This window comes from Varroa destructor, unplaced genomic scaffold (genome assembly GCF_002443255.2).
Source record: "Varroa destructor unplaced genomic scaffold, Vdes_3.0 BEIS01000003.1, whole genome shotgun sequence".
In the NCBI taxonomy this organism is placed as follows: domain Eukaryota; kingdom Metazoa; phylum Arthropoda; class Arachnida; order Mesostigmata; family Varroidae; genus Varroa; species Varroa destructor.
The window spans coordinates 5,546,826-5,667,099 of NW_019211456.1; the positions used below are offsets into that span (position 1 = coordinate 5,546,826).

Here is a 120,274-nt window from a genome sequence, read left to right on the forward strand (position 1 = left end):
CAAAGAAGAAGCTGAAACCGTGGGCTGTTAAACCTAGCTCTCTCTTTTTTTTTCGTTGTTGACCTGCTTCGCCACATCGCTCTGTTTCGTGCGAGGCTTGACTCTGTATTCCTGCAACCAATGTCTCGTCGTGGCGTTTCACCAGCACCTAGTCCAGCAGTCTAGCAACCACCCCCACAGATCAGCCGTTCTCCTGTGTATTCGAAATCATAGTTTGAAGTTGCCCGGTGGCCAGACAAGGTCTGTGCTTATGCAGTGCGGATACACATATACTTTCTCTCTCTCTCCCCCCCTCTCTCTCTCTCTCTCTCTGTTTCACACGCGCACACATACATACTTCCTTACCGAGCCCCCGCTTTCCCGCACGATTATGCTTGTCTCGAACTCCTGTTTCGATACTCTATCGAAGTTTCGAACTATCGAATTATCGAGGCACCCTGGACACTTCGTTAGCTCAGCAGAGAAGCCAGTAACGGACTGGATCTATACTATCGACCGGTGGACGCCAACTGTAGGTCAACCTATCAAAACTGAACCAAACTGACGGGAGTTAACCGGCCGTTCGAGACAACCGGTCGGGACCTTCAAGTTGCCGACGCTGCCTATCAGAACGAGCTCGAACGAGCCAAGAAAAAGAAGGACATAAAAGCCACTAATACAACCCAAGTGGCAGATCCACCCCCACTGTCAGCCTTATCGGCACTCTAATAGAGAATGGACACATAGTATATTCTCGTTCCCCTCCGCGAGTTGTAAGCTCATGGTGAGCTGATGACCAGCCTCGCCGATGATTTTTATGAAAGTGACCATGAAATCTTTACTGGAACGCACACCGTACCGTTGCTCTCTACTCGCTCGCTGGCTCACTATGAATCGGTTCAGCTGAGCCGGCGATTTCTCTGTTGAAGGGGGACAATGGAGGCTAGCTTCGAACTTCGAACTTTACCAAAGAATCGGCTACCGCCGATTTTGAGCCGTTCCAATCCAGCAGCTATGTATGCTAGTACGAACAGAGAGGCACGAAAATTACGACAATGGTCTCCGAAGCCTTCAAAGTCGCTATTTTAGGTCGGCTTTTTGTGGGTGTGTGTAGGTGGATGGGGGAGGACTACAGTGAAGAAACACTGCAGAAAGTAGTCTAACTAACTTTCCGCTAGTTAAGGGCACGCGCCTGCCTGAGTTCAAACCAAAAAGAAAAAAGACGGCTAGGCAATGAAGTTAATCGACCTTGCCTCTAGAGAAAGTCTAGCCGCAGCTGAAATTTCATCGCCGGTGCGAGGTCAAGTCAAACAGTTACAGACGTGCCACTCTTGCTTTGCTTGACCTTTTCCCAGGCTAGCTGAACGTACACAGAAAGTAACTAAAAAAGCCAATTTTACCTTCACAATTTAACTAATACCTTTATCTTAGCGAGTAAGTACTGGGATCACTAATGAATACCTAATATAGGTTAAAACCCTTGTCGATAGTGAACGCTTCAAGCATAATCAGATCTTTACATTATCGAAAGATAAGGTCTATAGAATAATGCAATAGGAAGTTTTTCTCATATTTCTCTCGTCGGCGTTCGTTGTCCAGCTTCCATTCCACTCTGCACAGTTTTTTTTTTGGTTTTTTACAATTTGCTTTATATCCAATGGATTGAGGGGGCAGCATTTTTCCCTTGTCTTCGCTCCGCATGCCTAGCCCCCACTGCGTTCCTAGCAGTTGCAGTTCCCCTCCCCTCTAGCTTTCCGTAAGGTTCTGCCAGTCGTCGTGTTCATCGTTTGCCAAGAAGTCTCCCGGCTGTAAGCCCGAGGGCAAATAACAGGAAACAAGGAGACTAGAGCCGTTGTCTAAATCCTCAAAGAAGAACGAAATAAACGAAACAACCCCACTGGCCGCTAGCTGGCAGTTTGCCGCGCAGGAGTTGGCAGTGGGGGCGGTGGAAATTGGGGTTCCCTTTGCTGCGGGTCTGGGGTGGGGTGGGGTGGGGGGCAGTGAAGTAGAACAAGCGTTTAGGACTGCAGCCTGTCCCCATCCCGAACCAGTCGCAACGCTGCTGATGCGTGGTGTCTGGCGCTTTACGCTCCAAGCAGTAGCTAGAACAGAAGATGTTACTGATGCTGGAGGCTTCACGCATTTTAGGCTGAAGCCCCATTGCGGTGCTGATGGCCGTTCAATGTCGGTGTAAGTGTTCAGGAATCCGGTAGCAAGACGAACCAAGGAAAACGAACTACGGCGAGAGACAAAGATGAGCAGCGGTTTCAGGCAGAGAAAGAAAAAAGAGACAAAAAGACAGGAAAACAGCGAACGGGAGAATTTCCTTGTTACTTTGATGCTGCTACCGGCAGCTGCAGGCGGCGGCGCTGTATCGTTAGGATCTATTTTGTCGACGAACCTCTAAGCACTCGTTGCCTTTGTTGTCCTAGCAAAACGGGCAAAAAGACTGAAACCATACAGACTTTTCTATAACAGTAATAAACATATAAAAAATAATAAACAGACCGTTTCTGTCCTGTTTATTATATTATAGTAAAAGGCCAAAGACCGTGTGATTATATGAATGTGCAATAATAATTTAGTCTCGGTCACAAATAGGCTATTTTTATCTATCAAAATGGTTGAAAAGGATTACATGGATCCTTTGGAAAACTTAAGAAACATATATAAACATTCCCATTAATTTGCAATATATAAAGTACAGCAAGCCATGTACCTTGTCAAAAGGGCGAATTTATCTTGGCAAATTTTAACATAACCAAGTACTCTGTATCTCTTCAGTTATTTTTCTGTTTTACGATAGAACGCTGCTATTACCGGGCTTCGACAATCATCGAACGAACAACTCTTAGCACAGTACACTCTAATCAGATAGAGGCTCCATGCTCCGAATTTTGTCTATGGTCCTTCTTGTTTTAGCGATCCATAGAGGCTTGATTAAAACTTTTGTTTATTTTGTGTAGCTACCCTCTGCAGCATTGCGTAGAATAGCCGAAACCAAGTGAAACCAAAAGGAAAATCACTAGAGTTGAAATGTCTTAAAAAGCTTAAATAATAGCGAACATAAAACTTTAAAAAGTAGACATCATTAATCTACAATGCGGATTATAATTAAAATAAGTCTAAGGGCTAACCAATAAATACAGTATAGCTGTAAGATAAGCTGTAAAAATAAGCACATATATAATCGTAAAATCGTATATAGATCGTATAATCGTTTAATCACATGTAGTATAAAAAAGAAAAAAACATGCTCGTATAGCTTATTGTCCACTTCTGCATATAGGGTACGCAAGTGATATGGTTATCGGTGCGAAGCAGGAAGGATTTAATTTCACTTGATAGGCGGATTGTGTTAGATAAGAATCGCATATGTATACAAAAACATACGCGTAAAGTTTATAGGAGTGTTGTCATAAAGGTAATTACTCACATCAAATCGCTCTACAAACGGTATACATAAATTATTAATTTTATTTTTACTGTGGTTTGTCCAGTGGCAGTCTACAGATCGCATAATGTTCTCCTAGGAACGCGGCGCTAACTCGAAATCAAAATTTTAGAGAAGAATCGCTCCCGCCCGTACGATTTAAAATTTCAAAAAGGAGCGCGAGTCCGGAGACCATGGACCAATGAGAGTGAGTTATTTTTCCGCTGTTTAGGAGGTTGAAGGCGACGCGTGGCGGGCGCTCAAGAGGGGGCCGGCGAAAGAGAGGAAGCAGGAGGAGCCTTTGCTTTAAAGTTCCGCCAGACAGGCTCATATATTCATATTAATTTGTACTAATTCGCCTTAACGGTCTTTTTTACACGTGAATAACAGAAAAATTCTAGGCCTATATAACTATATTTATATATGCCTTGTAATAGCTTGATGAGTAACATGTTTGTGTGCTAACCTTAGGGACAGGTTGTCGTCTAGGTTATAATTCTGGGACAGACACACTTCGGTTTGTGCTAAGGACCATCTGATGAGATGCCTAACAGCGATACCGGGCGTAAAACTCGAAACATAGAGACCTACATAACTAGATAACAAACGCTGTCTGCTCAAGAATCAATGAAGCACACATATATTAATTAGCTGCAGACCTTCATAGATTCGCAGACCTTGACTGAATTTTCAAGTTTTTCAGGATGCTTCCGATCCCGTCGGTAAACTAAGACCCGTTAAAAATTCTCCAGCGAATATACACATTGTGGGTATTTTTGCGTAATTTCTGTTTTTGTTGTCGGAATGAGGGAAACAAGGGTGAGTGCAACTGATTGGCAGTAAAGTACCAATACATATTATGCTCAAGTCCGTGTATCGACGGTAGGCGGAGATTTTTGGATAAATTACATGAACTGTTATATCTCGCGCACAGAAGACCTGTAGCAAATCGAAAAAAAAAAAAAAATTATAGGCAATTGGATGATGATGTTGAAACTGCGTTACAGCAAATAAAAGTAGATAATGACGTTGTTGATACTCAACTTCTACAGCAAAGTACAAAGATTAATACTTCTATCAAATAGCACCTGTTGTACAATAATTGATACCTATTTTTAATAATTTCTTTGTTGAGGATGAGCTTCTTTTTGCAGAGGAAATTTGTTCGGTAACATTGTACATTCGCTTCAGTAGTTCGAGCATCTTGGCTACTTCTTTGTTGCCGCAGGACCCTTGGAAAGCTTCTCATCTCCGCCATGTTCGTCGACGTTGAACGCAATTGCCGTCTGAGATGCCTTTTGCTTTTTCTTCTTTCCGTCCCCTTTTCTCACGGACTATCGCTGGCGCAATGGCACCGCCTCTCGACCGCTACCAACACTTGGCTCGGGCATCGTAAAGAAAAGCGACGGAGGGCAATTTGCTTCATTTTCGGGCCAAATCGACCGTTCCAAAGCCCTCATTTCCCAGGATACAAACCCTGTCCGACCGCCTGCTCTATCCCTATGTCGTCAGAATACGACAAGACCGAAAACGGAGCGCCAACTAACCTTACCGTGTTAGTTTCCTAACAACGTCAAATTGGGCACGTTGAAAACTATCCGTCCTAAATATCCCGTTTTGTCCTTCGTGGACATCGTGCAAGAAAATTAATTGTGGCTCTGCAGGCGTACATCGTAAGGGAGCAAGCGCAGAATTTCTTTATTCAGGGTTTGCAGAAGGCCCCTTGCAATAATTAGCATTGACCCAACCACTTTGAACAAGACAGGAGGGAAAGTTTACTAGAGCTGATGACATCTTTCTAACAGTCGCTTCTCTTAAGAGTGGAAAACTAAAATACTTCCGAACTGCTATTTAAGAAAAACTTATCAAATAAGTTTGTATAAAAAATAAGCTGACATTTCACATTTCAGGAGTAGCAGATAGCTAAAAGTGGTGATTCAATAAGGCTGTTTCCTGCTCAGCGCTTAGTCATTTATAGAAACATCATGCATTCAGTACTATATATGACATACGATTAACAAATCAAAATAAGACCGGAAAAACCTCTAGGTTTGCAAGGGCGTTACGAAAGCCCGATTTGTCAATATAATCAATTTGTCAAAGACCAAATCAGTGTTGTTAACGGTAACGTCATTTCTATTTAAAATAAAGTTTACAGCTGTTGAAACGACCTGATTGTTCATACCTCTGCATTTGGGCGAGTAGCGACATTCAGCCGTACTGAAGATCTCTTGCATCATTCGGATATTGAGACTTTACGGATACGACAATTAGAACTTTGATATAAGGATTAAATCTTGGCTGAAACTATATTGGACTTTACGTGAGCAGTAATCGTGATAAGATCGAAAAACTTATGTTTCAGTGATATATTTCAGTTAAAGATCTCGTCTGTCATCATAAAACGTAGCTACGATCACTTACTAAGTAAACACTAGACTAAATAAATTTATTCTTTGATCTGCATACGTAAGTGAAACTACCACGGGTAACTATCTATTTTTATCTAAAAATATATCGAGTACGCTCTTTTTCTGTATTCCATTACATTGTTTCCAAACTGTGGATTGCAACAGAAATGTTTATATTTGTGGTTAAGAAGCTTTATGTCTTGCAATATGTCGAAGAGCTGAAACTCTTCAGGTAGATAACTAAACTATCTTCATACGATATCAAAGTGGGATTGAAAAGTCATTGTCGCTATGTCGAAATATGTATCGTTTAATCGAAAATATGCTACATTTTCGATTTTCAGAGCTATAACAAAGCTCCTTCACTATGGCCACGTGTCTGCAAGTTTTTGAATATGATTTCAAGTAGCTAAAATGAATCAGAAAAACTTATTATATATTTTTTTTCTCTAGAGATAGTTGTGGCACAAACAGTAAGTGAGCTAGGTATGTTAGCAGCTTAGTGATTTAAACTTCTTCTGATGGCTAATAGCAGCGATAGACTAGCTAAACATGACTATAACTATAGGTACCGTGGGTAAGCAGATGAAGAAAACGTTTAAGAATAAACACAGATTATCTTTGTACGGATAAGAACAGTTTTAAATGAGACACAAAAAGTTACTAAAAAAGCGACTTACGAAAGAGAGATGTTGGTTGAGGGCCCTCAAGTGCGAAAGGCGATCCCGGCGGAGTTGGAGGCAAAGGGAAAAGTTCGATTAAAACCACAGTCTCTGACGTACTTGTGCTATCAGCAACAGACGTGCCCATCAAAGCTCTTCCATGAGTAGCACCTTCATCTTTGATCGAAGCGCCATCGGAATGAATAGAGCTAGCAGAACTGCAGGGAACAGTAACACGATGTTCGACCGACAACATCACTTCCTGATTGCCTTTGTCGACGTCGTCGTCGCCGTCCAATGTTATGCGCGAAAGTCACCGTTCGCCGTCCGCGGACATTCACCACACTCACCACGACCAAACGGTGTAACAAGAAATCAGACTGTCTACAACGACGACAAAAACGGTTTTTTGAGTGCCTGCAGGATGGTACTTAATTAGTTGATTACTTTTCCTTCTGATCGACGCTAACAAACTTGTTCAGAATTATCGCAAACAAGCTATTTTCTTCTTACCCCCCCCCCCCTAAATCAATCAGTAGGCCATGAAAGGCGGCCGATATGAAGAACGGACGCAGCTGGACACGATCACACTGAAACTTCTTTCGTCAAAGGAATCAGAAGTTGCAGGAGAAGAAGCAGGAGCGGCCGCGATTCGCGCGGCCCCTTCCGTTCGGTCGTTGCTTACTCACCCGCGTGTCAGAAGGTGTCTTCTATATTCAGCTAAGTTAGCTAAGAGTCATCATGAGATTCTGCACACGCTAATCAACTGCTGTTAAACATCATTGACAATAGTATCTTTTTCTTTTTAGCCTCACTGCTCCTCTATCGGCACTGGATGTGCTTTTCGGCCGCGCTCCGAACTTCAAATGACAACATAACAACAACAAGGGATAGAAAAGTGAACATGTACCGGCGATAGTGTATCGGAGTCCGCCTGGTCGCTGGCGGAGCTGCCCGAGTCAGCTGGTAGAGGGCGCTGCTGCTGCTTAAGTGGAAGGAAGCAGACACGCGACCCACCTTGAGAAAGAGAGAATAGTGGGGTATTGGCTGGTGGTAGGATGAACACAGTTGAACAGAGAGGCACATCGATAGGACAAGGGGGTCAAGGGGTTTGAAACAGTTTTCAACTCTCTTCCTTTCGCTTTCGTTTTGAAGCGCTTGTTGGGCGGGCGTTCGTTAAGAATTTCATAAGTGTGACAATGAACCGTATACACTAGAAAAATGGCTGTTCCGTAGCACTATGCTACACGAAACATTTGGCATAAAAATTAAGTATCAACTTTTACTTTTCCTTGAGTGTCGCTAGATTTCCTGTTTCGGCTTTAGGATGTACATCGGTGGACATAAAAGATTTCTGTGATAATTATCCAGTGATGTTTCGTCGCTTCAGAGGTCTTGAACCAAACAAACGCTTTATATTTATTCTATAATTACAATTGCTTTATGTACACCTCGTTCCTTCTTGTTCAGACCCTAATAGCAGTAGTAATGCCTAAAGCAAAGGTAGGCCATTAATAAAGACTCAGAACGGATTGTTGATTACATCTAAACATTATGTTAATGAAATTAAGGGAGCTTGTAGAAGGTATGATTAACCAATGGTGTACTGAAGTAACGTAGGTGCGAGACTGTTCAGGATAATGATTCACTCAACCTTTTTGCCATTTATCGCGAACTGTGAATTCGACTGAAAACGATGTGAGAGCACATATTGCCAGACGTTACTACTCTTGATGCGTCTGTCAGTGTCCTGTTAGGTTTGTTCTAGCTGTTACGGTATCTCAACACCGGCTCTGATTTGCTCTAAAGAAAGTCGATTAAAAATAAATCTTATTATAAAAGGGCTCGGCAGGTGTCAGTAGTATTTAGTCCCATGCTTAACGTGAATGAAGTTTTTTGGTATTTATAGCCAATGTTTAACTATTATCTCAAAGTGTGTTTGTCGTAGCTTGCACTTCAACGGCATTCAATGATCCTTGCTGTGCCTATTCAAAAGGCAGTAACAATACAAATAAAAATATTTACTTGCTAGATTAATTCTAAAGTATGAGCAGAGAAAGTTATTTTTATGTTACTTCTTTATTTTTAATTAATTTAAATTTAATTACATCAGATTTACCATAGATACCCGAAAATTATATTTGTAGCTATTTTTGGAAGAATCGAACATTTTAACATATTTGTGATTTTTTAAGGCTTTTGGTTTGATCCGAAGTTCTACTCACACATAATCTACAGAACTAGCGACACATCATGAGGTCTGTTTGTGTATGCCATCGGCAACCAGGCTTAAGGGATATACAATCGTGGAAAATAGTGCATCCTTGTAATACGCCGTTTATTAATTTAAATTATATTTTTTCAGATCTTTTAATGTTTCCTACCAAACAACGCTTTGACATGGTTTGACAAGGCTTTCAGACATCTGAGCCCAGAAAATCGTTTTTTTGCAATGGAAAACCCCAAAATATGAAGCGATAGAACTGCTACTGCGACCAGCATGCTATTCTGTCAGGACAATTCTAAAATCCTATCAATGGCTATTGGTAGTTTGTTTACATCATTTCTGTTTTCTATGGTTGTATAAAAATTGACATCACCGGTTCCCAATTGGTACATGACGCTGTTAGGCTAACATCGTTGGTCCAAAACGAGTATTTTGAGAAGCGCGGGGTCAAAGCGTGATTTCTCCAAAAGCGAAGAGTTGCTTAGCGCTAAGCATGGTTTGATGCAGGATATCTCTCTTATAAGATGGATTTTGGCATAACCAATATTCAATAATCCTAGCTTCTGTAATACTTGCAACTGCTCATGATGTATCCCGCAGAATGCACGTGAAAAGTTAGGATACACACAGTGAAACCCTTCTTTATTAATTTACCGTAAGCCCCTGATATAAATTAAGGTCACAGTCTGGGCAGCAGTAAAACGTTTTTTTTGATGAAACGTACTGTTTGCCACCCTCCAGCCGACGTGTTACTAGATGATCCTCAAAGTAATCGATAACAGTTTTTCCAAATAGCAGGCATGTCACATTTCTCGGAGCTACGGGCGGTTCTGATCGATCTCCTTCGTTGTATTTGAAAATGCAACTACTATAATTGACTTGTCAGACGCGGCCTGGATCCTATCACCCTGCCAGGACCACTTGAAAATAAACCGCAGCCGATCACCTGAGAATTTCGACGTTTCGTTGGAGAAGTCGCGCAATATACTAATGGAAGAAATTTTGACTTGGTCGGTACCTCTTCTGCAAATTTCTAAAATGAAGGAGGAGTCTGTGGGCCTGTTTTGCTGATTGACAACAAGCTAGAAAATTTGAACGCCTTCTTTACATCTTCTTGAACTACAGGAGAGGAAGTGACCCTTTTTCTTCGAACTCCCTGTCGGCGTTCCTAAAGAAATGATTGATTATCCTCGAAGGAGAAATTGAATTGGCTCAGAATGAAGAGCTTCACGGAGACCCGAAGAAAACTTTCATTTGGACATTTTCTGTATTTCTTGTTAAGGAAAGGGCACTCAAGCTTTATGCTATCGAGTTACCGTTCTCAAGACAAGGTACACCACTAAAGGTATAAGGTGCTAAAAAAGGATTCGCTGTTGGTCAAAATCGAAATCCCCTTTTTCAATAGGGATTCGTTTAATGTGGAACGGAACAACAGAAATAAGTACACTGCGATCACAATTCTACATGATGAATATAAACAACTTTTAGATGCCGTATGAACTGTAGATCAGGCTTAGAGTTTAGCTTACACAGTATATCCTTAATGGCCTGGTAAATTTCGTATCGTCCTCAGAAAACCAATTTTCAATTTATATATGAAAGCCTGTGAAAACAATGACGAAAAGAAAATTAGCTATTATACAGTAGATTTGCGCTGGAAGAACGCCTAACAGCTCAAGAACTTCATTTTTTGCTCGAAATTGACGGTTTACGTTATTATCGGTTTTCATTGCAGCTTTCCAATAAGATTACCATAAGATAAAACGAAAGAAAATAAATAGGTTGTAAATTTAAAAGGTTCAAAGGTTCACTAAAATGACACACAAGGTAATTTTTAATGCAAAAATCAAGGGGTGCTTAGGAAAGGAAAGTATCGATTGTCAATTTGTTTATAACAGTTTCATCCGTTAGTCTTTTTTAAAAATTTTGTTCACCTTATAGGCTTTTTATCCTTTTAAAACTCTGCATTTTTAAAAATTTCGATCTGCTATGAGAGAACGATTCAATCCCGCTGCAATTTTTTCTAAATAAGTGATTTGAATGAGTTTATACCTACCTATCGCTTAGCGAACGATTACTAGTGCAACTAATTCGCGGGTCAAGGAAGAAATAGTGTATAATTGATGAGTAATTTTGGGTCCCGAATCGAAGCTATAATAGCGGTAAATGGCGGGTTTATTGAATAAGTACCATGCTATTAGGAATGACACTTTTAGCACATCTAGAAAAACGTTGGTCAAATATTTGTTTTGTATAGATGTACTGCTAGGAATAAAGGGAAAAGTCCCAACTATTCAGGTGCTATACTCTCTCTCTCTCTCTCTCCCTCTAAACGAATTTGGAGGCCTTTGAAAGTGAAGAATTTTTTGAATCAAAGATTTTTGAGTATGTGTTAAAAGTACTATCCTTTACTTTCTGCACACTTATCCCAGAACTTTACCACCTTTGGAAAACCATATAGCTAATGTTAACGTTCCCATATGTAAAATCCGTATTTATGGCTTTTCGAGGCAACTCAATGGTGGGATATGATTACCCACTGAATGCTCTTTTTAAGGCTCGTCAGTCGCACGAACTTAGGTCGGGAGAGTAAGCGGATTACAGCTAACGCTGGATATTCTGTTGCTCAGTCTAGTAAGTAATTAAAGCATGGCAATGTCATAAAGTAACCAGATTATGTGGTTGGAGTTAAACTTGGAGTTTACTTCAAAGGAACTCCATTTACTCAGTTTCCGCATTTTCAGTACTTGGGTTGTAGTTTTGCAATGATAGTCATAATTGTCAAATATAAGTTTTGTCCCCGTTTAGAACTCTTAGGCTCTAAAGCCTGTTTTCAGGAAAAGCCTTTCGAAAGGATGATCAGAGGTCCAGACCTCTGATCATCCTTTCGTTAGCCCAGAGCACCGCTATTTACGTTCGTGAAAAATCTGCACCATTCACGTAGTGCGCTTTCACTAAAGATTTGTTTGTCTAACGTCTTCACCGATCCATGAAGTATTTTCGCCGCATTGTAGTTCTCGAAGGCGAAACTGAACGTTAATAGGTGAGACTAAAAGGACTTCACTCTTTTCGAGTAAACATAGCCGATTTTTATTCACAAGCTTCTAGAAAACAAGTATCCGCCAATTGCTAGCGGTGCGTAGTTAGTCAATTGTAAAGTCTGCCAGATTCGCTTATATATATTTAAATGGGCCGTTAGAATTTCCCGCAGGAGAGGTCTGTATCGTGCACGGCAAATAGTTCTGCGCTTAAATGATAAAATTTATTTTCTTCTATAGATCGTAATATCAATTTGGTAAGTCCAAATTGGACTAAGGGGATCTTTTCTGTACCAGGAAAAGAGCTGAACTGCAATGCAACACATGCTTTTATACCTAACGTTCAATTTTCGAGTCGAAAAGTGAAAATTTAACATGGCGTTTTATGTATGTAGGGTTTCTGGGTCCCAGCCCAGAATTGCGCACAGCCTATTGGTCGTGTCAGTTTACTTTTATAACAATTAGGGGTGAATGCCTTTGTGAGTGAACTTCTAAAGAGTATATCTCGAAACGCTGAAGGCAAATGTCGAGTTGATTTTCGTAAAAAAGAATCAATTTTTCATAGTAGTTTTCTAAGAGAAAAACAAAGCGTCAGGAAAATATAGATGAATATTTATTATGAAGAAAAATCAGCAATAAATTAAAGGATTGTCGTGTTTCAGGAACAGAATCAATATGCTGACACAAAACATATCAAATATTTATGTTATCGTTCACGATTATATATGTACCTATTTATTAATAGAAAATAGAAATCCTTAAATTGTGGTTCCACGCAAGGAGCAGAGCTAATTCATACACGAAAACCTATGAAGTCATTACGAAATATTCATTATATTTTGACTTAGCTTATTATATGCAATTAGTTATTAGAAAAATAAAGAAGATTCTGAACCTGGCTGAAACACGCAAAGCAGAATAAAAAATTTAACTGACTCTATCTATCGCAACGCCTTTTAAAATTGGTTGAAAAAACACTTGGTTCGCATCCATTTCTTAAAATCGCCTTCGTTAGCCAATCCACTGATCGATATACGTCTTGAAAACAACGTCAATTAGGCAGCACGGAAGAAAACCGTAATTACGTTGCGAAGATAGATCAACATCGCATGAACGAAACAAATGTTGAGTTAGCTAAGCTCCTTGGCCAATGTATCAGGATAGCAGAAGGGTTAAATGAAGCTAAGTAAGTGCGACTGTATAAATCATAATAGGTACTTGACCTATTATTTCTGTTGGCCTAGGCAAACGAATTGCACTAGTTACATTCATCAAGGACAAAAGAGATGTAAGGCGGAATAAGCGCGTCCGTCTAGCGCACTACTGAAACTTTGTGTCTGTTTATCCGACGCAAAACGTGTTGGGATTTTGCATGCTAACACATTTTTTCGACAGGTCACAATTCGCAAGATAAATCGGCTCTTTCTTATTTAGTGGGTATCCAGAGTGTACCACTTTACGCATTTCGCAGCTAAATGATATCAAAAAAACGACGAAATTCTTCGTAACACAATTTACCCCAAGGTTCCGAAGCCACTTTATTTAATACCTGCACAATTTTTTTTAGTTTGACCTGTCTACTGAAAAATACATTAGTCTAGGCATTAACGCTGGAATATGCTTCGAAATACTGCTGCAGAGATCGATGTTTAGTTCCAGAAGGCGCTATCATAAGTTTTACAAATATTTTTGAAGTCAATATAAACTGAACATAACTTTCGGGCCTAAGAACATAAAATAACACCTCCAGAAAAACAAAAGTTCGAATAACTACAGCATGTGAATCATACCATATGAGAAAGAAATTTGGTTTTTATTATATCGATGACTGCAAAACAATCGGTGTTATGCCCTATCTGCTGAGAAATAAAGAAATGGTAAGTACAGGTTATGATGGTAGCCCTTGACCAGAGTGTTTCCACGTTCAATGGAGTTTTCGTCCATCCGTGCTTCAATCAACGGTTACAGTATTCGACTTCATACAGTCAGGTCTAGTGGCTCCCTCTGGCGAGCAAGCTGAACATTGCTCAGCGGTCACTTGCGGTCGTTTGTTGGGGTTCTGCTAGGGGTCAGCACTGTATTTATCTGTCGACTATGCTTAGCCAAACTCAACAACAAAAATCGTTGCAGATGCGACGGGAGACCGCTGTTTGAAGTCGGGCGTAATAAGCAAGTTAACAGAAATATCATATTTCCAGAACAACAACTTTGGGAGGTTTTGTGAAGTCGGTTGCTTGGCGTGACAAAGCGGTCACGCATAACGAGGTGCAGTCTCCGACATGTATACGCTACTCCAGATTTTAAATAGAAATTTGCATTAACCAGCCATTAGGACGTCTTACCATAGCCACACGTATGGACTCTCTGAAGAGCTTTTTGATACGAAGACGTAAATACCTATCATCGTTAATGTTAATCTTATTTGTAATAAGCCAAAAATCTAATAAGCTTCATCATAGGGGTTATGTTTTTTCGACAGGTTCCGATCGCCAACTTTAGTTGCTCAAGTTTTACTGTTCAGAGGCTACCGGAAGCGTGTTGTTTTTTTGCCATTTCGTTGCGTCTTTAATAACCATACCTAGATTTTACCGTTTGACGTACCGTAGACGGAACGAATTTCTAGACTCCTGAGGCTGTATGCAGAAATATTCGTGTGAAATTGCCGGCAGAATACTCACTATAGTACCAGGACTTTGAGCATATTTGTACTGCGATATGTACAATTTGGAAATAGAGGTGCTCCACCTTTCCCAGTTAATACATTACAAAGGATATCAAATAATAAAACACGGGTATTTGTAAACTCACAAGTAAGGCTATTGTAACAACCGAACACCTTTACGCATGTGCTTCCGGTTTAGAGCGACAATTCGAAACTACATAGCTAGCTTTTCTATATTGCAGTAAGGAGGTTTCTATCGTTTGTTTTTTCAGAATGTTAGAATGTTAGACTAGGCAACAAATGGTGGACTTCGAAATGAAGTACTCTATAACTAGCCGGGCTATAATGATGATTTTTAATATGCCCTAAAAGGATATTCTTTTTTTTTTGTACGCACTTATTCCGTTCTAATAGTTTGTGGACAGGTACCTATCTTGACAATGTGTTCTTGTCCTTTGGGGTTCGAATACCTAATCACTTTTTCCTTGGCCTTCAACACCTCCATTCATTTTGTTGGAACAATCGACCCATTCACCATTGTGCTTTTCCATAAGGCCTTTTTGCCTAATGTCTTACTCAATCTTCGATGAATCTCCACAATGTTCTGGTCGCCAAGGGATAAAAAGCTTGACTATAAAGCGTTGACCTTCGAGAGTGGAAAATCTTTTTTTTAAACTTGGTTCTCTTGGGATAAACCCAAACTGTTTTTACTCATCAAATTTTGTCTACCAGTACGTAATTGAATAGTCATTAAATTTCAAAGTCCACCAGATTCATTTGCGATAGCCTAATACGCACACAGATTGATTTATCCTCTAAGGTCTTAATTTTTACGACTTTGGACATAATACCGGCAATTGCTTGTTACTACGTTGCTTAATATATTTTGTCTATCTGCATTTAATCTACTGTGATTTTCAATATCTTGAATATGTATAGAACAAAAAACACGATCGTTGTAGAATAATCTGCATGAAATGTAGATTATAACAGCTGCCAGATGGTAGCCATGCTTCTTTTGAACTTATCTTGGCCAAGTACAAATGACCAACGGCGTATTAGTGAATAAAGCAACAAAGCGACTTCTAGTTCAACTTCCGATCCTGAACGCACGAGGTTGTCCAAATCAACATGCTTGAACTGGCCCACTTTTTAAGCCCAGTAACGGACGCTTTGCTTTGTGCAAGATATTTTGATAGAGACAGAGGGAAATGTTTTGTGAAGATATTATATGAAGACTGGAATAAAATTACATGCAATACTTCAATAATTTTGAATAAATTCAGCAAATAGTTCCATGTTTGAATTGTGCGCAGCACTCAAAAAAATTGATTGTCTTGTTAGTTTTATGACAAACTCTGTAAAATTTAAGTCACCCGCGGCCAATTTCAAGTCGCTATCGGCCACTCAAATATAGCAAAAAATAACTATGGGGTATTTTCATAAAAGCAAGGCACCCCCAGTCCTTCATACATTTTCTGTCTGTGACAAGAAGTTCGGCTCTATCTACGACCATACAGATGGTCAGGTCTCAAAGTGGAAACTACTTATTACTAGTAGACCTTATCTTCGGCCAAAGTAAAGAAGCCTAATGTGACCCTTCAGTATCCCTATCGATATAGAGATATTTTCATGGAAATCAAAGCATAAGAGTCAAGGTATAGCTACATGAAGCCTAATCTTATAAAGATTACTGTTTAGATATTACATCTACTAAAAAAAAATTGTAAAATTAAAGCATAATCGGTATCCAGTCCTGTAATCTAAAAAGGCCAACCCGTGACGAAGAGCGCGTCGAGAATGACGCGTTCGCTTGCAATACTTTGTATTGACCGAATCGAAGAGACTAAAGGACAAGCCACCTACCGAGAATAGGCCCTTCATTTCCTTCGAAATTAAATGTGATTTAATCAACATTTTTAGTGATGAGTCGCACACCCTTGGGATAAATAGAAACATTTGTGCTGCCATAGAAATGGCATCAATAGGCTCATCAGTACTGAATAGTGTGTGTGTCGCCTTTCAATTAAAATAGGGATGCATGATTTCACAAAGCAGTTGAAAGCCAAAGAAGTCGAATGTAACAAATGCAAGGTGAAATTAAGGCCCTTTATGTTCGAGAAGAAGTGGCTAGTCTACCGACAAAACCAGTTCAAGTGGCTTATGAGTGAGACCGCGGAAGGTATTCAGGTACATGTCGTCTGCATTTCAAATCTGACAGCTTTGAAATACATATAATAAAACACTTGTCTTTATTATCCTTAATAAAACTAGGTATGGTTTAAAAGGCCTTCACCGTCGGTTCGTACCTGCATGCTTCATGGAGTGATGCGGCCTTTCTATGCAATTTACGTTCGTCCTCCAACAGAAAAAAGCGTAGCAAGCCGAAATTACTGTTAATAACGGTCGCCAATATTTTCACTGGCAAAGTAAACTGATTTAGCATATAGTGGCCTCCGTATCTCCTCTGAATCATAGAGCATAGCAGATCCAACGACTCAGACGTAGCGGCAGCAGTAGCAGCGGTTCGTTGACGATGGGGGGTAGCGAAGTCCCCTTTGGAGGACTCTAGCGGGTTCCTCCCTTTCGTTCCAGCCGAACGCTATACTCCCTGCTCTTCTCGGATGCTGCAAACTAAAGCCCACCGACATATCATTTTCATAAACAGCGCACCCAGCTTGCCACGGGGGGCAGTTGGCTGTAGCCAGCCAACAGTAGCTATAATGTTTGCATCAGCCAGACCCAACGCGGTTGACATCTTTAAACAGCAACTTTTACACAGTTAAATTGTGATTGTGTGCATTATGTTAATTAATTAACACGTTGGATAGCTTGTCTTATGCAGCGTGTCTAGCCGTATCGTCCTGGAATATTCCAGTTTAGGGGCTAAATTTTTCTGCACGAAAAATAAATCAAACTAAATATAATTATCCTGTCTGCCGACTATGTCTTAGAAGTTAATTATTCTATCTGCTTCTGTCAGTTCTTCCACTGCCTTTTTTTTTGAGAATGTTTTTATTTAGTATCAACAAAACTCGAGAGAATACTTGTCGATAGTTGACAGCTGCGTGTACATACGATCTACTAGAATGGTACGTTTTTGCTGTGGGATTTGTAAAAAAAAAGTCGTGCTTGATGTTGACTCAATCAAAGGAATACGTGTGCTCGCGGATTTGAATGTAACTCTGTTATGCTGTATAGTGCTGATTACGGCCTGTTTAAGCCTGGAGCCTATAGGATGAGTCGTTCGGGCCATAATATCCGCTAACTATTAAGGACATTTTTTCAGCATATAAAGGCGACAGTCGGTATTAAATTATTTGCAGCACATAAATCTACAATATCTACATGATGTTGTCACCCAATAACCACTGTATCAAAATTAAGTATGGCATTTCGTTCAAGTTTATATTTACACCAAAATTCTAATTTGCTATATATTATGTATGTAAAGTTCTACATATACAGCTGTAAATATATTCGACTGCCGACCAAATGAACCAAAGTATATGCCTATTTAAGGATTTACCCATCTATCTATTGCAAGTTAACTTGCTATTTATATGCTGTATATATGAGCTGCGGAAGATTCACTTGCTATTCAGTCGGTGTTAGTAGATCTACCCTATAGGAGCCCCTGGCCAAGGTTTATGGTAAACATGTCAGCGAAATAGATGAAAATATTTACATTTTGTTTTATGTATTACTTTATATGTACCGCTAACAGGCAGTACGATAATCTGAGAAGATATACTCTTATGCGCATTATCAGAGACTAAACGTGTCCCTGGCATACTATCATTTCAATTAAAATACGTAGTAGATGCAAATAACTCACTTTATATATCGCATGGGCTGTCCTAAGATCGTGTTTTGTGTCAAGACGCACTTAGCCATTGTAGCCAGCGCGAAAATGTATTGTTTTGTATTAGGTGCGTATTCGCAGATCCAGCTGAATGGACGAACGCAATCAAAAGTGACCTCGGAGAAACTGTGAAGTAGCACTTCACTATATGTCTCCAGCCTTTCCAACATACGAACCTAACCCTTCTCCTCTCCAGTCTGTCTGTTTGCCTGACTGATGCTATCTCATACATGGCCATTTCCTCAGCCAGGGAGGCTACTTCACCAGGCAGCTTCAGCGTCATCGATGTCCTCAGAACGACCAACTGGGCCTCCTGTTAGATTGATCATGGGTCGCGTGGTCCCTCGCAATTCCGTTAACCTAACCTAACTTAACCAACCCTTCAGGATGCAGGTCAGACTAGACTACACGGCGGGTAGAACTATGCGTCATTCTCCTACTAACGGGGTAGTTCACGCTTGTACCTGAAGCAAGGCTCTGTACTTCACAGACATATGCAGATGATACTGGTAGGCTCTATGATGTGGGACTAAACCAATTTATAGTAACCATGGAGCCAGACAGTGCCCTCAAATATCTTCCTTTGAATTTTACTATATATATAATTCCTCTGCACAGGGAAAAACATAGGCAAAATGACTCCCAGCTTTTCCAAACTGGAATTGTTATGTAATTTCCCATTTCAAATAACGTATGAATACTTTAGAGTGTATGCATTAGGAATAGGTAAAGTAATTAAGGTTAAGGTCTATCAATCGCAATTGTCGGAAGAATAAGGCTTTGTTTGTGATCGTTCATAGTAAAATAACTCTCTTAGTTGAAACTATATTTTTTAACTGGAATCTGCATTTTGAGCACATGTTTAATCATACTGAAGCATAGAATGCTCCTATATATATATATATATGTATATATATATACATATATATGTATATATATATACATATATATGTATATATATGAAGAATTTGTCTCCACGAACTAATATAAATCAACGATTGCGTTTGTATACAAAGGACGCCGCGTGCCAAAGCAACATACGAAAACTTAGGTAAACTTGTTCACAAATTATCTGGATCTAAAGGTGTGAGGAACTGGTCTGTAAAGGTGACTCTCTTCATAGACAGTCGTCGTGTAAGAAACAGTACTTGAAGCAGTACTGAATGTGCCAGAACCTTATATTGCCTTTATAGATGTACACTATAAACCACTGTGATTGCTACGTTTTCATTTGGAAATAAATACAAAAAGACTAGACTCAGCGTCTGGTATTAGCGACACGAAATTTCCATTAAAGCACGTTGGCGGCGAAGCCTTGTTTTAGCATACGAACATGACTTTCCTAGTTTTCGGTAAGATAATAGGTAAAGATATAAGGTAATTTTCAACATTTTAATACCTTTAATAGCTTTTATTTGTTATTGCCGAACGATCTCTCGCTCACGAGATGAATGTAGGACAGATGAGTCCTGGACTACTATAAACAAGTGACTGGATACGTTGATTACTATACTTGCAAATATATTAGACCTTAAACTAACAAACGTTCGCGGTGTTAGTGGTTCCTTGTTAACTGAGCAACGGCCATAATAGCGATGTATAAGAAAGGTACTGCCTGTCAGCTATTTTCAGACTTTTCTAATATGTTTGGGTCGTTTCATGGTCACCTAGGACATCATGAAGTACAGGATTGTCAAATAAAAAAAAAAAGCCTTTCGAGTGTGTTTTCTGTAGGAAACCTTTAATATTGCCGCCAATATAGCTCAGCTACTAATATTGCGGTTAACAGTTTTTGTTTCAATTAGGACTCTCATTACCTCTAACTTGTCGGAAGTATATCAAGTTTAGATCACCCATGTGAGTAGTCTGTCTGCGTGTCACTTAATTTTAGAGGCGAAAAGTTGAGACCCGTTGTTACGCGTTTTGTTTTGCAAATTTACCCTAGTATGTCGCAATCGCCGATGTCTTACCTGCTTTTGAAATTTGTCGTTTATCATGCTGACAATACAATCGAAACATGAATACGGCAAAACTATGGACGACTGATTTGGTTGGAAATTTCTTTTATGTAAACCTGTCGATCGCTTCCGAACTACAAAGTTTATCCTCGTTACGTTTAGTCTTCACAAAATTGAGATTGGTAAGTTTGTCCTGTTCTGAGACCCAATTCCTTTTGAGAACTGAAATCTGCTATTATAGTACGTACGTAGTATATTCATAATGGATTTTGCCTTTTTATAAAGCATTAATTTTCACTCTGTTATACAAACTATTTACTCTGTGTCCAGCTGGACAGTTTGTTCAACTTCTTAATATTTGTAGAAAGACCCCCTCTGAATCAAGGCACGAGTCTACGTGTGGACCTAGCCGAAGACCGATTGGCCTGCACATACATCAATCTACAACCAACATATAGCAAAAAAGGCATATATAAAAAAGACAAGCTTGAGCATTGATGCTACATGTTCAAAGAGATTACAAAAATATTAGTTTTCACCATTACAAATTTGCAATGAAATTGGATAACCTAAATATTAAATGGTGAATTCCTAATATAGGTACTTACCTATTTTTTTTGCTGAGGTAACCGTCATGTTTACGTTCGATTTTTCGATAAATCTGTTCGTGCTCCCCCAGTGCTCTAGGTCCTTTTCTGTACCTTAAAGGAAAAGCACTTGACAGATATGCACCCTGACTAAAACGTATTGCGCTTAGGTAACGAGGTACTTTTTGTACTCTATTCAGTTTGTACTGTTCGTATGTAAACCTCACTGGAAAACACCCACACCAAGGCCAATGCGACACGTATCTTGCTTGGGGCAGTATTTCACACACGTATTCACAGTAGCTTGAGATACTACTACGGATACTTTCCTTCGAATCAAACGTTTACATTGTCCACGTTCGTTTCCAATTCCTGCGGCAATCGTCAGTCGACAATCATCAGTCCACTACTTCACTCAGTGCCTTGACGAAGTCCGTCTATCGAGCGAACTTTTGATGACTGCTAATCAGCTGTGGGTACTTCACCTAATAATGGATTATCTTCCGACTTGCTGTAGAAGTACTTTGTCTGCTTTAATGGCGGACTTTTCCGTGCAAGAGAATTATTACAATGCTCCTGTAATGTAGCGTCTCCGATGTAGTACAGCTAAGATGCAGTTGTCTAACACAAACCCAAACGATCAGACGTAGGTGATGTGTGAACTGCTTCAGAGCAAATCAAACACTATAGGAAAAAAGTGCCCAATTTTTTTGCGCCCGGTACTGCCCCCGGCTGCTGCTGCTGCTGCTGCTCGTTGTTGTGTCCCGTCAGGGTGGCGGGGATAGAGCGGTGCGGGAAGACAGCGTTTTCTTCTCTCCTCTTCCTCGTCGACCTCCTCCGCCTCTTATGGGTTTTCTTTGCTTTGTTTTTCATTGCTTGTGCGCTCACTCTTCCCGTCTTTCCTCGTCCGATCGTCTGCTGGGCGAACTGGGTAGCGGCGAAAGGTGGAGATTGTGGCCAGCGGGAGGGAGGGACCAGACCAATCTAGAGCCCGCCCCTGAAGCGAGAGGGCACTTCTGTTTGAGCTTCCCTCAAAATCGCTATCCTGCTATGGGGACAACCATCTAGTCTTGGTGGTCCCCTCATCTTGACATTGAGCAGTAGCAGCAACAACAACAGTAACTCCGACAGTAACAGTAGGTTCTCCAACAGTAGGCTAGGGATTTTGTCCAACGCTGCAGGCCCAAACTTAGCCATATTTCGGTGTTTTATGTGCTATAATAGTTATTGGTCGAACTTTAGCAGTGACGTTTTTCCGTGTGTTATGATTTTTTAAGCTTTGAACTGCTCTATAAACTGTGTGGCTATGTGCTAATAATCTATGAAATAGTGAAAAATTTGTAATAGAAATGTGCGTACGGTGCAGAGAGAGAACGAGGATTTCTGCATTTGTTCGTGCTGCAGTTGAAAGATATTGCAGTGGATTTAATCCACTGTGCACGTTTAAGATGTAAATAAACGAGTGGTAACGTACGCAAAGACGACGTACGTTACACATTTCGCATTTGAGAGAAAAAGTTTCTGGAAGGACGCTCCATTGGAAACTGTCGGTGCCGCTGAACGAACGTCTGCCTTAATGACGCAATTCAAGCCGAGCAGATACCATGTTTCCGAGGAGATCTATTGTTCACTATTAGAGTTAAGCATCTCCTTTCGCTCCCTTCCCATAGGGCGCTCTTACGGCTCGCTAAGTCAGAAGCCACAAGGCCTCGCAGCCGCGCAGTTCTTGAGTGGAGTGAGCGACGCTGGATTTTTACGAGTCCACCCCTCGAATATTTGAGATGGGTGGGCTGGGAGTGGCTGCCGGCGTGTCTCGCCTTGTCGTACTTTTTTTTTGAGACTATTATGCAACTTACAGAGAGCAAGAGAGAGAAATGAATGCAACAGGTGGCAGCACAATCTAACGCGCTAGTACAAATTTCGTTGACTTTCGAACCCAATCTGGGTGGGCTCGAAATGGGAGGGACGCATATTTTTTGGGATTTTATTCATAATAAGCCATTTCGAATGAATGTAAAACGTTATTGTTTTCTGGTATTTGAAACAAAGCTAATTATATTGCAAAACGTTTCTCCGTCCATATTGTTTTTGTAAAGCCCATTATTATTTCAGTTGTGAATCTGGCCTCGGTTCTAAACGGCAGAACCTAGCAGGCAGGCCAAAAATCACTGGTTTTATGTGCTCACCAGATCACGACGGGGATCCCCGTAGACGTTTTCTATACGCCACAGTGTCAGGCTCACCAGTAGGCACATTAGTCGCGGCACGTTAGAGCCCTTACAACTTTGGATATACAACTTTCCGCCATTATCGTTAAAATTTCAGACAGCTGTAGCGTTGAAGCGCCGTACTTGTTACAAACCTTCATTTGTATCCACAATTGATACAGTATAATCAGTAGGCAGTAAATACAATATGAGAAAGTGTTTTTATGAGTCGCAGAAATTTATTAAAACTTATAAGAACATAATCTTATGAAAGATATTTTTTAAGCACAACTGTGTGCTATAGGTATCACAGCCATCTATGTAACTATTTCATTGACAATACTACAGCTATAGTCATATAACTGTTTTTTGTGTACCTAATGTCTAGATTTAAAAAAAAGGTCGAATTGTTGAGGCTCGCAGCTAGTCCTCGTTCTACCTTGTTACGAAGCGTACGAACGTGTATATACCACTTTAGGATTTACTATTCCAATATTCGGATACAGTGAAGTAAGCGTTCTGTAATCCGAAGATGAATGGAGTGCTATGGGGCTAACCAGACAGAAATTGTAATCGCAATATTCGATACGTTCCTGATGTATAAACGCTCTCTCCACTCTGATTTCTATTCCGAAAATTTCTTGACAAGGTTATTTTCTTACCTCAAGTATTAATTACAGGTACTGGCCTGAGGTACGGGATACGGCCCATTTTTTCGATCATAGCTGTTTGAAAAGAGGCTCAGCAGATTAATAGCTGTACACTTTTAAGGGGAACAAGATCCGTCGTTGGCCTGACAGACACCTGGATATTTCGACCCCTATAATAGTACGAATAGGCTTCCGATTTACTACTTGCTTAAGCGTATCTTTAAGTAACGACAATGTTTATTACAGGTTTTTTTACTAGCATATGTTTTTAAACATTAAGTTGAACTTTCATAACTAGTCTATGAGATAACCTAAGGCTATCGCAACTTCGTCTCTGATGATCGTGTCGTCGAAGGTGCAATGCAGAGTATGTGCATACTCGTTTATAATATCGAGGTGAATCGACGGCTAGGCTATTGTTAATTTTGGTCAGATTACTAGCAACGAAGACCTCGATCCATATCACCCGGAAGCTCTAACCTACCCCTCTCCTATTGAGGTCTTGTACATCCATTGTTTCCGAATGTCATGGATTTCTGCCTGCCTGTTGCTACACTATCACAACACAAAGGAGTAAAAACAAGGCTAAAAATGAAACTATCGTCTGCCGTAAGTACCCCTTATGCTAGGCCATGATGCAGTCTACGCAATGGTCACAACTGATCTCGTAACAGTTGCGGCACAGGCTTACAGATCATCTGTGCATAAGCGTCTAGGCATGTACATGGTCTACGAACATATATATATATATATACGAATATGTATATGTAGATCGGCAATGGATTAAGAACGAACCAAGGATAGACATCAATGAAAGGCAGAAATTCATCGCTAGGGTATATTACACGCGACATCCAATATAGCGTTCACGAGGCAGGGGTTGACCGGATACTGGCCGACCTGTTTTTAGGCAATCGCGTGCTGTTGTTGCCTATTCGATCTGCGGCCGCTGCTTTTTATACCGCTAGCGAGTATTGATAAACTATTGGACTACAGACTAGGCGAACTATTAACTAGAGAAGCAATACGAAGCTGCTGAACAGGGACAGTGTGACTGACGCTAGTTCTGATGTGACGATACCGATCGAGTTGTTGATTGGAGCGTACTGACGATCTGAAAAGGGTGCGACTGCTTCCAAAGAGACAACGCTATTACGCACACACATCGATATCTCAATAGATTAGGACATCAAAAACGCGTGCTTCTAATAGATGAACGCGGTGACAACGACGATCATTAACGCTCTATAGATAGACTGTGTGCGTCAGCGGATGAACTGCGCAAGGACAGACCTTACTGGAAGTATGTGCCTAGCAGGACTTGATATAGCAAAAAATCTTGTATCATAGGCCACACAGGTACGGGTGCCACATTATCGATAATTTCAATATTCTAGCATGAATGCCCGCTTGAAGAGGTTCAAGGGCTACGTGGGTGGAAAGAGTAATCACATACATAAGTTTAAGGACAACTCCGGTAGAAAATTTATCATAGCAGCAATTCACAAACGGTCCGACATGTAGCAAAACAGAGAAGAGCGTGTTGAAATACACTATAGAACATTTTAATAAAATCTGTAGCTATTTGCCTATAGCCACTCTATGATTAGATAACAATGCATTCGATTAATATCGACGGTGCTCATATGAAGAAATTTTAGCTAGAAATACGCAAACCGTTCGTGAGATTCGTTGCTTTTCTGCAACGCGGACTTTATTAGAGACCGATGTTGATTTAACTTGAAAGGTGCTAACAGGACTTTTTTCATTTCATATTTCTATACGATACTTCGCAATTGCCGAAAACGATGGCCTAAAAACGACATCAGCAGCCAGATCGTGTACGACAGGACTAGCAGGACCGTGTGTGAAATCGACATCAATCACTACTTGACATTGTAGGGCAAGAGGGATGCAGCCTCATCGACAGCAGGACTCCGCTAACACACCATGGAAGGATAGCTAAGGCAATCGCACATAGATTTAATGTCAGCGATTAAATTTTTCAATCAATCCTATCTATATAGAGCACAGTTACCTATTATTATATACTAACTAGTTGTACACAATGCTAGATATAACCTATTTCGCTTCTCTCCATGAGACTCAAGATCTTGCAGGAGCTTGCTTAGCCTGTGTTTGTGTTTGCTATACGTGAGAAGTGAATTTCCCCCGTCCCTGCCAGTTGTGCACTTTTCCCAAATGACATGGTATACAACTAGCAAGCTAGATCTACACGGTACCCGTCGGTACAAACTAGTATTTAGAATGTAGCTAAAACAGCATTGAGTACGAAACAGAGAAGCGCCTAGATGAATCGCTAGGTCCCCTTCAGGCCGGTGTTCGTAGCACGAGAGCCGACACTCATTTGTTAACAACACCCCCTCCGCCGTCTCTACTCGTCCGATCATTGCTACAGCGTTATTTATGGTCATCCGCAACAAATCTACCGCAACGTTTCCTCAGCACTTGAACTGCTTCAAGAGGGAACGACGAATATCACAGGAAGAAATACCCATAGTCGCAGAGAACTATAATAGAACGGATAACCGAGACGGTCTATCCAGGTGTAAAGGCCCACTGCATAGGGCTCCAATGCTATTATTACGTGATGGGGTCAGCCTAAATTACCGTGACCACATTTGTTGTTGAGTTGAGAGTTCAGCCTAACTCGAGCGTACTGAAAGTACACGTCACCTACATCCGGAGTGAACATTTTGCACAGCAGCACTGCTCAGTCTGTCGCTCTACGCCACATATGAGTATCATAAATGTAAAAGCGTTTGTTTATTTTCACACAAGATAGCTAGCCTCTCAAGCATATTCTGTTTGTCGCGGAATTTACATGCTAACTGAAGTCCTAGCGTATAACGTGGGCTAGATTCGAATCCGGGCATAGATATACTTCGTCTTGTGGTGGGAGTTAGCCGTCTGACGAAATGTCACCCGGTGGTCGAGGCAATTAGCACAAGCCCGGTCGTAAGAAATAACGAAGATTTTCCTAATTACAATCAAATATATATATATATATATATATATATATATAGGAAAAGCAACAAACAATAAACATAGCCTTTTTCTACTTAAAGGAAGGTTATGATCAAGAACCTATTACGCAACGGTTAGCTGTCCCCATTGTGCTGAGATATATAATGATGAGCTTCCATTTTTCTAGATGTTTATTAGTGTAGTTGCATTTATGGATTGACGTAGTTAGATCAAGATCTCCGAGATGCCAGCGTAGTTTGCAGGGTCAAACCGCGTAAAAAACGGTATTTCGTCATTCAACGTACATCGTAGTACACGCAATTCTTGTGGTTTTTTCCCTCAGTAGAAACATGGACGACACAGAACACCGTTGCCCAAAAGGAGTTTAATAACAACCTTGTTACTGATGTCAACTCTTGTTTGACGACTACCGGAACGGAAGTCCATCCTGTATTCACTGTTATTATTAAGTTCTTGTCGCGGCACGATCCACTGAGGGTAAGCTATGCGTTAATCCGTTTGTTGGTCGATTACCTCCATGTTGATTCGAGCAGTGCGTTCTGGCGCCCCCAGAATAATGCCGCCAGAGTGGCCTGATTGTCAGGGTATCTAAAGGAAAAACCATAGTCTGTCGTATTGTGTGTCGGTTACAAGGTCACGTGTCTCTAGTGTCCGTTCAGAATTACTACAATTTAACAGGTCGCCGTAGATGACATTGAATCACACAAAGCCTTCGATGTTTTTCATCGGTTCTAGCTGGTAAAGGGTATGCTTTATGGAAACCACGTAAACCGAACTAGACGCATCCTGTGAAACAGTGACCATTGTCTACGCTCATAGGTCGACATTTGGCTATCTGGTTACCGAAAAGCGTTCGCTTGTTCATCTATCAACAATATAACTAAGTTTGTTGCGTAGGTCTTTATGAGCTTTCATTTAAGCCGTTTTGTTGTCCGTGTCCCTTTGAAGCAGTACCTACATTAGAATAAGTTGAAGTTTTAGCAAAAGTTACTATAACGCTAGTTTAATCGCAAGCCAAGCTCTCTATCAAGCGTGGTTGTAATACGGTATCAGAAACGAGCACTGAACTACGAATGCCTCCGTGGGGCGGCAATGCGTATTAGTCATCTATTTGAAACGAGCAGCCCTCAGATTAATATATGTAATCAAGCTATATCTACTCCTTTCAGAAATATGTAATAGTGATAAGCGATACATTTTTCTGCTTGATTTCAAATAGACACACATCGCACTGGGTGGGTACCGGGTCAGTTCAGACAATAGAAATTAACTTCAAAGCGCAACAATTTCTGCAGTGAACCCTCGCGGCCTGATTTATTTCAGTAACGGTTTAGGCTCTGTTCCATTTGACCAATGGACCTGTCTTAGGCAAACTGGCATTAATTTGATTTTTCCAATATGTCGTTAGTCAGACGCTGATTTTTTATTTAATACACATAGCCTCTATGCATAGTTGTTCCTGTTGATTCCTAGATAGAGCAGCACAATAAACTAAATATAGAAATGTTTTTCTAAATTTCTATATTGAAGCAACTGTGTCGTTTAATAGTGGCCCAACAATTGCACGAATCCGATAATGACAGGCCTTCCTCCATAAAAAAGATATTTTTCATGTAAGCATCCAAACCTAGAACATAGAATCTTTTTGTTGATGCCCCAAATTAACATTTCAAGGGCAAGGGAAAGATGGCGATTCTTGCTCCTGCTGAGAAAGTTGTAAAAGGAGCCTCAATGCAGGCAACTTGGTCTCCGGTCTCCTGCTCGTTTTCTTGGTTAAAACTCTTGTCGCGACTGAACGATGACGTCGTCTCCTAATGGTGGTCACAGAGGCAAGTATCGTACAACAATTTCGGCAAGTTTTATCTAAAAACAGTTTTGCACCCGATGGAATATCACCTTACTTTTGAACAGTCTGTGGTAGAACTCGTCTCCGAACGGTCACATTAGGAAAATAGGATTTTTGCCTTATTTATAGCGACGCCTGTGTATAGGTGAGGTACGAAACAAACTCTTCCGACCAAAACCTTAAGGAAGCGTTGTAGAGATACTGTTGCAAAAAATTCATTCGTGACCACTCTCAAAATCCAATAGAGCACTTAATATGGAAAACAGTGATTGACACTGCTTACGGGAAGCACGCTCCGTGCCCATCCAGCTGATTACGAGTTCTCAGTCTGTGACTTTCTCCTATGTTTTCACAAAATGAAAGGGTAGCAGGCTTTATCCCGATCAAGCACGTTCTGAATTATTGACCCGTATCGAAGGCATGGCCACAAAGGTGATAGTCCAGGAAACAATAAATGCAATTTCGTCGGCGCATGCGAACGGAACAATAAAACATCTTGTTCGAAGTCCAGAAGGATGGCTTTGACGATATTTGTATTGTCATAGAACAGGATAAGTTGATCTCGTTTGTCAGGGCTTTTCTGCTAAATAATTTGGCCGACTTGATGTAACCGGGTGAAATAAACGAGCCGATTCATAGGAAGTAGTTCTCAGTGAAGCAGGCTTTCGAAATCCCACCAAACGCTAAACATAAGTTTATTTGGATGAAAATCTGGTTGGACTTTGGGCTTTTTCCTGGAGCTACCCATTCTGATCCCCGGTTCATTGGCATATAGATAATACTTCTCATAACTGGTGAAGGATCTGTGCAAAATTTCCGTCGTCGTAGCCGCGTGACACGCGTTAAGCCATAATCCTTTGTTGATTTGAGAAAGTTTATGAGGTAAGCGAGTTCCAGGTTTCTGGGCAAATCCAAATGACTGAAAATGGTTAAAGATGGTAGTGTAGCTGCAGCACACCCTTTCGGCTGATTTGCGGCTGTTTGTCGGCCGTCCTCCGCCAAACGTGACTTCAGATGGCTGCCATCAAACTCAGACGGTCGGCCAGAGTGGGGGCATACTTTATTTGCCACGTACCGTTCTTAAGTTGAACAAACCATTCTTGGGCAATCTTTTTCACGATAGCATCGTGTTCGTACAACAGGGAAAATATCTTGGACTGCGTTTCCAGGAGGCGTTGTGGCCTCCAAGATATCTATAGTGTACATATATATATGCTTTTTTTCCATCGATTTGAATTGCACTCGCAATACAACATCATTAGAGCATGCCGCTAAAGCAGGAAGAACGCTTTCAAGCTGTACGTCGGAAGCAAGCAAAAAGCAGCGGAAAAGGGGAAAAAGAGCTTTTTAAGCGCGGCAACTTTTCAATATTAAAGCCTAGATACACTAACGGCTTTGTACCCTTCTCGAAAATGTTGGTATGGCTGAGAGGTGCGCTTGGAGTTTTGCAAGCGGCTATCGCATAGGTACATGATTATTTTTAAGCCCATATAGACACGTACATTGGAACACATATTTGAATATAAATATATATAATTATAAAATCCCGTGAAGTCGACAGAACACAGTATCTTAATAATCAGCGTAATAGACCATACATTATTTTGTAGATGTTTATACGTATTAAAATTGAATTTTTTTAATATCTTTTGCCGTCGACGTTTCGAACACGTTTTTTCGAATACAGATAAGGTGAGCTATGTCGTCAGATCGGAGGCACTTATAATTTCGATACAGGCTTTAGAAGCGTACTAGTTTATTTCTACGGGAGTGATCCAGCCACCCTAATTTAATGTATTTGCTTAAATCCAAGACCGAATCATAGTACACGTTCATAATATCGAGGCTAGCAATGAATGCAGACTGCAATTCAGCTCGCGTCATCAACCCAACATTAAGAAATAAACAAAAAAAAAATACGCATAAACAAACAATGGCCGAAGCAAAGTAATCTTGTTGAATTACAACATTGGTTCTGATATGCTTCTGGCAACATAGCAACCTATCCAGAGCCTAAAAACAGGACAGGTTTTTTCTGTCTCTGAACCTAAAGTCCACACCTCGCTCAGTTGAATCATAGCTGCGTACAACAAAACATCATAGTTTCAAGCCCAAGCCAATTAAAAAACATGGGTGTACAAGTGGATTGATGCTATACGGCTTATTTGTATGCCGATAAATCCATCTGATTTTTCGGCAAATGAATAGATAGAGGAAAATGGTAGAAAAAGGCAGTGGGAAGCTAAGAAATTTACTGAAACAGTTGAAAGCACTCTAGATCGCAATTGATTTTATCGCAAGGCCTACAGCCGTTGGCTGAAAGCTGTAGTTTCTGTACAAATTGGCTGGCCTCAGATTTCTATTCAAATAGAAATCATTTTCTTTGTCACCCGGCTTCTATTTACGATACATATACCCGTGCCATGAACATGATGTTTACAACGCACTCGTATTTAATATCATATCACTGCTTGTTGAAAAGTTTCTTCCGGAGCGTAGTAATAAAAAAGAGTTTGAATCCATGAGAAAACGATCCAGACCCATTGCATGAGGTCTAAATTTCAGGCTCTGACATTTCCTTGATAGACCTTGGAGATATGTTTTAAGAAGTCGTTTTTGGCGATATAAGGCGAGCTAACCTGTGTGCTCCGTTTGAGCCCTTTCTACTAATTGTTGTGAAGGACAGTATGATTTTTTCATGTAGCATAACGGCTGCCTTCTGCCTATAATACGTTATTTAGTACGTGCACACACTAATATCTCATAATTGAGCCCCTTGCCCATACGTGGAGAAGACTGAAACATTGTTAATAACCGACATGCTCAAATTCGTTGAAATCGGTATCTTCAAGACAGCATTTATTAGCTGTGCATATTCAGGGCCAAAGGGTGACTGTTTAGCATTGAGAGTTAGATCACCTGATGTAAAAACAATCTTTAGATAGAGGTATAGATAGAGGCTTATAGACAGAGGTTTGAAATTGCCGCACTTGCGATGGTAAGAACCAACGGAGCTCGATTTCGAAGTAACGCTGAGTGACTTGGAGGCTTTTGGGTTAACTCTGGTATTGTTACAAACCGCGCCACGTGCGTCATCAAAAAAGTCGGCAGTAATCATTACGGCATATCAGAGGCGGTAAAAACGCTAGCTCTCGCTTGGGAGAAACATCCAGGCTTGGGTAAATACTCTGTTCATTTACTAACGAAAAAATATATCTAGACAGTTATCAACTAATTCTTTAAGGCCCAAACGGCTAGGCTAACGAAAAAGTCCCAATTGTTGCTGCTACAGCCGTGGATTAAGCTACAAAATTAGTATGTTTGCTACGGTGAACTTTGCGTGATTGTAGTGTTTCGTGGAGTCAAGAAACTTACGGAACTCCTATCGCGATTGTAAGAAGTTTACCAAAGAAGTTCCGTACACTGCGCCCCGCAATCATGAACTGCATTGAGGACGAACGATAAACATTAGTCAAACTTCTTGCCAGGCAATAAATAGTTCGATAGTAAAGCAATACTGGTCGGCCCTCTGTTTGTGCCCGCTCACTGCGATACACATTTATGATTTTTTCTTTCTGCCTAATGTTCTGCCACTCTGTGTTACGCGTAATACCCCTTTATCGCGCTCGATAGCTTCCTAGCTAAAGCCGATATCAGGGACACTATGTCCTAGGTTCGAAGCTCAGCCATAGCCACGCTTCGTTTCGTGCTGAGAACCAGCTGAAATGCGTAACGGCACCACTGAACATAAAACTCGAAGTACGAAGAGGACTGCAGCATGAGCTTGACGTACCGCGACAGTCTGTTAATGTAAACGCTCCGTTTTAGCTGACTATGCGGGTAGATGATAATATATATTGCCTTAAAATTAATTAACGATAGCAAATTGTGGCATTTTGACAAGAAAGCCTTAAAATATAACCTACTCAATTATATACGAAAAAATGCATTGTGCATACGTTGATTCCTTGCCAGGACGAGCATAGGTCTCCGTTAAAAATGAACAAAATTTTTATTTTTGCAGAGGACTAACAATAACGCATGCTGCGAAGCCCGTGATGTAGTTTTTTTTACTTCTCATTAACTGTTTCGGAAACATGTCAGAATAATTTAAGTTTTAATTGTAAGTGGAAAATAAATGTCTCCACGATTGGGTATTTGTCACAGTGATCTAGACCTCCTTAAGCTGGCCAAAAAATACCGAGCCAAGACGAACTAAAACGTAGTTTGAATCTTACAAAATAAAGATTTGAGTTTATACTTCAATCTCAGAGAAAAATCCGTTTTATTACACTAAAAAGAATTGTTTAGAGTATTTCTATCACTGCCGATTTCTTCGCTACATGTATATACTTAAAAACACTGAACTTCGAGCTGGGAAAAAAAACTTCATTCTGGTCAATTTTCGCTCAATTTTATCTATCGGCGACATTTAAGCAGCTCCAGAAGCTAATTACATCCCATCCCACTTCCCAGAACTGTTATTAAACTACAGAAAAGTTAGGCTGTTCTAAGCCACACGACGCTGTCTTTTTGGCTAAGCTGGCCATACACCTGAAGACTAGTCGAGTTTTCCGTGAAACCACAAGCTTTCGTGCTTTCGAGGGAAAGTTCTACCTCGAGCCTTGAGTGCCTCTGATGAGTTAGGCATCAAGGAGAATGGTAGTTAATAGTACATTGACAAATAGTTTTTGTTGTGTCGGTGACTCTAGTAGATAACTCATTTCTACGATGAGGTTTTGTCGTGAGAACGAAACGTTCGCACGAAATGGTAACTTTTCTGCATACTCAACTTATCTGGACTCGTGCATTTTATATGAGTTGATACGGAAAGCGGCTCTAGCTACTTGGTGACAAGATGAGGTGAATAGAACAACAATAGCGCTCTCTTCGGTATTGAACTTCACACATCGAGAACGTAGTTGATACGTTCATTTACAATTTAGTTATCTTATTTCTGTTTCAACAAAGCCTCGTTAAATAACTGTGGTAAATAAAAAGTATTACCGTACCTCAGCCGTTCGACTGATTGCTACGTTAGAAACACTTCATCCTGACGATACCATTTCAATTCATACGAGTCGTTTTAAGTAAATAATATATGGTTTTGTAATAAGTTTAATATATACTCCCGTTCGAGTAAATTAAGTTATTGGGTGTCATATTTGAATAATCTTACCGCAGCTGCATGTTCGATCATCGGTGGTGATTTGTTTTTAAGAGCTCATTTGATATAAAGGCTAGCTACTAGTGCAGAAATAATTGCTAGATCTGTTTCGGTTAACGAAACAATCCAGTTGTGTTTTCTATTGTTAGCAAAGCCTTAAAGATCCGTCCATACGAGGGGTTTATTGATGTTTTTTAATAGTTTATTAGCAGTCTTCCTTCCAGAAAACTTCACCCGTTCGCGCAGCTGTAATGCATTGTCCGATTCGCCTAACTTCAAATGGCACCTAGGCTTCAAACCAAACGTATGCTAGCTTTACGTTTTTTTTTTTTTTTTAATCATTTTACCTATATGAAACGCTTCTCAACTTCCGGTGCTTGTGTCCCCGGTGTGGCGACACACCGAGTCCGCACATTTTCTAATATTGTATTTGTAAATAAGAAGAGAGGCTTTTCTCTTAATACTATAATGCTAATCAAAACACCGTAATTTTACTTAGAAACATACACATAAACTGTGATTAACTATATACCAAAAACGGGACCGTTCCGATGCCCAGCTGACGGCATTCGTGGACACAAGTGAGGTAACCGAGCTACAAAGATAATACTCTCTATTAATACTGAGGTAGCATTAGCCTAACGGACGTTGCTTTCACGAGCCTTCGGCCTATAACGACAAGCGAATCCTTGCCACAAACTGTTCGAAGTCTCTTATTGATGGTCAATAAGCGACAGGGCGTTGTCCCCATGACCATTTGAACGAACGGCCTCACTGGCTCCGCCTGCGCTTCTGTTTAATCATCTTTTCACTGCTCGTCTTTTACTGCTGGCATTACCACGACATGAATATGTCGACCTTTTAGGTGTGTACAGACGGCTCCCTCCTAGTCACGAGCCGTCGGCCAGAATTAGACAGATATACAAGTTTTGTTTTGGTTCACAAGTGCGGGTACTTCAAATTTGTCTACTGCTCTTCTTAACCAAAGCTAGGCTAAATGTAGGTTCCTCTCTGTTAGCCTGTAGCGAGATTTAAGTGAACGGATAGTTCTATAGTGCTATTAAAAACGAGATAATAACAATATTCAATATATGTTTTCATAAGAGCACTTTTTCTTTTACCGTAATCAACCGGAACGATAATGGCTACACAGCTATTGTGCAAAATGGTGCAATTTACGATGTACGTTCTGGATTCCACTTGGTATCATCGATAAGGTATACCGATAAAAGTTTGCAACGTAAGCAAACAAACGTTAGCTACAAAGTGTGGTTGCAGAAAAGCTTACGTCTGTATAAAAAAAAAAAGTACGCGATTTGGTTTTCTCCAGCATTGACAACGCTATCTTGAAGGTAACAAGTCGATCCTCGCGATAAAGTTCTTGTTCGTCAGAAGAGGTATCAAATACGAGTCATCCTCGGATGCGCGACTCGACTAAGGTAGCTATCACAGCGGTAGGTGTTCTTGGTACCATAATGGTACTGATGTCGCTCAATCTGAGATAGTCGGCAAGGGATAAAAGAAAGGAACCGGTCATTCCTTTCTGCTGTCTGGCACGGGCCCAAATACAAAAATTAATCTCCCACCCACAACCTTCTTTCAGCAGCTTGCCCGTCAATCGTCGGGAATCAGCAATCGATTTCTACTGCGGTATAGTCAACCGGGTCGAACTTCGCACCTCGGCCTAATCGAGGCACAACGTCATCCACTTCCGAGTTCTTCGATTTGGGATTGTTAGTTGCTGTTAAGTCGAAGCTGTATCTATAGAGCAGTATAAAAAGTGCGAAACTAAGTCTGAAGACAGAGCGAGGATCCGGGTTCGTTGCGACTACCCAGCTCAGCCCGACAACGACTGTCTACCCGAAAGCATACCTGAATCTCATCCCAGTGAATACGACAACTTCACACGAACCGCACAGGGCGCTATACTCGCCAATATACATACACTGTAGCATCTTGCATATAAGGTGCATGGCTCCAGTATATATGTATATACACAATCCGTAGAAATCTACACAGAACATGTAGAAATGTTTGAAGGTAACGCAAAGCCAGCTGGGTGATCTGGCATTTCCAGTACAACGTTGTATTTCGCGCCAGTCCGGCCCATACGGTCCAGACCAAGCTAGTCGTTTAGATATCGCGGACCCCAGAATATCATCAAAGGATTCCTTTACCTATTCTTGAGGCAGTGAACCACCCCTGAAACGACTGCAATTCAGGGAGGCTCATAGAATGGTCTCAGGTCTTTGTCAGCTCGTCAACGGCTCCTGCAATAAAGCAACAGGACGCAAAGGACGAGCGGTCGACCGGAAGTCGCGTGGGAGGCTTCGTGGGTCTCCTATGCCTCTTCCCGGGCGAGTGAGCGGGCGGGCGGGCGGGCGGGCGCAAGCCTTTGCGAGGGGATCACTTGCTTGATCGTCTGCCTGAGAAAGACAACAAGGAGTAGTAGTCAGCTAGTCGGACTTACTTGGCCGCTTGCTAGTGCTTACTGGTGATGATGGCTAGAAAGATCGATGAATGTGAGCTGAGAACGAACGGTCACTCGAATTCATTGGCAGAACACCTATGTAATGCTGGTGGTATAACTATGCTGCCAGCAGCTGAACGATACTGTTAATAATGAGCATGTCGATTGTTACGGATTGATTTATCGTCACCCCTGTCGCTAGCCTTCCCCAATCTCCGCTTGTTATTCCAACAAAAACGCGACGACTAGCCAAACATTTCAGCTATTTTGAGCCTTAATTACATTGAAAGAAACAAAGACAGAATGACGATACGGGCCGTACCATTTCAGTCAGTCGTATATAGACGACTATAGCTGAACATGGATGCGCAGTCGGCTCCGTGCTACTACGAAGGATTGTCCTCGAAGCGAACAGGAAGTGAAGACAAGAAGGACGACGCTTGAGAAGAAACGATACCTTATTTTGTAGAAAGGCGGCAGACGTCGAAGCAAGCTAACAACAACTTGTCGTAGCGACGTATCCTAGCAGCTGATAGCAGAGCCAGTTACAAAATGAATTGCCTAGGAGTCCTAATTTACAGGACACACTACTGGGTGCGAGTAGGTCAGAGCAGCTTTCCTGCAGCCATGTGAGGTGTGAAGACGGACTGATTTGCATCGATATTGATTGTAATCCACATTTCCATTTTACCCGTGGTAATTATTGAGGTGCCTTACTCAGTAGCACGACGCCCGAAACAGTGGCCGACATCATATATTAGAAAGTATTATCATTAGTCCAAGAGAGAAGCGTTAGCACTCACCATGCAAACTCTTCCACTTGGTGCATATTGTAAAACATGTATTAATATAATATTAATGTAATATGTAATAACAGTATTGTAAAAATGTTCACCTGTAGAAAAAATACATCGAGATTTTGATGTTTTTCTAATCAACAGTGTAGCTCGCTATGAAAGCACTATGCAATGTGTTTAAATTGAAGTACGATGTCGACGCAAAAGAACTTCGCTCAGTTTATGATAAACACATAATTATCAAAAACAAATCATCACCTACGTACCGCTTAAACGAAAATGTGTTGACATTTACTAGCACAATAGTAGGACGAGCAGCCTTAGGCCCAATATACTAAATCGACGATAAAAATCCGTGACGACTATCTGACGTTCGAAAGTCGGCGTGTGCGTATATCTGGACAGAGCGTCTTGAAAAGAACCATATGATACTTTTCTCAAGGCCAATTTTCGCCTCTGATAACAGCGCGTTTATACTAGACACGTGAGCACCGTGCGTATTTCAAAACTTCACGATAGCTCTTTGCAAGGAGAATCGTTTAAAACAATAGCAGATTCAAGTTGACGCTGAAGCTTTTCTGATAGGGTCACATTTTTGTTAGAGGTAGATAGTAGAGCGCAAGTCATTCACACGAAATGGTCCATCTGGTCACAATGATACCAGCACTTAGTGGGTTGTTATATCATACGCTTATGTGGATATATATTGTATCCAATAATTGACAATGATAATATGGGAAAAAAACGCTATTTCTATTATCTGACAGCGTAACATCTAGCGTTTTGGCCCTCTAAGTTGTGAATTGTCAATCTTGCAGAACAGTGGAGTTACAGAACTTTCCCTAGTTCGCTAGATAGCGAAACATGAATAACAAGGAAAATTAAGGGTGGCAGCTTATTGTGCAAAGATTCAGAAAAGTTCCTGCGTCTGCCTATTGCTGATGGGTCCGGTCCCTTCAGCTTGGCTAATGCCTTATCGTCAACTCAGCTTCTTGCTCACTCCCACAAAAACATTCGCATTTTTTCTGCTATTTAGGTCACCAACAAGCAACCCAAAGATCGTCACTCATCACGGGGATCATATACAGACCACTAGCTATTGGGAACAGACCAATCGACAAGGAAGACACAACATCCGCGATATGCTTGCATATAGCATCCTGTACGCATTAGACATCGAGGGTTTGTCGATCCCCAGACTAGAGATTGAAGGCAGCTGATAACAAAAAACGTTATTATTATTATTATTCAATATTTTAGCAACTCGCCCACACCGATCATAGTACACAAGGCCCGACGATGGACACTGTGATGTTATTTGAGTTTTGTAGGGGGTAGACGAGTTTTGTCTATACCGATAGCATACAGGGATGCGGACAACGACGGCATTATTCAGTCTAAGGATTTGCTTATTCGGTACTAATAGCATGATTACAATTCAAGAAAAATCGGGAGTGCCCAAAATCCGACGTGCTGATACTAAATAAAGAGAAAATTATTACCACATGCGAACTTCATCGGGTTTTAAAAGCCCAGATTCGTAACGACTCGCGTCTGTCTAAAGAAAAAGTAGACGTGAGTTATTTGTTTTAGTCCACAGATGATAATAATAACGTAACAATTGTACTCTGTTTGTCTAGTCCGACAGCGCAAGCTGTGTTCTTGATAAACCTTTGCTATCCATAAATGAGAAGAAATATCGTGCACGAGCTTTTTACCAACGATTGTAGCCAAGGTTACTGGCATACGAAATCAAGTACTTTTATCATTTCTTCCTGCCCTATTGATACCCTTTTTTGATTTTCTACGTATAGTCTCTACGATGCGATCCGTGGCACCCCCTATGTGACAGGTAGCTTTGTTGCCATCCTCCTCTATTAATGTGGCGGCTCTGATATGGAGTTAGGTGGCTAAGCAGATAACGTTAGGGTTCCCCTGTGACCAGGAGCCATCTCCCCCGTTTGAGAGAATATAACCAAGATAGGGATTCAGTGGGATTCAATAGAAAAATCGACTGGAATCGAGGGAGGCTTGTGCACGTCTGTATTACCAAGCACAGCCCGAACTGTTTGTGCTCCAGGTAGAAATGTCGCTGTTGATGTTACTGCTTTGTGTAATACCTTTTGCTAACGCCTGTCAGAATATGCATCATACCTAAGCACCGTATGCTCTTTCCTCGTGTTCGTCCACGCATTCTCATCGGCGAGTCTCGTTCGTCCCTCAGGACGACACAGACAAAGCGAACCTCACACGAGTGGTCACAGGACGTCAGCCGGACAGGCAATTTGCCAGAGCTCGCCATCTTCGGCGACAGCGAACGAGGTCCATCCCGTCGTATGTTGTTGTATTGGCGGCTTAAGTCGAAAAATGGGGGCAGCTGTGTACTCGTGAAACGAGGGCGGAACGCAGCAGGGACGACGACAACAACAACAACAACAACAACAACAATAATAATAATTGAGGTTCGATGGACATTTCCAATATGCTGTTGTCCTCATAGACAGCGCTTGTTCTTGGACTTTTCCTCAATGGCAGAGAAGTAAGTGAGCAACGCTACCGGTCGACATTACAATACGCCTGATATGAGCCGGAATGGGACATTGACTGACAATATCCGCATCTAATTAGAGTATATGTGGGTTAACAGCTTTCGGTAGCTTTTGAACATCGGATTCATCAGTATCGTGCACGGTGTTTGAATCCTAGAGCTTGAGCCTTTCAAGTTCTTATGAGTTTATCCATTTTGAACCAATGTACACACACATTACAGAAGTACAAGATTAGAAATCACTAGCAGAATGTGTGGTTTTATGACGCTGATGCATCTACCGATAACACATTGCCGTATTATATGTACTACTCTATTGTGTACGTCGTATTGAGTCACGGACAGCCTTTTCCAACCTTTCTACCAAGGATGTTCATTCGTTCTGTTTTGGCTGCGAATCTTCTTATACGTCCCGACCAACAGCCAAACGTATCTGCCTGCCTTACGCACTCATACGAAATGGCCGTGATTTTTAAACACCATTAAACCTGAACGACGTTCAGTCAGTCTGTAAGGTCGCTGTGTTTCTAGTCGCAGAGCGGTTCGACAATGCGACGACTAAGCACTAGAACTAATCAAGGAAGCCATATTTGAACGGGATGTACCAGGTGGAGCGCGAGTCATGATTCTACTTAATATATATATAGTTAATATATATACTTAACATATATATATATATATATAGTGAGTTGCGTGCACTAACCCAGCATCGTTTGTCACAGATAAGAATGTTAACATGAGTTTGAAATATAGGCAGGTACTGTTCTATTCTATCATCAGCTACCTGTTGTATACGTGTGATAATGAATTTATATTTTGTGACACAAAAACAGATGGATATGTTAGACTACATTGTCGTGAGTTCTTAGTCATCGCTCTTCGCGAAACACTTGAAAGCAGTCGGGTGGACGATTGAGACCATAGCGGTGTGGGTGGAGCAGATTGTAACGCCATATTGAACTGGACTCTTCTTAGAGGGGTGGAAGGCGGCTTGTTCTGCTCAAGGTCGTCTCACCAGAGTCTGAAGTACGCAAAGTAAACTTAAGAGGAGATTACAGATAGATTATATCAAGATTAGCGCCTCTTAGCGACGACATTGTGATGACAGGCTATATAAACACCCCGTGTAAAAAATTGACGCTTTTCAAGCTTTCTGGTCACCAGTTTTAACTACATTATCTTCCATCAGCGATCATCCATTTGGCCAGCGCAAATAGAACGTGCGTTGGCTAGTAGCACCAGCGGTATCGCAAACACAAAGCGAAAAATTGACAACTATGCGCTTCGTACTTTTAGTCTCTTTCTGTTTCTGTATCGGCAGCGTCCATCTTCAAGTGCATATACCGTACCATGAAACACTATTCTATCGGGCGCTGATGCGAACCGTGTCTTTGAATTTCTCAGTATTGCTTAGTAAGTTTCGATTCCCGCCAATTGCGGTCAGTAAACCGTTTGCGAACGATCTTTTGTTAATCTGGATGTAACACAGTTCTTACTGCGTTAACAGAAGATCGTTCGCAAACGGTCTTCACGCATAAATTGCGCGCGTTAGAATAGTGATAACGTGTAGAAACAGTTAAACGTACATCGCGACCTTACGCCACATCCGTCCGTACAGGTGACAAGGCTATGGGTTGTGCGCGGCATATGCTGAAGGATATACTGTGCCGGAGACGTCCTGCAGAGTCAGGCGACGAGGATAGTGAATACAAACGTAGTAACTAGATGAGCATATGCTGACCAGGTAAAGGAACGACTTTATTCGCTTGGTGACTACAACGATGATATCAATTAAGCTATATGAATATGTGTGTGCGGGTCTACAATGGATCATGATACGCATTGACATTATAGATCAAAGATCAGCGCCATATACGAGTTCGAAACATCACTTGCCTCTGTTGCTGATCAACACGGATGCATTAAGTCGCGATAGTTACTCGCGGAACGACACTCCCTTGTGATGTACCTCGAGAGAGCAAAGATCCAGTCGGCAAACGTGAATGATCGATGATCAGTTTGTAGTCGCCCGCTCTGCGCCGATCGCAGCGGGGTGAACCGCCCCTGACTCTGTTTAAAGCGCCTCGTATAGTTCCTACGGTAAGTCGTTAGTAGAATGGTTGGTTATCTTGTCCGCCTCGACTATTTGTGTTTACTTCCTTATGATCGATGCATTTTTCCATTCTGGCATCGTTCTACCTATTTTATTTGCTAATGCGGCAGTACCTGCTGATAACAGTACGGAGATGCTTTGTACATGTATGTAACGCTGTTTCGAACTCATTTCTGTTGGAATTACGAAAGAAATAAATTGAAAACAAAAGAAAAAAGAAGCTTTGTCACGAGGTGCGCATGCGACGCAGACACAGCCTTCCTTCCCTAGAATTTCTTAGGAGCACTGAAATGGGACTGACGCTTACTTCGTGTAAATATTTGTGGCATATACCCTACAGACTAACAAATACTATAATCGAACAAATTTTGTTAGGCGCGAGCATGGGTCAGTTGGTTCGAGTGAACCATTAGTGCGCTATCGGAGCCTCATCGTAGGCAGATGAACGAACACGCATCCATTGAACCATGTTGCTACCGCCGTCTCAAGTGTCCAAAAACACTCTCAAGATTCGAACATCGATTCGTAGGGAATGCCTCCCAAAGAAGAAACTCCCGTCACTCACTGTCACTAATGTGAAGATATACAATTCTCTTGAGTTCGATCTCGATCGACTGCGTAGGAGTGATATTTCGGTTCTGAAGGATAAGTAGTGCTAGCTGTAAGTGAGCCGCAGCTGGACCCTACAACTCTGCAAAACTATGCAACGAGTGGCGCCTTCAAGTCGACTGCCGTCCAAGGCCACGTGGTCAAAGACCAAAAGAAATCCTCACTTAGTTTCAGGGTCATTTGAGAGCAGGTAAAAGTTTGCTTCGATGAAAACTAGCCACGAAAGTAAACTGCCGCCAGCCGCATAGCCCCGGCCTACTAAAACTGTTCATGTTCACGTAGTGTTAACGAAGAAGTCTATTTTCCCCTAGTTTTTGATTGATTTTAGCCTAATAGGCTAGTTTATCGTACTCTGTGCCGGGCTCAATTGCAGTACGACGCCGCTTCGCGACGAAACAGTTAGAAATAGATGAGCAATAATGATCTTAGCTCTATGCTATGCCACCGAATCTTTGGCGGTTGTGACCCATCTCGACGCCTGTAACGAGTAAAAATGAGTCACACGTATAACAGACATGCCCCACTTCTTATTGTTCGTAAAAGCTGCACCCCATCCAAGTTTCATTGGGTCAAATTATGTGACACACGATTCAAAGTCGTGTTTATATCTGATTCGAAATGAGGGGTAGAAAAATCGCTTAGGGAACGGGGGGTAATTTTACATTGCGATCGTGAAAGTACAGCAAATCAATGCTGAAAATAGAGATATTTGGTTGGAATACACTATACTATTTATATCCAGTGCATTATCTCTTGAAAGCTTGGGACTCATTTTGCTATAATCTAGTGAGATATTTCCTTTGCACGACCACAAGCAAATTCTCTACCATATATCTTAGAGGTTTAATAGAGTTTCCTTGCTAGAAGGTTACTCAGTCTTCTTCAAAGAATCGTTCTAGGTAATATCCCTACGCCCTACAGGTAACGTCTGTCTCTTGCCTGCAGCCAGAAACGCCGCGAAATTGAGCCATGGCAATCTGCAACAAATTCGATTCAGGCCTTAAGCGCCTACGACGCCATTCCTGAGAAACTGCACAATAGACTACATTTAGCCTCTCTAGAACTCTCCCATCCCTCCCTGCCTTTCTCCACTCCTCTCTGCACTTCTTCCTCTTGTCTTCGTCGCTTCGAGAAGAAAGGGTGCACAGCACACTCGATTTGTCCGTACCTCTGACGCTCGCGTCTGACCAGATTCGATCAAACATCTCAGTTGAGTCTTTCGGCGATGGGGAGAGCGGCCGATAGGAATGGTTCTCCTGATCGCGCGCTGCGCTCCTTTCTTTTCCGTCGTCATTTTCTCTTCACTTCCGCTTCCGCCACCAACGTCGTTTGCAACGATCTGCGCGAACAGCACTTCTTCAGCGTCACTGTCGATAGATCGACCTAACTCTCTTGTCTTCTTCCTCTACTTTTTGGCAGTGGTTTGCCTTTACCACCGATCGGGCCGGTGGGTAGAGGCTCTCGTGCATATTTCTGGATGCATTGTTTCAAGAAAAGAATGTTGTCCACGCTTCGCTTTGCCAGCGTCGATGTCTAGTCTCGTTTAGGTCTGTTTTTCCATGACGTTTTGTATTTATATAGGCGTGCCACAAGGTTAACTTATAGTCGTGGCTAAGCCTTCGAACTGCGTAGCACTCATCTGTGACGATTTGTCGCGCTTCTCCTTCTCACTGGGAATAGCAATACCAGTAAAACAAGGCTAGTTATCAAGGAACAAGGCAAACCTTTTAGTGTACCCGATGCAATTAGAACAGACTAAAGGGGTCAGTGGCAGATTTTTTGGTAACAATTACAATCAAGTAAAAGCCCGAAAATAACGAAATAGAAAAAGAGCCGGCATAGAAAACAATGTGCCAGGATCGACGAATAGATGTTATCAACATATAATGATCATGCACAGCCAAGCAAGCCGCTGCTTAGTATGGAAACTGAACAATACAAGAAAGTCTGGAAACAGGCATAGAAGTAAAATCTACCTAAAGTGAGGAATACCAAAATATATTAGTGCCTGTAGGAATGGGCCGTTAACAATCACTTCGATTTCCCTGCGCGCCGAGAAGTTGTAAAAGCGGGCTTGAAAGAATTTCAGCACACGCGCACATTTCAAAATTTGTATAATTGATAGGGTAACCTATGAGCCATCAACATTGGCCAAAAAACCTTTATTTTCAGTCAGTTTTCCTCTACTGACGTTTGCTCATATGTTCCGCTGTCGCATTATTGTCAACTCATTATATTTAATATCTTGTCGTAATGATCGTAAGTATCGTAATGGTATTTTTCAGTGTCTACCACATGACGCTCAGTTCCATAGCTACCCAGACAAGCCGGCAGTAGTAAGCCCATATTTCATTCTGTTTCTAGCCCGCCAATCTGCCTAGTCAACGTTGTCCTTCTCTGCAAGTACAAGTGGAAGATACAGTTTCTTACTTAATGCTGGTAAAAGTAAGTACAATTATTCTTCCGTTGTGCTCTATTATTTTACCTATAAATGGAATCTCATTGTTAGAGCAACAGAGATAGTTTTTGTAAGTAGCCATGATGTATCTAGTCTGCCCATGAAGTCAGTCTGCCTATTGGAGTAATCCGAGGCCCCTTAAATACTGTTCGTAGAGTACTTTATATCATAGCCCATCCGGAACCTAGTGTTTTTTTTTTAATTTTGTGCCTAATCACGGAGACTGTGTTTCGGTGTTTCTTCCTTAAGATGTTTGGGATGTCTTACTGGCAACATAAGCACTAAATGCACAATCGCACTTGCTGCTAGCCTTATTCAGGACGAAGGGAACTGAAAGGGGACAGCGGAGGCTTCACTACAAATCGTATTTGTGCTAAATACGACCTTATAAAGCATTAAAGCCTTTTTACAGTACGATGATAAATATCCTCGATAAATACGTGACGTATCGTTGATTTAAATAGCTTATATCATTAACATAACGGAGTATCTGTTTCGAAAGCATACGTTAATCTGCTGCTGTACCACGAAATAAAAATTTGGTTACGCTATTCATTCGGTCGCGGTAATATGACAAATATAACCTACAAATAAATAAATAAAACTTTATTTACACAACAGATTCCATGGGGTCATCATCGGCTGTCAACTGGTTCTACTGTTCCGAAAGGATTAAAGCTAAGAGAAACCGACCCAGCAGTGAGCTATGGTAGAAGAAGTCTAAAACAATTCCTACTAATAGTCTGCGGCCCTATTGATAAACAATTTATGTCTAGCGGGCATAAAAATTTAATTCGTCTTCTCAGCCAAGTCACTACTGGTATATCCGATTTGTATTCTTTACTGCTCTGTGCGTCTCTGCTAGTAAACTACTTGTTTTGGTTGACAAGATTCTATTCCATCATTTAAGATATTAGTTCTGGACAATTTTATTACGAACTACACGCAGGTGCTTATATAATTATCTGTTCAATTCGATCATGAGCTAAATTCATCCGAAACTTTTTTTTCTTAATTAATTAATTAATTAGGTTTTCTTAATTTATCTTAATACTGGCAATAATAGGCACCGGTCAACGGCTATCGTCATATGGTATATGTGTATATGGACGGATGATGATAGGATAACCTACGATTAATTTCACTCCAAAGATTTAGCGACCGTAGCTTGGCTTAATTGAAATCATCGAGACATATAAACATGACCGCAACTGAAACAGAAAGTGTTGTAAAAAAAACTGGAATGAAAATGAATACCGTTCAAGGAATAGAAGAGTCGTAGAAGTTAAACAAAACAGCTTAAATATATAACCTAATATAGAATTTTTCTTTTTTTTTTTTTTTATTAGGAAGTTCTTATTTGGTAAAACGAAGTGTGATTGTGATAATAACTATGAGTTCATTGAAAGCGTTCGAACATCAAGCTATAAATTTCACTACCACAGAGCAGGAAACAAACAACAGTATTAAAACGCCAACTCTACCCTAAAAATGATCTGATAGAATCTTCAACGCTGAGTTAGGGCCAGTAAGCGGAAAAACCTTCTAGCAACATTTTAGAGAACTGTGAATATAAAACTTTCGGTTATCATTCACCTAAGGCTTACTTATAGTAGATTTGGATTATTTTGGATTCTATTTTGACCCATCTATGTCTCAAATAGAAATCTATGGGAACATTACTAAAGCCAACCAGCCCAGCGGCTAGAATTGTCTTACGTGAATTGTGCGGTTCTTATAATGGCAGGACGATGAGGTTTAAAGTTGTAGGGAAATTCAAAGCTTTCTTGAAGACAAGTGCGTTCTGCCTGTTCCTAGACTCATTCTCTTTTCCTATCTGTAACGGGCTAGTTCGCTTCTCCAAATGGGTCACGGCTACATATGCTTAGCAGATATACACACGTACTCACACCACCTGTGTTGACAACGTATTCTGTAGCCGTTTTCTTACGGATCAATTAGATTTCCATTGACGAATATTGTTTCATTCATCGACACCCATTACGAGCAATATCACAACCAATTACTGAACATATACCAGTCAGCGTGACCTTGGAGAACCCACCCTGTGCGGTATGGCACCTTAGCTCACGTTAGTCGATATATCGAGATCTACCGTTTGATTCATAAATGTTCAATATCGGTTCGCCGGTAATAATGCAAAACAATAAACGGACCTTTCTACAAAATGGGCAAGTTTTAAACAGTTTCAAATCTGCAGTTAAATGGCATAATGACACAATTATTTGAAGGTACTACAGGGATATTCTGTGCAGTAAGTCAAAGATACAAATAGCGGAACTACTGAAAAATGTAAGTAGATCAAATGACCTTAGTGTATATTGAAACGAGAATTTCTACGGTCAGGTTAAGTGTATTCATAGCCTTTGTTCAAAACGTGTTTTAAAAAAAAACTCTTTCAGCAGACGCCATGCCGTCCTTGTCAGGGGCGTAATGCACATAGTAATACATTTGATGCTACTGTAAGTCACTGGCTCGCCCCTCTTGGAAATCCTACTCGCAATTTGCCAGGCAAGCTTCCAAACTTGATCATATACCTAAAGAGAGCCAGTTAATTATAATTTGAATAGGTGTTGAACTTTTTTACATTTAATAAGGTAGTCGAATTCATAGTGTGGGATGTTCCTTCGTTTATTGTTGTACCGCTGATATGAAGCTGTACGCGTCCATCACCGGGAACCCAGCTAAGAACTTGCGGAGTTGAGTTCTATTAGTTATTCGAAAAAAAAAAAGCGACGATAGCTTTTCCGCAGTAATAAAGACAAATGTCATATCGATCATTATAGCTTCGCATAGTTTCAGCCAGTGATGGACTTGGGAATTCGAACTTTAAGTTGTTATCAATCATGGATATGACGAGTTTTTGTTCCGTGGCCGAAAATGGTTTGGGCTTCATCCTAGAGCAGTTGCCTACTCTAGAATTATTAATCGTTTATTCATAGGGCCGATTGCATGGACTATCAACTAATGTAGCGAAAATAATTGAGGGCCAAATAATCTAATTACTGTTAAGTTCTGTATTGTATAACTACGATCTGGAATTGTAATTTTTATATCTATAAACTATTTATGTTGCGCTGTTTTTGTGTGCTTTCTCTACTGTTACAGCTGAACTTAGATCGTTTCGCGTTCGAGGCCTTATGGCGGAAGACAATTTCATGCAGACTCCGCTGTCGGATTGGTCTATAGTACGTGAACTTTTATATATACAAACAATCTTTGAATTGAATCGTTGAAAAATACAACATTTCTAAAACGAGAGTGCTCGTGTAATTCCACGTTATTAATGCGTGCCTATTAACGCTGAAATCCGGAAATAAACATCTGCCTGGTGCAAAAGAAATTGTTTACGTATATTGCGGGTTTCCGCGAGGTCACGAGTAAGTCCCCTTCTGACGATCGCGGACTCTACTAATAATAGTAACACTTTAGAGTGCGAAGGCCAGCTGAATGTTACGGCCCAGTGTCGTCGGCAGTTGGAGTGTCATTTATTATAATAAGGTTTATAGTCTCAGAGCTTTACAGCTGTGAAGTGCATCGATGTTCAACCGACGCTCACGACGTTCACTAAACGTGCGCCCCCAAGACGGTTGTACGCTTGCCCTTTCGATTACCAGAACACGCAAGAGGGCGCTGTTTCTACAGTCTACGTTGACAGAAAGGCTACAGACAGGGCAGCAGTATTGCTGACTTGCAGTGCGATCGGTGAAAGCCAAGACGTACCAAACGATATTGCCAAATCTAGAACGCGCACAATCAGTGAAAAGTTGAAAGAACCGGACGACTACATCAGCCACTTTAAATGTATTGAGCGACTACTATTCCGTAGTGCCCCATAGCGCACTGATTTCGCGCACGTTAATGCTAGGTTATATATATTTATATAGGACGAGATGCACATATATATGTGCATCTTGTCCTGAACTGTAGCATGATCTCTTGTCTAATGTTAATGCATACGCGAACGATTATAAGAGCGTGTATTTGTTCAGTTCCTAGGTAGGCTTTTCTAACATTATTTAACACATTATACTACGCCATAATTAGCGTCAAGAGGTTGCATAAAGGTCAAGAGGTAAGGCAAACGGCATCGCCAGCGATTTTAGACAATTCTTTAAAACAGACGCCCAGAGACGTGCGTGACGTTACTTTGTGAAAAGGCTGGAATTGACTGCGAGGGACTATGACGATGACGACACTTCCGCTACAGTGAAATATGCAAGGCAAGTCGAGAAATTGCAGCAGAAGCGAAGTAAGTGCCTGACAAAGCTTGACCTTTGCAGGTTTTTCTACATGACTTCGATCGAAGAGGTGGCCTCTTTAGTCAGCCCCTTAAGCTTACGGATCAGTTGTATGCAACGATCTGAGGAATCCGCTTATATACGTTTTATATACCGCTTATATACCTTTTAATTCCATTTTCAAAATAGTTCAAAAATACGTGGCCCATGTGTTAAAACCTTCAATAATCCCATGAATGAAATTCATGGGAAATATATTCAAAACTATCTACCGTTTATACAACACTTGATACACTATCGCTCGTTAGTTAGAGATAAAGCAGTCTATTTATCCGATCTCTTTAAGTATTATGTTGAGATAGAAGAACCTTATTTAAAATGTCCAGTCCGTACATATAATTTCTATTGGGGTATACCTGATTCCCGGACCAGGTATTATCTTTTAAGCTGTACATGCCTCATACAGTATACGACAGACTAATGACGTAGGCAACTGCTAGATTAAAACGCTCCTCTTGTATATTCTTCTTATCGCAATTGGGGTCCTTTTTGTGAACACTGACTGCTGATACTTGCTATTTATTTGCGGTTAGTTAATAATCTTTCATTTGCGATTTTGAATATCGAATATTCAGATTTTTGCAGCACGGAATACGAGGTGTTTTACAATCTATTAAATAAAAAATAAAGGAACCTTTAAGGTCTCTTTACTTAAACTATTTAAGTAGGGCTGTTAAAGGACTGTTACATTAACTAGAATGTCAATAAAGACAATATAGTCCAGTAATAAACGATTCGTACCAATAATTTCTATAAAAATTTGTTTGGGTTTGTTCCGACGCAAAAAAATAAACGAGACTTTGAAACGGAGGCATCCTCTGCACTTTCAGAATATAAAGAATAGGCCTAGAGCTTTTCCAGCCCCCTGATCCTCCAGATCCTATCATAATAGAGCAGTTTCCCCAGGACCTCCACCCTCTGAAAAACAGATAGCTCGACGCTGTGAGATTCCAGAATGTAGAACACTCGGAAACAAATGGGTTAAAGAGACTTTTAAACTGGACATACGACAGGTAAATTCGTTTTTGGCGTTAGGACCTTTAGGCCAGTATGGCTTACACAATCCAATTAATATATATATATATATAATAATCATGTATCGTTAAAAATAATTGGGCCATTTTGTAATTTTCGCTACTTTGTTATTTTTTGAAGCTTTTTGAAGTGAATGATAGCGTTTCGGCTAGCAAAAACATTGTTTGGCTCTTTTTCTGGGAGAGTGGTGCTACCTACCCTTTCTACGCTGTCATTGATGACAGCAGTGCCCTCTATAAACACTGGTCACATGGTGTACTGTTCGATACTTCAAATAGAAGCGTCGAGTAGGAAATTTCGGAACATTTTTGTGGGAACAGCAACGTGATTTATGCTTCACTATTTACGTCTATTTTTAAAAGGGCATATCTCAGCATTAAACGAAGTAAAAAGGTATGACACCTATCTTCAGCTAGTCTATGCATACTAATAGACCGGTCGTAATGCAATATCTTGTTGTGTACATACTATTCATGTAGTACACTTCGTTCGAGTGATAATAGACGTGTCTGAGAAGCCAAATCCCTTTCCTTTTCACTCTAATCCGTTCTACATACAGACTTTAATTAGATCTTTAACGATGTCCTAGTAATGGATAACAATTAATAGATCATCTTGTCAAATCATATATGACCAATATTCCAACCATTGCTGACTATATGAGATACTGAAAAATGCAATGAAGTTCACGCGAGATTTTTGAAGCATGAAAATATATTAGTATTGCTTTATAGATACATTGTATATGATGTAGGATGTTGTTGACACACGTTTTATTGGGCGAGCGTAGGAAAGATGATCCTTAACAAGAAATTGAACAAGTCAAAAGGAGCGTCTGTTAAAAGGCGAATCGCATCCAAGGAAGGCTTAATTAAAAAAGAAACCAAACCAAAACGAGGCAAGATCCGGCGGCGGTTGACACTCAATGAGCTGGTGAAGGAAGCGCGAAAAATGAAAAAGACTCTTGGAAGCGAAGTCGAAGTAAGGATTACTAACAGAATTGCTTTCGTAGAGTTCATTCAAGATGGCAGATCAGTCTAAATGCTATTCTGTGGGTACATATATTGGTGATATATCACAGCTATGCTTAATGGAATCGGCCGCTTCTCTGGCTGTAAACATAGAAACCTTTGGCTCGTTAGTAGAATATGCATATGTTTGACATTTCTAACGCCATATCTATTCATATTTTATTTTAAACGACGAAGACATTAAATAGTGAAAATAGGCGAGGTAAAGCGATCGTGTCAGGGGAGCGTAGGAAGAGTTCTCGGAAGAACCAGTCGGACCAGGAGCTTATCGAAAAATACGGAAATGTAATTGTCGATCTGACCGATCTAGCTGCGTGGGGTGAGTTTGAGAGCGATTACCACGAACCAACGGGCGCTCGCGAGAAGAGGAAGATGTTGAAGAAAACTGTAAGTCTGTCTTAGTTCGTATAGTCTATAAATTAAGTGCGCTTTATTGCAAAATGTATTATTATTAGGAAAACAGCGGAACCAACGCAAGCTAAAGCATTTATAGTAAAGAATATTCTTGCAAGCGGCTAACATGTACATGATTGAATTGCGGTTAAGCTTTCATAGTTTGTCGCAGTTCTAAAGAACTGATGGCCTAATTTCATTGAGGAAAGTCGTAAATATTATGCTATGCGTTCTATTGGGTTATACAAAAATAAGTTTCAAAGCAAGTTATTTGGGTGGAAATTATTCTGTAAAAAAATTCAATCGCGTAACAGTAGCACCTTCAATTTTACTTACGTGATATATAGGTAGAATTATGCCAGGAGGTTTTACTGTTTGATCAATTATCGCTTTGTTGGTTTTGCAGAGCAAATCACAAAAACAGAATGCTAAGGACGAATCAGATGATTATTTTGATGATGAAAGTGATAGGAGTGATGCTGACGATTTGGAAGATGAAGGAGATGAGGATGCAGAAGAATTCATGAGACAAATGGAAACACATGGTGTACGAGGCGAAATGGATCACAACGCGGACGGTAGCGAAAAAAAGGGCCTTAACGACAACGAAGGCGACGAAGTTGACGAGAACGATGGAAATATTGATATAGATGATAATGACGAAAGTATTGAAGATGGAGAAAGTGAACCGGAAGCTAATGAAATGACAGGCGATCTTAACGACAAGGATGGCAGCGAACTAATAGGTCAGATGCCTTTTAAGGGACCACTGGCTCTCCCAAAGAAAGAGGGAAAAGTGCCAATAAAACGAAAACCCTTTTCTGTACTCGATGACGGTGACTCTGATGAAGAGGGAAAAGACAATGGAAGCGAAGCGATGGATACCGATGGGGTAAGAGAGAGTAACATGAGGAAAAATGATCAAACAGAAAATGGAATAACTGTTGCTAAACGTATCAAAGGCCAACAAAAACTTGTAGAAGAGAAACATGTCGAAGACACTGCTGAATTATCTTTGACTGAGCGCAACGCTGTCAAGAACTGGGAACCGTTTCCTATCCATGACTGTATCCTTAAAGCCTTGGCTCGATTAAAATACACGGAACCTACGGAAATACAAAGCGAGTGCTTGACTCCTGCGATTCGTGATAGGTTAGTAAGCCATGGTTCATATTGTTTAGTTGCTATGTATCACAGAAACTAAGTTCTTATTTTATCATAGAACTTACATGCATAAGTATAAGTCTTGCGCGGCGTGCAATTTCTTCATTAGATGTAATTTTGCGTTTGCCGCTAGATTGGATATTTTTGGTGCAGCAGAAACCGGTTCCGGCAAAACACTTGCTTTTGGTATTCCCATCGTTAACCGACTTTTAGACGACAAAAAGCGAAACAAGATGGGAGCGTTAGTACTAACACCGACTCGAGAACTCGCTGTTCAGATAAAAAAACATCTGACAGATATAACTGAGGTAGGTTGGAATGACTGTAAATATTATATCAGACTACTATGTCTCCCTCATTTTACTTTGCTTTTGATTCATCAACCTGCAGTGCCTTCAATCTTGTCACTCCACGAAATAAGAGATGCAGATTTCCTAAACTGTGATGTTTCACAAAAATAATTGAATTCGTATCATTTGATCGCAGTTTACGTCACTGCACGTGGTGACCATTGTTGGTGGACTCTGTCACGAAAAACAGATACGTCTTATTCGAAAACGGCCGGAAATCATCGTTGCAACTCCAGGCCGTCTGTTCGAGTTTCTTCAGGACGATCCCTCATTCCAGGAACAGCTTACGAATATTCGATGTCTTGTTATCGACGAAGCCGATCGAATGGTGCAAGAGGTGCGTTTCTTTTTATAGATGCTGTGTTATTCAGGCAAATTTAAACAAATATAACATAATCAAGTGCCAGCTGCTTTGATTCTATCGTATATGCAACAAATAAATGTGTTAGGTCAGGTTATACATAAACTGGCTGGTATTCATAGTAAAGCCTAATCCATACTCGCCTAGTGGGCCCGTATCCGACCTTTTCTACGAAACAGTTATGACTGCGTGTGAGTGAGTATTCAAAACGTGTCCTTCATGGCGCCTACAGACTAAACGAGTCAAAAATATTTCATGACGGATGCCACCCAGAAATAACGAACTAACACGTGTCTCTTTTGGTCATCTGTATACTATGCCACTTATACAGGGCCATTTCGATGAAATGAAGCTGATCCTTAAATTTATGAATCAGAATCAACAAAGGAAACGGCAGAACCTCGTTTTTTCAGCCACACTCACTATGGACCCGCATTTGCCGGACCGAGTGATGGAGAAAAAAAAAGGCAAGAAAGTCAGTCGGCTTGATCAACTGAAGACTCTGCTCAATATGTCGAAACCTAAGATTATTGACCTGTCAAAGCGGATTGGTGAGTTTGACGGTATCTAGTTGAATTACCAAAGACGAGAAATACTCTTTATTCTAGAAATAATAGTTTATCTGGAAATGTCATCTAAATATGTAGCGGAAAGCGTTAGGTGACATTGGAGCTGAAAACAGTTTTAGATATTTCAAAAATGTGCCTTTAAAAATGCGTTGAGACTAACTGTAATTATCGGACTTCCTGCTGATATCTAGTGATTTTTGTTGTGTACCTTCAATGATGAGGTTTATTACATAAAATCAGTAGATTTAATTTATTATTATTATTATGAGTTTTACTTTGATGTAATAGTAAAGATAGCAAATTCGTGTTGAGTAAACATTTTTAATAAAGCAACCCCTTCGACTCAGTAGTTCTCCCTTTAAGCAAGTAGCCGTTACTATAACTATTATTATTGGCAACAGCAATACATCTTGCTGCCAGTCCCATAGTAATGGTGGATTAAATCACCATAATACATATGAATACTATTTTTTAATCGCTGGTTGCTTCTGTCTTTGTTATCTTCAGGCACGGCGGAGAAATTAACCGAATCTCGCATATTTTGCGAAAAACCAGAACAGAAAGACGCGCTCTTATATTATTTTCTTTGTATGCACCCAGGCCGTACGTTGGTGTTTTGTAATTCTATCGATTGCGTAAAACGACTGAAGTCTGTTCTCGAGACGTTGCTTTTACATCCAATGGCTTTACACTCTGAGATGCAACAACGACAACGTTTGCGTCACCTTGATAAGTTTGCCACTCAGCCAAATTCTCTACTCATTGCAACTGATGTCGCTGCACGCGGGTTGGATATTAAAAATGTGGAGCATGTCATTCATTTCAACGTGTCCAAAGCTTCGGAAATGTACATTCACCGAAGTGGGCGAACTGCACGTATTAAACAAGATGGTCTTTCCATAATGCTGGTCGATGGCCGCGAACTACCGCAGTATCGAAGGTTGTTACATGCTCTAAAACGAGAAGAGGATCTTCCCGCCTTTCCAATACAGGAGAATATTCTCAAGGTTTGCAAGATACGCGTCGCGAAGGCACGCGAACTTGAGGCGCTCGACCATCGTCAACGGAAGAGAAGTAAGAACAATAGATGGTTTGCGAAATGCGCCAAGGAGGCAGATATACAATTGGATGAAGATTTGCTGCAGCAAACGGATTGGACTGGCGACCGGAAGGAACGAATGAAGATGGAGAAACTACAGCACGAACTGAAAATCCTTTTGAGGAAACGGCTAATCCCACTTAACCAACGAGTGGGAGAAGCTCTACAACTACCAGATAAAGATCCACTAAAACTTGTGCAAGGCTCCAGAGGTGTCCCAGTGTAAATGGAGTCGGAACGTATCGTTGAATAATGCGTTATTAGTCCGCCTGACCTTTTCTTAAAACATTTTGATTATCAGAAATGTATATATAAGTTGTATAGCGATTAGTACCATCTTAGCTGACGTTAATTTCCAGTTGGGAATAAAGTAAGTTCATAGTAAGGAATATAGTAAACTGTTAAAAGAATGTTTTCATTGTAAGCTTACTTCTCTTTAACTAATAGCCAACTTTTCCGAACTGTATGCTTAGGTCTTATTTAGTTTTAAGTATACGTTACTTGTTTAGTTCTGTATATACTATATCAGTTCTCTTGGTCTTTTGCGTCACCGCCTTCGAAAATGCGAAAAGCTCCAGTGAACTTGACACGTTCACAAGAGAGGAGACAAGAAAGGAGGAACAATTTTAGAGCAATCGATTCTATTAGATCTATCAATCGGAACTATTAAGAAGTGCAACAAGGTATCGTACATAAGATCTTTTAACGGTACGATCTGAATGTCATTACTATGCTTTTAGTGTCCTATCCAAGCAGGTAAGCTATGCTTGATTATCTGGAAAATATTAGTACGTCTTAGGTGGGTGTTTTTTTAGTTAGGAGTCAATTGTCATATGCTTTCCAGAAGCCTCTTCTGAGACTCTGTGCAATATGATACTTAATCTTTTCAATGGCAACATCTAATTAGCGTTCTTATATGACCTAATTTTATCATCTTTGCCCGATAAGAAGGCATGTTACCATTTTATTCGAATTTATTGTATATTTGCATTAGTTAACGTCAATACGAAGACTGAACTAGTAACTAAAGATGAAATATGTTAGTCGCTTGAAACGACACTTTGATTCGACCTTCTTTTAGATTCTTTAATCTTACTGTATAGGAGCGGAAAATTTGTTTGAATATTTTTTTTGTTATGTTGTTTTTATGAGTTTATGGCACAGGCAAGGTGTAAGGATTAATATTCTGTGTGTTTTAACTGGGCAGGTTGCTGCAATCGGCCAGGAATATGTCCAATAGTCATATAATACTGCGTAAGAAACGTTTACCGATCTCAAGTCTGATAAAAGCGATAGCATTAGTTCTGTCAATTTTAAGCCATTCGATATAATTGTTCGAATACTAATTATTTCTCATATTTGGATTGGCATGCTTTATGATAGATGATTTAGTTGTATTTCAATTTGTATTCATTGTGTTTCTTAGATGGCTAATAGGCTTCTCTGCTAAACTACGCTTTATTTTAGGGGTATCATTTTTTGTCGTTGATGCCTTGCAAAATAACCAATCACGTAGTGCGCACATAATGTTTATATTCCCTAGATAAGCTACCATATCATTTGAGTTACTTGGAAGGTTAAATCAACATTATCTCCCAATAAAGCCAATTCGTATAAAACGTAGGTGTTAGATTGATAAATTTTTATTGAAATAGATTTCTTATTAGTCAGCTAACGTTACATTAATATTTTTTGTAACGCTCTAAAACAAAGTTTCCCAGAAAAAAAGTTGATTATCGAGTAAGAGAAAAATAGAATGTTCAGGGGGTATTTTCAAACCCCATGTTACTTAATCTTCTGTTTGTTTTTTATATTACCCTCTTAACATTTTAAAGTAAGTGTTTAGACTTTTTTTATTTTAAGGTAAAACGTAATAATATATATTGTACAATAAAAAATTCAAAAATAAGTATGTCACATGATAAACTATTTACGAATAAAGTACCTGCAAGAATGTGTAGATTAGGAAAAAAGTTCTTCTTTCTTCCTAGAAAATACGAAAAAGTAAGAAATAGATAATTCATATTTTTTACGAGCATACTACCGTATCGAAGTCTACTCAATTAATATTATGACTACTTTGAAATCAAATTTTGTCACTCAATATAATTGTGCGCTTTTGTGTTATAGGCGTTCCAAAAATTATGATACCCTTAAATACTTTATTTGTGCAAATTTTTTTTTTGTAGTGACCAGAATACAAAGAAGTCAAAAGAAAAATAGTGTCTCTTTTAGGCTTCACTACGTAGCAAACAACGCACCAAAATGACTACATATCTGAAAGTCACTACTTTGATATCTTATCACTCAGCATTTTGTATATCACCGACGCTCAAAAGATTTTAGCCTTTCGATGGCAAAGCCATATGCGCGTTCAAAAGTCGATTCTTTTCTGTCGATACCTTCCATATCATAATTGCATTACAGTGTGACCCTTTGAAACATTTTACAATCCCAAAACATGCAACAGTGGTGGGTGAACAGGTGGTAAAGTAGCCACATCTCTTTTCGGAGAGATCTATCCCTTATGTAGCTTAACTGAGCAAATTAAAAGTAAACTATAATAGATTTTAGACAAATCGCATTTCTAGGAGGCGGATCATTCTTATCAACGGAATCCGTTAGAATTAATGCAAAAGTATGGCACAATCTGCCGTAAGCTGGTGAAGAAGAACGAACTAAGCGTCCATACAATGGAGTTATAAAACACGCTTTGATATGTTTAGTTTTGTATATTACTTTATACACATGCAGACGCCAGGCGAGAGATCATCTGCACATTTGGAGACTCTTCGAGATCGTTGAGAAGACGTTGCAATCCTGCATGTAAAAGGACATTTTTAAGCGTAGTAAGATATAGCGCTAACATTTAGATTAAATGCTCGTTACCGGAGTTTAAACAACACATGTTATCTGTGAAATGGCCTCTGCTGCTACACCTATTTACCTTAGGAGACGCCGATCGTCACCACTTGTTCTAACTGAAGGCGATGCACTAAGCTTGCTACATGAAATTCGTCGCAGTAAGTCATAATGACAGAAGAATATTACGATGTTTTGTACATGAGGTATGAACAAAAATTTTAAATGGAACTCAGTCCACTCTACTTGGAATTATATAGATATATTTAAAAAAAAATATACATATATGGTTTATGCAATGTAAAATAAACGATCAGATGAAGCCGTGCCCGAACCAACGCCAGCTCTGGTAGTAGTAAGACTAGTCTGTGTGGCATATATGGTGGAACTCAGACTGAAGCCACCTAAACGATGGTTTTGCGAGTGGCAATCAATTATTCAGATTCTATGTGTTGATTATATATATATATATATTCTATAAAGAACTTGAAAATTTCTTTGTTGGTTTGTTGGTTTTATCGTAATGAAAGTTGCATCCTATGTAATCTCCTTGAGTTCAGACGGACTGAATACTCACACAGGATGTGGTTATTGAGATTAGCTAGTAACGACTATTGCATATTTTTGTCACTTCAGCGACAATACGCGCTTCTTGTCTAATTTTATGTTTATATAGTGTTTAGAAAGGACACTACCTTAAGGTAGATTGATCAAACTTTCATGCAATTCCCTAAAATCGGTTTATACTGATATATATTTGACACAATACCAGCTCCATTTTTCGACAACATCAAAGTTTAAAAACGTATTGTTAGCTGTGCAGGATTCTTACGTCTCATCGCTTAAGACAATTATAGGCTTATTTTCGTCTTGTTTTCGAACACGTATACACGCAGAGCAAAAATAATAAAATAAACAGTGAATAATGTCCAGTATTAATAAGTGACCCTCAAAATTTCTTGTATGTGTATACATGAATGAAAATGGTAATTACCGATGGGTAGGCAGATTCTTAGGGAGCCTACATTAACGGCGATGAAATCTCGTGTGCTATTAAATGGCAATGCTCAGAAGATATAGTATAAATATATGGCATTCAAGCTTGATTATCTGCTAATAATTTTTCGTTTTTATGCTGTACCCGTTGTGATTTCGTCAGGTTTGTCTGACAAATTACGGCCCGAAAATATTTCAGACGTAGTAAACTTCCTTGAAATTCTACGATCAAGTCTAAAAAACCCTGATAACGTCGGCATGATCCTTCGAGCCGACTTTCTACCACTGCTAGAGGAATGTCTCACCCACGAAGACGCCCACATACGACGGAGCGCTGTGTGGACTTTGTGTTTTGTAACTAGGAACGATCCTGAGCTGAGAGGGCACTTTATAAAGTACATAACAAGGATTGTCCACTTCCTTGAAATCGAGTTAACTGACCGATGTTTTCAAGCGGACTGCCTAAAGCTTCTCGCCAATTTTGCAGGCGATAGCGCGAAAGGACGCGACTCACTCCTGGAAGAGGTCTCATGCCCCGATTCATTGCTAGACCTCATTAACAAAATACTGCACCCTCAGCTGCTTCAGGAAATTGCTTATTTAATGCGCTGCATAACGGAACACGGTCCCCATAGTTCTGGTCTTGCTTTAAGGGACGCTGTATTTACAATACTAAACTGTATACTAGCCCTCGACACAAATTGTGACTGCTGGGTAATAAAAAACGTCTGCCGAGCTTTTCTAAACGTTCTACGCTTCCCGACATCAGACACCATTCAGATGGTGAAAGCAAATAATGTAGTACGTAAACTGATTTGGCACAGTACGCACGCCCAGTCCGACATGAAATGTACAAGGTTGTGTTTTGCGACTGTAATACAGCTAATAGTCATTCTGTTTCACGGAGATAACGATACGTGTCAGGAGTTCATAGATCAAGGCGCATTACGTGTTCTATCGATAGTTGTGGAAGAGGATCGAAGTGAACTTTTCTATCATATATGCGTCGCTATCGCTAATGTATTTGCATGCGATCCGCCTCAGATCCAATGTGCGATCGATAACATGTTGCTGACAGAGGTTATTCGCCAGCTGGAACACGGCGACCTGAGAATTCAGCGCGAAGCAGGTTTCGCACTTGGTAGCTTCTTAGACGGTGCTCACAAGGAACAAGTCCTGCAGGCTTTTGAGCAGGGATTGGTACCGCCACTAATCCAGCAGCTACAATCTTACGACCCCGAAACCGTTTATGACACGCTTGTATCTTTGTTCAAGCTCATGTATCATGCAATCGAATTAAAGAGGGATGAGGAATTCCTACAGGAAATGATTGAGTTCGACATTAAAACGCATATAGAGGCCTTAGGCAACGACAGAAATGAAACCATTGCATGGTTGGCTAAACATTTTAGTTATCATTTCCTCCTCTCCAATTAAGTTATTCTGTATCACCAGAATAGGATGGATTAGAGGACCAGAAAGATAGTTTAATCATATTACCTTGCCTTTATATCTCTATGCCAATAACCATGGAAAATATCAACAGCTTCAAACACATCGACTCAACAACTAAATACTTGTGAATGAATAGTAAAAGAAGGCTCGCTTATTCTGGGAATATCTAACGTTACATCTATTGTCGCATTATGCAGAAAAATACTAATGTTGCTTCTTCAATATGTATATTCGAAACACATACATGAGACATGACATGGTGTGTATAATGATGTAGAATGAAAATAAAGTGGTAGAGAATAACATTAAGATGGTGGAGTTGATCAGTTTTTAGAAATACCGTTAACCTTTTCGAGCCTTGGCGCCCACCATGGCTAGACCCGTAACTAAAAGACTTTGTTAAGTTCTCTGCTTTTCACGACTTCGCAATGAGTAGTCTGACCCTATTGCAAAAGCGTTAAGACATTTCAGTAGAGCTTCCGCGGAAACACCTATTCTAGGCATGACGAGTTTGAGGCAGTGTCTTTAGCTTGACAATTTTGTTTCCCCGGTTCCTTGGCGTCACGTTTTCCCAATTTAAATTCCACCTTACTTAGTTGTATATATGTATTACGCATTTCCCATAATAAGCAAGATCCTATCAAAAATTTCCTATTAGAACACAATTTGACGTCGCATAATCTTTTAACTCGCAAAACCTTTACCTTACGGAGTGTTTTTTTTATGCTCATCAATATAGTGTAGGAACTTTTGCACTTACATGAAATTCATCATGGAATTACAAAGGTGCCACTTTTACTTTTAAGTCAGCTATAGTGATTGCAACAATGTATAGAATAACAATGGAACGACGCCGCAATTTCTGTTGATGCTGTTTCTGAATTCGAAGTCTGTCGGAGCTGGTAGGAGTTTTACCGGAGTATAACAACACCTACTGTTACGTAATCGTGAACATATTGGCGGAAAAGTCTAAGCATTTGTAACGATCATGAGTTTTGTCTAAACCGAACTAAAAGCTTACTCGTTAGAAGACATTGTGTTTAATTAACTGAGATTCTAGAAACAGTTTTATAACAAATGTTTCAAATGTTTGATCTGTAGGTTAGAATACCGAAAGTTTTTTTGTGCTGCTCGTTCAGCTGGTTTCATATCTATGGATAACGTGTCCACCCTATGACTATTGTGAAGATTAAATAAAGAATACAGCTGAATCGCTATTTCTCGTCGTTATTTATTATTAGTATTATTAGCATTTTTTCTCTTCTTCTCATTGTTACTATGTTATTTACAAAAACAATACTTACAAAGCTTTCCGTCGATAAATATGAGTCTGCAGCTCGATTACTAAAAACATCTACCGCAACAGTCGATGAGGGTCTCAAATGAAAGATTGGCTCGCCTTACAGTAAACGAATATTGTGGGGCCTACATTTTGTTCAAGGGACCATTTTCAATGTATTTTCCGCAGAACGAAACAGAATAACATGATTAAATGTAAACTGAAATGTAAATCCCTGACATTGGTATAACAACTATTAACGATAATACGATTCCAAACTGCATCGGATCCCGGTTGTTTTCACTTACATTCTACAATTAGTTACAAGCGGAGAATTTCGACTGTTCTAGTCCACTCAGTCGAACTTTGTCTCAATAACAATATATAATGAGAAATAACATTATTTTGGCTTGGCAGTAAGTTCGCCACGATTTGCCTATCTGTTTTTTGATAAAACAGGCACTAATCTTATTGACACCCACTGCTCTAGTTTACCTAACTCTTAGTATTCTCTGTTCTTTTCACTGACAATTCCTGCAGCTTGCACACACTCTGCAGGGAATCGGGCGCAGGATCTCTTCCGCGGAATCTTCGAAATGCTTCAATTGGTGGTACACACCCACCGTCAACAAGCATGACGTCCCGAAATCTGTGAAATAAGCGAAACTGTAAAGTCGATAATAGTATCGTATTATATCGTAGAATAGTACTGTATTACATTGTCAACGTTTATAATGATTATCGTGATGAGGTAATAAGCGCGGGGCGCTCTTTTTAAGGCGCGGGATGCATATTTTATTTCTATTGCTTTGTTATCTAACGTTTTGTTTGTTGACGATCAAAAGCATTGTATTATATTAGAAATATATCCCTTATCTTATAAGATAATTGTCATTCTTTCGTCTAAATTACAAAATTTTGTCTTAAGGTAAAGCTCTGAGGATAGGATTATGGACGGCAAAAACGGTATTTTGATACCTAATCTATCTAATATTTTGTCTACTGTTAGGAGATGAAGAGGACGATCCGCGAAATATACTCTGCGTGCAACAAAATCTACGTAGCTGAAGTCGAAGGCATTTTCGAATCTGCAGGGAACGATAACAAGAGTCTTATAAAGCAAAGAAATCAGCCAGCTTTCTAATGGTATATAACAATCAGCCATTAGAAATTAAAGAAATGATTATTAGGTTGTTACAAGCGGATCCGGCGGACTTTGATATTCAATAACTCTTAAACTAGTTGGGCTAGAATAATTATTTTTGTAATACTCTCTTTGCGTTTCGACAGCTTCTGAATAGCCGTATATCGCGCTCTCATACGTAATTTCTCTATCTACCAATGAAATATGTTTGCCCATTAATTTCCCTTTTTGGGGCATGGAAAGTTTCGTAATCATACGGACCTAAAACGGGAGAATGAGCGGGTTGAAGGGAATTTTGCATATTCCTTTGCTTAATCCAACAAGAAGGTAAGGAATGGCATTATCATCAAGTAACCAAGCTGCGTGCTTTTAATTAAAAATTCTTAAGTCTCCTGAAAAACTCGACACAGCGGGCTACATTTATTGTTTCATTTTCGGTGACTATCTCATAATAACGGGTGCAATTGCAACTACCACCAATTATTTACATCCGAAACTATTCGACAGTGGCACCAAACTCGATTTCCCTCCGCTTGATCCCCCCGGCTGGTACTAAAGATTAAACCACCGGCGATCGTATGATCCCGGCGGGTTTTTTGCTAACTGAAGTTCCGCAAATTGCACCACGCGCATGTCCAACTGGCTTGGGGCCTATTCACGGGAACTTATTTTTCACTCAGTTTCCGCAGTCTCGGTGTTTAAGTTATCTGTCTGTAACTCGTTGGGTGATATGCCAATTCTAGCCGCCAAAGACCTCAGATTCCAAGCTCTGCTTTCGTTTTCAGCCACCTCGATTGCTGCAATGCGTTATTGTCTTTCAAGTTCCAACATCTGGTTATTTTCTCGCTAGTCTTCAACACTCTAAGCTTCGCTCTTGAAATATTTGCATCGTTCACGTACTGTGCTTTCGCTCAGGGCCTCCTTGCCTGGATAAATAAATAGACACACCCTGGATAAATTTTCGCACTGCTTTAGCCTTCGAATGTCAAACACTTAACCACTGAGCGTTGGTCTCCCAAACTAAAAGATGGTTTTCCTTCCAAGTCGATTTCTCTTGAAGCGAAATCAACCGGTTTTTACTAAAGTTTCTAGAATGCCAAAGTACCCTCATGCTACCCCTGCATAGCTCCAGATTTTAAAGTCCGCCGGATTTGCTTGTAACAGTTTAACATTAGATTAGGTAAAACGTTCCTGTTTGAACCACTAGATGGCGGTAACGTCACATGCACTGATCGTGTTCCGCTGGAGCTCTCTATGATGATTGATTTGACAGTTCGGCGTCCGCCCTGGCGTTTAAAATGATGACTCCGTGTGTTCAGCCATGATGCTCGAAAAGATGCATATAAGACATTGTCTTCTACACTGTTGTCATGTTCGAGAAGATGCTGTTGATACAAAAAAAATATTTCCAAAGCCAGTAAAGGCATCGATTTCCTTTTCATCCCGCATTTTAACTTCCAATGAAATCAAATGTAGCATCGTCATCTTGTATATAATCGGCATAGTGTTCTGTATAAAACACGTAAGGCGGTTCGGTGATAAAAGAACCCGCGAGAAATTTATCCTTTTGCTTCAAACGCTCAAATGGTTCATCAACACTACTTGGTCACTCATTTTTCGCCGTCATTGTTCTAACTCAGAGTATCATAGCACTTTCTAGTTTACCTATATAATTTTTATCTGTAATTAACGTGCAATAAGCGCTACCGCTTGCTAATTCTGGTGTAATCGCTTTCGAACTAAAGATTTTCGCTCGAGCGACAAATCACGTATCAGGCCGTCACAAGAAGTAAACGACTACGAAACGCAGGCACCACTTAAGCAGATTGCTGCACAGTCAACCTCAAAGCCCTCTATATGTCTCAGATGATTGTCGTGAATCGTTTTCATGCGTTAGAAGAGGTCAAAAAGGAAAAAAAAGTGAACTGTTATAAACTCAATGAAAATGACCAAAAACACGTTTGAAAATATGTGTTTCGTTGCTTGCATGACGTTAACAAGAAGTTGTTTCTATAGAAGATCGTTATTGGTTATAAACAACTGATCTTTTCGCACGATTTCTATACAGGTTCGACGTCACAGAGAAATAATGAAGGTTAAAAGTTGCACTTCTGCCTATAATGAAATGAGAAGGTAGTAATACTAAGTTACTTAACTCGGCGAGTGTCACCAAACTTTCTACCAGACTGTTACCGGACATCATATATTGCCTACCAGAAAGATGGGCGAAAGTAGTAGAAAGCAAAAAACACTACTTAACTAATGTGTTCATTTGTTTGAAAGTTATAAATAAAAGAAATAACTGTGACTTCCACTCAACTTAATAAACGAAGAAAAGACCTATTCGTATAGCAACAAACTGCATTTGAATTAACGGAATTTTTCACATTAAATTTGTACAGTCAGCTCTAAAATGAGGTACCACATAATAGATACTGTTTGGATTACTCAACCTAAAAAATTAGCAAATTATTATATTTTAAGCGTGTATTGTCATCAATTAAAGCGGTAAGCTATTGACTAACCTTCGGGCAACCTTGGCGATATCAGCATCATCTTGACATTCGTGCATAGCATGAAACACTTCTGCAGCAATCATACGACTCCATATTTTAGAATAGTAACCAGCTGCTAGGGGTCCGGAGATGATTTCACTGAACGAACAGACGTGAAACACGTCGTGCTGATGTTTTGGAAACGCTGTGATAAGATGAGGCCTAAGCCGATTTACCACATCTTGCCAGTAATCGTCACTGGAAGTGATGAACAGAAATTCGGGAAAGCGTTAGGCCTAAGTTCTAAAACACATATTTGTACAATATTCCACAAATGATTCGGGGATAAACACGCATTTGGTATATTTTCAGGTTTATTGCTACCCTGGTATATACTCCATACCTCTACCAAGTATGCTTAGTTTGTCGTTTAAAAGTTAATGACAGCAACTTCACTTCATACCTGGAATAGAGCTCTAAATCAAGAAGGCTCAAGTAGATTTCGTGTTGGAGGTCAACGGCACCCATATGTAATCGACTATCAACAATTTTGCTGTGGTACTCATCGGTGAGCGCTTCTTCAGCCGAAAGCATCTGTGCAAAACGTTTATCAAGTAAGAGCATGTCGAACAAGTCCGGTACCATATGGCCAATATCCCATGGTAAATTGGCAATTCCCGAAACATCTATATAGCGTGCTCGGGACACGGTATGCTGGAGAGCGTGCCCTAGGTTTTTGAGAAGATCACTTAGTTCTGAAAGACTAACAGATGTTCGGTCGTGTAAATTCATCACGATGGACACTAGCGGAGATGTATTTGTCGTCACACAGCGGGCTGAAGAGTTCATAAATGAAACAAACGAAATTAAAAGAAAATTAGCATTACGAAGTCCCTGTTAGATATTGATCTTTTTATTTCTTCAGTCATGTCAGTCAGTATACGCAAATTGTGGAGCTCGAGTCTAGCCCTAGAAATCTACAATGCTTGCTCTGACTGAACAGTTTACACTGCCGGTAGTACATACTCAGTTTCTATTTACGCTTAAGGAAAGTGAGTTTGCTTTAATTGTAGCTCCGCGCCGTTTCTGATATACTCTTAACATCATATGCAAAATTTTACCGTTCAAGTTCATATCTTATATGAGAATATTTAGTCGAATCTTATTAGACCCGATTTAAGCGAATGAGAAGCTGCTCACTTTTTAGTCTCTGGCACCAGCTTCCTGGGTATTTATCGCCTCTAGTTGGCAAGTCCATGAGGATTGTTCCCACCATGGCGCTGTCAACAGCAACCTCGAACATTTTCACGTCAGGAGCCCATAGGGGTTCTTTCGATTGCACCTCGCGCATTTCGATACCAAAAAACTTTTCTACGAAATTGCATAGCCCCTGTAAAGTTATGTATATTCTTTCAATCCCTTAAATATGCACAGTAGTCAGACTAGCGGCCTAATACACACACTCACAGATATAGAAATACATGCGAACATCTATGATAATGTTTAGGGGGGCTATGGTTGCAGGAATGGTCACATTTCTCTTTCTCTCTCTTTCGCTCTATATATATATATATATATAACTGATCGACTTGCCTGAAGAACTGCCTCTAAAGGAAATAGTTGTCTCATATCATTTTCGTCGATAGCCAGATGAGCTTGCCGATACCTCCGCCGCCAATATGGAAGATCCCAACGCTCGAGTGTCGCCTTAAAGCCCTTTTCAGCACAAAAAGCCTGTAGCCCCCTAATATGCTCCTTTGCCACGGGATCGATTTTTTTGGATAGGTCTATGAGAGTTTTTACGATATGCTCGACGGATGGCGCCATCTTCGTTGCAGTTGCTTTTTCGGCGTACGTTTTGTACCTACAATGGTTGTAAATAGCTTTCAATGCGAATAACTTTAACGAAGTACCGTTGTGGACGGAACCACAAAGCCTGGGAAATAATTGAGTACCAAAGCTGTAGTAACGACAATAGTACTTTAACGGTTGTAACGACCACTCATTCAATAACCGAAATTACTTAATACATTTTCTTTAAGGACGTACACGTTTTTAATTAACCTCTGATTTTTATCATTACTATGTACCTTGGCTTATGTATACTTATGTATATTGATAACAACCGAAGTTTACTCGCCTAGCCTTTGTCAATTCTGCCATCAAATTTGACGGACAATAGGATATGTAGATGAAATACTCATCATTTAGTATTTTTTTTTAATTAAGTATTTCAAATACTTACCCGAATGCCCTTGCCTCTTGTTTTCTAGCGCAACGAATTTCCTCAATATGAATCGAGTTGTTCCATGCCATATTCGTAAAAGACGCCCTAATCGAGGCGGCCGTGTAAAGATTTTGACGGTGACGTCTGTCGCTGCAATAGGCCATAAATGCCGAGTACTGGGGTTCGTGCAGTGTTACAAGAAAACCATTCTGGGTGGAAAAGTGCTGCCGAAGGTTCTCGGGGAACGTCTTGATAATGTCCCCATCAAGTGGCTGTTTGAATGCGTTCGTCGCCTGCGCTAATTTATTCTCAAATGTTGCTCCTTGACGCCGTATCGTGTCCGCTGTCTCTTTCAGGATTTGCTTATTATTGTAATCGAGATCCAGACCCATTAACTTGAAGCTGGTACAGTATTTTCGAATAACCTATACGGAACGTATTTACGCTCATAAGTTTGGTGCTCGATGAATATTTTTAATGTATCCACAAAAATTTAGAACGCGCCTTAGTCGTCAAAAATTACCCTAAACTAGGCGTAGTGTCTGAGCCTTGATTAACTCAATAAGGTTTTAAGAGCAATTGCTGTTTTCAAACTTGAATATATCAATATAGATGATTACGGTTTTCTTTTGCGAGTGTAAATTTGACTGAAAAAATTCCTTAGTGATGAATGTGCCAAGTGGAAAAAAGCGCATTTTCCCTACTTTCTAGACTATACATTTCATTCCGGGCCGAAACACCCCGGGACATTTAGCTTGTGTACGAGACAGAAAAAAAAGATACAAACACTGCTTAAAAGTGGTTTTCCAGGTTTAAAGACGGTATCAAGATTCTAAAGGATGCTCTCTGGCTGATCGTTTCAGTTTGATGATGACCATCTAAACGCACTTTGAGAAGATCGGTCGTAGTTCCAAGACTTGTTACCCACCTCAAATCCCTTGGGTTTACATAGAAATTTGAGTATTTCGAGAACAATTTAAATTCAACAAGAAATCAATTTAACGCTGCATTTCGGCATATCACACGATGTCGAGCGTAACCACAATAACCGATTTTTGCACAGAATTGTGTGTCAACATTAGGAGCATTTCTGACAGGTGGCGCCAGAAACGAAGCCAAGGCCTAGACTCCAATCAGGTATTCACCTAAAAAGGTACTTGAAATTTGATGTGACGGCAACGACTGAGAATTGCTCCTTTTGGACCAAAAAGTTCGTCGGTACTTTTATTTACACTAATTACACTAAATCAAGCAAAAGGCAATTTGACAGGCGAGCTGCCGCTGAATGACACACAGGGCCGCATATGGCATACATGATCGAATGGGAAATTTTGTTAGATCACACATATTTGCCGGACCTTGTGCTGACGGAGGTTCGCCTTTTCGTTCACTTTACAATTATCCTCGCAGATTTACCTTCGACATAGGTCAGCAATTTAAAAGTTGACTGAAAAACTGCTTCTTATTCTCTCCCTTCTGGCGAGAGGGTATCAGTTAAATAATGGAGTTTGTAGGAGAAAGTCGTGAACAGTGACGGGGGATAAGTAACATAATTAGTACACAGGAAACTTTCCAAACAGCTCGATTGCAAGATATATTTTATTGTTGCCAAGCGTATATTATTTTTGGCTATTTCAGTTGAAATGAATTACTTATCGTTACGGTATACTAGCCAACCAGCTACAGGTTCATATGCTTCATTTTTATAAGTAAAATGAAAAACATCACATCCCACCAATCCTAAAACAATTTTGATTAAGGCTGTATGTTGTGGATTGTCATGTTGTTAAGTTGTCAAAAATGGCTTTACAACTTTTAGCAAACAGTTTACTATATAAAACTCTTAAGAGTATGGGAGACCTAAGAATAGATCTTAAAACAATAATTGATTGATTTTTGTTTCACTGAAAAATCTCTTTCTTACACTGAAAAATCCAAATCAAAAGATATACCTGCTGCTGATCGTCATCAAATTTCTCTAGATCGTCGTGGAAATCTTTGACAACTCTATAGATTTGAGAAGAGTTGAACCTCCTTGCATTGGCTTGTTCTGCCCTTCGGTGCAGTTTCTCATAAGCCTTAGCTATATCGTTGTCATTACGAACCTGCAATTAAAGGTAGAGTAGTTATAGATAAATATTTGCGTAGCTAGAAACTATAATAACACACTATTGATAGAATAATTATAATAATAATATAATATAATAATAAAGTTATATAGTTTTAGAAATCAGCGTTTCAAATATAACAGGATACATTAAGTAAAATGCACATTCCAACTATAGTAGGAAGTAGCTGTGATTCATGGGCACATAGATATATTCTATATATATAAAATAAAATCTTATGAGTGTCATATCTTAAAAAGTAAGGCATAGTAATCTTTGTCTTATATCAAAATCCTATCTATGACAAATAAACCTAAAGAGGTCCGTATTTTTGTGCATATCGTTTTCTCTCTTTCTGGAATACAGCAAAAACAGGCCGAAACATATAAGCGAAAAGACAATTCAAGCATAAAGCATAAAAACATAAAGCACCTACCCAAAAATAGTAGCAGCTCAAGTTAATTATATTTCAGTAATCATAGCAGTTCGGAGCAACAATATTATCGCTCCTAAAAGGTACTTCTGCATACATCCTTGAAATTTACTGTACAAAGGAAAACATCCTTGAAAAATGGTTTATTTATATTATACGCCTGATACCTTCTGCATGAAATTATGCAAACCTCACGTTTTCCTTAGCGATTTTGAATATATATGCTCAGTTTTATACCGCAATCTTCAACAAGGCAAGAAAAATCGCAAACGTAAAAGACCACGAAGTTCGAAGTGAAGTACAGCCACCTACCAAGAGAAGATTTCTTACGGACATCCATGCCGACTCCATCGGTGAAAGGAGTTTCTCAATAGGCTCAAAGACAGACTTGAATGTTTTTGGGTGATTAGGATCTGCAAAAAATGCGCATCACTTACTTGTTCTACAACTATGGTTGCAACGTGCACCGGCGATCGAAATATAAAGTACTATCATTACAGCTAACAAAACAAAGCGCTGACTCAGTCGAGGGCGCCAAGAGATGTAAGGCTCGACGAGGTGAAGAAGTGATATAACAAACTAGGTACCCGAATACAATTAATGTGTAGGACAGATTACCTAATGTTTCGTGATTTTAGATCTGTAATTGTAAAGAGCAATTGGAAAAATTTTTACTTGGCACATGTTCGTCTACCTTCTAATTGCTCTTCAATCTGACATAATCCGCTTTCGTATTCAATAAAGAGCTTCCCGACAGCTCTAAACGCGGATTCAGCTGTTATATCGTTGTACTGTGGTACCTTATCCGTCACGCGGAGCAAGCTGTTGGTTTCTGCTGTATCATCCGGAATTTCTGGAAGGCTACAAAGAACACAGCAGTTTCCTTTGAGACGCTTTCAAGAGCCACAACCGATCCGTAGAAAAGCATCATCACCTTATCTAATCAACGATTTTGCTACGGGCTACAAACAAGCTGTTCAATAGCTGCGTTGCGTCGTCCGCTTGCTAACAATAAACATACGTTCACACTATACCGTTTGCTAAGGCAGTGAGAATTTCCGACGAAACGTTGACGCAGTAAAGGGATGTACGAGGGGTCGGAGCTTTTGGACTGACTATGACTCATAAAAGTCGTGCAGTTCCTTTGATCACAATTAGAAATTACTGTTCATCACCAATCATCAGTCAAAAACGAGAATCAGTGACTTTTGGACGTTGTGATAAAATCGCACGTTATCATTATTGAGGACTACGGATACGCTGCTACGCCGCTATGGAAGAGGGACTCTCGGAATATATTTTACATTCGACAGGTCATCTAACGGTCTTGTTTGTCAGTAAAGATATAATGTAATAAAAATATGGCCACGCTGTATGCGTTGCCGCTTTGTAAGGAAACTATAATTTAATAGAATTCAATAAAGCAAGAATTAAGTTCTAGGATTCCTTGAAAATTCTATAAAAATGTGTCGATATTCATGCACGAGTTACGCAGGCAGTATATGCCAATAGTGTGGGAATCATAATAGGTAAATCCGATATATATTCTGTACATGGAAAGCCAGCAGTGTTAGCAAAAGTAATGGTTGCGACAGTACCCCCATAAATACAGATGTATTGAGCATGATATTAGCTTTTTCCTGTAACCAAAGTTGACTCTAACATAAATCATTAGATCTTAGCTGTTACTTTTTTGTAAAAGCGAGTCCATTGCTATCGCCACTGGACGTTAAAAACTCTAGTATTCTGCAAAACTAAATGATATTTGAAACGTAATTTCTCTAAATGAAGAAGCAGAAAAACACGCTTGTCACACAGACGTTTTTCAACTGAATCTCTCATCCTGTGATTTAGTTGTTAATTAATCACAAATTGTCCCCATTACATTTGTTCCACCTAAACATACACCTAGATTTCTGTGTACAAATATAGATACATTACGTTATGTAGCAATTTCCTGTATAATGTAAAGGTAAGTTTGCATGATTTGATGATGAACCTATGCATTCTAAAGAATAGACATTGATTCGCTGTTTTAGTGTAAGCGTCTGCCTTTCAGCGGGCTTTGAAGACATCAACGGGTAAATCATTCCTGTAATGATAAACATATAATTACATCATTGCTAAGGACGTTCACGGTATAGGTATCTAAAATGACACTCTTCGGTATTTCGTCTGGGGTGACCGGTACACTATTATCGCAGATGTCTGAATAAGAGCAAACTATGCGAACGCTGTATAATTCGGACCGCGCAGAGAGAATCGTTGCAGAGGAACGACAGGATGGAGAAACCTATAATACCTTCACTGTACTCACAGGATAAAGTAACCATGCGAGGGAAGATTTCGGCAGCACTGAAATGTGAGCGGTGTAAATCTTGTAGTTGCCTTTCGAAGGCCCAGTCCGCGTAAAAGACTGCTGGACATTCCGATTAATTGTGGCCGGGCAATCCGAACAGCACGCGCAAAGAACAGCCGCTCGCGGACTAGATACTGTGCGATCAACGCAGGTAGACAGATACACGCGGTTATTAAACGGTAGAAAAATGCAGTGGATGCGGAAAATACACGTTGGGGGCTTTTTCTTGTTTGTCTCCGGTTACGTTCCGGTTGCAACACTGGCGACGCCAGGAGACGGCATGTGCAGTGCGAGTATCGACACTCACCTGCCTCATGGATGTTGTTCTGGGGTAGCGTTGCCGAATACTTGAACCCTCGCATAGCTCTTCCCATTTTTGGGAGAGGGCAGAGCTGGCCAATATCCATAATCATAATAATAATCCAGATGATACCCAAACGACTAATCTAATAGAGATATGTATTCATTGATGTCAGTGTAAGAATCGGTAATTCGCGTTGTTCAGTTACGCGTCGGGATAGTATCGCCTGTCTCTTAGCTCTTGTAGTACGTGCATTTATTGTGGACGTTTATCAATCGGATCATTGACGCCACGTCTGTTATCGTCAAGTGACTGGACACTCACATTACACTGAATTTTCTTATTTTTAATCGCAGCTGTCAGCGCAGTATGTTTTGCCTGCCGCGATGTCAGATGAACATTATATGCGGAGGCAGGGATCATTAAGCTGAATTAGTGTAAGTCTGGCTGCAAAGAGAGCCGCAGTCGCTACTTAGTCGATAGATCCGCTGGTGAGTGTAAAAGAGTAAGTTAATGGATTCTGACTGAGAAACCGCTCTATTCTGAAGAGACGCAAGCGATCGTGTGGTCTGGTGAAAGCATCAGACGTATAGTAATGTACTTACGGCAGCCCTAGGTAATGTTGAATCTATGCTTCTGAAATTCCCTGAATTACGAAAGATCGACCTTGTTGCTTGCTGTAGTGGCCGGCAAACTTTTGTAGAGTTTATGTTGCCTTATAATGTTTGCATACTGAAATTAGACGAACTCCGGCCTTATATGCAATGGTCGATTGTGGTATCTTTGCCCCGAACGTATAGGGCTCTACATATATATATACGAACCCATACCGTATGCGATCAGCTGGTGGTACATTTGACGTACTTGAAGTATATATAGCTCAATTTTGCTAAATCTTCATTTTGAAGTCCTTCAAGTATCTTAGCCTTATCCAAGTCCTTTGGATTAGAGAAAATGCTATGATATTCGGCTGTGTAGTATTTGAATTGATTTCTATAACAGAACACTAGCATTCTTGATCCACCTAAATGCGATAAATTAGAAATTCACCTGAAATAGGGCTCATAATCTAAAAGCAGATAGAAATGAGCCTAGATATTACGCAGTGCATTGACCCTCTAGCACAATTTTGGAGGTAAATTTATCACATGGTTCGCTTGAAGGTATGAGTTCATTTTTCTCGGAACGGTTATCATCGTTTCCTAGATACAGTGAGTTGTGTTATTACAAAAATAAATTTGCAGGTAACGGAGTCAAATACCTACTTCGAAAATACTTGTTATTGTAAAGAACTATGCTATATCTGATCATTTATTGCATAATGAAAAATAGCTATAAACCCTAAAGTTTAAAAAACATGAGATTTTGGCTGTGCAGAAAGAAAAAAGCGATATCCAACATGGATAAGAGTTGCCGCAATAATTGGGCTTTAGGCGTCCATTACAAATCAATTGTATTTTATTAATAAGCCGATTTTAAGTTCTATTACTGGTTATATTATCGTTATATTGTGTGCAGGACATTTTAAAGATAGCGGTTAGATTTTTTTACAGATATGAGGCGTTACTGTGTATGTATACGTATAATATAATTAATTCTCTTATTTTCCTCTTATTCAAATGCAGATAATAAAAAGGGCCACGATTATGGACGTACCAAAAATAATGATATGTTGCATTTCAGCTCATATTTATATACTGCCCATACATTCGTGAGGTGTAGGTGATGTGTGAAGCGTTGACCATTTGAACCCACAACATGATATTGTAAATTATTTGTGTTTATGTCATTTGAATAAAATAAATATGAACATTTTACGACTTCAGTGAAGCTTTAGAGTTGGTATCGATCTCACTCATATTGGCCAGTTCTCAAATTTAAAAGTGATCCCGATGTCCTATGATTTGGACAACGTCCCGGGATGAAATCTTTTCCATAGCTGTCTGCCAGTTGGCTAACAGGCATCAGTACCTTTGGAAGCATTTCCATCAAATAATCTAAAAGAACATACAAACTTAAGAGTTCTAACCTTCAATACCAGTATAATTTAATAGATCGCTTGACTAAAAATGGTGAATCTTGAAAGTTATCTAATGCGCGGTGTCTTCCAGAAAAATGGATTCAATGATCGATGTCTCGCTAACAAACCTCGAACCGTCTCCGGTTAAGCCGCTTAGGGATGAAGAAATGTGTAAAGACACGAAGGCAACAATTCTTGAAGAAGGCAGTTCTTTGGAACCAGAAACAGTTGATTCGAAAGACTGCGTGTGCACTCCCGAAAAGCATCGCCTATCGTCAGATTGTGCTGAAGCAATCACGCGCTGTGCGCGTGTTGTGAAACAGCATTATGGTGAGGACCTCATGGAGGCCGCGACGACGTTGCAGAGCCTATGTAACGTACAAGATACGTCACTAGAGCTCATTGAAAATCGCCATCGTGAATTGGTAGATATTCGGGAGACGTATCAACTCGAGGAAGTAATTGAAGAAACCCAGAAGTAAGTTTGAATGAAGTGAAAATCTCCAGACGTGTGTTATGTGTGTAGAGAAAGGATACCTTTTGAACAGGTAGCTAACTTGTTGGACGGAAGTCATTCTGCATCAAAATGTGGTCAAAAAGACATTTTTCGAAGTGGTTGGTACGCTGGCAATTCATTCGTAGTTGTATCTGATCGCAATGAAAATGATATTGATTGTTATGGATGTATCACTGGTAAAATAGCTACCTAGTGTTGATTAGGCTGCATGATTGATTATTTAAGTAATTATTTTCAAATGCCAATGATCATTTTACAGTTATTACAACAAAATGCTTCGGTTAAAAAAGGAGATGCTGGCCCTTACTGCAAAATCAAAGGAGTTAACAAAACGGGCAGCTTACGTGAGGGATGTGCGCGCCAAGGAGCAGGCTAAAAAAGATGAGGAACGCAAACGGATAGAACAATTAGAAAAAGAGCTCGAACCACGTTATGCGAGCGGCCTTTCAAATTAGGACCCCGACCACCTGACAACAATGACCTATATGTAAATACCAGTATTCATATCTAGTAAACCATTATTCTGCCTAAGAGGCAACCCGGGAACGATCTATTAGCACCTACGAACACTCTATCTTGCTGAGACTTGAACTATCTGAGCAGGCCATTTTTAGCGACCTTGCAATCCCATAGACTTGCTGATGGAGACGGCAGGCAAAGTGAACCTAATTCCGTCGTAAGCAAACTTGTGATTTCTGGTACGCTTTGTATTCTCGCCATTGTTACGTTACTTCTTGTAAGCATAAACGCTAGATCTTTCTCAAGGATTGACTAAATATGTGGAGCACAAGGGCCACATACAGGTTGTGGCCTATGCAAAAACGATGGATCATCAGGCAGGGCGAAACGTGAATGATCCGCAATTTTAATATCAGGATAATTTGTAAAATGTGTTGGCGTAATATAAGCTGGGAAGATGTCAGCGAAAAAAAAAACATTCGTTTGTTGGCGCCGGTATCAGAATTGTTCACTCTTGATGAAGTTCCCTTTGCCAACATGTTATTCGTCAGTTTACGTTGTTTTAAGTTATTGCAATTACGTTATTGCTATAACTTAAAATCGATCACGTAAAATTAGCTCTGTGAGAAAAATAGGCTTAGATGCGTATAACGATTCAAGGTACGGATGACTTCTGAGCGAAAATAATTGGTGAGACATATATAATAATAATATATAAGGAATAATATCATTTATTCATTAAGTGCTCATTTGTAGTAAATAGAGTAGTAGTAGTAGCAGTACTATGTACAACCATGTTTAATATTTGAAATATTTATTGTATTAATTAGGGAATGAATAATGGAAGAGACAGGTACTACACGAGAACAAAATGTAAAGTTTTTATTTAGTAATCTTGTTTACGGTAGACAATACAAATAATAATAATACTTGTCATACTAATACCTTACTCCCTCCCGTTTAGGTTCTCTGTTTTATTATTAAGTAACTAAGCAATGTCGCCTTAATATGTTGTTCCTGCTTATCGGTATCGTATTATAGCTATTGTTATCTGTGTTCTTTCTATTGTTGGTGTTTTTATAGTGCGGGAGTTGCTCGTTACACTAGGATGCGACATAGTATAAGTTATAATGACTACTATTAGTTTTTGTTCGCTTCTTCAATATCTTACCTCGGGAATATTGTTTCTCGTTTGACGTACACGAACGCCATGTCTACTTCAGTCTGCTAGTCCATTTTATCATCATCTGAGGCGTGCACTGCAGAAACGTGCGCGTTTTCTTCATATACCGCACATTACGATGGAGTATTTAGAGTCATATACACAAACCAACTCTTTAATGCTTAAAAACGGACTTCGAATCGTGAATTGGTGACGCCAGTCGAGTCGAATTCCGTGTTGTCTTAATTGACGTAGACCAGCGCTGCTGGTTGACCTGGACGTTTATGAGGACGCCCTCCTATGCCAAACCACGGATTCGATTCCGATCTGCGTAAAAACCCTTTACTGCGTTACTTCTCTTTCATTTGATGAAGTGATTTCATTTCTGTCGGGGCTATGGCCTACAAATGCACAAGTGAGCTAGAAAACTGTTATCAGGGAACTTCATTATCTGAAATCTTGGACAGCGATGCATTTCTTACCCCAGTAATTTTCCGGGGGCATAGATAGTTCCAAGTATGTGTACGCTGGTCTTTTTTAATCTAATTATATTAATAATATTTTAATGAATGTCATCGTTATCATACTGTTGCACTTCGTCTTCGTACCGTTGTGTCAATTGATAGGTACATAGGATGCAAGTAAAGATGTATGTGTGTATGACTGTCGTGAGATTGTTAGCCTCTAGCCGATTTTAACTCTGCCAATGTTAGCTGAGCATGTCCCGCGCACACGGCGTAGACCTGCTCACCAGAAAAAAGTATACGGCCTTTGTAGTCTTCCTTGCTACCTATTTGTGGTCTAGGTACGCAAAAGCATCCTCGATCGACTTTGATAGTTGCCTTTTTTTCGTTCTCTGCATTTCACAGAAACTGCACCTTCTCGTGCTTATCATATCGTTTCTTTTATTAACGATAATGCGCTGTTGATTACCAAAATCGACCCCTTGGAGAAACCCTTTGCCAATGCTGAATCAAGCCGCATCGGATGTTCGAATACTCTGTGGCGGGTAAATGAATTAACGGGCACTAGCTTCAGTTCCGGCGCCGCACGGTTCTTACGCATGGGCAGGCAGGGAAAAATTATCATCATTTATTGTTCCGATGAGAAGTGTGTGGGATATGGCCGAGGAAAGGATGCGGAGTCCTTACGTCGCCGCAAGGAGAGTTAACTCAGTTGTCTGATCCTCGATAGACTTATTCACGAATGCCTCGTATACGGGGCGAAAATTAAGAATGAAATTAGGGAGGCTTCTTCTATGATAAAAGGTTGTCAACAAATAATTAATAGAAACAGGATAGGAAGTGGGAAATCGATCGGTGGACTAAGCGGCGCAAGATAGCTTCTTTGGACATACATTTGTTCAGATTGACAGGTTCGCGCTCCTGAGGCCCATTCATCGATTTCCTCGGCTAACTGGAATGTGCACATGCCGTGAGTTACTCCGTCTCTAGTTTAAAGCAGATCATCACTGAAATGACGGCTGCTCGTATGAATACGTGCATTTGTCGCTTTCCATCTAAAACCTGCTCTTTCATGGCGTGCCGCTGCCATTTTCTTTTATCTTCTTATTTGATGCTTCGTGCTAGCTTTGTCGCGTCAGTTGAGGTGACAATGGTGACTTCAACAACTCGCGTGTTCTCTATTAACCTTGATCTTTCACCTCCTACCGGTAGGTGTTTTTCCGTCACGTTTTGTCTGGACACCTGCACGGTGATGACACATCTTCAACCACTACAGCGTCATCTCGTGTCGGTTGCTGTGATGCCCTGTCATTGTGACATAAGGAGCTCACGGCTGTCATCATGTGACAGACGATGGCAGCAAAACAGAATACATACATCGGTACAACCGTCACCATTATGGTGACCTATCGGAACAATCATAATGGCGATCATGATGAAAGCCCGGACGGGCTCTGGGTACGGCCCGAAAAAGGCTCCTTCCATTTTGTTTGCCACCTGCTCATAGCAGATGGTAGCCGCGTACGTTCGATTATATGATTGCTTATGACAATATCTGAGCCCTCTGTCATGTAACAGAGCGCGGTTCGTTGTTGAGCGTGAGAAGCGCATACTCAAATGCAAATGTATGTATAATAGTGTGTGTGTATCCGGTAGTAACACATTAAATTAATACACTGTGTGTACTTCTCTTATTTACCCTCCGCCCAGAACTCATCCAGCCTTGACCTGGCCAAGCTAAAATCTCCAGGTTTTGGTGCAGCTTTGATGCCTCCCCCGCCTCCGATCGTACTAGGATCAATAAATGATTGCGCCATTGGGTCGATGGGCGGCGCCGGTTTCTGCTGCGCGATGGGAACAGCAGCTGCTGATGTTACTGTTGATTGCGAAGGGATGGCTGGAGGTGGAGCGGCAGCCGGTGCCGGAGCCGAGGCTGAGTGCGGGGCTGCAGAGGGCGCAGACAGCGTTGCTGCTGCTGCGGGTGTAGCACTGGAAGTAGACGCGGGTGGAACAGGGACTATGGGCTTCACATCGGGCTGAGCAGCCTTAGGGGCATTAGCAGGTGTCGCGCTGGCAGCAGGTGGTGCTGCAGGCACCGGGGAGGCGGCAGATGCAGCGGACGCTGCTGCTTTAGCAGGCGGCGCAACTGCAGGCGCGGCCGTCTTCGGAGGCTCAGCCGCCCCTGCTGACATCGGAGTTTCAATGGTTTTTGCGGGTTCCTCCGGGTTCGCCGATTCCGGTTTAGCTGGCTCCTCTTTTTTAACGGGCACGTTTTGTTTATCAGTAACTGGTGGTTCGACGGGAGTTGGTTTTGTATTCTCGCTCTTTGCTAGTTCGGCAGGTTTATCGTTATTGCTAGTAGTCTGAGCTATTGGTGTAGGGGCAGCGGGCTTGGTCTCCTTCGGAGCGGACGTGGCAGCTGGTGGGCTCTTATCTTTTTCTTTTTCCTTTTCTGGAAACACATTAAGCCATCAACGTGAATCCATGTAAATGTTAGCTTGAACTTGAAAAATGAATGAGGGTAGTAGTAAAACGGATAAGTACGATAGAGTTTTTTTTAAATCTTTTTAGTAAAAATACTATATATATATATATATATATATACACCATACACCAAGCAGCAGGCTAAGATAAACCTATATAGCTGTAGCTTTTTATGCACTATTAAAACGAAAGCTTGTTCGCAGTGTAGCCACTACAGACTATTATCACAAGGACACGGGCGACATTCTGCTAAACATTCTAAAAGATAGTACATTCATAAGCTCTACAGTGAGCTCACTACTAATGCTGAAAGATTTACATTCGATTAAACAAACTACTGGCTCGCCTTTGCTACAGATCAGCTTTAGAGCCCAGGCAGAATTATGTTAGGCAGAAGTAAGTTTACTGCAATTGATAGTTAATAAGCCCTGTGAGAATCGTTAGCACTGAATAACACCATATAAATGTTTAATATTTTAACATAATGTAACTATGAATGGGAAGACATAGCAATAAACAAGAGTAATATTAGAAAAAAGCAAAGAAAAACTACGAGATACGCACACGTCGACAAGTACACGCCAACATAACTGGAAGGGAACGGTCATGACGGTGCTTTTACGGACGGTCGGTCGGTCGTTCGTTCGCTCGTTTGTCGGCCGATCATCATCATCATCATCATCATCATAATCAGCGTCGTCACCTGTTTGCCTGTCTTACATTTCCTGCTATTGCTTTCCAAGGCGTTCTTGGCTATTATATAATAGTATATTATACGGAAGTAAATGAGGTCGTCCTGAAGGTGGACCAACCTCGCAGACAGTCTATATATGGGTGTGGCTCGAAGTAGCTCTACCCTTTGGAGATTGACTCTGCTCGGGCGCCGAGGCGGCTTTAAAGCACTTGTGATTGAGGATCGGTTAGGCATGAACTGATGAGATACGTTACACTGGTCACCACCTTTGAATTGATAAATGATTGATGATGCATTATTGATTGAATCTTGTACGCACGGCAACCTGGCGGACTCGTTTCGTGTATGTATAGCAGTTACTTGCGGGTTGATTGACTAACCTAGTCATTCAGCGGTTGACACATTAATCGAAGCTGAGCGATATCGTAAGAGCTAGTAAACGAGCAAGCGCGGTCGTCTGCATTCGTTTAATTGATCTAATAGTTGACGGTTGCATAGCGACGCAGGCAGGCGAGTACTAGGAAGAAGGTCGAGCAGAGGTTTTGGACATGAGTGGGGTGGGGTTTAGATATGGACGGGGTGACCTGGAGGACAGGAACGGGTCGACTTACGGGCGGAGCCCGAGGTAATCGTTGCCTACAATGAATACATCTGTTCCAGTCACGGCGCCCACATTGAATTAGATATTCAGACAGTGTCAGGCGCCAAAGCTATTACGCCATCTCGTTTTGCACTCTCATGCTTCTCCCGTTTCGTCTCTCTCTCTCTCCCTCTCTTTCGCTCTCTCTCTCTCTCTCTCGCTCTCTCGCTAACTCACTCTCTCTCTCTCTCTTTCCCTCGTTTTTTGTTATCTTTTTGCCAGATGCAATATGGGACAGGTTATAAGCCAACGAGCCGGAGCAATCAAAGTCGCTGACTGACTTTCTCGTACACGATTCGAACGACGACCGGCCCGCCTTTGCCATTTGGCATCTCGGGAATGCAAGCGAGGATTCTCTCTCCTAGAAAACGAGATAATAACAACAACAACAACAGCAACAACAAACAGAACGACAGCCGGGGATGCAACGAGCGACAAAGGCACATGTATAACAGCGGCGCAAAATAGAATAGAATTACACAAGCGGCAATAAATCAACTAGTAGTAAAGGCGAACGGAAGTAGGGATGCAATACATCTACTGGCAAATGTTGCTACACTAAGTAATTAACCAGCAACAGCAGATTCATCACTGTGACGAGAAGCAGCAGCAGGAATCGTCACGACGGCGCCGTATACGTGTTTGCAAGATAGTAGTTTAACAATTGCTAGTAGTTGAGGTTAAACTGGTAGCCGCAATCCGTACGCACCACCATAGAGCCAGCTCGGCACCAGCTAGAGGTAAGTTAGCCAAGTTAAACTATATCGTATAGTAGGTGAAAGGACGGAACAGCTGACAATGGAACAAGACGCGCGTTAAAGGACAGAACAAAGACGAGGGCCTTTAATAAATACACAGCCCTTCAGCAACCAGTAGCGAACGAATTAAATCTATATATATTAGCGCCTATAGTAATACTCAAATGTACTGTTCTCTGTTGAAATTTCACTGCCTAATAGAACAGCTGATCTGAGCTTGTTAGCCCAATCTTCACCGACAGTTGGAAGCCGATAGCGTGTTAAATGAGATAGGAGGCGTGGGGTAAACGACGAGTCGATCGGACGCTATAATAGTTATTCATGGGGTAGTTCAACGTATCGGGTTCCTATGCAGAATGAATAGTTTTGTAAAACTACTTAGCCTAAGTTTACCGTTTAAAATCTACGTGTGCGCCGTCTACATGCGTATTTGACAAATGATCCGTAAACGTTTACGTTGGTCTTAGAAAACATCAAACTTTGACTTATCCCTTATGGACTGTGTCACTATTGAACACGTTATTGATGGATGCATCTAAAAGAAGAAAGAAACATAAATGAATCAATAACGGAGCCGTGACCGCTTTGCTCAGATGGCTTCCATTTTATAGTCTCGCTGAAAAAAACTCCATTGGGACATTGGCAATACTCACCGATAGTATCATTGGTTGAAGGTTTGATCCATTTTTTGTCATCTTGTTTCGCTTTATCCTCTTTGGCGGGAGTTGGTTTTACAACCGCTCGCGGTTTTGAATCCTAGACATTGGTCGGTATAGTTTTTAGAGCGAATTCGTAGCGAATATTTGAATCATGCAATGCGTGAACAGTAAACTAATGGAGCGTCTCTAATCAGTGATTATTTTTCGCAAATTATTAGATATTAGGGAACGGTCCTGAAGAGCCTTGTGACAACTCAAGGGTTGCCTAGACTACTTCAGTGACATCTAACGACATTTTCTAAATGTACCAAGCCTAGCTCATAGTTGAACAGTGTTAAGGGCTAATAGATTGTCCTAACTGTATTACCTTTGTGCCGTCTTTAGGTTCGCCGTCCTTCTTGGGCGGTGTTTTAGAAGGCGTACGAATCAGGGTTGTGCTCTTAGTTGGAGAGGCCCCTTGCGGTGGAGGTTTTCCGCCATCTGCAACTCGTCTACGTGAAACGCTTCGACTGGTGCGTGGCTTGCTGATAGTACGAGCGGCTCCGCCGCCAGCTGAAGCGGGCAACGACGGCTTACCTAGAAAATGAGTTTGACATATGGAAGTGCTGATGACGGTGCACGAAAGCGACGAACGAGTGAGTGCGGCACAAACAGCATACTCATCGTCCTTGTTGATAGGATCATTCTAAATTATGCTTTCTGACAAGCGAGCAGAATGATTATTGCGAATTATGTATGTCTATTTCAGGTTTATCATCTCCGTTACCACCTAGACATACTCAGTTCCTACAAGCTATTTTATTGGCAAATAATGTGAATACTCTAGAAGTTCTACTGACTGTCCTTGGTCAAGGAGAAAGCCGGTCCCAGTGAGTGGAATCTGCTCTTCTGCCGGCGATATCCCGCGGCGCTATCAACCGTATCGTGTAACGTTAGCGCGGACACCGAATTACTCCAGATCAGACGGTTTCGCTCCGAGGGATAATCCGTCTCCCCGATGCCAGAAGAACGCGAGCGCGTCTTGTACTCCTCCGCCTAACAATAAAAAATCGAATAAATAATTTGATTACCCAATGTTTGACGTTCAGATTAGGAATTTCGTTGAAATTGCTTATAATAATTGTTTCGATATTGATGGGCGTTACATTATAACTACTTCTCTAGCTCACTTTTTACAATAGCTGGTTTTCCTACGTACTCCGTGACACGACCTAGAACTAACCGTTTCGTTTATCACAACTTAAGTCTTAAACAGCTAATAAAGTTAATACAATGTAATTAAACTTTTCTATGTTGCCCCAACAAGCAGATGCTTAAAAGTCTTGCCTGCAACTTTAGACGGATCAAAAATCGGGAAACATTATGCACTGAGCTCATGCAGGTGGGCTTACATGCGCAGCTGACCTATGCTATATTCTCCATGATCATGGAAAGTTACTGCGTAGCAGTGACTGTTGCTTGTCATACAACATATTCGAAGTTAACTCGGGCCATTTTTCGATGGCATTGCTTCGAACAATGTAAACATGCAATAGTTGTTTACCTTGTGTATCCTCTCGGCGACCTCTGCGTACCAGGAACTGGGCCCATCGGTAGCGTCCAGGGGCTGGTTTCGGTGCCATGAGCCCCCACTGTAAGAATACTGCGAGAAGGGCCGGTACTTGCTCTTGTATTCTGTCCATCTGCGGGCATAATAATAAATAAACAGTTAGTACTTCGCTCAAGTCGCTAAATATAAAGCTTAATGCAAGTTGTAAATCTCTCAAGTGCTTCATGAAAATGACTAATTCACTTGAATGGTCCAATATCTCTTCAGACTAATATTGAGCCCCCTTCCTGCCCCTTGCCGGGGACGAATGGGTCTTTCGTGTATAAAGCGGTGGGATAACTTTTTAAATACTTTGTGAGCAAATACTGAATGAGGACAACTGAACTCCAAAGCATGTCAAGGTATTTTAGAGTTGGTGGGTTTCAGTCGTCGGCTGTTTCGTATCTAGCTGTTGTATCCGCATAAAGGCAATTAAACTTGTTTCGTGCGACTGCCAAGTGACATTTTCGAAGCAGAGCCTCGTTCTTGAATTAAGCTAGCAGTAGCAGCATTACAGACCTAAACATCGTCTGCGACCTTTCAAAGTCACCTATGACGCTATACTTTCTACTATGTCCATTCTGTGAATGACGGAGTATTTTGGGAATAACTCTTTGTCTGCCTGCCTGCCTGCCTGCTCGTGAGCCTCTAAGTTAATTTCACTCACCAAAACTAATGTAATAACAGTGATGAGACAGACATTTTGGAGATGCATTTTGCACTGCACCTATTTAAGGATCTCTTAATGGTTATAAACAAACCGTCGTAACCGCTTTGCGGGCAAAGTTAGCCCATTATTCTGGTTTCAATGGACAATCGTTTGCTCTTATTCTATCTTCACATCAACAATTTTGTGCTTGGACAGGAGGCAAGCGGTTACCTACATAGTGGGAGCTCAACTACGTCATTCTTCAGGTGCAGATAAGACCGCATGTGCATGCGTTGAGAGTTCCGAACTAGATCAATTGCATCTTCTATCGATACCTTGAGCAAGTCTCTTAATTCGTCTATATAAGTTATTGTGTATCTAACACTCTATAGAAACCAGATGTGTAGACATCAAATAAAACTGCTATAGTCATCGTCTCTGTTCTCTCCATTTCTTACTGTTTTTCCCATTTATTGAACGGTATTTTTGTAGTCAGGCCCACTGCTTTTGTTACCCCACGTTGAGCTCTAATTTCCTGTCAAACTCAGCAAAAAAACAGCTATTTTGTCTGTGGCTTAGGATAATGACAACAACGAAAAAGCGCAGGTTCAGAGCTAGCAGCTCTTGGACACGATCCAAGGACTTCAAGTATATAGCTAGTAGCTTTATTCTTGGAGAAGTTTATGTATCACCATTTCATGACAAGTTTGGGCGTACCGCCAGCTAGAAAACGACTTGGTTCAGCTTCCAGTACAGTCGGCGTAGCCTGATGCTACACTGGTGGAAATTGTTGTAAACGTAGCTAGTTAAAACTGGATTGCAAGGCAATGGCGTCAGACCGGTCTTTGTCTTGTTCGTTGCTTCTAAACACTGCCAACAAAGTTCTGTTGACGTACCATTTTTTATGATACGGTCCGTTCTTCACAAGATTTAGTGTGTCCCATTCCGGTTCGGTGGTCACATAGAATCACGCCAGCATTTGGTGATTCGCCGCGTATATAAAGGATAAAGAGGAACGAGACTAAAATCCAAGAGAAATAGCACAGAAGGCTCGTTAAATAGAAGAGCGAGCGTCATCGATCTGTTGTCTAGTCTGAACGGGCCAAACATATGTAGACCATGGGCTTCAGCATTTTCCCGAAAGGGTTCAACTAGGTCAGCCAGGGATTTCGTGTCCAGCCCCCAAGGATCAGTCGTTCCTTGTCATGACTTGTGGAGACTTGCACAGTCAAACATGTACGTATATTTTATTGAGCTATAGCAACTTACTAGCAAACAGCAAATGCAAAAAGAAGTCTGAAAATATTGTCTACTTTGTATGTAGCTTACACATTTTCTTTTCCCTCTCCCTCTCCTTCTCTATATATATATAAAATGGCATAAGTTTGTCTAAACATTTAGCTTAAATTGGAACGCCGCTTTATTTTCTACAAATTATGCATCCGGTGTACTATGATGTAAGTTTATACAAGTGCCCCATAAGTCCACAGCCAACTTGAGAATTCCGTCACACAAGGAATAGCTTAGACACGACGATTGCAACTGGAGAATCTTTCTGTGAGCGTAATAGGGCCAAGGAAGCGTATGTGTTCAACGATATAGCTCATCTTCAGGCGAGGTGCAAAAAGAGATCTTTCCCATATTTCACGCTGGAAAACTAAACTTTCTAAACCTGTAATGTCAACTGCTGACGATAGGCAGCGAGAGAAAATAGGGGCTCTATTCAGGGCTCTAAATAAGGGCAATATATATGTGCGCGTACGTTCACGCAACTCGTTGACGTCCAGTTGCTTTTGAGATAGCGCGCGCTTCTACCGATACTTTTAATCTGGGTGGGCCCGGTCTAATTTAATCTTTGGCGGAATCAATTTTTTGCTGCAGAAAAGCGAACTTTACGCAGTGTCGAACTTTGTGGAGCCGCTTGCCACGGCGCTGCAGCGGCAATTAGGGACCGTAGCGATCTATCGAAAATAAAGTGTATACATAAAAACGTGACTACCACAACATTAAATTCAGCTGTTACATTATGGCAGTCAGTGCTTAACTAAGCGACTCGCAGAGCTGTAGGATTATTTTAACATTGGTATAAATCAGTAGTAGATTTACAGTGGCATCCGCCTCGGGATGCACTGGCTTCGGGCACTTGCCTGTCTAACCATACTGCTTCTCTCGGAAATTCTAGTAGACTTAGCTTTAAGTTGTGCCGGGCCTGCTGTTAGGAAAAATCAGATCCGATAATGGCACATACTGATCAGAAACTGTGTATGAGAGTGTGTGTGTGTGTGGGTGTGTGTGTGTGTGTGTGTGTGTACACAACTAGTAATCGAAACACATTTTGCTTTGTAGTTTCTAAAGATATTTAGTCGAATGAAGTGTAGAATCTGCCACCCGAATGATTCGTCCATCGTATTTGGCTGCTTTTATATATCCTATGTAAGCTACGCGAACTATTGCAGATTAGCAGTGTGCTGGCATAGTTCTCCTTGTTCGGAACGCTGAATAAGATGTAGACATGCTTAACGTTAGAGTTATGTAGCTTGGCGTGTATTGAAATATTGTTTCTAAGACTGTGCAACTGGGTGCAAACACACAAATATAATATTACAATCTTTTGCGGAAATAATTAGGAGTAATACTTAGACACACCTCCAGGGGTCGCTGGAGGTGGGCGAATGCGGATGTTGGTTGTCCGGAGCCGGATGTGATTGCGACATGACATCGTTCATTGCGTCCCTCCCACGGAGGATATTACGTACATCGCCCATTTTCGTAGCAATAAAGTGCTACCTTTACACTGGTTCTCGCTCGCTGGGACTCTGTAACCGCAAAGAGATTTGAAACAAAGTACGTATTAGAGATAAATATTGCAAAAAGTATCGAGGTGTTTATGATCGGAGTTCATAAATGCTCTTACCCATAGGACAGAACATATCATTCTACATTTGTCAAATCCAGATTTATTTTGCAATTTCGGACCGTATCGAATTCGATCTTGGCTCTTTGTTCACAATAGCTAGCACACGACTTGGTTCGCCATGTCAGGGAAATTCCGTATTGTTGCTGGTAGAATGTTTAATCCGTAATGAAGTCACACCATGTTATAGTCAGCCCTCTCGTTTCCAGGCAACTACAGTATACGCACGAAATAACCACGGGTTATTGAAATCTATTATGTCCTATTGTGACTATATATGGCTAGGAACAGTCGGAATATATAATAGGCAGGCGTTTTTCTTGTCCTGCTTACAGTGTAATACTTTCCACTGATTTAGGTGATCCAGTCCTATGTGTCCAGTCTATGTGTTACACTGTCATCACCGTTTCGAACAGACGTTTCCAGCTTGAATTACATTAACAATACTAGCGGCAGCTGTTTTTCCTGCTACCGATGCTGCTTCTACTGCACGGGCTATTTCTAGTTTGTGTCGCAGTTCAGCCTTGCCCATTGGGATGTCCTGTGAGGCCTATAATGACAGCACGCAAAGCAAAGTGACCAATGAACGAAACCCTTCCCCGCATCGTTCAGTGTCGAAAGAAACAGCAACAGATACAAATACTGCAATGACAATGGGAGGCTATCTTGCAACTTGCTTGTTGTTAATTATCTCTCATCGTCTATATAATAACGAAATGTATTTTACAGCAAACGATAAACGGCACAGTCAGTCATCTGGCAAGGACATGTTTAATTTTTTCGTACCGACACGAACAACGATGCTAAAGGAAGAAGGCGCCAAAACGCAATCCAGCATCTCTGACTTTAGATGCCACCTAAGCAACAAGAAGCGCTTAGCAGTCTGACTGATTATAGGACAGTTGGGCTTCTAGTCTGGCAAGAAGACAAGAAATCTCTGTATTTGTTCACACTATTACAATACAATATATGCACACTGTTAAAAGGATCATGTTAAACAAGTACTGACCACATTCTATAGCTAGATGACTTTAAAGTTAGATATCTCAGATAATAGTCGGCGTCGATAAGTTGGAATTTGACAGTAGAAGATGTTTTCGATTACTTGAAAACAGAGCACCTTGAAAGTGAGTGAAATTCCTACTAAGATTTGCTATATTTTCTAGTTTTATTACGCTAAAGTAACAAGTTATTCATAAAGAATGTGTTTCTCATTTAGTGCTGTATGTATGTATGTATGTATGAGTGCTGTTTATTGGTCATGATGCGTTATCGGAACAAAAAAAAGCCCAAAAAAATAGCTTTGTCGCTTTCGTTCTGGAAATTCGAATATGAAAAAGGTTTCCCGTAGCGGTCGACCGATTAGGGAAAAGGTTGACACAATTATTGCAGAAGCTAAGCAAAACCAACGTTGTGGCCAAGGAACTAAATATTTATCATTAAACAGTTTTGACCCATTTGAAAAAAAAGATGGCTACGAAAAAACTCAACGTTTGGGTGCCACACTAATTGGCACAAAAAAGTTACCAGATCGTAACTCCACGGAAACGTAGCGAATCGAGCCATTTCAACAGCGGTTGAACACGGATGATGGGAAGTATATCACAGACGATAACAGTAAAAAACGTGCTTCACACTCTGTGGCAAAGCCCAAACTGATGACAAAGAGAGTATCTGGCGACACTGGAAGAGAACCAAGCACTACTGTGAGCGTTTGCCGTCTGGCGAACCAATTGATTCGGACGTCCACTGCTAATAACTGATCAGAAGCCACCGAAAAACCACCGTCGTCTTCCACAATGACAATACCATATCACAAACACATTTATCCAACCGGCAAGAATTGTGAAGATATTCAAATTTCAATGCATTCTCTATACAGCCCAAATCTTGCTTCATCAGCCCATTTAGTCTCAATAAAGCAATGTAAAAATCAGTTATTTCAGTACTTCGCCCAGAAACCGCAGAAGATCCTCAGTAGTGGGATTATTCCATTAGCAGAAAAATGGCAGATGTTTATCGGTCAAAATAGCGCAGATTTAATTCAGCGCAGATAATAAATAAGATATTTGCCTTAATCTTGGCTTAGGGTTTCCTAGGTAAATAGTCGTCGAACATCCCAGTTCATCTACCATCTTCAATCTATAAGACATGTTATGATACCACATTACGCCGAAACAAACTTAAGTGAGCAGCTGTAGGCAAACGTTGAATTCAACACGAACGTACCACGCCGATATCCGCTTCACCTAGAATAGCCTCAGGCCCGGCTTTGCTGGCAGCTGACCACTTCGTATAGCCCCATGCTTACTTGGTACAGCCTGTCCCACTCACTCATTTTGCTTGTGATGGTAAATGTCAATGCTATCGCTGCACTCAAATCCACAAAAGCGCACTAAGGCCGCGTCTAGAAATTATACGTACTTCGATAAAAATCCTTTGTTTCATCTCACGTCAAGTGTAGTGCGCAAATGCAACAAACGGCCTATTCAAGCGTTACCGTTTCCTAGATTATTCTCCCAGAAAGCTACTAGTCTCGGGCTGTCCTCTTCGGTCTGGCGGGCCGGCTAGCCATACTCAGCAGAGGCAGCTTTTTGGATCAGCCGAACGCGAGCAAACGGGGGAAAAGGGACTGACTGCATCACTGTTACTTCGCAGGCCGGACACCAGTTCAGTAGCGCTAATCTCATTGGCTTCTGTTTTCTGCGGTCTGACATTTACACGTTTCTATGCCGTTTGTCTGTGTTGAAACCGTATCGTAATGTTTGCGCAAGTTGTTTTCTTGTTTGGTAGCACATAAGTTGCATACGACATTGTCGGTAAAGGAAATCAGTTGACGTATCAAAGAATGGGAACTACAACATTTGAGTTCATAGTATAGCGATGTATGTTGCGCGTGCCAGAGATAGTCGTCTGTGGCTACTACATTCTTGAACTACAGATGGATGCTCTACATATAAGCTCGCTTGATGGACGTTGAATCGGGCCAATAATTCTAATTAAAAATTTCTCGAACAGGTAAACAAGAGGTCTTACGTTTTTCCTCGCCCCAAGCTATGGGGTGTCATGCCACGTTAACGGTGGCGTCTACTTTTATTGACATAATCAAGTTACTAGTTGAGCATACACGGCTTGTTGCAGCCAGAATCAATCTAAAGATCATAATTATTTAGACATCGTGCAATCAGTATTTATGTGCAATATGCGCAGGGTGTACGTGACACAGCCGTTAGTCAGTGGGCTAAAAAGACGCGACGTTCGGTTGATGGGCAGGCAGACGGATCCTTGTTTTTGTTCATTTTGTATTTTGTATGAGTTCGTTTGAGGCAGCCTCTGTATCTAGAATCCAGCAGAAAGGCACCAGCAGCCCACAGGGGACCTATTAAGTTTCCTGAGCAACCCTCGCCAGTAAATGAATGAAGAGAGAACAGTCAGACGAAACCCTCCTTAGTTCTAACTCGGTCGTACCAGCTCCTTCCGCCGCCCTAACTGACGATGTACCTTGCCTGCAAATAGGTCCATTGACGACTATCAACAACTCCAATATCCCTTTGTTTCGGTTAATTTTTGCCGTTTTTCTGCTTTGTGTCACAGAGCTATGAAGTGCAGTTTCATGATGTACTTTTGTGTCGGCTGGCCACCTATCGCCCGTCTCAATATCCAGCCGAATGGTCGACGGCTTACATGCTGCAGTAAACTACTTCACTGAACCCGAAATGGGGCCAACAATAATAATAAAACAAGAGAAAACTTTCCGATACTGCTAATGCTGTTGCTGTGACAACCAACGTCAATGACGTAAGCTCCATTGACCTCCTGCTGCTCTCGCTGTTACTGATACTACCTATATTCTACTATAATCATCTGTCGTTAGCATCGCGGTGCGTGACAATTCGTTTATGCCACTTATCGCGGTCGTAGTGGTTTCTGCCACCATCATCTACTACTACGACCCCGCCACTGCGACTGGCCGTTCGCTCGAATGATCGTTTCGAGCCTGTCGGATAGACAAAAAAACACATTGAAAAGCTGCCTCGACGGGAACAACTATATATATATTGCGTGACTTGACATTGTTTTTGCGACAATCGATATTTCTATTATAGACCTACATTCTCATAAAACGATACATCTATTGCTACTTGTTATGTGGTTGAATGATGACGTCGTGAAAATTAGCCGTGCTGGTGGCTAGCAATTTCCCTTGTACAAACATTACTATCATTAAAGAAAATCTAGCTCACGCAGTAAATTGGCAGTGGATGAAAGGTCTATTACGTACTAAAAACAACATGTTACCACTAGCTGAGATTAGAGTTGTTAAGCGCGTAACATATATTTATGTATAGCAATGGAAACAGCGCCCATTAAATAAGGATGAAAGTGTCGGGGGCAAGCCGTACGTTACAAAGGAAGTTCAACCAGCGCAGAGATATACGTCGAAAAACATAATTAGGTACTTACATTTAGAAAATTTATCTTTGAAGGTCAACCATACACTACCCCGTTACGTTTTATTAGTGTTTTTTTTCTTTTCGAATAATCTCGCATGTTCTCGTTTAGTCTGACAAGCGACAAGCACCCGATCTACGAGGTGATCAGTAAATTCCTCAGCTTATACAAGGAGCGATGCTGCCACTGATTCAGGACAGAGCCACTGTCTCCTCCAATCGGATCCAACGAAACGGACTACTCTGTAGAGCAATATAATATAATATAATAGATCCGGCAATATGGTGCAATAGTCACGAACGAGCTGGTATCATTCAGCATGTGCTTAAACTAGATAAATCCGTTCAAACGGAACCGGCTATTTGGCGTTGGCAATTACGCTCTTTCTTCACTTGTGTATTCAGTTACCCGTAATCTAATCCACTAAATGTTTCGTCGCCAGGCAAAGTGTTTTCAAAAAATCTGCCAAAAAAGTATATGTATATTTTGTTACCGTTTTCGAAAGCCGTCTTTTTATTATCAGCTTAACCGAATCTGCTTATTTATCCTGAAAGCTCTCGAATTAATTGAGAGTTATCTATTGCCAGCTCAGCTGCATGTCTGAGTAAAAAAGTCCAAATTCTTTTATTTGGTGAGAAGATTCGTTAACGAGCACGGGTCCAGTATTTTCCTTCTTCTTAGCAGTATCTATACGGACTTCGTACTTTTTTTTAACATTAGTTCTACTATACGTATACGTACTCGACTTGAGACAGTTTGTAGGAATTGGATAACATAATCGGAAGAGCCGTACGGAAGACGGCCGCGAAGCGGAAATATAGTTTGACCCAGAAGGTAGGTTTTATTTTTCCCGTCGAGCGTAATCAACGGCAGCAATTTCAGTTTTTCATTCTTCATGTTTGAGAATAATGATTACAAGTACGTAGATGGACACCGATATCATATGCACTAATATATCATCAATTGTAAAAACATATATTTCTTTAAAAATTGTGCTAAACGAACAAGTGTGCTTAGCATATGTTGGACGGAAAGTTGCGGGTACGCTCTACGGCGGAAGAACCTATTGTGTTTTAGCCATTAGGAAATGGCTGACCCCTATAAATATAATTAGCTTTCTAACACTGCACAAGTGTAATAAGAAAGGCGTAGGTTAAGGTTATATACTTAAGGTTCACCTATTATCAACAACCCTCTACAAATATTGTTCGAATCTATCGCTTTTAACTAACAATTCGGCCTCGTAAATAGCGCAGTGGGTAATATCTGAACTTGATGATACGTGGTGGAAAAACCTCATGCTTAACAGCTTCAATATAGGACATTTTGAACTATATAGCTTAATGGTGTTTTGGTATCGTATATTGAATACATATTCTTGATTCTGTAGCGTCCTTTGCTAACGTTCAGAGAAGTTTATGAAATTCCTGGACGGAGTTTCCTCTCAAATTAGACCTTCATAACCAAGCTCCAAAATGGGAATCCATTAAAAAATTGGTAAAATCCTTAGAACTGTTTTCGAAGTAATTCCGGTACGCGTATAGATTTAACGTTTACTAGTACCGTATGATAGTTTATACGCATGCATCCAGTCGTCTATGCACGTACACACTTAAGCCAGCTGGGAATAACCACATCTCCTTCTACTGTTGGATTCCAATCACGAACTGTTTGTGTAAATGGGACAGCACACAGATATACATGGCTATTGTAGCGTATTCACGTAACGGCCTCGTCTCCTCATCTCCATTGTGTGATGGTGTTTGGTCCACTTTCCATGTTCTGTTACTACATGTTACACTATGTAAACATATTGCTTCAATTGCGGATGCACTTTCTGATATTGTAAATGCCCTACACACAAAGCATCAGAGCGCGTACAATTTCTATATCAAACCTATAGGCCTATTCTATGTTTTTATGGAACACCAAACTCAATGACATACTGCTACGTCAGCCGTGCATACGGCATCGTATATATATAAGTATTTATCATATAAAGGTACAGCATTGATAAAGTATGTATCACATGTAGATCTGAAGATGACGAAGAATTTATTTAGGCGAACGGTGTCTGTACGAAATGGTAGAAACTAGTCCTGTTACCATTACTCAGGATTATCTGCGCTTTCCGTATGTAGCATTACGCTGTTCCTGCCTTCTTTCTTCATCTATCGTCGTCATTGCTTTCTTGCCGGACGTTGTCTAGGCTTCGCCGATGCTGTTTGTATTCAGAGCAACCCGCCATCCTCATTTCCTCTCTTTTCCATCTCATTAAAAGCAACAATTTTCGGTGCCGGATCTTAATGCTCTGTCGACTGCTGATTCAGCTCGACGAATCCTAGCATGTATTCCACTCTACAATAACGGCGAAAGCTGCATGGCCATTGAAAGGTAAAGGGAATCCTGAATCGAATGGCAGAATTTCGTTGCTGCCAGTGCCGGGTTTAATCGAATCCCGTTTGAAACGGTAAGAAGAGCCCAACCGCTTACCTGGTCGCTTATTGCATTTGTGCCAACTAACTAGCTTGCCAACGAGTTGCGTTCCTAAATAATATTTTCTACAAGAAACATCCTCCAACTCAGAGAGCGGCCTTTATGCATTAAGTCTGAAACACGCAAGTAAACAATTTCGCTTTACGTCAACCATCGTCATTCGGTCTTAACAAGGCTATTTCTCTGCCATAAAAAACGTAATACAGACCTACACGTCCCAAGGCGGACCTGGAGTGGGTCGGGTAGAATGCCTTTGCGAGGTGATAATAATGGGCGAACTTACCCATGAAAAAATTTTGTGAATAATTGTCGGGAAGTATAGTTACTTTTTACTCATTTATTGGTTAAACAACAATTATCCGCTAGCTAGTCAACAATGTCCTTCATTATTTTCAGAACGTGCTTATCCTATCCTTAGAAATTATTCGTAGTAGGACTGCATTTATTAGAGGTTGGCAAGTTGTAGCTCACGTAACTTCCTAGTCTTGATTTAACGTTTCCTTATTTATATCTTTCGAGCAAAAACGCCCAACCCAAGGCACATATTCACCGACATGGACGTCCTTACCAAAGCCGTTACGGTCAGCCACAAGTCCCTAGAGAAACAGAAGCGCAGGAATGGATGGTAGAATGGGAACGGGAAAATTTCTCTCTAAGGGTTGGACTATGTTCATGATATGTCTTTCGTTAATTTGTTTTTCTAGGAATCGGGTAGGCGGCATGAGTTATGTAAAAGACGTGGCAGCTTACCGCTTCAAGGATTCTATTGCTGCCGCCCTATTCATGTCAGTGCGATAGATGCAATCCTCTTCCGGACGCGGTTCCATGGGAAACTAGGCAGTTCGCTTATGTCAGGACTACCGCGAGCGCCTGATCAATGTATGCAACATGACAAGCAATGTGACAACTTTACGTACGCACCCATTCAAATAGTCGACAGTGAAGCTCAGACGAGTTGGCGTAAGCAACAGAGCGAAAAATCAGTGTAACACCAAACGAAAATATGATTCCAGAATAATGATTTATAAGTTTATAGGCTTTTCTGATCTTCATTTCAACTTCGTATTGTAAAAGTAGTTATTTTTAGCCATGTTTTATCTATGGCTACAATTATGAATTGTTTCTGGCAAACTCCGTAGCGAATCATCTGCTAGAAATATTGTCGGTTACCCTTCTGCCACACGTATATTCTGTTACGTTGTACAATACACCACAATACCTTATACATGACAGATTAAGATAGGTGCTATACTAAATCATGCTCCTGATTTAGCATTTGAATAGCTGAACTATGTGACACATATATAATATACTATCACGTTTATCTTTAAAGACCTTTCCTAGATTGCTAACAAAGTTCTTCAAGTTCACATTACTGCAAGTTTAAATGAAAAGTTCGGCCAGATTCTAGCCTAAGAGCTCCTGGTCGAAAAGAGTTCTCGTTACTTTGTCAGAGAGTCGTCTAGCAAGTCCATTACTCAGGTTCATCATCTCCTGCCGACAATCCATGGCTTCGTTTCTCAACTGCGACCAGTTTTTCAGCTTCTGTAGTAAATCAACGATCATATCAAGTATGAGACACTCTCTTGGTGAATCGCTTGGTAGTCAGGCTTACATTCTATTGCATGACTGGCTGGAGCTGATTCCTCAATTAATATGGCTTTTAACCTGTATTGCGCAGAAGAAAAATTATCCCATGTAAAAAAAAAACGTTGATATAGTATGTTTCTATCAACGGTATAAATATTAAATAAAAATCACAAATTAAAGTAGTTTCGTTGTGCGCAGTCTTTTTATCCTTCACTCGAACCTAACTTTTAGAAAACGACACTTTATAGAAAATATCTTATTATTCTTCATATTTGATTAATTAATTGCACTTATGATAATAACGCGTTTTTTCCTACTAATTTACGCCTTCTATCAGCCAAACCTCTAAGCAATCCGAAATGACCGCTACCACTAGTTAGGAATGGTACGATTATACAATATTTTGGATATCTTCTGCTATCGAATAGAAGTTGGTGAAATTTACTTCGAAAGTTCATATACAGTTCACTTAAATCGTATTGATCTTAAACTGTATATGATCCACAATCGTCCAAGGATACATATCCTGAAGCTGAATCCATCGTGTCACAGGATAGAGGCTGAAGCTCAAATCACCAGTTGTAGTTTCGTATCGATGGCGTGAAATTTGGGGTCTGGAATTTTCTTACGATACTAATCTTGGCACAGGTGCATACTCATCGAGGTTGAAAAAAGCGCAAAAGTACATTCTGGGCTTTTCTAACGTACGCGTATTTCCTATGGTTTCGCTAAATGTTTATTAGGATTTTTTAAACTTGTTGAAATCATTTTATATATATATGGGAACGTTATACCAAATAAGAACTTCGTTTTTCTGTTGTGGTCTCGGCTATTTATCCGCAGAGGGATCGATAAACGACTGCGTTTCGAACATACGTGGAACATATGGATAACTGGATGGTGTCTGTGACAATTTTATCGAGGAGTAGAAGGAACTAAGTGGCATCGGAGTACAACGTCGGCTAAGTTTATGTATGTATATGTAAGTATGTAAAGTTAAACTGTAACTTTGTGCCACATGTCGTTCTTGTCATAAAATTAGAAACTTCGACGACAATGTGGGCCTTTGTTTCGGATTGTTCAGACAAAACAGTATTATCGAAGTATGCACCATGTTATGTATATGATTATTATGATCGTGATCGGAATTTACTATAAATAATTACTTAGGACCGAAATGACCATGATATACAGGTTTCAGTTCGATTAATATTGGCTTCGGAGAACGGTGCGTGCATCGTTGGAGCTTTTCCTCTCCTCTGGCCTAAAATGCAACCTAAGCATGCATCGGCACTTCGACCAATTCAAAACCGGCTCGACACACAGCTCAGCAGGCCTTTATATGAATCTAAAGTACCCGAATCATCATGTTTGAACTCGGCAGGAAATGATTACAAAGCACTTCTTTCGTTTTTAGCTTTGTTGATTGACTGATTTCATGGCGCGAACCATTACTGACCTACATGGTACGGCTTAAGGCCCATGTAAGCCCACCTAGTTAGGCCATATAGCCCAGTGACATATTAATTGATACCTTGTCGAAAATTGGTGAATTTCCATTTCGGCCACATAACAGAAGGATCTATAGCGAATCTATTATTGCAATTTTTTTTCTTTTCCCACCTCTCGCTATCAGCCGTCATCATTGAACTTTTCTTACCTGGCAACGTATGCCTGCATGAATTACCACTTCGAAGGTAAGATGTTCGATTTTGCCGCTTCCCTTGCCCACTATTTGCGAGCATTATTAGCTATGACGATTATCGTTAGCCAAATTAGTGGACGAAAAAAGGTAACCACGGAGTATCTTGATAAGTAGATCTACAAATGGAACACATGATAACGTTGAAATGGCAATAAGCTGACCGATTTTATTGAAATGAAAGATGTTATCCGCAAACAACTTACTATAATACTTAGATAAAATTATCATTACAGACCTGTGTACATCTATCCAAGTGGCGCATCGTCCTCTCTTTGTCACTTTGTGCCCTTTAAAGGAGGTGGGGGGGGGGGGGGAGAGGGATATATAACGCGTTATCTGAACACTTTGTTTGCTTTGTCGAAGAGGTCTCAGGCCCGAGATGATGTGTTTGTACATGAGAGACAACTGTGGTCCTGCCGCTTCAAGAGCAAAGGTTAGTATGAGGCGGTACGGATGGTAGAATCTGGCAGAAGATTACAACAAGCAGCGGTTTAAAAATTAATTCACCTCTAAAATGTGATATCTCCAGTGCAGCATAGTTGATCCGTGGATAGACTCCGTTATTGGATATACATATTTTATAAATGGTATCTCTCTAATTATGAGTAAGTGAAAATAAGTGATAAGGGCGTGCTAAAACAAAGTTATTGTATACGACACAATTACGCCCACGTGACAGTTTCAATATGGGCTCGTATTGTACACGCTCTGCGCTGTCATTTGTGTTACTGTTTTTGCTAGCCCCAACACCCTAGACACAACTGACCAAAGGCAATATACAGGATACAAATAGGAATATGTAGGATAACATAGGGTGGCAAATGTAATTTAGCGGGTACAATTTGAGCATGCCATGGGCTACCACCTTAACGCCACGGTGATCCTACGATGAAAAATATCCATGTTGATTACGCATGAAAACGAGCTCACTAAATTAGCTTTTGTTTCTTACAACCTGCTGCTATAAGCTTTAGACCATTCTGTCACTTAGGAGGTCCTGAATCGGGCTTCATATTATCGGCACGTTGATCGAGTGGCTGAAACTTTTTTTTACTGATAAACCATTCAATTTTTTCAGCAGCTAAGCAAAAATAATTTTACGGAGCCCTGGCGGAGGTCTCTGTGTGATGTATAAATTTACATAGGTTGTTACTTACTCAAACATACAATCTAAATTAGCCAGTCAGCTGATCATGTTTGTTGATATCATTGGTACTTTCGTCATATTAAGTGTTGCTCTGCCTATCAACCAAATGAACGCTGAATGAACATACCTTTTGTAAAGTTGAATATACTTGCGAAAATTGAATTTTACAGCTCATGTACAAGATCAGCGCTGTCGTTAGTGTCGTAGGCCCTGCGCCTCTTCATAAGTAACTATTCTAAAGATGCAAGGGTCGTTCCGAAACCTAGCCATGTTACACAAACGAATTAAAGAGCCCTATGTAAAATGTCCTAAACTAGCTTTCTAATTTCGAGTAGTTGTATTCAGGGTTGGTCCTGGCAAAGATAAAATATCTACCAGTTCTTAATACACCTTTAGAGTGATCTTTAGCAATAAAGCAATGGCGGCGTGAAATCTATTACCAGCCCTGGAGATAGCCTGCTGTCGAAAAGGCACTTCAGTACTTATCGTATACAATACTTCAGCTAATTCAATGTATGTACGCGAAACGTCGATGATGGCATAATTAGCGAATGGCGGAGAGCCCTCACAGCTTATTCAGTGTTCTAATATTTTTGTCTAGAGTTGTTAAAGAAAAATAGGACTTGTAAAAATTGCAGCCGTGTAGCTCAAGTTGATCACTGCCGACTGAATCAACAGAGAAACAATTTGTTTTCATTGTTGACACAATTGATATGGATTATTATTAGCACTCTTTTAATAGTAGATAGCTAAATAGAGAAATCATTTCCGCTATATAGCTACATTGTTGGTGTTTCATCTATACAAGATCGAGTAGTTCCTCACAGTCCGAAGTTCCTTTCTTCACACCTGTCCAAATTAAATACCTTATGACTGAGATGTAACTTTTCTCAAGATGTCAGGAACCTTTTGGCCTATCCTGTATACATATGTAATATGTTCAAAAACATGTTTTTGCCTTCATCAGGTAATTGCAAAAGGCAAGCAGCAGGCGAACGAGCGAGAACAGGTCCTAAATAGGCGCGCGAGTGAGCAGAGTACTTTGTGGCGGTAATTGTTGTTGATGGCAGAGACAGTGACGGGTTTCTTAACCATACGGAGAATGGGAGTGAGGAAGCAAACGATACGGTAAGAGCAGGATCACGTAACCGATTAAATCAACCATTTATACCTGCTATTTGCATGACATAAACTCGTTTCTATGTTCCCTACCTACTCGTTTCGTCGTGCATCCAAATACATCCTCAGTATTTTCAGGCACGATTGATCACAGTGAGTGTTAGCCTATATTGCTTGTTCCGTTTCCCCTCTTGTTTCTTCCGTCTGCACCTTGATCTACCCCATATTGCACCGCCGCGACTATCGGCCTTAGGTTGAAAGCCAACCTAAACTGGCTCACCCCAAACCTTGTGCAAGCCAGACTTCGTTTCCATAACTTTCCATAACTCTCGATGATTAAGGGTGTAGGGTTGCTGATCGTCGGGTAAAAGCAGAGCATGCTCTGTGCCGCTTGTCTGTTCCTTCCTTCAACCGGGCCGTATCGTCCCAGCCACCAATGGCACCAAATTTTTCCCTTTCCAGACAACTGGCGGTACCCTCGACCAAATTTTGCTATATCCTGATGTCGCGTGGCGGCACTTGCCTTTGACCTAGGATTAGTTGAGCGTGCAATGAATAGAAGCCTTTGATAGGGCCTGTATATAAATCTAGATTCGTTCCAAGCTACCCTTTGTCTAACTGGCTTGGCCACCAACCGATAGTTCGCTTTCCAATAAAATGTACTGTCTTTCTTCTTGTACAGTTTCGTCTTACTTGGAAACAACTTGGAACCTTCCAATCTCTGGGTGCTATTAAGTGCGAACCACCACCTGTTTTGTAAAAGCTTAGTCCTATCATTTCTACGTTTCCCGTCTATTCGTATATTTGCATTTCTTTATTCTTAAAAGAAGCGGAAAGGCATCGCCGTTTGCCCATAGGAGCCGGCCTTCTTTCTCTTCTTTTTGATCCAGTCGTCAACGTTGACAGCGTTCGTTTTCGTCTGAGGGCTGTTCATAGCAGTTCGGTCGAGTGTATTACGTATGCTGAATGGCCCGTAAACGGTAGAAAGGGCGTCTAAGAATTAAATGAAGAACGCATGTTATCACTTCCGGAATGGAAAACAAAGGTGGACGCAAACATCAACTACGAAACTAAAACGTAGCACCGCTTTTTCCAAATGTTCCACTCATCTGAAAAACGGTTTTCCAAGAGAGTTGTCCGAAGAGGTCACGTTGGTTTGAGTAGAAAGGCAATAAAGCTGAGACGCCCAATGTAATAACCCCAGTAATTAAGCCCAGAATAAAAACAGCAATCGACAAATGATTTTCCTTTGATGATTACTTAATTTCTCGTACGGTCCAAAAAGTGCCTGTGCTGTCTATTACGAAGGAGCCAAGTACGATTTTGTAGTAACAGGTTTAATTGTACAGACAATTACAGGGTAAAGATTACCGCGCGCGACCATCTTTAAATCGTTCTTACGGACCTAAAATCCCATTTTGTTTAACTACGTATAACCGAGCAGAACATAAGTTCCTTATACGAATATTCTTAGAAAAGTACATATCTCTGCAACTATCTGTGTATATAGTACAGAACTAGATTGTTCAGACCAGAATCAGTTACTGGCCACCGAGCAATAGGCATAATTGGCCTCCTCAGATGTTTCCACATAGGATCTACTTGCTGTCGTCGCGCACAATTCTAGGCACGTCACTTCCTGTCGACTAGCGTCTATATTGGTAACTGGCTTCTTCGTGGTTACCTAGAGCTTACATATGTGTGCATAAATGTATCTCCTTCTCTCTCTCTCTATCACTATATATATATCGTATCTTATACAAATAGGGCACGGGTCTGTCATTCGTTCGGTCACCATCTTCTTCGTTTTGCCGCTAACCGGCTGTTGTGGGTCCATCCTAGAGTACCATATATATATTCCAGAAGCTACCGCAGTAGAAAGAAGCGCTAGTAGCGTTGCTGCTGGATAGCGCTGAACTGGTGTTTATCATCCGTATTTTTCAGTTTTGGCTTTGCCTCAGCCAAGCAGACGATAAACCTTTTTCCCTACCATTTTGCCTCTGAAGATGCTGCTGTTCGATAGAACGACCTTTTTGTTTAGCTTCTTTCGTTCTCGCTCTGTGGTTCCGCGTCCCAGTTTATGCGAAATGAAACTAAAGACAAGGAGTGCATTTCCTTTTTACGCCCACCCGCAAATAGACCTCCGTTTAGTTTAAGATGATCTGGTACTATTCGCCAAAATCTCACCGTCCTACCTGATTATAACCCTTGCGGACAGAGTGACCTGGCTATTAGGTGCCTACGAAAAAATAATTCATATGCAATTATGGTGTACCTATTGAAAAAGGGTCAAAGAACAATAATGTAGAGTAGGCGGATAACTCTATTTAATATGTTTAAAGAACTATAGAATAGCATAAAGATGACTTGATCATTGACTATAGCAATGACCTGTTTGTGTTTTGTATTCTTGATGCTGGTTTTTTCATTGTTCAGTCGTAGTCTAGTTGGTCATTCTTTGAAGTTCTTTGAGTTCTTCAAGGCTGCACAGATCATTTCATATACAGAGTAACTTATACAGAGTAACGGTGTTACCTTACAAAAAAGCGGGTCGGTTCGCTTTTTTAAACTCTGCCATATCAATCGGCAAAATCTCTATTTGCTTTTTTTTTTTTGAAAGCGATGGTCGTTTACGTTACAATCTCTCTACACAAGCTGTTAATATAGCTATGAATGCGAACTGCTTTCTTCAGTATGATCTAAGCCACCTCTTTATATGCTGATCATTACCAGTCGTATTACTTCTAGACACGCTCGCAGATGGTGCGTGACGCTTTTCGCTGCGTCCACGTATACCAGTCAGCATCTAAGTATTGATTAAAAAGCAGAAGTTTGTTGAGAAGCTACGGGACTCTGGCCGTTCTTGTCTTAATTTAGGTTACGTTTTTAGCCAAAGCTATTCAGTCGACCTGTTTGTGCACAGCATATATTATCTGTCAGCTATCCATAAATACGAAATGTTAAAAACAGAAATAAACGTACGCTAGTGATCTCGATCAAATCGAAGAAGTAATTCGAATAGGACAAGAATAAGTAATAGAATGAAGGAGAACTTGAATAGTCGAAAACGTTCTGCTAAAAAACAGTACTCTGTGTCAGCAGTCATATTTTTGCACCCCATCGGGCGTTCAGAAATCAGTCGTACTGTACATTAGTTACAAGCTTGTGTTGCACAAACTCGTCGCCCTATTTGAATTTCGCGCCCTATTATATTCGTGTATTCGAATATTTGTTTTGTTCGATTCAGACGATACAGTTTTATTCTCTCCTTCCTCTCTTTCCCCTACTATAACGTCATAAAACCCAGTGAGAAAGAGAAGGAGGGGGAAAAATATCGTTCGAGAAAGGCAATAGGTTGGTGCCTTGTTCAGGGCTGCGGTGAAATGAGCGAAAAAGATACACGACGCGATACCTGTTCTTGAATCTGTAAGAGATTTACTAAACGAAGCCCGGCTACTTTCCTAACGCGACCCGACATAGGTGATAGGGCGACTTAAGTTAAACGCATACAGCAAAACACAAACAACAGGACGGCAGCATTTGTGCATATAGCATTATAGCTGGTAGCTTTGGCAAGTGTTGTACTGGTCTGCATTTCATAACGAGGCATCAAGTCAGTACAGTTGCTGTTACCTGATTGTCGGGGAAAGGAAGACGCACTTGCCTGCGCGCCAGATACTTGTAACTTGTAAATTGTTGTTTAGTTTGGTGACGCGCAGCGGAGCCAAGTGTGCCAGTTTAGCTTTACGGCTCGCTGCTCCTCTAACGGCGTTTGCAATGACCGAACTTCAGCTCAGTCAAGCTGACAGACAAACGACGGTTGGATCTAGTTCGTAAGCGAGCCACGCGTGCTGTTGGTGACTTCGGCAGCATTTGCCATATAACAGCAAGTACCGGAGCAGCGTCCGTACTGTTATACTATTATTGCCATTTCGACCAAGTTACTATAGGACGTGAGGGCTTGTGACAGTGGGCCAGCGGGGTTGCCGCCGCCGCCGCCGTCTAGCCCCACACCACCTGCCGTTACCGCTGTATGTTATCCATTGTGCCATTAACCTCATTGATGCTTCTTTTCTTTCACGCTACCATCTCTCCACCATTGTGATTAGCCACTATCACCACCCTCTTCGAGCAGATGACGAGACAACGACATTCTAAGCGCGCGTTGGTCGGTATGTATAGCTCTGAGTTCTGTGGTTTTAACCGCGGCGATGACCGCAAAGATGAGCGGTCGTGATGAGGGTGGAAAAACGATCTGGAAGAGGACAACAATGCACTAAAGCTCAATGCTTCAACAGCTAGCCAGCCAATCATTCAGCCTATAAAGCAGACCAAAGGCAAAAAACGAGAGTCTAGACATTCAACCGTAATTTACGCGTACGCGTATTCATTGTCTGCCTGGTACGACATCGACCATAACTGTAGTCGTATAGAGAAACGGGGTCGAAAAGGTTAGCGATTCTCAGCGGCTATGCCAGTGTCCATATTCCGTCTAGCGTCAACCTCAGCCATACATTAAGCTGGCCATCTCTAAAGCCGTTCGCCGATTTTTTTAAACGGCCAGGTGAACATGTGTAATGTGCCAGCAGGAGAGAGGGGAGGGGGAGGGGGAGGAACTTCAATTGTCACAGGTTAAATCATATCTGTTAGTAATGAAGGATTGCTTGCACTTCGTACCGACATTTATCTACCACTGACTGATGATAGATCGTAAAGCTATCAACGGGACAATTAATCATTGAAGGTATTGAAGACATTGTGCTTTATTTGTGCAAGTTTTACTCCAATTTACATTGATAGGACTTGAAGATCGGTTCTGTTTGTTCACCTGGTCAATAAGTTTGGTGAAACTTTATGCCGAAAGTTCAACCTTTTCGCTAGGAGCTCTGCGACCATGAATCTATCTAGCGGGAACAGGATCGACCTGACTGAAAATGTGCGGGGACAATAGTTTGTCTGAGCCAGTCGCTAAAGCTAAAACGTCAACGAACAATATTTAGGACGATTTAAAACAAGGTAAAAATCGAAAAGGCTCATTCCTCAACGAATAGATAAATCCGTTGTTTTTTCACTGACGAAAGTTTGGCCTAACAAAGCTCTGGCGTAAAGCAGTTTTAATCGATAATATCACTCATAAATGAGGCGGACCACTACACCAGAATGGAAATTTATTTTTACTTGCTCAATAATCAAACACCCTATATATTCATGCAAGTCGTAAGCAAAACACTTGCGCATCATCTAGCTCGGTGTATTGGATATATATGTAAGATCGGATATAACACCCTTACGTCTATATTGTAACAATATTGAACAGTTTCATTAAGAGCTTTACTTTGTGATTTGTATAATCAACAACTAGTACAAGCTGTTCCGATATCTACTAGGGGAATTTTTCCTATAAGCGGACATTTGGTAAAAACGACTTAATCGAGTCCAACCATACAAATACGCATATATATATGATGTTAGTCTACTTATATACGTAGCTACGCGGCACTGACGAACCATATGGCTAGCTTGAAACGTTCTATCAAACATCACCCTTGCGAAAATAGAAAAATCGCCCATAGAGTAAGGTAGAGCCTTAACTCAAGCGGCTTTCATTACGGTAGCTCTTTGAATGATTAGTATCCTTCTACCAACCGTGTATTTGTTGCATCCTAGTTGTTTTGGACAAATGTACAGTGGTCTGTTCTTTCTTATTACCTTAACCTTAGTTATAGGATTACTAAGGTTAAGGTATCCAAAGTACACTGCTTTGATCAGACCTCAAAAATAACTGTTTTGAACTCGCGACAGCGTGCTTGTATCAAGATGATACTGACTTTTTCTGTCGCTTAATCACCTAAAGTCAGTGATCTATATCTTTGGAGTCCATTATGTGTCATTCGCTCATTGATACCGCAGTATTGTCAACATGAAACCTTTACCTAATGTTATCTAAACGAATTTCGACACTAATTCATTTCTATCGGGTTTTCTGGAATACCGCACAACGTAACCACACCCAGTTTCGTTTGGACGCGACACTCCGCGTTGGTCATTACTTGCTCAATTGGGTTTTCCTCACCTCGTTCGCTCTGCTCTGACCAGCGCTGCTCCGCGATGCTTCGGTCGGCGGTGGACCGCTCTTCGGCAAACGAACCACACTTCTGCTATCCAGCGTCACTCAGAAATCTTTTGGGTCTAATCCAGATACATGAAAATGTGCTAAAAGGATGAAACTAATATTAACTATCTTGTTCACTTGTGCGACGCGATTTTTGTCCTTCTGATGGTAAGTGTATCCAGTAGGCTCAAAAGCAGCCAGGACGCTAACGACGATCATACATTTCGTATCGAGCTAGCCGATTTGCTGTTCGAGTAGCCGAAACGTCGTCTTTGAATGCGGGCTTCGATTTCTTTCGTTTACAATGTCTGAGCGAACTAGAATTTTGCATGGAAATGACTCCAATAACAGCCGTAACAACCTACATGGGACCTGAGTCGGTACTCTGCGCCTGCCGCTGCGTTATTGCCCTGCCGTTGGCACCACAAAGTGTTTTGTCACCGTCGCAGTGCAAACGTTCAATCACAGTTCGTCGTCTACTGCACTAACACTTTCGGCGCTAGCTTAATTACACTACTATAGGCTACTTAGAATGGAACCCCCAGTGATGGCCGTTCAACGATCAGCACAGGCAGACGCACGCGCACACACATCCATGTACATACAGATGGTATCGTCTGCGGCTCAAACCGGCAATAGAGCTACAATGAGGGGATGCTATGGCGTTTGCTGCTGGCGTGGTCGCTCCGTTATTTCGAGCCGCAGCACTACGTAAATATGCCCAATATTCAGTATCCAGCTACGCTCAGTCCCCCGAGCTGTTGTGGGCTCGCTCTGTGCGCTGCCCCACGCCATTCGTGAACTGCTTTCCAGACCCCTTCCTGGCTGCAGTTCTGATTGTTATTAGCTAGAGCGGCGGCTGTCGCCGCCAACTGAGAGAACTGCCATACTCTTCCAGCTACAATATTTTCCTTTCGGCGCGCTTGCTCGCCAACTGAATCACTGGCTCGCTTCTTGCGGCCAGCGCGGCTTCTGGTCAGCGCTGGCGGCAACAGGAGCGGCAGTGGCGGCGACGCCAACGAATGCCGCCGCCGCACTCGTCGTCAGATGGAGCAGTATTGACTCCAGCAGTAACAGCTCTAGCTGAGTCATCTGCGGAAAGGGCAATCGTCAACGACTTTAGGCCGTATAATAGGTGAGCAATGGGCAAGCAAAGTAAGCCTACTGGAGCCCTGCTGTCTACCGCTGACGCTGATTATAAGGAGCACCAGAATCGCCACTATCATCGCCATAGCCGCTGCTCACACTTTAGTTTGTAGCCGCAACGGCAGTAACTATTGACATCGCCAAAGTTTTAGTACCAGCAGTAGCATCAGTCGAGTCGTTAGCCGTCTGCGAATGTGTGCTTGTCTGCCGGCGCACCTTAGCACGCATATATCTTAGCTTGTGAGATTGTCTATAGCTTGCTATAGCTTGAGCAGACGACTCCCTCAGAGCTAGATAGTGACTAGAGCATTACCCAGTCGCCATGTTCGACTTGACTTACCCTGTGTTTGTTTCGTCAGGAGTCAAGTCATCGCTAGTCGGAACATCTTTTGTTTCAAACACTGCGATAGTTATTACGTTTATTCATTCCTTCCTTTCGCCTCCATAACGTGCCAACATTTGGAAGAGCATTGAGAAAGAAAATTAGATTGATACATCTTATTCTCGTTAGTAAGGTGCGACGCGAGGAACGCGCACTCGAGCGATATTATCATCACTATATAATGATGTTATTAGAAGAATACGCTGTCTTGCGCGAATGGCCTTGCCGCCCCCAGGTTCGCCTAAGCTCCTTTGCATCAGCGAGAAGAAAAACACGGTAAGCGCTTTGGAAAGCCACGCCTGAAGCTGACAATTACCCCCCCGCTCCAACCCCGGGCATATATGATGCCGTATGCTATCGAAATTATCACCACTAAAACAGGAAGCTTCCCTCGATATAAAAAAGAAGGTTAGTTCAGATTTAGGCGTATCGATCACAAGGGCTGGCAAGCATTGGGATGCGATATCATCGCGTTGACAGCTACATCTAAAATGGAGCAAGTAAAACAATGAACAAATTTTTTAATTCGTTTTTTTCCATTGTTAGTTCACCCTTTGGTAAACCATTCAACGTTGAGCATGTCCTTGGACTATGTTCTTGAGCCAAGCTAACAAAAATAACATGCGATTATCTAACGTGTCCGTTGCGGCGTGGAAGTAAAAGAACGTGCTATGGACTGGTTTGTTTACCACTGCAATACATAGAACAGCATCTCGTATGGGTGATAGAATACGTATTTATCCTTCGGCTATGTCTGTCAAGCCTAATTGTTGACGACCTTGTTACTACTGCCGCCACTAGCGACAATAGGGTGAAGCAATGTCGTTGCATCTACCCGTAGCACAAGGTGCAGACACAAACTCTCCGCTTGTGTAGTTAAAAACACGTAATAGAGTTTTCCACCGAACTTACGAAAGGACTATAGTAAGTTGTTCACGGGTCTAGTAATTACCGTACTCATTCCATAGGAGCTGATCATTCAGACCAAAAGGATCGATTTTGTTGCAATACAATAGAAAAATAAATGCACGTAAAAAACAGAGTTTCTGGCTTTCATTAATAATCAGTTCCTTTGATTTGTAGAAATGCCGACTTTGGAGACATCGAGGCCGTCTATTTTGATGCCCTAAACGCCAATTTCACTTACAAATTGTCAGTTACTGGAACTATAAGAAAATCTAAGGAATCTATTATTAATCTGTCATCTTGAGTCAAATGCCTCTCAGCCGCTTAGAAGTAAGCTCGCTAAGTTCGCATCGTGTCGATTAAGAGTAGTCAATAAAATTCGTCATGAAGATACAACAGAAAAAATACGTCAGAAAAAGCAACAGTGTTCATTATTAACAATGTTATTTCTAGCACCTTTGTAATGTCCTATCTCAAGTAAACAACTTATATGTAAGTTATGTTAATGTTATATATTTGATCATAAAATTATATGTGATTTTATGATCAAATATATAACATTCCGGCGATACTGTATCGTTGAAAGGGCTCCCGGACCATTATAGAAATTTTAGAAAATCTTCGAAGTTTAATGAAGTATCACACAGGCTCCACAGGCGAAATGTCGAGGACAAAGACTCCGATCCGGTGATCTCTTTCTGTATCTCCGTTCTACTCTATTACTATACAAAAAAAAAATATGTACAAACGAATAAACAAATTTACAAATTGGACTTTTCCTCTTTTGGAAAGCCACTATTACCGTTCCATGTACTGAACGCTAGTTCTGGCATACCTCACGTACAGATTCATGCGGGATATCGTCAGTTGTCTTCTATTTTGTTTTAATGTATAGGGCAGAACATCTCATTGAGATCGCCGGGAGAAACAAGTCTATAATTGTTGTACGATCAGGTAGGCGGCAGCGGCCGTAATGAAATAAAGGTGTTTTGTTCACGGGTGGCCGTCATAATCCGCCTAACTGTCTGTCGAGCCCACAGTCTCTCGTATACATTTCCGAGCATTGTTTAATGTAACCTCGGCTCTGCGGCGAATAGATCGGTAGTGGCCGACAGCGACGACGACCAGCACTCCGCCCTGCCGCAATTTCTTCCATCGCAATGGAGCTATGTAAGCATGTCTCTAGAGCTAGCTAGCCGAAGCTCCTTTATGTTGTTGGAGTCCATCACCGGCACCACAACAATGATAAGGCTTTCAGCCAGTATGATTACTTATATGCATGTTTCTGTATCGTTCTCCGTCAGTGGCATCAGCGGAGATGATGACGCTATGATGATGATGATAGTCACAGTTGGTTGGTTTGTGCTGTGTTTGATTCACTCGTTGAGGCCACTGAATGACCGTTACTGCGGCTAACAAACAGAAAACTACAATGGATAGTAATAACAAGAAAACAACAGCGTCATCCTCTTAGTGATGCGGATGGAGGCCGCGTTAGTGCCGGACAAAAGCTACCTGCGACGCGAGATCAGGTCGATGGACGTCTGCAATGGCGCAGAGATATAAGCGTAGAAAAAAAAAATCTGCTCGAACCCTTTCCGAATTCCGTCATTCTATGATATTTACGTTTCGCGTAAATCACATTCATACATCTAAATGATCACAACACAGACAAGTTCATATAGTAAATATTCATATCGTATCGTACATATACTTTGAACACATGAGCAATTTATGTGGTGCTCTCTGAATGTTTCTATTGTTATATAATTAAAGCACATCTCCTGTGGGGTCGTTGTCGTTTTTGTCTATTTCATTAACTATATAACCCGCGATGATTGCGCTGTACATTTACTATTATTGACACTAAAACGTCCATATCGAAGAGAATAGCCCTGAAGCAACCCAAATATTAACACAGAGACGCCATTAGATATTAATAATTAGAGTATTCTACAATAGTCACCTGTAGATCTTCTACAAGGTACTTTTACCGTATGGAGCTCTACAGCTTCGTTCTATCTACTGCTGAAACGAGTCCGCTGTAAAGGCGTCCCCGAAGAATTTAAGCCTCACGGCAAACATGAGATAAATACACACTGACCTAGAGATGAAGGATAACTCGCTGGCGCACAGTTCGAAGTGTATCCATTGATGAACATAACGTTGAACGTGTATGTACGCTAGTTGCCCCTTCGCCAGTTCCAGTTGTCTAGCCTTTATGAAAATTCTAACGGTGCTACCTATCTTTTCGTCAGTTCCGTAAATAGCGCTCGTTATTAATTATTATTATTGGTTTTCTAACCGAAGCCCATAATTTTGTTTGCCCAATATACGGAGAGGCTAGCGTCGTATAGATGAGAACTAACCCAATAATATTTCTGAAAAACTGTATTGTTAACAATATTATAAAGGTTTAGCTAGGACGAGGCAGATATTACAAGAGAATGCGCCCGACCTGATGTCCCCTTACGTTTATACCTTAAGCCTTCTAACTTATTGTTCTAGCAGAACTCCATTATGAGAGTTGTTTGAGAGGGGCGGATTTACTGTTTCGGCCACATTGTGCGAGAAGTAGCACATAAAAAATTAGCTCAGTAAATTGTTAGATGTATGATGCCGCAAACCTTTAACCTTGAAATCGGTTCACGTACAAAACGGATTCCCCCCAAAAAAACGGAACGATTTTTCTTTCGGGCAATCCGCCTCAAATTTGAGATGGCTTGATCGATGGTCTTCTCATTGCTCCGCACCTCTTTCCGAATCGACATTTATAGGCACTAAGTCTACGTGCGATCCTCTACAATTGAAATTTTATAAAATACATTATATATCATGTTGCTAGGCGCTATTTATTACGCTTTTATCCTTTTTCCTTCTACAAACGAGACTACGAATACTGTCGACGAACGTGCGGACACTGCCGACCCTGTTGGACTAGGGCGGGACGAAGCTAGCAGTAAGGCACTTCATCTATCGTATTCAATGCCGACCCCGACGATGTTCTTAATACCTACATAGGCTTCCTTTCTCAGGCACGCCCCAATGCCCCTCCATCAAGCCCACAGATATACAAAGACCATAAATAGGCTAGTATTTGTGTGCGAAATCGCAAAACACAATGTAAATTCTTTAGCACAAGCATAGCTATCTGCTGTGGCTATTCATTCGCGGATTGGCTCCATATCAATTTGCTATATGCCCTGTGCCCCCGCAGCGATGCTGTTTGATCTTCGTCGTCTGAGAATATGGTGACGTAAGTGAAAATAGGAAACCAACGGTAAATGATCAAAACCTGAACATCGTGCATGACCCTGCGAAAGCCAAATACCGGCAGAAAAGTGAGTCGTTTCAATGCAACATATCATAAATACGTAATTCGAACAAAAGAACAAAGGTGCATCGTAAGGTGCAAATAGATTATAATCATGTTGAGGTGTTCTTCATGATCAGCATAAGCTGCCAGAACGGAAGAATATACTGTAGACAAACCATCAAACGGTTACCCTACAATGTCTTCGAATATTTCAAGCGCAGAAGCTGTATGAGTATATTGATATTTTTCTCGCTTCGTGATTATCTTTCGTACTTGATGCCCTGACAGCATGTCTGAATACGAGGTTCTAATGAAAAGCACGGTACACAGCTTCGACCTGTCAACTCGCCAGCAGAGCAGCACCGGTACTGATCGCGCAAAGCATTTATTAACTATTTGACTTGGATTTTCCATTTTGGGAGTGTTTTTTACGATCATTGAGTGCACTCACGCGCCAGCTGTTAACCTAACGATTTTCAAGACAGGTATGATACGTTGCCTGTGTAGCATACGTTAAAAAAGGAGCATCTGTTATCTTTAATTTACGTAGAAGTAATCTCTTTCTTAGCCGATGCTCTAGAAAGCAGGCGGAAGAAGGACTAGCTGGAGAACAGTCATGTATTCTCGTTGATTTATCTCCCGCCATTGCTATTATTGTCGTTGTTCTGAAAAACGATCATGTACGACAGGGCACGGACAACAACCAACAAATAGCTAAAGGGAATTTAAATAGCTAGGAACGCCCTCTGCTATTAAGGCCGGCCCAGCCGTTCCTGCATCGAGCAGGCAACGACCTCTTCTTCCTCCTGTTCGTTGATTCGATTTTTCCGGAAGAAAAAACATACAAACGAAAAGGAAGAAGAGCGCTTTAGTATCTGCCACATATCCCCGAGCACTCACACATTGCTACATTGTTCCAGGCAAACTCATTAGTTCATTGGAGAGTACATTCGCAGTTTCGCAAGCGAGCACTTGTCGATGCAGCGCATGTCGAAGGAAGACCAGGTGGCGACAAGAGGAGCATATGAGTGTCCTGAGAAGACGCTCGACAAGGAGACGATCACAGCGGGATAGATTGCCCCCAAACTACTAATAATACATAGGCACGTATTCAGTGGCTGCACGCCACTCGGGCTTGCGTTTGCTTGCAGAGGCAAACCCGATACCATTATATATGTACTTTCCTAATTTTCGTGTGATTAAGGGTACGATTGATATCGTTTGTTCTTCCCACCGCAGGAATGAATTCAGGCGAGAATAAGTCCCGTCTACTCATAGATGAGATGAAGGAACGCGGAAAGGAGTAGGGGTCTTGTTGACAACACGGCACTTCAAGAAAACTAGCTTGGTCGTTTTCTTCTCTCTTGTCCTGATGCGCCGTATAGTAGGCCGATAATCCATTGCTTTCAAGAACAAATCTGCTCAGGTGTCTATAAATGTAAGCATTGTCAAGACGTTTATTAGAAGCAGGTAGATGTTTGCACCGAAACCTCCCTAACCTCCGTTGGCAGCTCTGAGTTCCTGATTTTGAGCTAACGTTCTTTTGTGAACATCTGGAGTAGCCAGCAACGCGTGAAAAATATAGCATCATAAAAACGAGTAGTCCAACTTAGTTAAATTGCCAGAGTGACAGCATGACTTAATAGTGTAAGGCGTGTCTTTATTTATACTGCACTGATGGTGCGACCGGTGTATTTGATATATGAAAGGTTTATAACCCACAGCTGTGGCAACTACAAAAAAGAAGACAAAATAATAGAAAAGCATAGCTGGAATAGGTGCATATTGTCTTATACTTTCCTGTTTCCATTTCATATCTTGCAAGCGATTGAGTATGCAAAAGCAATCCAGTGACCTACTTCCGTACATTCAGAGGTGAACTTTGAAAACCGCCTTCAGTTTGTTTTGTAAAGGGCAAAAAGCCTTATTACAGATATTCACGAGTAGAAGATGTAACTTACTGCTATTATCTTTTATTCTCCTAAAAATCCCTAAATCATTATATTAATTTTAAAGTTTTAGCTCTTTAAAACCAATAAATAACCGCATTTGAATGGGGAGATCGAGCTGTCATAGATACGACACTAGGACATGCCGTTTCCATCGTGGTTGTACGTGTACTCTTAAATATAACGAATGTAGTTCTTTGGGATATATGAATTCATCAGTAATTCCACACATTTTTTTTTTGTTTTTATAGCACATATCATTCAAACCTATTCATTATACATATTATGGTGAAAACGAGCATTTGAAGATGAACGGTTTGCTATGCTGGATGTACTCAATGCCTTCACTATGTTCAAGTCACGAGTGATTATAATAAATAAATAAAATAAGCCGTTCGTGACGTTTACTGGTGTGGCTTGTGCGGTCCGTTAATGGCTGTTGTTCGCTTGTAATTGTCGATTGTACCCACGAGTAATAACAAATAACGTGGCGCTTTCAATCCACACGAACAGGCTTTACTGCCTTGTCGTCTGCTCCGCTACACTTTCCCACCGAAGGGTCACCTAAGCCACAGATAGGACTACTAGGTCTCGCACAGCCACTTACCAGAAAACGACACGTGTCGTAGACTTCATATATATCTGAACACTCTAAAGGTAATCAATAGTGAAATAATCGAAAATAAATATCGGTAAAGTTGTCAGAGAAATTCAGCTTCTAGTGGCACTTACCACTTGTTGACGCTACGGTATTACATACAAGGATGACGATGTCCATTTGTTGACACTGATGATTGAAATTTTAAAATTGGTGGGATTGCTGTTCAAAAGGTCTTCTGCCAAAGTCAATAAATATATGCAATAGGGTCGTGCAACTGCTATTTTATGTTGGTGCTTGTTGTTACGAAGCACGTAGAGAGTGCTTAAACATTATGCAATACTTTACATTGGTATGGAGAAAAATTCAGCGAAAAAATATACCAGGAAATGTCATGCTTAGTTTGATATTGTGAACCAGCGAGATTTCAAGCTAGAATTGTCACTTAAAAGAAACAAAAGTATCTTAATATATTTTTAAAGCGAATTAAATGATCCTCAAACCTTGGTGAACGTCCCATGGTTCAGTAGCTTTTTAAACAACCCATAGTGCAACGGTTCCACTATTCAGCTGAATGCCTATTACAGATGTGTGTATCGCTTGGAATCATTTGCTATATTACTAACTAATAACGTCTAAAAGATTCAAGTGTCACGCCACATATATAGTATATAAGATATCACATTGTGTGGTTGTCTCCCAGCACGAAATGACGCGAGTCTACGCTCGTATTCGAACCCAAACCAATATATGTCCCTAAGGTTGAGCAGCCAAACACTACCCACTGCGCCATTACTAAAAGACTTTACGATGCCAGATCTATCTATATAAGTATTGTAGTACGATCGTCTGAGTCCTCATCTTCATTGATTCCAGTTGATCGGCAGAAACGTCGACGAAACAGATACCCACACTCCTTCTAGGTAATCTAATCTACTATGACTAGTAAATAGCTTGGTATGGGATCCATTTGTATGGAGCGTCGCACCCCTTCATTAGATGCAATTTGATCTACATATCCTCTTCTTTTGCATTTTGCTTGCTTTTCACGTAACAGTGATCCTATAATTACCAACCTGAGCCCTCCTTATTTTTGAAGTTACAGCGACTCGTTTTCGCATAAGATGGCGGACAAAAATAGCACTTGTCTTTGCACAAGACGAGCGGACGTTTCGGACTTCTTTACCTACCTTGGTTAATGTGAAATCTCTTTCCCCTATAGAAACAATGTTTTTTGGGGACAGCTCGTCGCAGGATAGCAATATTGGTTCGCCTTAAATTCCTGTTCCTGACCTGTCAAGTATTCGTCGTCCACCTGGACACTCTTTACTATTTTTCGCGCTTCGCTTTCTTCCTTTTTTATACCCCTCTTTCTACCTTTGCTTCCTTTAACTCGTACGCTTTCGCTCTTTCGATATAAAACGGGAATTCAGCGGAAAATAGAAGTTGTGGGTATGTTTAGAGATGTTATAGCCGAACAGAATACTGCACGTAGTGCCCTTCTTTGATTACCCGGGTCGAGATAAATACGATAATAAAGTTCGTGTGCCCTATGAAAGATGCATACTTTTCGTAAATGGGCCATTGTTTCTGAACAGCAGCAAATTGTTTTATCTGGTTCGTCTTGCTTCGTATTATCCACGATTGTTGGCTGTATATACCAAATTTTCCAGCCTTCGGCTTCTTTAAGTTCTTTAGCCTGATTATTATGTTTTTCAAAACCGTCTACTCCGCAGATCATTCAGAGGTACCGGACTCTTCTAGACCATCTGAGGACTGCAACGGTTCTGGGATTTCGGTTCCTCAATAATGCTTAGACTACATTTTAATCATTGTTGCATATCTTCGGGTAGTCCCACGGTTGGCGCGCGACCAGCAACAATTTTTGTTTGTTTAACAATGACAATGATAAAATATAATACATTAGTATATCGAAAATGTAATGTATCTACATTATTAGTACACAATATACGCGACAAGAAAGCTAGGTAATTATTATTATTATCAGTTAATACCATGTTTATAACTAGTAGTTACTATAATACGCTATTTTTCTTTGCAGCATACGAGCCACTAAACTTAAACTGCTAACCTGAAGTGTCCTCAATGTAATCGATAAGCGTAAATTACAACCTAAGCAATAACCACGGAAACGGGTCAAATCGGGCCCACGTCCATGGTCGCGTTAATTGTTAACGAACGACGGCGGCCCAGGAAAACGCTGAAAGTAAATAAAATGTAATGGGTGCGCCAGATTATGTCACTGGTGTCCTGTTTTCTAGGGCAGCCATTTGCTAACCGCAATTGCTAAGCAATAATTTCGTTAGTTATCCTCTTGTTGGCCAATGGCCATGTCCTCCGTCGTCACTTTAGGTACTCATACTTATACTCTCTATTTCATCTGTTTAGAAACGCAATGAACTGTAGGAAAATCAGGCGTGGCAAATACGTTCCAATTTTATCCTTGACGTTTAAATGAGCTCGATATGTATATATTTAAGCAACTTCAGACAACCTACCTCCGGCTCGCAGTTCCTGTAACAGCTGTCTAGCGGCCGATTCACTACGGGCGTTAAGCACACTTTATTTCGCTTTGGATATTTCTGTATAGCTTCTTGCACAACCAGTCAACAAAGACGGCGACGACGCCCTTTCCGTTCACTTAGTTCAACGTTACGACGTTCTTCTTTTCGTTCTGCTGAACTCGTCGTATGGGTGCGCGTCTTTGAAAATAAAAATTGGTACTAGAAGCACTACCTTTCACAGGCACGGCACTCACAGAACAAGCAAATTCGTATATCGTTGCCCACGTGGTAGTAATAGTGCTATTAAATATGCATACGCGGATTGCGGTCCCGCTCTCTGCTATGGCCAACTCGAATTTTTCGACCGCAGTGCTCAAGGTTGCCTACAAGTTACAAGTTAACTTGGCTTTGGATTTGGCTTGTTGATTTAATGCAAGAGGTCGCCACAACGCCCGACAACAGCATAGCTTATCAAAGATACTCGCTCTTTCTTTGCACGATGGGCTTAACGTAGAAGTTCAAGTAGAATAGGAACCTCAGTGGCCAAAACAAGACGTACATAAGTATGTAATTAGCTCCTATGAATAACACAGTAGTGCATGCATACGCTTTGTGAATGAATCTTTTTTCGTGAGTAGATTGGTCACCGAATAGATTTCTTTCGTAAACGAAAGATAGTTAGGTGGATGAGTGCTACCACGATGAACGCTGCTGTCCTTGCTACAGTCTACTCCATCAGGAAAACGGGCGACTCAGTAAAAGGTTGGCGTTCATTATCAAGCAGCAAACGGACAAATGCACAAACGAGGCGCCGATGAGAATGTTGTGCACTTTCAGTAGATCGTCGAGGCCGCAAGACTGGCGATTTGCTGAACGGGCTCCTTGAGCGCGACTACGTTGACTTCAGCTGCTACTGGTATTATGCGTGGGTACAGGCCGATAGCCGCGGAGAATCGTTCACTTTTTTCACCTGAGCAGCCTGAAGCGACAGCTGCAGCAGAAGTGGACCTGCCGATGCGGTCGCAGACAACGTCCCGAGTACCGTTGGCTGGTAGCGACGGCCTTGCTGGTGGCCTACACTGACTGAATGGCGCTGGCTGTTTGAAACGGCCGGGAGAAGGGGGCGGGTGTAACAGTTCAGTTGAGTGCTCGTGCAGACGGCCGCCGCCGCCGCCGAGACAGGGTGTATGCGGCAACTCAGCGAGAATGAGCAGCGTTGTGTGGCCTACGCCGCCTGGATGACAGTTGAGGGAGCGGGCGATCCCAGTGGCCAACATGGTGGAGTCCGCTGCTACCGCTAAAGGAGCGCGAGAGAGGCTACGACCGATGGGAGTGGGGCTACAATGGTTCAAACGATGATCTGAGCGCGGACTCATGAACGTTACGACCAGCTAGGACGAACAGGGCCTACGAGCAAGCGTCTACTGTAGACTTGACAAACTAGACTTTTATCAAAGTCACAGATAGAAGAGAAAAAAGGAACCAGCTAAATAGATAGCCACAATGAAAACAAGTTTAAATGATATTACGATTATAGCTAGCATTTAGGATATGATTGCAAAGTTCAAGGTTATTATATATATATAATGCCGTATATGGTATTTCATAGAACGCAGTTGTTCAGGGTTCTAGTCACAAAAACAATAGCATCAAGGGTAAGGTAATTTTTGTCCTGTGAAAAATACCTCTACGAAGAGGTGCATAGAATAGCTTTAGGTTCATTCTATGCTGTCAACGCGAGTCGTTTAATATGTCTCTTCTTTAAGAATATGTCAATATACTTACCAAATTGTGGATATTATTTCTGGATTCAGTTTTCCAACTTTGTAAGCAAGACCACAAAGGCCTTTTTATGATGTAGATAGGTGCGTGTGGCTTATGAAACGGGCGCATTTCGAACTAACCCTTGACATACCCCGGACGTTCAAATTATCTAGGCTAACAACGAGAAAAAATATTTTACATAAAAAAAAAATGGCTTTATATAGCAATATTTAACCTAGCATATTTTTATCTGTTTTTTAATTGTTGGTTTATTACCGTCTAACCATTCTTTACGCTAGCCATTATTTGGCATTTTTTAGCTATAGTAATCACGAAGCTAATTGAAGAGTAATACAATTATAAGCTGTAATAGCGTCCTATTAGTACGACAGTTACTTGAAAAAACTTATTTGAAAATAGATCCTAGAAATTCATGCCTCAACCGGAAACGTATCACTTGGCACCTCATCTCACTTAAATGTTTATTACGTACTACTAGGAGTTACGTCAAGTCCTTATACTCAATACGTCGAGTACTTATATTCAATCTGTCCTTGGTAAACTCTAATGCCTAACGATAACCTCAAATGTAGTTTCAGAGATTTGTTAAAAAAAACATGAAGACATATTGGAAATCTATTTGGATGTCAAATCAAACTACAGTGAATCTCTCCTATACAAAATCTACCTTAAGCTACTGCCTATTAATGAATTAGATAGCTACATAAATTAGGTGCAGTACAATCACGCAGATTATCCTGATCTGTCAAGGAGCGATAAATATGTCTTCTAATCTTCGGTTATTTGACATCGCATCTTTGTAATTGGCACGGTAGTAATTGCTGTAGCTGCTGTTATTGGGCAGGAACCGTGACGCTGCGTAAGGCTTCTACCTGCAGCAGATAAGGAAGGAAGCAGTCTATCTATTTGAATTAGCAACAGGGTCAGGATGGGTCAATTCCCGTGGCTAGAGCTAGTACATGGTTGTTCGCCGCTTTCTTGACAAAATCAACATGTCAGTAGCCAATATCAGTGATGGTCGTGCATAGTAGAATCAATAAGACCATTGATATATATCACAGAAGTAGAATTCGCGTAAATAAGTAAAGCTGCGTTATTATATGCAATGCATATGGTAGACAGCTTTCGATATATTTTTAACCTGTTATTATTAAGCTCTACAAAATAACGCGTTTCTACACAAACTCACAAGGATCGATGGCAATGCGCTCTTCCGAAACCCTATTTAAGCGTAGGACAAGTATAAAAAGCCTGCGACGAAAATGAACGCACAACAACACTCACGTATCTAATTGACGTTAACAGACACAAACAAGGCTTATACGCAAGCATACTATGGGGAGTTAGTACTAAAATATT

The 120,274-nt window shown here is 40.9% G+C and overlaps 6 protein-coding genes and 2 long non-coding RNA genes across 30 annotated transcripts in view; 5 read left to right on the forward strand and 3 right to left on the reverse strand.

Moving 5' to 3' along the window:
* LOC111247881 (protein lin-28 homolog) overlaps positions 1-21,681 on the reverse strand; it is a 58,792-nt gene extending 37,111 nt beyond the window's left edge. Inside the window, exons 1-2 of one of the 4 annotated variants that reach the window (XM_022799395.2) lie at positions 7,175-7,337; positions 6,504-6,865 (exon numbers count right to left, since the gene is read on the reverse strand). In XM_022799395.2, coding sequence (XP_022655130.1) covers positions 6,504-6,741 — 238 coding nt within the window. In that variant the 5' untranslated portion in view covers positions 6,742-6,865; positions 7,175-7,337. Of the gene's footprint in view, positions 1-6,503; positions 7,338-20,843 lie in introns of those variants that run through there. The other 3 variants (XM_086982402.1, XM_022799396.2, XM_022799393.2) reach the window with 3 other exon arrangements.
* Positions 21,682-21,895: 214 nt separating this feature from the next.
* LOC147756439 (uncharacterized) lies at positions 21,896-28,217 on the forward strand. Of its 3 annotated transcripts, XR_015323334.1 has the most exons (3): positions 21,896-24,288; positions 24,590-25,038; positions 25,512-28,217. It is a non-coding gene; the product is annotated as an uncharacterized LOC147756439 (long non-coding RNA). The 3 variants fall into 3 exon arrangements; XR_015323333.1 differs by having other exon boundaries at positions 21,896-25,038; positions 25,509-28,217; XR_015323332.1 differs by having other exon boundaries at positions 21,896-25,038.
* A 15,551-nt stretch (positions 28,218-43,768) lies between these two features.
* LOC111246659 (uncharacterized) lies at positions 43,769-55,430 on the forward strand. 4 transcript variants are annotated; one of them, XM_086983008.1, is made up of 13 exons: positions 43,769-44,219; positions 44,524-44,683; positions 45,318-45,516; positions 47,123-47,228; positions 47,826-48,521; positions 48,765-48,940; positions 50,844-51,034; positions 51,262-51,471; positions 51,884-52,629; positions 52,775-52,949; positions 53,128-53,328; positions 53,684-53,903; positions 54,429-55,430. In XM_086983008.1, the coding sequence occupies exons 6-13, from the start codon at positions 48,934-48,936 to the stop codon at positions 55,244-55,246; spliced, it is 2,568 nt and encodes an 855-aa protein (XP_086839134.1). In that variant the 5' UTR covers positions 43,769-44,219; positions 44,524-44,683; positions 45,318-45,516; positions 47,123-47,228; positions 47,826-48,521; positions 48,765-48,933; the 3' UTR covers positions 55,247-55,430. The 4 variants fall into 4 exon arrangements, with proteins under 4 accessions (XP_086839134.1, XP_086839135.1, XP_086839133.1 ...); XM_086983009.1 differs by lacking the exons at positions 43,769-44,219; positions 44,524-44,683; positions 45,318-45,516 and having other exon boundaries at positions 46,034-47,228; positions 48,765-48,969; XM_086983007.1 differs by lacking the exons at positions 43,769-44,219; positions 44,524-44,683; positions 45,318-45,516 and having other exon boundaries at positions 46,034-47,228; positions 47,826-48,940.
* A 259-nt stretch (positions 55,431-55,689) lies between these two features.
* LOC111246607 (uncharacterized) lies at positions 55,690-60,642 on the forward strand. Of its 3 annotated transcripts, none has more exons than XM_022796480.2 (2): positions 55,690-55,776; positions 59,042-60,642. In XM_022796480.2, exon 2 carries the CDS (start codon positions 59,137-59,139, stop codon positions 60,313-60,315), a length of 1,179 nt encoding a protein of 392 aa, XP_022652215.1. In that variant the 5' UTR covers positions 55,690-55,776; positions 59,042-59,136; the 3' UTR covers positions 60,316-60,642. The 3 variants fall into 3 exon arrangements, with proteins under 3 accessions (XP_022652215.1, XP_022652213.1, XP_022652214.1); XM_022796478.2 differs by lacking the exon at positions 55,690-55,776 and adding an exon at positions 57,763-58,043; XM_022796479.2 differs by lacking the exon at positions 55,690-55,776 and adding an exon at positions 57,950-58,088.
* Positions 60,643-61,544: 902 nt separating this feature from the next.
* LOC111246605 (uncharacterized) lies at positions 61,545-72,800 on the reverse strand. 5 transcript variants are annotated; one of them, XM_086983013.1, is made up of 11 exons: positions 72,337-72,476; positions 72,019-72,111; positions 70,714-70,880; positions 70,332-70,432; positions 69,431-69,583; positions 67,497-67,903; positions 66,845-67,115; positions 66,452-66,641; positions 65,715-66,087; positions 65,282-65,509; positions 64,489-64,966 (listed from the first exon to the last, which is right to left on the reverse strand). In XM_086983013.1, the coding sequence occupies exons 2-11, from the start codon at positions 72,024-72,026 to the stop codon at positions 64,780-64,782; spliced, it is 2,085 nt and encodes a 694-aa protein (XP_086839139.1). In that variant the 5' UTR covers positions 72,027-72,111; positions 72,337-72,476; the 3' UTR covers positions 64,489-64,779. The 5 variants fall into 5 exon arrangements, with proteins under 5 accessions (XP_022652205.1, XP_022652206.1, XP_086839139.1 ...); XM_086983011.1 differs by having other exon boundaries at positions 71,961-72,111; XM_022796470.2 differs by lacking the exons at positions 64,489-64,966; positions 72,019-72,111 and adding an exon at positions 61,545-62,261 and having other exon boundaries at positions 72,337-72,800.
* A 175-nt stretch (positions 72,801-72,975) lies between these two features.
* Pldn (biogenesis of lysosomal organelles complex 1 subunit pallidin) lies at positions 72,976-83,623 on the forward strand. Of its 4 annotated transcripts, none has more exons than XM_022796483.2 (6): positions 72,976-73,116; positions 74,791-75,177; positions 75,476-75,703; positions 81,342-81,859; positions 82,921-83,171; positions 83,285-83,623. In XM_022796483.2, the coding sequence occupies exons 2-3, from the start codon at positions 74,795-74,797 to the stop codon at positions 75,669-75,671; spliced, it is 579 nt and encodes a 192-aa protein (XP_022652218.1). In that variant the 5' UTR covers positions 72,976-73,116; positions 74,791-74,794; the 3' UTR covers positions 75,672-75,703; positions 81,342-81,859; positions 82,921-83,171; positions 83,285-83,623. The 4 variants fall into 4 exon arrangements, with proteins under 4 accessions (XP_022652218.1, XP_022652219.1, XP_022652216.1 ...); XM_022796485.2 differs by lacking the exon at positions 72,976-73,116 and adding an exon at positions 73,166-73,295; XM_022796484.2 differs by lacking the exon at positions 81,342-81,859 and having other exon boundaries at positions 73,031-73,170.
* On the reverse strand, positions 76,533-118,299 carry LOC111246606 (uncharacterized). 6 transcript variants are annotated; one of them, XM_086983017.1, is made up of 8 exons: positions 117,125-118,299; positions 116,698-116,826; positions 87,420-87,589; positions 84,080-84,218; positions 83,376-83,571; positions 82,904-83,112; positions 82,531-82,633; positions 76,533-79,753 (listed from the first exon to the last, which is right to left on the reverse strand). In XM_086983017.1, exons 3-8 carry the CDS (start codon positions 87,536-87,538, stop codon positions 78,993-78,995), a joined length of 1,527 nt encoding a protein of 508 aa, XP_086839143.1. In that variant the 5' UTR covers positions 87,539-87,589; positions 116,698-116,826; positions 117,125-118,299; the 3' UTR covers positions 76,533-78,992. The 6 variants fall into 6 exon arrangements, with proteins under 6 accessions (XP_086839143.1, XP_022652209.1, XP_022652210.1 ...); XM_022796474.2 differs by lacking the exon at positions 116,698-116,826 and having other exon boundaries at positions 117,125-118,298; XM_022796475.2 differs by lacking the exons at positions 116,698-116,826; positions 117,125-118,299 and adding an exon at positions 106,270-107,240.
* On the forward strand, positions 107,497-116,863 carry LOC147756440 (uncharacterized). The gene is made up of 3 exons (XR_015323331.1): positions 107,497-108,112; positions 112,979-113,161; positions 116,668-116,863. It is a non-coding gene; the product is annotated as an uncharacterized LOC147756440 (long non-coding RNA).
* Positions 118,300-120,274: the final 1,975 nt, after the last annotated feature.

What these genes read in the sequence shown, in the direction of transcription:
- LOC111246659 (XM_086983008.1), top strand. An exon ending in CTCTTGGAAGCGAAGTCGAA is followed by an intron (nt 51,035 to 51,261) that starts GTAAGGATTACT and finishes TAAACGACGAAG; the next exon opens with ACATTAAATAGTGAAAATAG. An exon ending in TGACCTGTCAAAGCGGATTG is followed by an intron (nt 53,904 to 54,428) that starts GTGAGTTTGACG and finishes TGTTATCTTCAG; the next exon opens with GCACGGCGGAGAAATTAACC.
- LOC111246607 (XM_022796478.2), top strand. Translation starts at nt 57,941, where the DNA reads ATGGCCTCTGCTGCTACACCTATTTACCTTAGGAGACGCCGATCGTCA. An exon ending in GCTACATGAAATTCGTCGCA is followed by an intron (nt 58,044 to 59,041) that starts GTAAGTCATAAT and finishes TGATTTCGTCAG; the next exon opens with GTTTGTCTGACAAATTACGG.
- LOC111246605 (XM_086983010.1), bottom strand. Translation starts at nt 72,791, where the DNA reads ATGATTATGGATATTGGCCAGCTCTGCCCTCTCCCAAAAATGGGAAGA. An exon ending in TTGATGACGATCAGCAGCAG is followed by an intron (nt 67,904 to 69,430) that starts GTATATCTTTTG and finishes CGTTCCGTATAG; the next exon opens with GTTATTCGAAAATACTGTAC. An exon ending in CTGGTGCCAGAGACTAAAAA is followed by an intron (nt 66,088 to 66,451) that starts GTGAGCAGCTTC and finishes TGAACTCTTCAG; the next exon opens with CCCGCTGTGTGACGACAAAT.
- Pldn (XM_022796483.2), top strand. Translation starts at nt 74,795, where the DNA reads ATGGATTCAATGATCGATGTCTCGCTAACAAACCTCGAACCGTCTCCG. An exon ending in GTAATTGAAGAAACCCAGAA is followed by an intron (nt 75,178 to 75,475) that starts GTAAGTTTGAAT and finishes ATCATTTTACAG; the next exon opens with TTATTACAACAAAATGCTTC.
- LOC111246606 (XM_086983017.1), bottom strand. Translation starts at nt 87,538, where the DNA reads ATGGGCGATGTACGTAATATCCTCCGTGGGAGGGACGCAATGAACGAT. An exon ending in AACCTAAAGACGGCACAAAG is followed by an intron (nt 82,634 to 82,903) that starts GTAATACAGTTA and finishes ACCAATGTCTAG; the next exon opens with GATTCAAAACCGCGAGCGGT. An exon ending in TTCAACCAATGATACTATCG is followed by an intron (nt 79,754 to 82,530) that starts GTGAGTATTGCC and finishes ATGTGTTTCCAG; the next exon opens with AAAAGGAAAAAGAAAAAGAT.